General features: G+C 45.1%; 2 protein-coding genes, 2 long non-coding RNA genes and 3 pseudogenes across 5 annotated transcripts; 4 read left to right on the top strand and 3 right to left on the bottom strand.

The window, feature by feature from the left end:
• Positions 1-29,864: 29,864 nt before the first annotated feature.
• Positions 29,865-31,529, bottom strand: LOC136536343 (uncharacterized; annotated as a pseudogene).
• Positions 31,530-31,916: 387 nt separating this feature from the next.
• On the bottom strand, positions 31,917-38,959 carry LOC136538469 (uncharacterized). 2 transcript variants are annotated; one of them, XR_010779354.1, is made up of 3 exons: positions 38,681-38,959; positions 35,000-35,315; positions 31,917-32,448 (listed from the first exon to the last, which is right to left on the bottom strand). It is a non-coding gene; the product is annotated as an uncharacterized lncRNA (long non-coding RNA). The 2 variants fall into 2 exon arrangements; XR_010779355.1 differs by lacking the exon at positions 31,917-32,448 and adding an exon at positions 33,762-33,922.
• Positions 36,724-37,415, top strand: LOC136538468 (uncharacterized). Its single transcript, XM_066530434.1, has one exon. The coding sequence runs from the start codon at positions 36,794-36,796 to the stop codon at positions 37,139-37,141; it is 348 nt and encodes a 115-aa protein (XP_066386531.1). The 5' UTR covers positions 36,724-36,793; the 3' UTR covers positions 37,142-37,415.
• A 199-nt stretch (positions 38,960-39,158) lies between the features above and the next one.
• Positions 39,159-43,617, top strand: LOC136538467 (uncharacterized). Its single transcript, XM_066530433.1, has 6 exons — positions 39,159-39,359; positions 39,456-39,531; positions 39,969-40,076; positions 40,166-40,264; positions 41,523-41,648; positions 43,168-43,617. Exons 1-6 carry the CDS (start codon positions 39,216-39,218, stop codon positions 43,299-43,301), a joined length of 687 nt encoding a protein of 228 aa, XP_066386530.1. The 5' UTR covers positions 39,159-39,215; the 3' UTR covers positions 43,302-43,617.
• A 27,428-nt stretch (positions 43,618-71,045) lies between these two features.
• On the top strand, positions 71,046-72,294 carry LOC136538466 (putative F-box/LRR-repeat protein At3g28410; annotated as a pseudogene).
• A 17,492-nt stretch (positions 72,295-89,786) lies between these two features.
• LOC136538465 (11S globulin seed storage protein 2-like) lies at positions 89,787-91,608 on the bottom strand (annotated as a pseudogene).
• Positions 91,609-102,608: 11,000 nt separating this feature from the next.
• Positions 102,609-105,096, top strand: LOC136538464 (uncharacterized). Its single transcript, XR_010779353.1, has 7 exons — positions 102,609-102,981; positions 103,064-103,280; positions 103,371-103,568; positions 103,658-103,831; positions 103,912-104,292; positions 104,379-104,578; positions 104,898-105,096. It is a non-coding gene; the product is annotated as an uncharacterized lncRNA (long non-coding RNA).
• The last annotated feature ends 19,930 nt before the right edge of the window (positions 105,097-125,026 follow it).

Below are 125,026 nucleotides of genomic sequence, written 5' to 3'. Positions count from 1 at the left end.
TCCTTGAGCCTAGCTACTCCATGTCTCATGCCATGATTTTAGGTAATTTTGACTCAATTTGAAAGTGATATTGTACACTGTGCATGGTGAACAAAGTTCCTTCAACCCGTCTAGCAGCAGGCCAAAACTTTGAATCAACCATGCATGGAGCAACCATGCAGATCCATGCTGCTTGCATGCATGCCTGCACACAAATGATCATGGTTCATGAACTGCCTGTGGTAAATATGACTGCATAAATATATGCATGCCATGTGGCTCATGAGTGATGACAGTAATTTGCTGGTAGAATGCAATTTTTTTCTCAAGCTTCAGGTAACAATTTATCTATCAGGTAAGTCAAAGAATGGATGTGGACATTGTGTCACCACCATGACCCACGTACCATCTGAGACACCCAGTGACGAAGCACGCCCATTTGTGAGGCTGTCCTCTTCAGCCTCAAGTGGTAAATCGGACTCATGATGGCCCCGTTCGTTTTGCTGAAAAAATAAACCGAAACACTGTTTTAGCTGATTTGTTGTGAGAGAAACACATTGTTCCGGTTGAAAAAATAAATTGAAAAGTACGGATTATAAGACAAGCAAATAAGGCCGATGTTGTATGCGCAGAGTAATTAATTCAAAGGTAGTGGCTATCAATGTACGAAGCGTCCTAATCATAGAACACAAATCGTCCTAGCAATTAACCTATTGGCTGATGAGATGGTAGACAGGCCATAAATGATGCATCAGATGTTACTCGTGAAATTGTAATCCTTTTTTTATGATACATACGTGGGATTGACATGATAGGGGGTGGCATTGATGCAGAAAAATTAGGCCGCTCAGAAAAGAAATAATTGGCTGGCTTTGTTTAACTCACTCATACAATGTCCCTTCAACGAAGCGAGTTGTACATGAAATAGAAACAGAAAGGCTAATAACACTCGGTTGTTTCTTTCCCTCTCAGCCCTCGGTTTTCGGCGCCTGCGCCCGCGGCTAGGGTTCCGGCGAGGAACTCACCGGCATCGGGTAAGTTTAGTGCGAGCTCTCTCTGGCCTCTCCCCCTCTTCTTCTCTAAGTCTGGCGGGCATAGAAGAGGGTTCGGGAGGAGGTAGGCCGACCAGGTGGTGGCGTCGGCAGCCGGGCGGCCGCGGAAGCCGGAGATAGGGGAATTAAAGGACGAAGGAGGCTGCCACGGCCAGAGAGCTTCGACGAAACCCTAGCGTGGCCGTGGTGGGGCGGTGGGCGGCGGCTGAGGCGAGGAGGAGGAGGAAGAATAGTGAAAGGGAAAAATCGAGTATTGGGGCACTCGGTTGCTACCTAGACAGTTCCAATAGAAACTATGGAGTGTGGGGTGTGACCTCTGAAGCAGCATTGAAATGAAATCTTAAATATGTCCCAAAAGAGGATATACACATATCAAATATTAGTCCGGATAATTTGCCTGAACCGGCTACAACTGTATTGTCCCAAATTAGAGGGAACATTATTATTAGACACAAAATTCTACTTTCCTCGTTCCAAATTATAAGTCATTCCAACTTTCTAAGCATCTCAAGTTTGACTAAATTTATACAATAAAATAATAACATTTATGATACCAAATAAGTATCATTAGATTCTTTTTTTGACCGAAAAGACTGTGAGGAAGATCCCCACAGTGCCTCAAACTTTTATAAAATTTTCAAAGGAGAGTTACAGAGCAAACTTACAACACAGAATTAACTGAAGGCATCTAACCAAGCGCAAAAGGAAGAGCGTAGGTCTCCTCTAAATCTAAGCAACTGAAGATTACATTGGTTTTTAAAGTTTGCGAGCCAGGTATTAAAGCTGGGGTTCTTGCCGTGGAAGATCTTTCCATTCCTCATCTTCCAAATTTCCCAAGAGGCTATCATTACCATGTCCACGAAGAACGGCAGGTTTGAATTTGCTCTTGCTTGTGTCAGGCTGGGCAGAAGGCCAAGCTGTTCATTCCACTGAATGTTTAGGGCTTGCTAGCACCTTCTAGCAATGGTGCAGATGAAGAACAGGTGCTGTATATCCTGTACTGTCTCTTGTGAACAAAGGACATAGAATCATCATCTTGGGTATTGCAGTGACGTCTTCTGAGCATGTCTTTAGTGTTCAGCCTATCCACTAGTACCAGCCAAGCAAAGAATTTTATTCTTGGTGTGCACTTGGCCTTCCAAATCCATCCAAAGGCTAGGTGAGCATCAGTGTTGGCAAATACTAGCTTATAGTCGTTGGGATGTGTAGGTGCCATTGCCCCAAATGTAGCTCCAGACATCATCCTCAGATTGAGGCCCTGGCAAACCGATCAAGTGTTCCTAAAGGTCTTCGAATTCAACAAAGGCTGCCTGAGATAGTGGGAGATAAAAGAGGTCCTCAAAATGTTCAGCATTCATTACCTCCTTGACTGAAATCCTAGAATCCTTGGAAAAAGAGAGCAGCCTTGGGTACTGCCCAGATAGTGGATGGCCCATCCAGATGTCATCCCAGAAAAGGACAGTGGATCCATCTCCAATAGTGCAGCAGGCTATCCATCGAAAAAGGTTGCTTAGCCTGAGGATATCTTTCCACCAGAAAGATCCGATTTCCCTAGCTGCATGGGGAACCTTTTCTTGATAATATTTCCACCATATGAGTTGGACCCAGGGTATGTCTCTCCTGTTATAAAGCTTGTCCAAGTGTTTGAGAAGCAATGCATCATTTTGTAGACGTAAAATTTAGCACACCAAGGCCTCCTTTGTCTTTGGGCGTAGTGACTATTGGCCATGCTACCAAGTTGCCTCCCCTTTGCTGATTTGAATTGCCTCGCCAAAAGCACTGCTTTCTAGCTCGGTCAATGTTGTCAATGACCCCTTTAGGCAACTTAATTACACAGGAAGTGTAGGTGGTGATTGGCGTGATGGCAGACTTGATCATCTCCGGACGTCCTGAGTATGACAGTCGGGAAGAGCAGGCTGAGAGTCGACGTTCAACTCAATTCATGATTAAGATCCTCAAAACGCGGTTTTGTGGTTCCCATTGGGAGACCCAAGTAAGTGAAGGGGAGGGAACCAATTTGGCAGCCAAAGGTGTTCGCCAAAACTTCCATCTTTTCAGGCAGCACATTTATCGGGATAATCTAGGATTTTTGGCAATTCACCTTGAGCCCTGTAGACTGTGAGAAAGATTGGAGTATGCCTTTTAAAAAGAAGAGCTGCATGGCATCCGCTTCTAAGATAAAAGTGTATCATCCGCGTATTGAATTATTGGGAACTCTTCTCCCGGCTGGGGGATTGGTCTTCTCAACAAACCAAGGGAGACTGCTTTATTTATAATAGCTTGGAGTAGGTCTGCCGCTAAGACAAACAGCAACGGGGAGAGAGGATCACCCTGTCGTACACCTCTTTTGCAACAATTTTTTTCCCTGGGACTCCATTGAGTAGCACTGTCGACGTGCCTGAGGAGAAGATCAGCCTAATCCAATGGATCCAAGTGTATGGGAAACCCATATGCTGCATCACTGGCAATATAGTGTTGTGCTCCACCGTATCGAAGGCCTTTTTGAAATCGAGCTTTAGAATCACGATCTCCCTCCTTGTCTGGTGACATTGATGGATGAATTCAAAGCACCAAGCTAAGCAATCCTGTATAGTTCTTGATCTAATAAAGCCATACTGATATCTATGAATGAGTTGGAGGATGACTTGTTGTAGCCTATCTGTAAGAATCTTGGTCAATAGTTTCAGACTAGCAACGAGATCGGCCTGAAGTCGTTAACTGATTCAGGGTTGTGCTTCGGCACATGGGTGATGAAGGAACTGTTGACACTTTCCAAATTTACATTTCCTCCGAAGAAACTATCACACAGTCTATAAAAATCCTCCTTAATGATGTGCCAGCACTTCTTGAGGAACAACCCATTAAAATCGTCTAGCCCCGGGGCTTTATCAACCGGCATTCTTCTAACAATATTGTCTATTTCTTCATGGGTGAAGGGTTCCCCTAGGTAGCTTAGGTCCTCATGTCGGGTGAAGAGAGAAGCTAAGTTGTATAACATTGTTGGTTCTTCTGTCACCCCATTCGGTTTCTGAAGGCGTTCCATATGATTCTAGCTTTACCTTCATGATCTTGTATCCATGTACCTTGCTCATTTCTCAATTGTGTGATGGCGTTTTTCCTAAAAGAGATAGTGGCCATTGCGTGGAAAAATTTGGTGCACGCGTCTCCAAACTTGATTTTGTTTTCTATGTATCTACTTTTCCAATATAAGTTTCTGGCTTGGAGAAGGCCCGCTAGATGAGCCTTGAAAATATTTCTAAGGTTGCATTCTGGGTTATATAAAGCTCTAATTTCCTCCAAGGCATCAAGGTGTAGGATGACAGTATTACAATTAGCAATGTAGACCTTGGCGTTCGAAAAGTTTATGCTCTAGTTTTTGAGGTTATAACGTAGGTGCTTGAGTTTAGATGAAAAGGCATTGGCTGCTGTCAGCGCAAAAACATGTCGATGCGCCCGGCACACAGCAAGCCGAAAGGATCTGCTTGATGGAGCAAGGCTAGAGATCCGTATGGCTTCAACGTAGGACCAGCCGATCCTACGAATTCCCAAAGACGTGCTAGTCAATTTGACCTGCAATTGACAAGGAGAGAAAGTTTATCAGTAATTTAAGGTGGAACATGCCGGTTTTGCCCAGACAGTTCTAAGTGTGCCGCTTCAGGAGCAGCCAAACGAGAAAATTGACTAAATAGCCGATTCAAGAAGAAATCGGCTGTTAGGGGGTGTAAAGCTCGTGGATCGTGATTGATTTTTACAGTAACGACTACAATGCACCAGATATAAGTAACATCATCAGCTAGATAAATATAACCAGTGTAAAGCATCGAGACGATAAGTTTAACGAGAAGGGATGTAACATGCGAACAAATCGACTGTCTAGTACACATGGATCTACAAACGCTCTGAACCTAATCTGTTGCCATCAACAGTGAGGTTCGACCGGATCGATGCAGCTGTGATGATAACAACAAACTAGAGCCAAAGAATCCATAAAACCATCTATATATTGATAGGTTTCTGAAAGACATGCTACATGTGTGAACGCATAGGCGAATTGGCTAAAATAGCCGATTCAGGTAGAAAGAGAGTCATAGCATGAGAACAATCGACTATTTAATACGAATAGATTTATAAACTCATCAAATCTAATCTATTATCTCTACCAGTGGGGTTCGACTCGATCGATGACAGCCATAATAAAGATAACGGATTAAATCTTTAAAGCAAATAGATCTATTCACATCTGACAATATCGTGAAGACACACTATGAGAGTTAAAGTACGGGCAATCGGCTATTTAGCCGATGCAGGCATAGCAAACAGCCAGGGTCATGCCTGGTCGAAAGCAGATCTACCAACCAACATACTCAGATCTAAAGTACTAACAGTGGGGATCGACCGGATCGTTACATCCATAATAGCGAGCTATAGATCAGATTAAACCAGCTAGTAAACCTTCTCAAGATTAGACATGCCTTAACTACGTACTATGCACGATCAAGATCGAAGTAGAACGACTGATAAAATATAATCCGTCATTTAAAGTAGGACGCATCGCATTGTGATAGAATACGATGGACCAAAAGAATGTGAGGCCGATCTAGATCGATCCCGATCGGGTAGGTTGATATTACTGAAAACTAATGACAATAAAAACATCAGCAAAATCGATAACTTAATGAATCTACCCAAAGAATGCTATCTTTTGGTAGAGCCGATAACTTGACCTTAATCTAATTCGAGCAGTAGAGGTCAAACTTAACCGATGCAGCCGTACTTGAACTAGATAAGGATTGATAACTAGCTTATACTAGAGCTTGTAAGAGGTTGGTCGGACCAATGCAACCTTACAACAAAGAAGTATAAGCCATAACGGTACTTACAGACAAGTCAGAGGTCGACTGGACCAATGTAGCCCTGCTTGTTGAAGAACTCGCCGAGATCTACATTACTCCTATTCCTAAGGGTTGGCGTAAAGCCGAAAAAAGTAATTGGTATTGATTGATTGGATGTCCTTTACAATAGTCGGGGTCCAATATTTATACCTGGAACCTAAGCGTGAATCCTACTCAAATACGATTCATTACAATTTTTGGTAGAAGAGAAAACATTCCTAACTTAAGATAACTTGGACCCTAATCTTTTCTTTTTGTAAAGTCCGACATGTTTCTTCCGACGCCAACCGTAGCTTATCGATGTTATCTGCTGACGTCATCTGAAGAGAGAGCCGATCTCAGTAGCATATCTGAACCAGCTGATATCGATCCTTATGCAATTGATTCCTTGATGACACAATCTTGGAAGCTTCGAGTTCCCGCGTTCTTCTTCCCAAATTTCGGTGTAAACACATGCCCCCCAATTTTGGGATAAAAATGATTTTATTCCAAAATTTCTATTTACCTGTTCACCATGTTGCAATCGTTTATTCCGAGATATATGCGTGACTCTTGATATTCTCGGTACGAATTTTATAATACTCCAACATTATCATTTCTGATTCTTTTGGGCCATTTACTTTCCCCTTCTTCGAGCGAGCCTCAATAACCAAAGCCGCCGCTACTAGAGCTCTAATCCTAGTAGTTTTTTCCTTTGCTCGAACTGCTCATCAAGTCATTCCTCTACAACCTTTTCTAGATTCAGATCTTTTCTAACTAAAATGGTGACCAGTGACTATATCCCTTAGGTACGTCTCCAAATCTCCGCCCTTCAACTATCAACCGCTGCTCTGTATTTTTTTTCTCTTCCTTCAATTTATCTCATCTGGCTTTTTAGGGGATGGAAAATGAAATTCTAATCCCTTCGTCTGTTGTTCCAAACGCTTATTACCTTAGACCTATGGGAGATGCTGATCCTTTAGATTTTATCAAATAAGAAACCAATCAAATTCTTTTTAGGCAGTCCTTGGTAGATCTATCTTCTTGGAATACCAAAAATCTCTTTAGGAATTGGCCAAAAATGCATAAGGGATGGAGAGACTAGTTCCGTAGAGTGTCAGACAAAAAGGGCGAAGACTAGGAAGTTTACGATTTAAACCAATGCCTGACTCTTTCACTGTCTAGAATAGAGAGAAATGATTCACTACTAATTGTCGCTTCTTACTTCTGGTCCAATACCTTGAATGCTTTCGTCTTTGGTCACGTCCCAATGACTATTACCTTGGCCGATGTTTATATGTTGACTAGCCTTAGAATAACAGGACCAATGCAGCCATATGACCTCTTAGGTGCTGGGTCAAAGAAACTGGCCAAAATATCGGACTACACAAGATGGGAAGCTATATCCAGAACCACATTGGGAATGAATCGACTGCCAGCGAAAGAGAACTTGTGGGTTTTCTAAACATATGGCTAGAAAGATTCATTTTCTGCGGGTCATCTTGTGGTCCGACTTACAATCATAAACTTATGGCAGAGCATCTAGCAGTAGGCATTGAGATCCCTCTTGGAAAGTATCTATTGGGATCAGCTTACCATTTGATGTATCAGGTAGCCACTCAGCTGCTGAAGAATGAAGCAGTGCACACTATCAGCGGCCCTTGGTGGTTAATACAAATGTGGTTAAATTTGTATATGCATAAGATTGTGAAGCCAAATCTCTAGAATTTGAGCTTTCTCTCCTCCAACTTTGATGAGGAATACAGAGACGAGGAAGGAAGAACCCGTCAGTGCATAAACTACGGTGAAGCTACATCGACCATAACAGTTGTTGTCAATATTGGCCATCTCTTCAAGAAGTTTTATAGAGGGTTTGATGTAGATATTCTGACTTGTCTACCCTATGATGAGGATGAGAATAATGAGTTGGTCTTCCCATTCAAATTTTGATTTGAATCAGGCTACTCAAACAAAACGGTGGCTACAATATTTAATTCCTTCATCAAACCTTGTGTTCTTCCAGCCGAATTTCATCATGGCCACGGCAAAATGCCTATAGGTTCCTTCCTTCCAGGCAACCTCCCAACCTATGAGTTTTATAACCCTTCTTTTGTAGCTCATCAGTTTGGTCTTGGCCAACTGCCCCTAGACTATTTATCAAAGATATATTGAAATCAAGAGAAGGCATCAGTGAGGCAATGGAAGCTTCTAGAGCTTTTTAGTTAGGATCAGATCTTCTTTCCCTCTATCTGCATGAATGGACCAGAGCCTCTTTCACTTTCCATTCATATGATCTCTGGTGGCAAGAATAGCACTCCCACCTTTTCTACGGGCCAGTTCAACCTAACTGCATAGCTCTGGATGAAAATTTTACTTCTGACAGTGAGGTAACTAGCTAACCCCTTTGCTTTCATAAAGATCATTTACCAAAGTTCTTTTGTCAACTAACAGAACTCTCTTGTAGGATGCTGAATTCAATCTCCCAATTGTGGACAGAAAAGGGCATGTTGTAGAGTATTATCCGCCATGTCCAACCTCGAGACTGGGATCAACTGCACCTTCACTGAAAAAGCTAATGAAAACCTAGGCTACCTCTAAAATTGTAACATACCAATCTTCAAAACGCAAGGCAGCCTAAGGGACAACCTAGAAAACCATTACTAGGAAAAGGCTTCGTAGAACGAGGCCATCAAATGTTCAGGTAAAACAATGCATCCTCTTCCCAAAATGATATTCAATCTCTGATTCTGATTCTTTCCTTGCAGTTATCGACCATTGTATCTCAACCTGCTCTGGGCGTTTAAATCAGCATCAACCCATCCTTCATCGGTCGATCCTCAAAAGGAGCCGATTTTGGCTGAAACAACTGATGCCTCTAAGACAGCAGAAGATGAGACTCCTCCCACTTCACCTCCTGATGTTGCTAAGGTATCTCTCCCAAACTCTTGATTTTATTCAATTTTCATCCTTCTCCTTAGATAGAGACTACCCCAGAAAAGGTATTGTATCCACTTCACTGTTTATCTTATTATAAACTGATTCGATCCTCCTAACAAGATTTTCTTATGTATAAATACTTCATTTTCTAGCTCCGAGCTATTCTTTCAATCTCGAAGAGTATATAGATGAAGATGAAATTAGCTCATTAGCCACCTCTTCTAAAGAAGCTTTATTGGAAGAGACCAAAAATTGGCTAAGGAACATATTGCCAGTGCTTAAAAAGGATATAGCTGATTTGGTCCAAGATACAAATTCAATGCAAAGAGTCTTCTTAGACATTAAGGATAATTTATCCTCAGATCTCATTAAAGTCTTGTCACCTTTATCCATCATTGAAGATCATGCCCCAAAGGTGAAAAGGCTTAGAGGAATCTGTCTAATCATGAAGCTTTATTGGCTAAGAAGAACTCCAATAGACAAGAGGCCAAGGAGCTAGCACAACTGATCGATAATTTAAAGAACTCCCCCTTAGGGATCAAGCTAGAGCTGAACCAACTAGAAACCAAGCGTGCAGAACTTGAGAAGGAGCTGGAGAACATGAAGGCTGCCATCGATCGCCACAAGTCCGATTTGGCTCAAATACCCAATGCCATTAAGCAGAAGAAACATGAACTGCTGACCAAGGTCAGAGAAGGTAAGGCCATCTGCAATAGCCTTGAGAATATTCCTGGACCAGTCGAAGAAGACAAGCAACATATCACAGAAGTCAATGCTATCAGGCTAAAAGTATTGAAAGCAATCCAGGATGTTCTAAACTTATAATCTACATACCAACATATATTTTGTGTGAAACCAATGATAACCATGTTTTCTATTAATCTATTGTCTTTCTTGTCTCAGCTAAAGAGCCGATTTGAAAATAGTTGATTCTAGACCTCTGACCTTACTCCAATTAAGTCTGAAAACACGACCTTAATTGAGAAAAACTCCTTAATCTTCCGTCCTCAGTTATCAACGCCACACTTTCTCTGACTTTAGTGGGACAACGCTTCACCTTCTATTAATTGCGGTTGCCTTTTACACATCCCAAGATATCTACTACCTCCCTTCATGGCTATAAATACCAGCCGAGGGCTCTGGCCTCGAATACATCTATATTGGCAACTGCTCCTGCTCTTTGCGCTTCTCCGTCTTCATAAACCCTATAGCGGTTTTCTTCCCCCTTTTCGTAGATCCAATCGAACCTCATGGCTGGCAAGGACAACCGGGGCAAGCACGTGACGGGGGAGGTTCCAGATGAGAACCTGCTGATGAGCCAGCGCCTCCACCGTATGAGGTGGTGGGATCGATATCTTCTGCTCATGGCAATGAACTTTTCTAACTTGTTTATAGGTTTGTCTTGAATGACAGCCTTCGTTCTCTTCCTCCTAGGGCCGACCAGTCCTCCAATGCTGCTTCTGATGCTACCTCTACGTCGGACTCATCGTCGGACTCCTCTAATTCCTACAACGGTGATGACTCCAGGCGTTTCCTCTGGGAGTAGAGGGCAGCCCAAGACCGTTATTCCAAGGCAACTTAGAAAATGATCAGCTTGAGATCCACCTTGGGGCCTCTCAAGCCGCCCTCCTCGCTGCCGAGGAAGAGGCCAACGTTGCTTGGGCACGGCTGGCTGAATCTGATGCCATGGTGGTGGATAAGATGAATTCCAAGAAAACTGTTATAATTTCCATAGTCTTTATCTTGATAGTTCTGTTATTTCTGTGATCGCCAGCCCTGACGGTGTAGTTGGAGTCCCTTCGGCTAGCGACGAACGTGGCTACGGCGGCCGTCAACGCCCGGGGTCCCCTCATTAACGCCCACCTCCATGACGTCCTTGCCCGTGTCCAGGAGATCGCCCTTCATGGCGTCCATTGTGGCACATTGGTGGCGCTGGCCGCAGCATAGGTCCAGACCGGGTATGAGCTCCATACCATGGAGACCGATTTCCCGATGGGCGACGGCCTTGAGGAGCACGAGGAGTTGATCGAGGACTTCATCGATGCAGCGAAGGCCATCGTGGACATCACATCCGCTCAGGATGTGATAAACAATGTTTTTGATTAGTTTGTATTTAGGGTAAACCAATCAATGAATAAAAACCTCCATTTTTTCTATGATCGTATCTCAGTGTACTTTCTGTAATGTCTTTGTATTCATCATGATTATTTTTATGTTTGTTTTTTGCTCTATAGGCGATACATCTCATGTCGGCTTTTCTCCTTTTTGAGTAATTTTGAGCTAAAGGCGATACCCTTCTGGTACTGGCTATTAGAGCCGATGACTGAATAAATCAGCTGATAACTATTAATCTAAATGCTAGGATAATATTCCTTCAGACATCTTCCATTGATTGTTTCTTGATAGGTCGCACCAGAACTCTTTTGACCAAAGATCAAACAATTGATCGATCTAGACTAGGCATCCCATAATATTCCCAAATAAAATAGTCTTTAAATTCCTTTAATAAATATATCAACTCTTGCTTATACCTAGGATCCAATTTAGCACTTACATACGTCGGGCCTAGGCCTATCTCCAGAACCAATATCTATCTCCTCTAATTCATCGGCTGACGTAAAGCCATGCCCTGGTTTACCACCTGTACTACCTATTGGATCATCCATTAAAACAAATTCTCAGAGCCGATTGCTTGGATTGGCTGTTGGCCTTCATCGTTGATCTTAATGAAGCCTCCTTCCCATAGCTTGCCAGAAAAACACTCGAAGTCTTTCAGTTCCCAATACATTGGATCAGCTATTGCTATAATTACAGAATCATCAGCATGAACCAGCTCAACATCATCTCTATGCCACTGAATCAAGCATTGATGCATAGTCGATGGTACACAACAATCTGCATGAATCCAATCACGACCAAGGAGTAAACTATATGAACCTTTTTAATCAATGACAAAGAATGTGGTGAGCAAAATTTTATTTCCGATTGTTAATTCGACGTTCATTACCCATCTAGTCTTAGATGTATTACCCTCAAAATCCTTAAGCATTATGTCAGTCTCAATCCAATTTCTAGGTCCCTTACCAAGTTTACGAAAAGTAGTATAAGACATAAGATTGATAGAAACACCTCCATCCACCAATATTTTGCTCATCGGCTTCCCATTAATGAATCATTTTACATATAAAGCTTTTAAGTGTCAATACTTGACTGGCTTATCGAATATAGCTTGATGTACAATTGTCAGCTTGGCAACAATCTCCTCATACTCTGATTCATTAAAATTTGAATAGACTTTTTGTCTGCTAGAGCTCTAAATTCTAACGGCAATAAAAAAGTCATTTGAATATTAGCTAATGGTTGACCTCTATTGGCTGTTTGTTTAGCACGCCACACTTAAGGCCTACCAGATGCCTGATCCTATTCTAGCTCTCTATTCCTTAGGCGTTGCACTCTTTTTTTCTGGCTTCTTATCAAACCTCCTAGACACCATTGCCCTTCCTACCAAACGTATTCTTAATCGTTATCTTCTTCTTCATAATCAGCCCAGTTTTGATCAACAACTCGCTTCCCAAGCCGATCATGAACACTTCTATTTTTTAAGCGCCGATCTATATTATTATGATGATACTTATCTTGAGCATGGATAGACCAGCGGTTGGTTTGAGATTGCCTAAACTCCCAATATTGCTCACTGTACTCTGGGCAATTATTTCGAGTAGGCAATTTCAAACCTTTATTCCCACAATGTCTAAGGAAAGGACAATTCCAATGTGATTCAACTTCCTTTCTTTCAAACCTCTCTTTCTCTTGTTGATGCTGATATTCTTTCTCTTCTAACTAATGCTGATAATCATTTTTCTTCTGTCGTTGCCATTTATTCAACAAAATTCAAGATGTGACACGTGGCCTTATCGCCCTATTCCTTGACGTCTCTTCCTGCTCATATCGGCTCTTCTGTTGGTCGCGGCGCCTTTTAACCTTTCTATATTCATCAGCCAATATTTGCATCTTTGGGTCAACGGTTCTGATTTCTTTTGCTCTGATTGATGTCAGGACTTTAGTTTTTCCTTTGAGCAACTTCACATTGACCATATTCTGATCTCTTAGAAAAGGATTGTCATCAACTTTCATCTTTTGAGGTGTATCAAATTTAAGTCTCTCTTGTTGAATAGCCCTCTGTATATGTTACCAAAAAATTCTGCACTTGTTAGTAGAATGATAAGTAGCGTTATGAAGCTTACAGAACATCTTATTCTTCAACTGATCAGGAGGTAACATAACATGATTGACGGGCAACTTAATCTGTCCTTTCTCAAGCAAGAAATCAAAGAGCTTGTCTGATTTTATGACGTCGAAATCATAGCTCTCTTAGATTCCTCTTCCCTAAGGATTTGACACCATTACTGTTTTCTTACCCCAATTCCATTCAGCCGCAACGATCTCTTCTTCTTCATCATCCTCATTGCCATCACTAGCTAGACATGGATTATAAGCCTCAGCGATTGCGGCATTCTTTTGGAATCGGGTATCTCTACGCATACTATGGAATTGGCTATTGAGTACTGCCATCCGTTGAGCCAACTGACCTAGATTGTTAAACTCTTGTCCCAACAGCTTCTCTCTCCATATTGGCAACATTCCTTGAACGGTCAAAGCAGTCAGCTGATTATCAATCAGGTTTAATAAAAAGCACAAATTTCTGGTCTCTCGAAACCTCTGAAGAAACTCGACATCGATTCATTAGTTTTTTTGCCTTATGGTCATCAAATCGGTAATTTTCTTTTCTCCTGTCCCAGTATAAAAATATGTATGAAACTTCTTCTCTAGGTCAGCCCAATTAGCAATGTAATTAACTGGTAATAACGGAAACCAAGTGAAGGCTGGTCCTAACAGGGATGAGGAGAAGAAATGAACTCGATGAGCCTCTTCAATGAATGCTTTGCCCAACTATGTAAGATACCGACTGATATGTCTTGGCCAATGAACTTAGCAAACTCCGGGAGTTTGTAATTTGTAGGAAGAGCGACCAAATCATACCACTTTGGATATGGACATTTATACGAAAAGGTCTACCCTTTTGGCTTCAAACCGAACTGATTCTTCACCATCCCGGTCACTCTGAGCAACAACTCATCAGCACTTGAATATGGATTTCTTTGCGATTGCTGACCCATCTACGGATTAAAATTTCGGGTACCTTGATACCCCGAATTTGGAATTATATGAAGGGTATTATAATCCGTGTCATAATGATACCCTTGTGGAATCTCTATCTGTTGGGTCTTTTACTGGTTTGCTACTTGAAGTCTCTGGTTGTAAATGCTGGGATCTATATTTCTATGAAACCTTTAAACTGATGGTGCTATTTTTTAAGCCGATGATGGTATTTAGCCTGATGTGCCAAAATTAACCATTTGATTCTGAACTTGCCCCGTCGGCTATTGCACATACTGCACTATTGATCTAGGATTATTTTGTATTTGATTAGTAGTGGTACCTTGGACTTGCTCATATGAGATCTGAACTGCCTGGACATTATCATTACCAGTTAGTGCTGCTTCTTGACGGCTAGTACCGGATTGATTAGTCCTCTGAGTCGACGGATGTGGAATGTTGCAATAAGTCAGCCCAACCTAATCAATTGGATATCCATGAAACACCTCTCTCATGGTATTATAGAAGGTGTTCAAGAAAACTGTATTATGATTCAATATGGCATCATGAACAGATTTGTTTACGACATCTACGAAGAAACGTCTATCATCAGCTTCGTCTGTATCTGACTGTCCATACGACAAAACTCTTGGTAGTGGATATTTCTGAACAACTTTATTGTCATGTGTCTTGGTGTAGAACAACAAATACTTGTTCTGAAATTCTTCTATAGCTTTACTGATGATATCTTTATCCTTATCAGGTAGGTCTTCATAAGACACCATAAGGATGTCACTATTGTTGTGAGTTGCCATGACGATAGTGGTGTCCCACCGGGCGTGCCAGAACATGTGTTGGCGCAAAAATGTGTCAATGCACCCGGCACACAGCAAACCGAAAGGATCTGCTTGATAGAGCAAGGCTGGAGATCCGCGTGGCTTCAACGCAGGATGAGCCGATCCTATGAATTTCCTAAGGCGTGTCAGTCAATTTGACCTGCAATTGATAATGAAAGAAATTTATCAGTAATTTAAGGTAGAACATGCCGATTTTGCCTAGACAGTTCCAAGTATGCCGCTTCGGGAGTAGTCAGACGGAAAAATCGACTAAATAACCGATACAAGAAGAAATCGGCTGTTAGGCTGTTAGGGGGTGTAAAGCTCACGGGTCATGATTGATTTTTACAGTAACGAATACAATGCACCCAGATATAAGTAACATCATCAGCTAGATAAATATAACCAGTGTAAAGCATCGAGCCGATAAGTTTAACGAGAAGGGATGTAACATGCGAACAAATCGACTGTCTAGTATAAATAGATCTACAAACGCTCTGAATCTAATCTATTGTCATCAACAGTGAGGTTCGACCGGATCGATGCAGCTGTGATGATAACAAACTAGAGCCGAAGAATCCAAAAAACCATCTATGTATTGACAGGTTTCTGAAAGACATGCTACATGCGTGACAGCACAGGCGAATCGGCTAAAATAACCGATTCAGGTAGAAAGAGAATCATAGCATGAGAACAATCGACTATTTAATACGAACAAATTTATAACCTCAACAAATCTAATCTATTATCTATACCAGTGGGATTTGACCGGATCAATGACAGTCATAATAAAGATAACGGATTAAACTTTTAAAGCAAACAGATCTATTCACATCTAACAGAATCATGAAAACACACTATGAGCGTTAAAGTACGAGCAATCGGCTATTTAGCCGATGCAGGCATAGCAAACAGTCAGGGTCATGCCTGGTCGAAAGCAGATCTACCAATCAACATACTCTGATCTAAAGTACTAACAGTGGGAATCGATCGGATCGTTACATCTATAATAGCGAGCTATAGATCAGATTCAACGAGCTAGTAAACATTCTCAAGATCAGACATGTCTTAACCACGTACTATGCATGATCAAGATCGAAGTAGAACGGCCGATAAAAACATAATCTACCATTTAAAGTAGGACGCATCGCATTGTGACAGAATAAACGATAGACCAAAAGGATGTGAGGCCGATCTAGATCGATCTTGATCGTGCAGGTTGATATTGCTGAAAACTAATGACAATAAAAACATCAGCAAAATCGATAACTTAATGAATCTACCCGAAGGATGCCACCCTTAGATAGAGTCGATAACTTAACCTTAATCTAATTCGAGCAGTGGAGGTCGAACTTAACCGATGCAGCCATACTTGAACTAGATAAGGATCGATAACTAGGTTATACTAGAGCTCGTAAGAGGTCGGCCGGACCGATGCAGCCTTACAAACAGAAGTATAAGCCATGACGGTACTTACAGATAAGCCAGAGGTCGGCCAGACCAATGCAGCCCTGCTTGTTGAAGAACTCGCCGAGATCTACACTACTCCTACTCCTAAGGGTTGGCGTAAAGCCAAAAAAAGTAATTGATATTGATTGATTGGATGTCCTTTACAATAGCCGGGGTCCAATATTTATACCCAGAACCTAAGCGTGAATCCTACTCAAATACGACTCATTACAATTTTTGGTAGAAGAGAAAATATTCCTAACTTAAGATAACTTGGACCATAATCTTTCCCTTTTTGTAGAGTCCGACATATTTCTTCCGACGCCAACCGTAGCTTATCGATGTTATATGCTGACGTCATCTGAAGAGAGCTGATATCGATCCTTATGCAATCGATTCCTTGATGACATAATCTTGGAAGTTTCGAGTTCCTGCGTTCTTCTTCCCAAATTTTGGTGTAAACAGCTGCATTGGTATGATTGGAAACATGTCCCCAAGACTCTTGGACTATATCCTGGAAGCCTGCCATCTCTGCCCAAAAGCTTTCAAACCGAAAGATACTGGCTTTGGGAATCTTTGTGCCAATCACTACATTACATGGAATGTGATCCGAAGTTATCTTTGCAAGAGGAACCACCTGGGTGTTAGGGAACGAGGCTGTCCAATTCACAGAAGTAAAGAACCAGTCTAGTTGTTCCAGAAGTGGGTTGGCTTGCATATTACTTCATGTGAATGCTCTGCCCTTTAGTGGGAGCTCCACTAGACCAAGGTGTCTAATGGCGTCGTTGAAGACCATTGTGTCCTAGACACTACCACCAGGCCTATTTCAGTCATTAAGCGAACGGTAGAAGTTGAAGTCCCCTAAGAAAATCCAATTATCCATATCGGCAATGATATGATCTCTGAACCAGGAAATAAAATTGGAACGTTCAGGTTCATTACAAGGACCATAGACCGTGGTTAGCTTCCAAACATCAGCGTTGTGTTGAGAAGTGAAAGAGATTGTAAGCCCAAAACTAGTCTTGTCTATGGTGAACCCTTGGAAGACAGAATCAATCTCGACGACCAGAATGCCCCCCGAGGCACCGTTGGAGGGGATGAAATCATATGAATCAAAACGGCGAGGAGCAAATTTTCGGATGAAAGAAATATCAACATTTTCCTTTTTGGTCTCTTGCAGACAGAGAACTGAACAGGCACTCTCTTCAATTTTTTCCTGAACCGTGTCCCATTTCTCTTGAGCATTGAAACCTCTGATGTTCCAACAAAGAATATGCCAACTACGATTATTCATTATAAACTAGGGAGGGGGAGAAAATAATTGCTATGCATAACATAACAGTGACCGGAAGGGACCGGAGATAACAGAAAAGATCTCTCGGCCCCAGGCTGGTGAGAGAGATGTTGGACAACTTATTCATCTTGGATGGGTTCCAGGTTGATCGAGCCAGCCGTCTCCATGAGTGCCTCGTCAGTGAGCTCACTAGGAGGCACACCGCAATTGATTCCCCAGCTTCTTAGCATGGAGGTGGGGATAGGATTAGCATTGCCATCTGCATTGGGGATTGACAGTAGCGCCACTTCTCTTCTCTATCTTTTGCCTAAGTGAACGTGCTTGAAACCACCTTGATCTCCTCTGATCCTGGGGCTATGCCTTACTGAACTGTCAACCAAAGGAGTGCGAGAGCGAGGACGAATGACTGCGAAGGAATTGGAAACTCCAGACCAAGAAGGTTTTGTAGAACTATGCTGTAGTGGGCTAGGCTGCATTGCTGAGTTTTCAAAATCAAATTCTGTACCAAAAGAAGCAAGACCCATAGAGATCATCTCCTGTGATCCACTGCCCTGGCTCTCTGTATGCACCTCAGGCTGAACCCTTCTTGCTCTCTGCCTGAAGTCAATAAAGTCAGCCAAAATGTGGAGGGCAACAGCACTCCCCACTGGCTGCCAAGGAACAATCTCCAGGCCCGTTATTTGATTGGCACTTTGCTCTGGGATGGCTGCTTGTGCCAAAACCTGTTTGTTGATGATGATGGGCTCTGCAGCAGGCTAAATGTCAGGCTGCTGGAACAGGGCAGCTGGTCCTTGCAGCTGAAAACCGTCAGGTAGTGCCCTCCTGTCAAAGACAAGACGGTCCAGGCATATGCTCTGTGCTGCTACAAACTGTAGGTTCTCCTTGTTCAGCAAAACAGGTTCGGATGTTGCATCAATGGAGGAAGAACTATCTTCATCAGATGATCCAAACCCAAAAACCCTCTCGAAGGGAATGTCATGACCTGTGGCTCTGAGAGGTCGCATGGAGGAATGATTAACATCTATCATATCTTGGGGGAATTGGGGAAGTGCTGGTGGTATTTGCATAGCTTCCTGGGGTTCTCTGGTGGATTTTCTGCTTGATCACCATCTAACTGAGCAGCTGCAGCTTGATCCCAAATATCAACATCCATATTGTTGTCGCCCATTGCGCCGCCCAAGTTCTCTGCTTGACTGAGTGAAATAGGATGTATTGGATTTTGGCGCAACAGTTGGTTAGGCAGGGAAGGTGAGGCGTCCGGATTTTTTTTTCCGCATTGATCGCCTGGGACTTCTTCGGAATCCACATGAGACGTCGTTGAGTCCTGGTCAGACATCGTTTCATAGCGTGCCCATAGTTGTAACGATATTTGCACCTGAGCTGACCCTTCCACGTATCTTTGTTGTGACCCGGGACCAAGCAACGGGGACAGGCACTGTCTATAGGGTTTGCTAAACAGCCATTGGTATTTGAAATTGCATTAGTCGGGGGATCAGATCTGCTATCAGTACTGTTGCCTCCTGAATTGATGGATCTTTGCATGCAGGGCGAAGAACACGGGAGAACAGAGCGACCCGGATTCGTGCGAGAACAAAAAATGTTAGCAGGAGGGACTTGGGTCTCCACGACAACAAGATGAAAGGCTCCAAACTGAATGACATGTCGAGGGTATTGAACAAGAGGTTGAGCGAATCGGACTTTTTTTGGGACAGGGTTTTGATCTTTAGCTTTAGCTTTGGCCTGTCGCTTAGCACTCTTGGATAAGACAGTAGTCCATTCTTTCTCTTGTTCAATCTCCCAAGCTCTTTTTTTCCACTTCCAATGGGCAGTACCATTATTCCAGAGATGGAAATAAACATCAAAAGAAGAACTGATGACTCTTCTGAGTTTGTATATAAGAAAGCTAACGTGCTTGGAGGCAACCGAGAACCGAGAGTGGTTAGTGCTTAAGAATTTGACATGGAATTTGTCAGCACTACCACCAAAACATGATTGCAGAGCGAGGGCAACAGATTCTTCTGTCAATCGGAAGAGAAAGCGACGAAACATGGCGAGCAGAAAAAAGAGCCGGACGGTGAGGAGGAGTTGAAATGTACCGTCGAACCGAAGCGGTGATAGACTTCATCCTGGAAATCCTTTCCAGGGTTGAAATCCAAGCGGCCAACAAGATCCGAGGAGCCCATGTTGGGAAGGCGCCCGGGGGATCACTGGCGCTCTTCAAGGACGCCGGAGGACACTCATGGCTGCAGTTCTGTTCGCTATCCTCTGGCTGCCGCAAAACATCGAGCAGCTTGCGTGCAAGCTCCGCAGAAGCCTCCTCCAGCTCGGAAGGAACGCTGCGGAACTAGCGCGGACCTTTGCTGGGCACTAGCATATCCCAAGGAAGGCGGACGCCACGGCCAGAGCAGCTGGCGGCGGCTTTGGCGGTGGCCGCCGTGGTCGGGGTGGCCACCGGTGCTAGCACAGACGCGCAGGCTCAGGCTGGCATGGTGATGGCGCGGGAGCTGCGGTCGGGTCAGGGGCGGAGCAGGCGAGGCCGCGGCGCACTGGTGTGTGGATGGCCGCCGGGGAGGCAAGCGTGGCGGCGGCGGCCGTCAGAACCTTTAATTAATTATATTTTCACAGTATAGCTATTTATTGTTATAAATTTTTATAATTCTTTTTATAATTTTGATCGAAATACTTTGCCTCTCTAAAAAAATAGAATAATTTATAATTTAGAATGATGGAACGAAAAGTACGGTCTGTTAGAAATAGATGAACGACATCTCTATTTACTTCTTCAATGTGGCCACTCGGCACTCGCCACACTCACCCGTACGGAGTAGGTCGTAGTAGCATGCATGGTGCGCTTCTCAGTGCCTGCGTGGATCAGCTGTATCTATATTGAGATTCTACTTAACCCAGAGGTTAAAAAAAAGGAAGGAAAAAGAAACCAGATCACATCGTGTGCGCACGTTTTCTTTCCATGACCCCAGTTTGTTCTGTGTCTGTAGCCTGCCTGAAGGAAAAGCACTGGTGCCGCTAGACTGCAAGCCTGCAGCCACTGAGCCATGCCAGCGTCAGTATATATTCCGTACGTGTAGGGCAGTGTTTCCGCGTATGTACATCCGTACCGTGCGTGCATGCATGTGGGATGAAAACGGTACGGATATTTTCCGACCGTATTCGAAACCGAATCCGTTTAGAGGGGTTGAGATCTGTCCGTATCCGAGTCCGGATATCCAACATCCGATACCGTATCCGTATCCGAATACTCAAATCGCATATTTATGATGTCGATATCCAATCGTATCCTATCCGACATAGTTGACACTATCCGTATTTGAATCCGAATCCGGACAGAAATATGAAAACAAATGTAATATCAATGATATCCGTCCGTATCTGATCCGTTTTCATCCCTAGCCTACGGCCTATCAGTGCAGTGCCCGCACGCAGTGCCAGGAGGCAGGAGCAGTAGCTATGGCTAGGGATGAAAACGGTACGGATATTTTCCGACCGTATTTGAAATCGAATCCGTTTAGGGAGGTTGAGATCTGTCCGTATCCGAGTCCGGATATCCAACATCCGATACCGTATCCGTATCCGAATACTCAAATCGCATATTTACGATGTCGATATCCAATCGTATCCTATCCGATATAGTTGACACTATCTGTATTCGAATCCGAATCCGGACAAAAATATGAAAACAAATGTAATATCGGTGATATCCGTCCGTATCCGATCCGTTTTCATCCCTAGCTATGGCCCATGGGCCAGGCACAGAAAAGAAAAAACACGAAGAAATGAAAGACCCCGGGCCTCCGGCCTACTTTTAGGTGGTGTTTGGTCGTCGCTTCTAAATTTTAGTTGTTGTGCTATTAAATGTTTGAACATATGTATAGACTATTAAATATAGATTAATTATGAAACTAATTGCATAGTTTGCGACTAATTTACGAGATGAATCTTTTAAGTCTAATTAGTCCATGATTTGATAATGTGGTGCTATAGTAAACATGTGCTAATGACGGATTAATTAGACTTAAAAAATTCGTTTCGTGTAATTTATTTTTTATAAGTATCCCAACACACCATGCAATCCTGTATCACCGCCGCCCCAACCCCAACCCCAACCCCGACCCCAACCGAGGGGTAATGGACGCATGCAGCAGATGCAGCTTTCGCTGGTCACCTTCACCTCACGAGCGCATGGATGGACGTGGTGGTGGAGGCGCTCAACTGATGAAACTGAAACGCGCGCGAACGCATCGCGTTGCTTGGCACTCACTCTCAGCTCGGCAGCATCTTGTCCCCCACACGCGCGCAGACGACCACGCCAGCGAGGACTGAGGTGAGCTACGATGGACTCGTGGACGCCTTGCTGCCATGCATGCCGATGACGCTTGGAATGGAAGGGAGGATCGACGTGTTGATGTGCAACCATTTGGGTGTGAGACCATGAGATCGAGACGGGAGAGGGGGCAACGATTGCAATGGCAAAGCAAAGATGTTGCCGGCCTACAGTTGATGAATCATCTGCGTATATCCTCTGGCGCTGGCGGGGAACAAGTTCAACTCAAGCAGGGCCTAACTCTTTAAGGCCTCATTCGTTTAGTGGGGATCGAGGCCCGAAAATAATCCAGCTGATCATTGCTACTATAACTGTTCTAGGCCTCCGTTCCCCAGTAAACGAACGGCCCTAAAGAGTTTCAGGCGTATCAGCAGGATTTCGAGCCTACATAAAACTTCACGTTTGAAGATGCGTTCATCAAAGTTTCGGTTATATAAAGCACATCGATCGGCCACGCATGAACTGATGAACGGCTGCAGCGCCTGCACTGAAAATCTGAAATCCCTGCGACCCGAAACAACCATGCTTGAACCTGCTCCATCTTGCAAAGTCTTGGGCACCCGGCAGCCGGGCACCTGCAGGTATGCGGGTGCGCGACTGTGAGACCCCACTAATGGGCCTTGGGCCGGTCTGATGATGGTGGGCTGGGCCAAATGGACGTGTACTGTAGCAATAAAGGTCGCCAGTTACTGTATCCGCGGAAACTACTGTAGCTACAAGAATTAGTACCACATCGGAAGTAGAGAGGGGGACCGAACCCGCTTTAAAGTCTCAGCCTGGGAAAGCTAAGGAACTTCGGTTCGAATCTTTTACGCGAAGCGAGGATGAAAGCGTAAATGAGTTAATTAGCAGGCGTGGTCTATTCAACGTGTAGAGTGGATCTTAGCCGTTTTTCCCGGGCTGGGGCGTGCATCTCTTCTGTGAGTTCGGCCCTTGACGAGGACGTCAAGTCATTAAGGGTGGGTGTATGTGAGACCCCACTAATGGGCCTTAGGCCGGTCTGATGATGGTGGGCTGGGCCAAATGGACGTGTACTGTAGCAATAGAGGTGATGCGAGTACTGTAGCTTTAAAGTCTTAGCCTGGGAAAGCTAAGGAACTTCGGTTCAAACCTTTTACGCGAAGCGAGGACGAAAGCGTAAATGAGTTAATTAGCAGGTGTGGTCTATTCAACGTGTAGAGTGGATCTTAGCCGTTTTTCCGGGCTGGGGCGTTACAGCGACGCCATCGAATAGAGCCATCTGACACCTCACGCCTGATCCTGATGGCAACCGCATCGGGACACCGAGCAGAAAAATGAGTGCCTGATGTGAGGAAGCTTTGGATTTGGATATCACATCGCCGGCCCGAGAACGATCAGCACAGCACTGCACTGATGCCGTTTGAGAAATGGGCAAGATTCCCTTCGCCAGGGCTGTCCTGGTGTCCTGTCGTTTCCGTAAAAAAAAAAAGTTTGGGAACACGCACGTAGTACACGCTCAGTCCCACGCAGGCACCCACGAAGAATAAACACACGTACATTATGCTTTCCCATGCATGTGACCCCTGAACCTGGTTGAAAAATCCCCAAAATAAGTAGCCTCTTTCGCAACTTTTATTTGCCCAAAAGAGTACACGGAATGGTCAGTTACTTGATAAAACCGTTACTCATGTCTGAGAAGAATACCTGCATTTCTCATATGACTTCATCCAACCAGTTGGCTGTTGCTGATTTGCTGAATGTTCATCGTAGCTCCACAGTTACTTTGGCACTGGAGGAGGGAATCATCACAAACAGTAGGCCCTAAACTTGAACGGAGCTGCTATGGATACAAGTTGCTGGCATCACTGTTCATCACAATCTTAATATGAACTGGACTGTCATGAACTTTTCCTTTAACCACTGTAAACAAACAGATCAATGCCATCATGAGGCTGACAGGTGCTCTTGGTCGAAGAGGACAAGGATCAGTCACTTTTACATGACCTCACTCCAACTGCTACGCTTTTATTGGGATTTGTGGATCACGCCCGTCTCCTTTTGGCTCCCTTTCCAGGATCCACAGCACTCGCATGAATGTCTCTTCCTCCATCGTCTCTGCCAACCATGTCTGCTGTACTGACTGTCCATAGAGAGAGGCAGGCAGCAGCACTGAGCTCAGCTCAGCTCATCATGGAATCTCTAGTAGTAGCAGTAAAGGTTCTCGTGAATTTTTATTACCCTCCGTCCAGTAAATTTTGCAATTTTAGAGTTCAAATTTGTCCCACAAATTTTACAATCCTAGAGTAGTATCATGACAGGCTATCACATCAAGTGGGACCCACGTAAAGACCCTATATGCCATCTGCTCTCCCTCAGGTCACGGAAGTCTCTTGAACGCTAAAAAAAACACGACCGACAGCCGCGTGGATCATTCTCAGCCACAAACTAGTGTTCATGGAAGCTTTGTTTATTTTTTCTTTGTCTCCAGAGTCTTCTGGCCATGTTGTGCCAACCTTTGTGTAAAGACACGTGTAACACCAGCTATAATTTTTTCTAGGGCCATATCCTGTGCAATGATTATGGAATTGAACTCTGGGTTAGTATGTCAGAGCAACAGTAGGGGTATTTTGGTCATTTGCCTTGGTGCATTGGTACCTCCCTCAGGTCTTACAATTGCAAAATTTACGGGACGGAGGGAGTACACCTGGAACGGAAGGGCACGCCAGCCCTTTTCTTTGTGGAATTGCTGATGGAAAGGTTCTGGACTTCGTTTACCTGCTGAGCTCGTGACAGTTTGAAACTCTGTCAGTTTCCCTCTGTCTGTTTTGGCACTTGAAGCAAACTCTGGGAAATGGATTTGAAAGTACCAATTCTGCTGAATATGATGGTATTGTGCTTCTCAACTGTACTGGGAAGCTCATGAAACCTACAGCTTCAAGAAGCGAACTCTACTTCATTTTGATACCATGATGAGGCAGTGCACATCTCTCATTTTTCTTTTTTTGAGTGGAAGTGCACATCTCTCATAAGCAGCAGGTAATCATCTAGCTCAACTTTTGTAATGGGCCGGTGCCACAAATCAGCTTTTGTTGTGCTGCCTCCGCTGGGCTTCAATTTATTCAGAGATTGTTTAGGCCCAGCCTAATCTTCGTAGTCTCTTAACTGAAGCCCGCACAATCTAGGGGGACCTGCCCTTTGGGGCCATATATGGGCCATCAATCCATCATCATCAACGGGACACATTTCAACAGCCCAGTCATCTGATTGGTTTCCCACCATCTTATCTTATATCTTGAAACTACTCCACCATCCAAAAAGACTGCAATTCTCGTTTTTTAGAGCAGCCAGTTTGACCAAATCTATATAAAAAATACTAATATTTATGATACCAAACAAATATCATTAGATTAATCATAGAATATATTTTAAAAAAGTAATTTGAAGACATAAATGTTGGTACTATTTTTGATACACTTGGTCGAACTGATTTTTTTTTTTTGACTTGGTTCAAATCTAAAATTGCACTCTTTTTTAAACGGAGGAAGTAGCTGTAGCTGATAAGAATACAGTTGCAAAAACATAACAGTTGTTTTATCAGGAATAAATGCACATCTAAACTACGAACATCTAGTGGCATTATCTTCCTTTTCATTAAAAAGATGTGCAAGAAGAAACAGTTATACAGAGACAGGTAGTCTCTACATTATGTGTTGACAGAAAATGAGCTTATACGAAACCATTGAGCTAAAATGAGCTAATGTATCTTTCATTTTTGGGACTAAAGACCCATTGGTAAAAGCCTGGCATTTGGTAGACACAGCTACGTGTGTATCCTGGTGACTGATGAGCCAGGAAACCAAAATGTTAGGCAAGAGCAAGGGCATGTATGTTTTTTTTCTCCTAATAGAATAGCATGTGGATCTTGGGGTTCCATGTGACTCGGACATAAAAAAATCATGGTCGACACAGTACTGAACCAATGATATCCAGAATCAAACGAGATAGAAGCATGATCACCTGTTTGGCAATGGTCAGGGGACCTTACCTGACCTTACCCGTAGCTAGCAACTCCCATATGCCCACAGCTCACTCATTGGCCTGTGCATTGAAACATGGATACTGTCAAGCCGAATCAACTAAAAAGAAATGCAGCCCTGATGATAAAGCAATTAAAGAAATGCAGACCAACCAAACCTAATAAGAAACTTATCAATTTCCTAGGGTATCAAGAAGAGGTCTGTACTTACTATTTATAATCTTTTTTTAAAGAATCGTACTTACTAATTTCTAATGATTAGGAGATCAAAGTCAGATTAATCATGGGGGCTAATCCTCGTCTGAAAGAATAAATCCAGTAGCCATAACATAGATGATCATGTGAATGCATACTTTGCTAAGTTGTTTACCTAGCATATGTATTATGTAATGTAACGATTTTCATCTGTTTCCTTTTTTTTTCCTCGAACAGAACTCCAGGTTTTTTTTTTTTTTGATAAATAACAGAAATTCAGTTGCCAGTTTCTCTGATAGAAAGTGACAAAACCTCATAAATTCTTAGGTCCGGTCCCGGATAACCCTGATGATAAATGCAGCAGCCTCTCATGTGCCTGTGGGAGAACCGGAGAAGGACAAGCATCACCATTACCATGTGAGCCTCGGCCACCACATTCATTATCTCTCAGTATATCAAAAGCCCAGAGCAGCCCACTTTTCCTGCAGCCCCTGAAAATCCTGTGACCTGCACGGAGCCACCACAGTAACATGAGAGTCACCAACACACGAACGAAGACATGCATAAAGATCAAAGACACTGCCCATGACGACGAGAAAGTATGAGCAGTTCATGCACCTTATGTGCAGAGAGCATCAGCAGTTCCTGTGAGTTCGGGAATATTGATTGTATTAATGTGTGTGTACATGATTACATATATATACGCACTTGGGTGGCTTGGAAGCCCACCACAGTTGGCGTATTTACAATCCCCAAACATGGGCCTAATTACATTAGTCTAACACTCCCCCGCAGTCTAATCAGGGGCATCGCTAATGGTCAGACTGGACCGAAACTCCTGAAACAGCGAGGTAGGAAGACCCTTGGTGAAGACGTCAGCGTACTGTGATGTCGTGGGAACATGAAGAACCCGTGCATGACCAAGTGCAACCTTCTCTCGAACAAAATGGAGGTCAATCTCCACGTGCTTCGTCCGCTGATGCTGCACTGGATTGCTGGAGAGGTACACTGCGCTGACGTTGTCACAATAGACCAGAGTGGCTCGGCGAGGAGGGCGGTGAAGCTCAAACAGTAGCTGTCGTAGCCATGTAGCTTCAGCAACGCCGTTTGCCACAGCCCGATACTCAGCCTCAGCGCTGGATCGCGAGACTGTATGCTGACGTTTGGACGACCATGACACCAAATTGTCACCTAGGAACACTGCATAACCAGAAGTAGAACGGCGAGTGTCCGGGCATCCAGCCCAATCAGCATCTGTGTAAACGACGAGCTCTGTAGGTGATGATCGGTGCATGATCAGGCCAAGTGATAGAGTGCCTCGTAAGTACCGTAGAATCCGCTTGATAGCTGCAAGGTGGGGCTCCCTGGGATCATGCATGTAGAGACATACTTGCTGAACTGCGAAAGCAATATCTGGACGGGTAAACGTCAAATACTGCAGAGCACCTGCGAGACTGCGGTACTGGGTGGAGTCAGCAACAGGAGGACCTTCTGCGGATAATTTGGAGTGAACATCAACAGGAGTGCTACAAGGCTTGCACTCACTCATCCCGGCTCGCTCCAAAATGTCCTGAGAATACTGTCGCTGAGAGAGGAATAAACCACCAGCAGAACGCGTCACTGAAATGCCCAGAAAATGGTGAAGAGGACCCATGTCAGTCATAGCAAACTCATGCTGGAGAGCCCCAATAATATGCTGCAAAAGTCTAGCAGAGGAAGCAGTGAGGACGATGTCATCGACATATAGCAACAGTAGAGCGGTCTCTGACCCACGGCGATATATAAATAGGGATGTATCTGACTTTGCTTCAACAAATCCAAGCGAGAGGAGATGAGAGGCGAACCGATGGTGCCAAGCACGCGGAGCCTGCTTCAAACCATAGAGTGACTTGTTGAGCCGACAGACGTAATCGGGACGGGAGGAGTCCACAAAACCGGCGGGTTGAACACAGTATACTGTCTCAGTAAGAGTCCCATGCAGAAAAGCATTTTTCACATCCAGCTGATGAATAGGCCAGTCCTGAGAGAGAGCCAAAGAGAGAACCACTCGGACAGTCGCAGGCTTGACCACTGGGCTGAAAGTCTCATCATAGTCAATACCTGGTCGCTGTGTGAATCCCCGAAGAACCCAGCGAGCTTTGTAGCGATCCAAGGAACCATCTGCAAGTAGCTTGTGGCGAAAAATCCATTTGCCAGTGACAAGATTAATCCCAGGAGGCCGGGGTACCAGATTCCATGTTGCATTGGCAATCAAGGCATCATATTCAGCTTGCATAGCAGAACGCCAATTGGGATCTGACAGAGCCCCATGAACAGAGGACGGCAACGGCGACATGGGCACAGCGTGGAGGTTGAGACGATCCACAGGCTGTGAGATGCCGGCCTTGCTGCGTGTGCGCATGGAGTGCGCATTGTCGGTGGGGGTGATGGAGATCGGTCGCGTCGCCAGGGTGCGACCAGTGAAGGGCACCTGACTGCGTGCAGGGGCAGCCGAGGTCCCGCTGGCAGCAGCCTGCACATGTGGTGCAGGGGCAGCGGAACCGGCTTGCTGGGGCGAGGCGTCACGCAAGGTCGATGGAGCGCTGCCGGCAGCAACCCGTAGGCGATGTACGGGGGCAGCAGCGCTCGTTGAGGCTGGAGAGGGACCGGTCAAGCCTGGGCCGTGGTGGCCAGGCGACCCGACTCCAGGCGACGGTGCATCAAGTGGCGTGACAGCTGGTGTACCTGCAAGCACAGAGCGAGCTCCAGGAACTGGAGCGGTGAGATCTTGCTCGTCAGTAAGAAAGTCCAAGGCGGAGGATGCCATGGGCGTGGTAGACATGTCGGCAAAAGGGAAGAAGCATTCATCAAAAACGACATGTCTGGAGGTGATGATGCGATTCGACTCAAGCTCGAGACACCGATAGCCTTTGTGTTCCGAGGAGTAGCCAAGAAAAACGCATAGGGATGAACGAGGTGCAAGTTTGTGGGGGGCGGTGGATGACATATTGGGGTAGCAAGCACACCCAAACACTTTCAGGTGTTCATAGGATGGCTGGGTGGAAAAAAGATAAAAATAAGGAGTGGAATGGGCGAGGGTTTTGGTAGGAAGCCGGTTGACGAGGTATGTGGCGGTGTGAAGTGCCTCAACCCAGTAGACCGGAGGAAGACTCGCCTGAAATAAAAGAGAGCGCAAAATGTCATTGATAGTGCGAATGGAGCGTTCAGCTTTGCCATTTTGCTGGGATGTATAGGGACACGACATGCGAAGGGCAACACCACGAGAAAGAAAGAACGTGCGGGCCTGAGAATTGTCGAATTCACGGCCATTATCGCACTGGACGTTCTTTATGGTGATGCCAAACTGTGTGTGGGCGTAGGCAAAAAAATTGGAGAGAGTGGAAAAAGTGTCGGACTTTAGGCGGAGCGGAAAGGTCCAAAGGTAGTGTGAGCAATCATCTAAAATAATAAGATAGTATTTATAGCCGGACACACTAACAATTGGAGAGGTCCAAAGATCACAGTGTATCAAATCAAAATTATTGCTAGCTCGAGAGTTGGATAAACTGAAAGGAAGTCTAGTGTGACGACCGAGCTGACAAGCATGACATAAATGATGACTATCATCTTTATTACAAGAGATAACACTGGAGCTAATGAGCTTGGACAGAGCGTCGCGCCCAAGATGCCCGAGACGACGGTGCCATAGCGAGGTGGGTGCAGCGAGGAATGCAGAGGTGGTGGTGGCTGGTGGGAAGAACGGGTAGAGGTCGCCAGAACTATTGCACCTGGCGATCACGTTCCTGGTTTGCAAATCCTTCACAGAAAGACCAAACGGATCAAATTCGATGGAACAATTATTGTCGGTGGTAAAACGACGGATGGAAATCAAGTTCTTAATAATGTGTGGGGAAACTAAAACATTGTTAAGAACTAGATTACGGTGAGGAAAATGAAAAGTATGTGATCCGATGGCAGTGACAGGAAGTAAAGCACCATTGCCCACAATGATAGATGAAGGAGTGGAGGGGTTGGGCGAGGAAGAGATTACCACCGTCTGCAGTCATGTGTGAACCGGCACCCGAGTCAGCGTACCACTCCGATGGCGCTGGGGGGTGCAGGGTCATGGTGTTGAAGGACTGCGCCAGAGAGTCCTGGTTCCACGCACCACCATGTACAGGGTTCCAGGGTGCCGATGGCATCTGATGTGAGGGCCCCTGGAACGGTGGTGTTGAAGGAGCACCACCGCCGTAGACGTACGGGTAGCTGGGGCCGTAGACGCTGCTCCCAGGGGCGCCACCAAGCTGTGTGCCGTACTGAGGGGCGGCAACGAAGGCAGGTGGAGTCAGTGGTGGCGGCGGGCGACCATATGGCCACATCTGGAGTGTCCCGGCCCAAGGATGGGCAAAGGACGGGTACTGCCCAGGAGGGCACTGCCCAGGGGGCGGCGTCGGCTGGGCACCGGGGTAGCCGGCAGACGGTGCACCGTAGCCGGTGTATCCTGGCTGCTTGCCGCCCTGTTGGCCACCCTGTTGGCCGCCCTGCTGGCCACGGCCACCTTTGCCGCGCCGCCGGCCATTCCGCTGCCCACCAGATTGGCCGTTCTGGGCCGGGGCAGCAGGCTGGCGAGGCGCAGACAGAGGTGCAGGCGGTGTGGCGATGAGGGCCGCAGGCGGTGACGGTGGCCGAGCGTCGACGTCGATCTCTTCGAGCAGGAGATGGGTGCGGGCCTCGGCGAACGTCGGGAACGGACGATGCATCTTCAAAAGGGACACCATGTGGCGGTATTTGCCACTGAGGCCGCGGAGGAGGGTGAGCACCATCTGCCGATCGCCGATGGGATCGCCGAACTCGGCAAGGGAGGCAGCCATAGTCTCCAACTTGCGGCAGTAATCGGTGATCGACATGGAGTCTTGGCGAAGATTGCGAAACTGCGTTTCCAGGAGAAGGGCACGTGATTCCTTTTGCCCTAGAAATTCCTCCTCAAGGTAGCACCATGCCTCGCGTGCTGGACGTTGACGGATCATGAGGGCCTGCTGCAGATCGCTGGAGGTGGTGCTGTAGATCCACGTCAAGACGACGCAGTCCACTTGAACCCACACCGGCCGCTCGGGGAACGCCTCGTCTTCGAGGACATGGCGGGTGAGGGCCTACTTCCCGAGCACGGTGAGGAACATCCCACGCCACTTGGTGTAGGTGTTCGTCGCCTTGTCGAGGACGATGGGGATGAGAGCCTTGACGTTGACAACGGCGGTGGCCTGCGCCCAGAGAGCTTCGTGGGCAGACTCGTACTCGGCGAGGGCCTCATTGCGGAGGCGGAGTTCCTCGTCACGGCGCGCTTTCTCAGCGCGGGCAGCCTCCTCGGCCTCCAGGCGACGGGCGTCAGCGGCCTTGGCGGCGGCTGCGGCCGCGGCAGCGTCGTCCGTGGCGTCGTCATCCGCCATGGCGACGACAGAGGAGGGGCGACGGGACGATGATGGATCGGCGACCGCGCTGGCGGGCAGGGCGGGCGATCAGGCGAGGGACCAGCGGCCGTGCTGCAGGGCAGGACGGGCGGTCAGGCGCGGCGATCGGCTCGGCGGCGTTCCAGGCGAGGAGATCAGCGACGGGAACGGCGAGGGAGGACCGGCGGCGCGCTAGGGTTTGCGGAAGCGGATCGTAACCGCGTGATACCATGTGAGTTCGGGAATATTGATTGTATTAATGTGTGTGTACATGATTACATATATATACGCACTTGGGTGGCTTGGAAGCCCACCACAGTTGGCGTATTTACAATCCCCAAACATGGGCCTAATTACATTAGTCTAACAGTTCCATATGCATGCGTACCGGCCCACAGCTCACCGGAAAACCGCCATCGTCCTGCGGGCAGCCGTCTTCCCCTTGTCCGACAACAGTTCGATCACATGGCAAACGGACAGTGCCATCTGCCCGGCCTGTTCCTTAAGACGGCTCACGTACAAACACTGAGCCCCACATGCGTTGGTGGTGGCTTGGTGCACGCAGTTGCGTGTTGCAACTTGCCGCGTCCGCACACATCACATGTCCTCGATCACTCGCACAGCAAATCTCTGCGTTCTGGTGGCCCATGGCCGCACAGGCATGGTTCGTCTCGGAGCACATAGAGAGGCGACACGCCATGGATGCGTGTCCGATCTTGTCTCTGAAGCTGATTCACCGGGGCTCCCTATCGGTGCCGGTACCACAAAGCATCACTGATTCATCTTCTCCTGTGTCCAAGGATTTGAATGGGATAACATGTTTAGAGGTGCTGCGCAGCTGCGGTCAAGCCTTGTGGCACTGGATGACGGTGAAATGCAGCCACCAGTGTATTTCCTTCTCGTTTTCTGGAATCAATAACTAGATATTCTCTATTCAGTAACCTTATTTGACACATGGTGGGTAATCCCACTTTCACAGGTAAAAAAATATCCAGGAATATTTTCATTAAGCTATATGTATGAATTGACGATCATTAAGAAGACACCATATCAAATAAATAAACTACATGTATACCATATCAAAATGTTATCAAGAAAAAAAAGGAAACACAGTAATTGGGAAAAAATGATGTATGATTGTGACCTCCACTATATCGATGATGCGCTTTCAAACATGACTTCCAACCTTTGGATTCAGACTTAGCCACCTAACATAGGCTTTTTGACCTAAATTGTAATTTTTTAGCCTAGCTCATTCTATATAGTTTCCACTGTTACTGTTCTTACATTATGCTATTGGAACTTAAAAAGGGTAAGCAGTCTCATGAGAGAAACAGAGTAACTGAGTAGATGCACAAACCAAATACTCAGCTGCCAGAGACAGGTTTTTTTGGAGCGCTGGAACGAAAGTAACTCAGCTGCCAGAGCGGCCTCATATGTTTGATAGTTCCAACTTACTTCGAATTTGTGCTTAGCCATAAAAATACTTCAGCATGGCCGCTATCAAGTAGAATGTTTCATAAAGACGTCATGCAGGGACCAAGCAGATACCAAACATCAGAGTTCGTACCAAAATGAGTTTCATACATTAATCATTCAAGAATGAACTTAAAGTGCCTATACGTGATCATACAGGTACCTAAACCTTTGGTAGCACTGGAGCCTATAATAGAACTATCTGCCTTAAATAGTGTAATTGCCATGGAAATTGGTCTTTTGCTGATGTCTTATCATTGGTCTATATCTGTTCAATTATCTAATTTCAATAAAATTGAAGAATCTTCCAATTTTTATTGAACTAAGTATTAGAGTAACACCGTTTCAAAAAAAAAAAATATTAGAGTAACACATGGACAGACCATGTTACCTCTAAGTACTTGAGTAATCTACCTGAAAACCGATAGACAATCTTACTAACTGATGATCTATTCAATATTCTCCACAGTTACATGTAAGGTATTAAAAAAAACACAATCGACTCACAGAAGATGATATGCAATTGAGTAGCATCATGTGCAGGGGAATGAATGTCATATGGCATGACAGGGACTACAAAACTCATGCACCACACTAAAATTGATTGAGAACTATGTTTGTACCTTATACAACACGATATGTCAATGTGGATGAGCATCATCTCTAGGAACGAAATCATTACATGGAGCAGAAGAGATTGCCTATGGCCAACCTAAAATGCAGCCTTGGATACTTGTGGTCAATCAAATTGCAAAAGAAGAAGCACCATGTGCATATAAATGATATTTAAATGGAAGATTGAGACAGATGGTTTATGACTTCTTAACTTATCCAGCAACCAGAGCATGGTTAACATATATTGTGATATATGAATTTAAAATGCCGGTTGCACTGTATCAAGAATTCAGAAAGTTTACCTGCAAAGATCAAATATGCAGTTCTATTTAGTCAGCAAGAAAAGGATAAGATAGTATGGCAGTAGATAATGACTCCTCCAGCTAGCAATAAAAAGCTCTATTTCTCTTGGAAAAATCAGAAAAAAAAAAGACAAAGGTAAGTGGATAAAAAGTCAACAAGCACTGTAACCTTCACCGAAAGGTAGTAATTGGAAACAAAAGGTAATACTGGCAGCATAATATGATTTCCGAGGACCTGGAAAGGCAGTATAGATTGGATTCAATAGGCAATCCAAGGAGTATAACCTGAGTTGACTTTCATCTATTGACCTTATACTTTAGTAAAAAAACGTGTTTACACATTTTTTTACAAGAGTTTAGTATTTTAAATTCTAATAATTGTGGGGTGCGGTTCAGCTTAGCGTTTCCTTAATGCTAAGCCACATTGTATTTTTCTTAATTTTTTTAGATTAACCTAATAGCCTCTTTGCATTGTATTCATTCATGGCGTAACCTTTGTCGTATTTAGTATTGTAGACCCCATGTCTATTATGTACTATGCAGAGTACATGGACACTTTGGGCCAAAGCCCCCTTCAGAACGAAGTATGGTATAATACCACCCTTGCAAAAAAAGATACTGACTACTGAACACAAAAAATTATATCCCTAACAAGATGCAAGCTATATCGTCTCTTCTTGGAACTAGCAAAGCAAGGAAATCTTCTCCAAGTAACTGGATGGCCCCAGAACTACAGCATAGGGCCAACAAAGAGGAAGATCGGCCCCAGAACTATAGATTTTGATTCAATAATCTCTCAAGGTAATGAAATTCTGATGAACATCAAGTCAACATCAAAATAAATGGGGCACTGAGGATTTCAGTTTCAGTCATTAGCATTAGCCCATGCTGCCACAGTGAAGCATAAATACAGGAAATAGAATGGCCCTAATCAGGCTGTGACACTTGATATGTAACATGAGATTATCAAGCAATTCAAAGAAACCAATATAATGATGATACTTAAGGAAACGAACAGGTCATCTTTTGAACTTTCAAGTTGAAAATTGAAGAACTAAAGGGCCCAAATAGCCTCACCTTTTCACAAGGATTCTTCTTTGAACTTCTGAAGCCTTAATTTATTTTTTCCTTTAGCTCTCCAACCCGCTTATTTTGAATATCAGTTGCTTAGAACATAAAATTCAGCTATAAAAAAAAACAGTTAAAGCATAATTATAGTGAATGTTCCCGATCACTCTACATACTTCCATAATGCAGTAACTAATTCAATTTGATAAGAAGAAGTAGAAGACACTCAGCACGGCACAAGATTCCATGGGACAGTCCAAATCGTAGGAGCCATCTCTTTCCATCTGCTATGGCAAGTAGAGCCGGCCCAGGGGCCCACGCGGTACTGTAGCACGTGAACAGATTAGATTAGATTGTTTGGTTTGTTAGGAAAGAGATATGTGGTTTGGTTTGTTAGGAAAGATATATGTTAGATTGATTCGGTTAGGATATTTCCTTAGGGGTCAAGTCAGTCATCTTTATAAAAAAGAGAACCCTGTATCAGTTATAGTCAAGGAAGAAGCAACAATTAAGTTGCTGGCTTCCCCTGGGAGCCAGTTGTTCCTGCCCTCTCTCCCTCGAGTGCTACAGTACCGCGGGCACTGTAGCTCCGTCGCCGCCTCTCCCTCTCACTCCTCCAGCCACATAACACCATCCTTCAAGAAAAGAAGCACCAACCAACTAAAGCTATTCATAAACCATGTCACAGTGAAAGGCTTCCAAAAGATAATGCTAACATGTAAGTCCTACATCAAGGCTCAGAATTATGCGGAGGACCACAATAGGTTATCTCAGGAACCAACTCTGAATCAACTTTGTCTTAAATAAACAAAAAAAAAGGATGACCGATAGGTTGACAACAACATCCAGCCTAAATTTCCTTTATGGAATGATGACTGCGCTCTACTATGAATCTTTGACAGAAATCTTGTTAGTTCATAGAATCTAATCCGGTAGCAGGGTGAGGTGTCCTCAGCCTGACAGATGATTGGCCTTTATATTATCAGGAACAAAAAGTTTGAAGTTCAAATATTACAGGAACAGGAATCCATAAGTGAAGAAAACTGAAACTTGAAAAAGGGCCAACGAAAAAACAGTTAACCAAGAAAAGTACAAGGTGGCAAGGTGGGTCGATTTGCACGGGAAAGCGTGCTCTTTCTCAGAATTCAGCAGAGGGACAAACTTTGCATTTTGTGAGGCACTGAGGCCCCCCATATTCCCACACCCACAGCACCAGCAGCCCGTCCCCTCTAGCCACCAACCGATGCCAAAAATTTTTAATGCCAGGAAAAGGCCAGCATATGAGGCTCACACCCAACTAAGGCGGTGTTTGGTTTCTCCTCCTAAACTAGTCGCTGTTCCATCGGATGTTTAGAGACATGCATGGAGTATTAAATATAGACTAATTACGAAACTAATTGCACAGCTTGCGACTAATTTGCGAGCCGAATCTTTTAAGCCTAATTAGTCCATGATTTGACAACGTAGTGCTACAGTAAATATGTGCTAATGACGGATTAATTAGGCTTAATAAATTCGTCTCATTGAGTACTTACGGATTCTGTAATTTGTTTTTTTATTAGTATCTGAACACCTCATACGACACCCTCATGTGACACCTCCTAAATTTTAGTCACCGGATCCAAACACCCCCTAACTCTGTCTCAAATCTCTGACCTCAGAACATGCACCAATACCTCACCATCAATAAATACCCTCCTCCACCCCTCCCCACCACTGCCCCTAACAACCATAATAACCTCCCTACAAATAGCCTCCAGTCCAAGGAATCAAGACACACAAAGCAGCAGCAGCAAGCAAGCAATGGAGATAGAGTCGGTCAAGTGTGAGTGCTGTGGCCTGAGGGAGGACTGCACCCCGGACTACATTGCCAGCGTGAGAGCAGGCTTCAATGGCCAATGGCTGTGTGGGCTGTGCTGTGAGGCCGTCAGAGACGAGGCATGCAGGAAGAAGGCTCACCCAGGAGTAGAGGAGGCTGTGAGGGCTCACATGGCGTTCTGCAAGATGTTCAAGTCGAACCCCGCCGTCCGCGTGGCCGACGGCATGCGCCAGATGCTCCGGAGGCGGTCCAGTGATATGTCAAAGCCGGAATCAACCAAGAAGTACAGCACCTCTCAGGTTGGAGACGAATCATCAGTGACACTGTATTGAAGAGTTCATCTATCGTCAGAGTTGTAGACTGTCTAGTCCTCTTCTCAGGCTGAAATCCCTTCCACCTTTTGTCAGTTTGCTGTATGTTCTTATCATGCTTGGAATGTACATAAGATTCATGCAAATAGAAGCTAGTAATGTCTTGCTTTTTGATGAATTGGCCTTCTTTCTGTGCTCACAACACAATCATTGAGTTGATAAGATATGCTTAGATGTACTAATCTGTTTCTGTCTGGGACCTAACAAAAGAGGCGGAGATGGTTAGCATGTGCTAGCAGTATTGTTCACACCTCAGGTCGCCAAGCTTGCTCTATCTGACTTGATGCGTGATGTGGACACTACACCATCAAGGGATCCATGCATATTACCTAGCTGGTGGTTGCACGTTGCACCACAATGCTCTTCTCTTCTCTCTGAAACTCCTCTGCCTTCTGATATTCGCAATAGTGATAATAAACCAAATCTGTTCGGAGAAAATATTAACTGACTGAATTGAGCTTGCAATAACACTACAATTGCAATATATGGCTTCCTAAAATTGTAATATTGCCGCATAGTAGTGTAATCCATGGTCACTTTTTTTAAGAACCACCAATGCTGTTTCTGTATTGGATTGAATACGAGTATTAATTTGAAGATATTGAGTTAATATGCACATTGCAAAAACTTGATTGTTTCAACATCCCTTCTCAAATTAAATAGTTCAACACCAAAGCCATTCATGTATAGTGTATTACATAGGTAGTATTTAGACAACTATAACCTTTGGAGAACTCCCTTCCAGTGTGTAATGGTAACTGATGATTCTGGATAAAGTGAAACTCTAGTTAGCAACATAGTTGTGATACTGTGATTTTATAACAGTTCAACTTGTGGTCTTGTTATCTGAACACTGGACAACTGATATGGTTTGGGCACCATTCTGTAGTCCATGGAATTATAGATCATGGAACAGAGTAGTTTATCTTCTTTATGATCTTGCTTTTGTCAATTATTCTCGTCCTATGGCTGCAAAACCGTTACCTATTTTTTCTAGTGCGTGATGCCCAGTGAGATCAAAGGTGAAAAGCGCAGACCTAAAAACACAGCGCTAGAGGTGTTCGTAGTCAATAATTAATCACAGTTGAACGATGCATTTCAATTGCAAATCATCTAGTAAGCTCCACTTAGCCGCGCGAAACACCATTTCTATTGCATATCTACCGTGCCATCACATCACTGACAGTCTGATACAAACTGCAAAACTATATGCAAGCTAATTTCAGGGACGTTGATTCAGAATTTCAGATGCTGCAGCGGATAGAGTAGTTATCATCTAAACTGTAGAACTGACACAAACGGTCGTAACTGTAATGGCACTGACGCGCAGTGGCGGTGCAGCGTTGCAAACGACCATGCCGTCCAGAACCCAAGCACCACGAGTCATGGGTCATTTCGTAATGATTTCACATGATTAAGAAAGGGAAATACTAACAGAGGAGCGAGACAGTGCGTGGTGCGCTCGCCACAAGTTAACACTCGAGTACAGAGAGCAAGCACCTGCGGTGTGCGTCTTCCTGTGCCCGCGCAATCCGTCAAGCACCTGGCGGGCGCGCATGATCCGGGGATGCCTGCATCTCCTGCCGCCAGACTACAACCTTTCAGACGGCGAGCTCCGGTCACGATCGAGTGGCCGACACATGCATCTGCCAATCCAATTGATGGATTGCGAGAGCATCATGGCGTCAGGTATCGGAGAGGCGGCGTCGTCGCCGCGCGAGGAGAGAGTGCGCGGCATGGCATGGCACGTGGTCCGTCGCCGTCGCACTTGACTGCGCAACGGCCGACGGGGAATGGGATTATGGGACATGGCCACATGGGAGTAGGAGTATATAGGGAAGCAGAAATCAGAACGCGTTTGGGAGAGCGGAGCCTTGTTCATGGGCCGTGCGTCCTCTAAGTTCACACGGGCCGAGCGCGCAAATTTCGTCGTGTAAAAAAAAAAACTTAAAGACGCCCGTGCTGCTGTGTACTCTGGCCTTCCTCAAAACCCTCACGGCCTACTGGGCCCGGAACTCCACCACACCGCGTCGCCATGCAGAGGGTCTCGCAGCTCGCGCTCTGCCGCCTCCTGTCGCCGCCGTCCGCCACCGCAGCCGTTCGCCGGGCCGCGCTGGTTGCTGCGGAGGCTGTTTCCGGCGGGGGTGGCGTCCTCCTATCTAGGGGTGGTGTCGCCGGGGTACATCTTGGATCCCCTCTTAGATTCTGGGGGTTTTGGGTTCCATCCATGCTTGCCGAACTCTGTGCTCCTATGACGCTTGCGATTTCGCATTAGGTAGCGGCGAACGGATGGAGTGGCAGCGGCCCGGGGCTCCGGTTGGCTCGAAGGCTCTGCACCTACGACGAGAGAGGTACATCCAGGTTCCAGGCCCTGTTGGCTGCATTTCTGTGGTTGATCGATCTGGTGGAGATAATTTCTGATTAGGAATGCCTGATTTTGTCTTGGGAGTATCACTTTCTCTGATGAAGCACATAACCGATATTTTCTGCACAAGTTAGTTTAGAACTCACCACCCTACCCTGGTCTTCGTAGAATTTCCTCACCGGATCTCAGTGGCATGATGCAATGCTGTTTCCCCGGACTACGCGTTGTTTCACATATTGTTAGGTTATGTCCTTATTTTGGAACTACAGTCAGGTGTGGTGCTGACATAACCGTGCTCGAAGTAATATGATCAACAAGAATGTGTGAAGTTTATTCATTTTTCTGTTCTTTAAATTAAAATTTTGTCCTGGGAAAACACTAATGTGGATTATGCCCTTTGGCATGAACTGAAATGGTGCACAGATGACAGGGCACTTGAGGAAGAAGCTGAGAAGAAATTTGGATGGATATTGAAGATATTCTTCCTAGGAACTGCTGGCCTAGTTGGTTACCAATTCTTTCCGTACATGGGTACTGATTCTTTCACTACTGGGATTGAATTACCTGCATAGGATATTTTATTTGGCCTCAAAATGTTACTTTGCCTGACAAGTTTTCAGGGGATAACCTACTTGAGCAATCTATCTCGCTTTTGCGTGTCAAGGATCCCTTGTTCAAGAGGATGGGAGCTTCCCGTTTAGCTCGTTTTGCAGTGGATGGTAATTTATTTATTTAAGCATATTTACAGTTCTTAAGTGAGTTATCTAATGCATATTGGTCTTAACAAAATGATATTAACTGTTTAGAGAGAAATAACCAAACTTGCTATATAGTACTTTAATATAAAATTGCTTTTAGATGCGTGTTACAATTGTTACCGTATTGGTGATGGTTTTCTTTCTCTGGACAAGGCCTTTATGACAACATGAAGGGTGCTATTGTTAACACTAATGTTTTTGTGCCGCTTTTATACTTGTTGGAAAATTGCATAAAAGTACAGTCCATTGGTCACTTGGTCAGTAGCATTGTTTCTTTATTCCATAGAACTAAGAATGTTAGTTAACTACTCGCAAACAAAAAGAATGTTAGTTAATTAAGAAACCTTTGAAGATCTATCTCCTAAGCACTTGTATACAAGGTAGTGGTTTCCTAGCTAGCCATGTCTTGTAGCAAAATTGAATTTCTACTGTTTTCTTGTCCTGGTGCTTAAGATTTTGGTCTAAAGGTTACAGTTTTGGCTTGCCTCATTTGATTGCATTTTAGAGCTGATAGGAGTACTACACATTTTTATTTTGGTCCAGATTATCATTCAAATTCAATTAACTATGAAAAGAAAAATGTTTCTTATCTTCCGGTGTGAAGCTATCTGTAAAATACCAGATCGTTGCCTTTTTCATCGTATATTTTGCAACAATATTATAATGCACACATGTTCCATGTATGAGAACAATCCAGAATTCCAGCTACCAGTTACTTGGGTTTGATCAAATGGGTCCATGGCCCATGAGTTATGGGTTTCTTGACTAAAGGCTGTCACCTATCATACTTAAAGGTCGTTATCAGTCTATCACATTGGTTGTTGCCATTCACATTGTCTTGTCTTAGAATTATCCACTTGCTGTGGTCCATAACTGTATGATCTTGGCCAAGTCCCGAAGTTTAAGCCGATTGCCCATACCTATTGATCACTTCTTCCATAATCTGAGTGTAATTGCCAATAACTATACATCACTGCTTCCATAATCTGAGTGTGATTGCCAATAGCTACATATCACTGCTTCCATACTCTTAGTCCTAACTCTACCTAGAAATATAAAAATGGAGTCCTGTAGTTCCAAGTCTAGGCTAAATGTTCCATTCTATTTCCTATAACATGAAATTTAACTTCAATCTTCACTTGCCTTAAACATCCATTGCAAACTGTCTTTAGTTATTTTTATTTTATGGAATGTACTTACTAATTTCCTTTGGGCGCAGACCAAAGAAGAATGAAGGTGGTAGAGATGGGTGGAGCTCAGGAACTTCTGAATGTATTGGAAGGTGCTAAAGATGATAAAACACGAAAAGAAACTCTAAAAGCTCTCGCTGCACTTTCAAAATCCGGTGGGTAAAAACATACTAGCCACCTCCCATCCCTATGTCCACTTTGGCTTCTCTGTCACCCCAAAGTTGTTGGTTCATTTAAATATTCCTATGTCTTTGAATTTTTTCTTTACTTTACATTTACATATTCTCACGATTGGAATCATGTGGCTGTTGATTAATTTTTGTACAAACCAGCCCCCAGTGACAAACTTCCCACGTTTCCCTCTTCATCTAGGTCATCTTCAATGATTAAAAGTTCAATTTTGGTGGTTGATGTTTTGAATGTCCATTCTAGATACTACACACCAAAGAAGAGAACCATACCTACCTAAAGTTGCCAAGAATATCAAATTCTTCGATTTCTACTTTCACTTGTGATCTTCTAACTGATCATGTGATAGGATTGCCGCTTTGGTCCAGCTCTCATGAGTCATGGATCTAGGGCGGACGAGCTTGCTACCTGACTGGTTAGCAGAGCTCAGGTAGCACCCAGGTCCTGGTTTGGTTCTCCTTGGGAGCGAATTTAAACAGGCCTGTGTTAAAAAAAAAAACACTCCTGAGTTATATGTGTAACCATATGAGTCACTTTCGGCAAGATGCACATGGACGCAGCCACGCAGGCATTTGCCCTCGACACTTGTTGGCACGTCCAGGGCAGCTGGCCTTAGGGGTGCTTCTCGACCTTCACGCGGGAAACTTCAAGTGCAATGTTGTGGGGGCAGCCTTTCCCCTGCAGGTTGAGTTTTTTACTCATGGCTCTAGGAGTGCATGTATTCATCATTGTTGCTAAAATGACACTATTTTGTGTTACCGAACATTTAAAACTTGTTGTATGTGCATACTGACCCATTTGTTATTTGTTATTTAGTTTTCATCAAAGATGCAGTAGAAACAAAAAAATGGCAACATCAAAATATGCCAAGAAGAACACAACAGAGTTACTGAGAAACCCATAACAGTGTAAATCTCTAGAAAGAAAGCACCAGATCATCCTGTGGTAGTAGAATAGACTAAGGGCTGATTTGGATCTATGTCAATCGCTGCCTTGCCACATTTATGCAATTGAATATGCTTGGCTATCTGTTTGGATGGACGCCAATAATTGGCAACCCAAAACTCGCTTCATGCTGCCTTTGGTTTTTTGAATATGCTTGGCGTGTTCTGTTTGGATAGACGCCAATAATTGGCAGCGCAAAACTCGCTTCATGCTGCCGTTGGTTTTCTCGCCAACTGCAGGTAGAACTCAGGCTGGCGGAATCCTCGGCCAATTTTTGGTGAGCCATCAATTTGCTTGTCGAACTGGTGCCAAATGCACATGAAACTTAAGTCATATGCAGGCCACCCATTCTGATCAAAGATTGCTCTCAGGCCATGTTAAAATTGGCACTTGAACAGAGTTCATTTGGAAGGTCCACCTGTTCCGCCCCTTCCAAAGGTTCCAACAAACATATATGAAGACTGCTTTAGTGCTTCGTGTTTTGAACTATCCTTTCATGTACAGTATTCCTGTAACATTTTTTTTTCTTGTAATGTGCAGAAGAAGCTGCAGGATTTTTGGACAAGGCAGGTGCCTATGCAATAGTCAGTTCCACTCCCAACTCTGGAGAATATGCTGAGATCCAAACTTACAAGACTAGTCTTCTGACGGCATTTGATCAACTGAAGTCATGACGTGCAAATGGCAACGGGTATATTCAGCAACATGTTAATTCTAAACTTTGCCGTGGTGGGCAATGCCCTAGTTTTTTAATCGGCGTAATTTATCACGAGCACATCCTGGTGGCCCTTTGTTGGTCAAGTATCAGTTTGCTGCTGGAAATGAATGAATGGTTCATTTGTTTTGAACAGAGCAGTAATTTCTTGCCTCTTCGTGGGTCAAGAACGAGAGCTTTATTTTATTGTATAAAGCGGGTTAGGAGATACTCCGTATTAACTAGCTCTAAGACAACTTCTTCAATGTTTAACATAATATGTGTTGTGTGCATCATTCTACCTCTTGATCAAGAGATAAATTATCTCTCTTCTACTAAAATATGAAATATGCTTAGAGCTAGCTTATAATTCTCCATTGGGATGACCATAATGCTTGACCAGGGCATGACCGTGTTGACACAGTCCATTGCCGGTCCCGTGGAGTTGCAACGGCTACACGATGTAAGGGCGTGATTGGTAGGCCGAATTGGATCGTTCCTGTACCGTTTTGATGTCTGACCTCATTCATGCGGCGTGTTTGGTTGTCCGCCTCGCACCTTTCGCCTGTATCTTTTCATTCATTTACCTTTGCACGATTTAATGTGTACCAACAATCAAGATTTGAGCATGCATCTTAACATTCTGGACCGGTTCTTCATCTCGGCTTTCCCTCATCAAAGCAACCAATCACGCCCTAAGCGAACGAATGCAAGCATGAGGGTGACTACACCATCAACGAAGGTAGCGGCTGCACATATATCTCTAAGAAATCGCAGCCTCTTTTTCATTGGTAATCCAGTACTTAAGGCATAGGTTCGACTGCGGGAGGGTGGTTTCGAGAGGAAGTGACTACTCGTCAGTCGACTGTTTTCAATTTGAGTTTCAGTCATTTTTTTAGCCAATAAAAAACAATACACGTGGACATGGAGCAACAAATATTCGACTGATTCCGCGTTTTTCGGCAAACAAAATTTCTGACAACGAAAAAAAGGGCGCCAGGAAACTGAAACCAAAACCCGCTAACAAAGTCTCCTGGTGGGTCAACATCTACACCCAATAACACAACAGTCTTGAGGCGCAAGAAAGAGATAAGCCCGAACCGGACAGCAAAAGTACAAAAAAAAAACAACAGATCCAAAAGATCTTTCGGCTAGCTGATCTGGAGCACGGAGGCCAAAAATGAGGACAAAAGGAAAGGCAAAACCAACTCAAAGAAGAAAAAGAGATGAAGATGCAGATCAAGATGATAATACCCATCAAAATCAAGCACTTAACCCTAGTTCATCACTATCTGCTTCCCTCCTTCTTTGGGCTTACAATCTGAATATCATGTAATCTGCCATGCATACAAACTTGGAAAAACAAAATATCAGATTCAAGAATCCTGATTTCTGGCTTCTCATTTAAATTACAAAACCTGCTATTTAGGAATCAAGTACGAACTCAGTTCTATGAACAAAACCAATAAACATATTAGATGCAGAAGAGCATGGAATCAGATTCTGCATGCAGATCATCACCCTGATCTGGAAGTTGCAGGAACTTCACATAGTACACAACCTCCTCAAGCATGGTGCTGATGTCCACCTTGGTCCTGTTGGTCACAAAGGTTCTACAAAATATTCAACCTCTCATTGATTCTTTCCATCCTCTTCTACATTAAAAAAAAACAGCAGCAACAGTTCATCTTCATGTCAGGATGATATGTTCCATTCAACATAACAGGGATCATATATGCAGTACCCTTGCATAGATGCTCTGGGGTTCAGTCGTCGCGCCACGGCTTGCCAGCCCTTGCCTTTGGGGTGGCGAGCATCAACATCTACAGACTCCAGAGAGGCATTTCAAATCGCTGTCAAAAGTGCAGCAACTCGTCGGGCTTCCACTTGTGATGGCCGTACTCAGATCTTCTTCTCCACTCTTCAGCTGCAGCTTTGGGGCGCCGCGGAGCGGGGCCTTTGCACGGCCGTGCTGGTGCTGAACGGGGCCGACAGGGACATGGCCGTAGGCGGAGGAAGCGCAGCCAGCCACGCCCGCAGCTTGTGAACGGCTTGCCTGTGCGGCCAGTGGATGGCCGTGTCCCTACCCGCCAACGCCTTGGCCGCCGTGGATGGGTCTCCGCCCCCAACACCGATGGGTGGTGTGAGATCCTCCCCCGACAGGTCACAGGATCTGCTGCTGCCTCGACGGAGCCTCGTCCCAGCCAAAAGCAACTTTCGCAGGTCAAGAAGATCCCGACAGAGCTTCACGGCAGATGCTTCAACTGCATCTCCTAGTCGCACCGAGTAGCGACTTGTCGGTTACCACGGCGTTGCCTGCGCTGTCACGGATTCAGGCACCTCGTCAAGGACTGCAGGCGAAGGACTGCTTCGACCTCGGCGGCGGTGGGTGCCAACCTGCCACGGTACTCTGCTCATGACGACCCTACGTCCTCCCGGCACGCGCCGCGCGGCAGTGCGGAGGGCGCCGCACCGGGGGCCATGGGGGGGCGTCGGTGGGAGACGACGACAACATCGGCGACGAAAGACTAAGCCAAAGGAGATCGGCATGGGTGCGCCTGCCGACCACCGCGACAAGGCACCTACTTCTACTGCTGCGCTAAGCTTCCCTGAGCCAGATCCGGTGGCGCTGGCGCTGTGCGTGAGTGCGGGGCCTCCCGCATTGGTCATCTCTTTCGACCCGATGCTGGAGGAGCTTGCCGCCTCGCTCGTCGTGAGCCGGCCAATGAGTGCAGCAACACCTGAGTGTCTGCCTGCTACGACAGCCGCTCAGGAGGTTGAAGCACCAGTGGCGGACACCTGTTCCCCGCGCAATGGCTGCTCAGTGGACGACGGACTTGTCCCTGGTGTCGCCAGTGCAGGGGCCGCCACAGCTCACTCCACCACGAGCGGGAGCACCCGGCGTCGCAGAGGGTTGCACCACCCCTAGCCACGCGACAGCCACACCACCTAAAGTTGCCCGACGTCTCGCACGGTTCACTCAGGAGGAGGAGCTCGAGCGAATGCCGCCATTAATCGCCAGCCCACCCAGGCAGAAGGTGGCAACCATAAGGCAACCCATGCCAAAATGGAGCAGACGGATTGCCGCCCAGCCACTGGCGCACATTCCGACCTCCAAGCGGGGCGAGGTGCTCCTCATGCGGATGATGGGCTTTGCACCGCCGACAGCTCTAATCTCATCCACGTCCAAGAGAGCTTACGACGACTTTTTCGCAAGGAACTTGACGTCGAGCGAAGTGGAAGCATTGGACGTGCTATTCACGGCGACCAATGCTACGACTGGTAGAAGACTCTTCTCGGATGACGGAGTAGAGTCGCGCGGCTAGTAGCGGAGACGCCCAGCTCCGTAGGTTATTGTGCTGCCCTTTAGTTCGGTTGTTTACTTTTATGTAATATAGAAGTTTGAAACAGTCTGCTAGGAGGGTCCAGTCACAACTGTAAAACCTCCTAGGACGCTCATTAGAAGTGTGTCGTGTGTATGGTTAAACTCTTCTTCTTCTTAATTACAATGATACGCAAATCTTTTGCGTATTCGAGAAAAAAAAAACTCTTCTGGAACCTCTTGGCTCACTTAGCTTCACTGCTCCGCGCGCATTTCCGGGCCTGCATTGACACGATTTCAAACAAGCACCATTTGAATTAGAAATCTAAACGCTTAGCAATCTATGATATGATATAGATGAAGAATATCACTGATCAAAAGGAAGCTAATCACCAAGACTTACTCTCATTTGAATCATAAGCATAATGGATTGTTTTGGGTATTTTAATACGCTGCAGAGGCCCTGACTACTCTACAAATATGTATAAAAATAATAATTCACCCAACTAAAAAAAAAGGTTAGTCCATTTTTTAGCCATGAACACATAAATCAATTATGCAGACTATCTTGCATGATCATACACAGTCAATCATGTTCATAGTGATTACTGCTGCACATGTCAGAATTTGCCTTTTTCTTGCAGGACAAAATCAGAAAACTGAAATCAATATACAATCTGAAGATACATTCTACATATATTACTAAAACTGAAATTAGATCAGAAGCATATACTAAAGAAAAACAGAAGCAAACATATACTGAACCAATTTTCAAGAAACTCAAGACTTGCCTAACTTGAATAAAAAAACCTAGAACGCAACCGCAAAAAACTGAAAGGCTCAGGTACTACAACACTGAAGTCTGAAACACTGAAATTTAGTACCTAAATCAAGGTGGGACTGAATTACTTAAACTGAAACTAGACACAAAGAAAAAAAACAAAGACATCAATTAAAACTTATATTGAATATATAATTAAGAAAACATAAACATAACAAAAACTATAACTGAACTAATAAAAAAACTGAACCTGAAACTAAAGTCTACAGACTATGAAACCTGAATTACAACTGAAAAAATAAACTAAATAAAAACAGGCCATCAAGCTAAAAGGTTTAAGATAAACTACTACTATTAAGATACATAAGCCCTCATGGGTCGTGGGCAACAAGTTAAGACACCATCTGCTAATTCACAACACACATACAGACAAAACACACTAGAATACTGAAACTTAACTGAACCATAGCTCCTAATGCTAGTTTACTCAAACACACCAGGATGGGAATTCAACATCACAAGTTGTTGATGCTTTGTGACCCGTATCTACCAGCAAGACTACGAACCATCGTGATTCACTAGTTGGCCCCTGCTGCAGCTGTTACGGCTGCGCGGGGGGTAAGAGTGGGAGGTGGTTGGCCGTGGCTTGACTCCTCGGCGGCGGTCAGGCGACGCCGTGGCCGGCGCCTGGACTCTGAGCGACAAGGAGGGGACGGTGAACAGTGCTACGGCTGGGCACCCAAGGGCACTATTCGCCTAAACGGTCATTTAGCCCGTTTAAACACCGTGTAAACGCTACACGGTCGTGCGCCGTTTTCGTTTAATCACCCGTTTACCCCGTTTAATTGGCCGTTTAGCCCGTTTAATGGGACGTTTTGCCCGAATAATGGCTAAACGGTAGGTGACCGACTGTTTACCGTTTAGCATTTAGGAAAAACACTGCCCAAGGGAGACGGTGAGTCTCAATCCCTGGTTACTCTTCATTAACCAAATGGTCTGCCTTATAGGCTGATTACAAGCATGCCACTAATTTAGGGATAACAAACTAAACATGCATAACAAACTAAACATGCAGCTAACAGACTTGCAACAAACTCCATGCAAAGCTCCTGTGATCTAACCGACTGAAGCTGATCCAATCCAACTGAAGCCGTCCCCTAGCCACTGTTGGCGCGTTTCCTCCTCTGGTACACTTGGCCCACCATAACATCTCTCCCCCCTCGGCAAACAGCTCGTCCTCGAGCTGGAATGAGGGGTAGGCTGCCCTGAACGCCTTGATAGATTCCCAAGTTGCCTCGGATGCCGGCATGTTGGCCCACTAGACGAGGATCTGCCACTCGCCGCGCCGAAGGCTGGAACGTAGGACCCGTTCTGGCTGTTGTAGTGGCCTGCCATGTTGGAGAGGAGGTAGAGCTGGGAGAGTAGCCGGCGGAGCGCCGCGGAACGGCTTTAGGACGTCGACATGGAAGACGTCGTGTATCCTGGCGCCGTCCGGAAGACGCAGGCGATAGGCCACCGGTCCGATGCGTTGTAACACCTGGTAGGGCCCCGCGTACTTGGGGGCCAATTTGCCACGGTGGCCGGGGACCAGAGACTTGGTGGGCCGGTGCAGCAGGCGAAGGAGCACCCAATCACCCACCGCGAACTCCAATTATCGATGATGGGTGTCGTAGTGGCGACGAGCATACTCCTGTGCCTGGAGGAGGCGAGTGCGCACCTCCTGCAGGAACTCGTCATGGCTGGAGAGCAGAGCGTCGACGGTGTCCATGTTAGCCGAGGCCGGCGCATAGGGCAGCAGTTCCGGGGGGTCCCTGCCATAGACGACTTTGAATAGCGTCGTGCGGAGCGCCAAATGGAAGGAAGTGTTGTAGCAGTACTCCGCCCACAGAAGCCAGTCAAGCCAGTCCCGCGGGTGATCTCCGGTGATGCACCGGAGGTACATGGCAATGGTCTTATTGATAGCCTCCGATTGTCCGTCCGTTTGGGGGTGGAAGGTGGTGCTCAGCCGCAACTGGACGCCGGCGCGGCGAAATAGGTCACGCCAAACGTGACCGGTGAACACCGGATCGCGGTCGCTGACTATGGAGTCAGGAAACCCATGTAGCCAGACGATCTCGTGGAAGACTGCTCGAGCCACTAACATTGCCGTGTACGGGTGCCCCAACGGGATGAAGTGGGCGAACTTGGAGAATCTGTCCACCACTATAAGAAGGACGCTCTTGCCATGCACCTTGGGTAGTGCCTCAATGAAGTCCATCGCCATGTCCGCCCATACGCGGGACGACACTGGCAACGGCTGGAGAAGCCTCGCGGGGTGCAGTGCCTCCGTCTTGTTCCGCTGGCAGGTGGAGCAGGCGTGGATGAAGTCGCTGACGGTGCGACAGTCGTGGTCGAGGTAGAAGGTGGAGCGGAGTCGTTGCAGCATTTTCTGGACGCCCTCGTGGCCCATGGTGTGGGCAAGCTACAAGATGTCAGGAAGTACAGTCGATGCGGGAGGCACGAAGACGTGACCATCGTAGATGATGAGGCCATCACGGACACTCTAGTCCCCGCCGTGAGTGCCTGCCGCGATGGCGTCCCGGCGTGCCCGCAGCTCCATGTCCTGGGCGAGCTCCTGGCATAGGTCGTCGTAGAGGGCGAACATGGGCATAGACATAGCCGCCAGGAGAGAGGTGTTGCTATCACAGGTCATGGCTAGGGCCATCAGAAGGGGCGTGTCGCCGTCGCCGTCACGGCGCGACAGTGCGTCGGCGACCGTGTTCTATCGCCTGGGATGGTACTCGACTCTGAAATCAAAACCAAACAGTTTGCTAATCCATTGGTGTTGTGGAATGGTGGACAACCGCTGATCCAGCATATATTTGAGGGCGTAGTGGTCGGTGTGGACGACGAACGTGTGCCCCCATAGATAGGGGCGCCAATGCCGCACCGCTTGAACGAGGCCGATGAGCTCGCGCTCATATGCGGCCACCTTGATGTGCCGGGCCACGAATGGTCGACTAAAGAAGGCGAGTGGCCCCGCGCCCTGGTGAAGTACCACACCAAAGCCCGACCCAGATGCATCACAGTCCACCATGAACTCTTTGCTGAAGTCGGGGAGATGTAGGACAGGAGCACCGGACAGGGCGGCCTTCAAGGCCACGAACGCCGCCTCTACGACCGTGGACCACTGGAACGCGTCCCGCTTGAGCAGCTGTGTGAGTGGACCCGCGATGGCGCCATAGTTCTGAATAAAACGCCGGTAGTACCCAGCCAAGCCCAGGAACCCGCGCAAGCTCTAGATAGAGCGCAGCTACGGCCAGGCCTATACGACGTCCACCTAGGAGCGGTCCATCACGACGCCCTCGGCCGAGATCACGTGGCCAAGGTACTAGACCGACGACAAGGCAAATGCATACTTGGAGCGTTTAAGGCGCAGCTGATGTTCGCGCAGAACATCGAAGACGGCGCGGAGGTGCTGCAGGTGCTCGGTCCAAGACATGCTGTAGATTAGGATGTCATCGAAGAAGACGAGCACGCAGTGGCGCAGGAAGGGTGAAAGCTCTAGTTTGGTTTTGGTGAATTTATGAAACCCTAAGTGCTAACCTAGTTTATCAAGTGATCATGAGATAGGTAGCACACCCTCAAGTAAAGAAGCTAATGAAGATCATAGCATGACAATGGTGATGACATGGCAATGATCAAGGGCTCAAACTTGAAAAGAAGAAAGAGAAAAACAAAAGGCTCAAGGCAAAGGTATAAACCTATAGGAGCTATTTTGTTTTGGTGATCAAGACACTTAGAGAGTGTGATCACATTTAGGTTTGATAGCCATACTATTAAGAGGGGTGAAACTTGTATCGGAATACGGTTATCAAAGTGCCACTAGATGTTCTAACTCATTGCATATGCATTTAGGATCTATTGGAATGCTAACACCCTTGATAATATTTGTGAAAATATGCTAACACATGTGCACAAGGTGATACACTTGGTGGTTGACACATTGGAGCAAGGGTGAAGAAGTTAGAAGTGAAAACAGAGTGATGCCAGCGTCGGTCAAGTGACCGGACACTGGTTCCAGAAGCACCGGACGCTGACTGCCTGCGTCTGGTCACGCTGACTGGCTGAACAGAGGCTAGGGTTTACCATCAGACGCTGGGCTGTGTCCGGTCGAGGTGGACCGGACGCGTCCAGTCGAGGAAAACCAGGTTTCGACCCTTACTGTACTCGACCGGACGGTGAGGCTCCAACGTCTGGTCAGTTTAACCGGAGCGTTCGGTCAGGTTCATAGCCGTTGATATCTGACGAACAGCGTTTGAAGCTGATGACGCGTGGAGTCCATCGGTGGACTAGACGCTGAGTCCAGGGTCCGGTCAGTTGGACCGGAGCGTCCGATCAGAGCACAGTGTGCCTAGTAAAGGGGTACAACGGCTCTATTTTGTGGAGGCTTCTATTTAATCCCCATGGCCGGCTGTGGCTCACACCTTTGGCCATTTTCATTAACATAGCAACCTTGTGAGCCTAGCCAAAGTCCTCCCACTCATCTCCATCATTGATTCATCATCATAGTGAGATTGGGAGTGATCCAAGTGCATTACTTGAGTGATTGCATCTAGAGGCACTTGGTGATCGTGTTTCGCTGTGGATCTTGCTTGTTACTTTTGATGGTTGCCGCCACCTAGATGGCTTGGAGTAGCAAGGATCATCGAGCAGAGGTGGTGATTGTCTCCGGCTCCAATCGTGGTGATTGTGAGGGGTTCTTGACCTTTCTCCGGTGGAGAGCCAAAAGGTACTCTAGTGAATTGCTTGTGGCTTATGTGATCCTCATCTTGTGTTGGTTGTGCGGCACCCTATTGAGGGTTTGGCTTGTGAAGCCAATTAGCGCGTGAACCTCCAAGTGAGTGAATCACCACAACGAGGACTAGCTTACCGGCAAGCAAGTGAACCTCGGTAAAAATCATTGTGTTCATCATTGATTCCGAGGTGATTGGTCTTCATTGTTATTCATCCTTGTGATTGATTGGTTCACTCCTCTACAAAGCGGTATAACTATTCTAATCACTTTCATTACTTTACCGCAAACTAGTTGACAAGCTCTTTAGTGTAGCTAGTTGTGAGAGCTTGCTTGCTTAGTTGGTGTAGCTCTTTAGTTAGCCTTTGAGAGCATACTAACATAGGATAGTGTCATAGCTTTTGTGTGGATCGACACTATCTAAACTAGAATTATGGTAGGTGGCTTGCATTTTGAGTAAGCTAGCGCAACACTCGCTTCGCCTCATAATTGTCTAACCTATTTTGTTAAGTATTATTGTAGAAATTTTATTAGGCTATTCACCCCCCTCTAGCCATTAGGACCTTTCAAGTGATATCAGAGCCAAGGTCACCGTTATTTGAGGCTTAACAACCTTCGGTGTAAAAATGGCTCAAATTAACAACACCAAGAAGCCACCCTAATTTGATGGCACAAATTATCCCTATTGGAAGGCTAAGATAACAACATATATCAAGTCAATCAATAGGAAGATTTGGAAGGTGGTTGAAACAAAAATTGAGATTGAAGATGAAGAAACTCCCACCGCCGCTAAAGAATTACTACTCCAAAACAATGATATTGCTCTTAGTGCCATCCTTGATGCTTTGGATGAGAGAACATTTGAGCAAATCAAGAACATTGAGAGAGCTCATGAGGCATGGAAGAAATTAGAAGAATCATTTGAGGGCACCAAGGCAATCAAAGGTGCAAAGGCATACATTCTCAAGGATAAATTTGCTAGTTTCAAAATGAAGGAAGATGAAAGTGTGCTAGACATGTTCCATCGGATGGAAGTGATTGTAAATGATCTCAAGGCACTTGGTGAGAAGATAAAGGATAAGGAGTTCTCAAATAAGTTCTTGAGATGCTTACCCTCAAGATTTGGTACATTGGTCACTATTCTAGTGAGGTTCGGTTTGGATACAATGACACCAAATCAAGTCTTGGGAGATATCATGACCGATGATGCCTATAGAGATGATGATGAGAAGGAAGAAAAGAGAGAGAAGAAAGAAGAGAAGAAAGATGACAAGAAGAAAAGCGTGGCATTTAAAGCCACATCATCCAAGGGCAAAGCAAAGCAAGAAACATCAAGTGAAGAAGATGAGTCATGGGATGATGATGATGATGAGAAGATGGCTCTATTTGTCAAGAGATTTGGCAAGTTCATGGTGAAGAAGAGCTATCGTGCAAGAAGAAAGAAATCTTCATTCAAGAACAAAGAAGAGTCAAGAAGGTGCTTCAAATGTGGAAGCAAAGATCATCTTGTTGCTCAATGCCCATACAATAGTGAAAATGATGATGACAACAAGAAGAACAAGAAGAAGGACAAGAAGGAAAAGAGAGAGAAGAAGGACAAGATGGCCTTCAAGAAGAAGGGTGGTTCATATGTAGTCACTTGGGATAGTGATGCTTCCTCAAGTGATGATGATGATGATAGTGATGATCACAAGACCACCAAGAAGAAGGCTCTTGCAAGTATTGCCATAAATAAGAAGCCTTCTCTCTTCGAATCTTCATCATGCTTCATGGCTAAGGCCACTAAGGTACAATCTTGCGATGATGAAAGTGATGAAGAACATGATGATGATAATGAACATAAAGATGAAAATAATAGTGATAGTGATGATGATGAACCTACTAAGGATGAATTATTTGACATGTTAGAAGATGCTAGAGAACACTTTGATATCAAGAGAAGGAAATGCAAAAGCTTGCGTAAGGAACTAAAAGACCTTAAACAAGCCTTTGATGAGCTCAATGCATCTCATGGGAGGCTAGAGGAAGCCAATGAGAAGCTTGGCAAAGCTCACAAAAAGCTTGAAAAGGCTCATTCCTCTTTGCTTGATGAGCAAAATAAAAAGCATGTTGAAACTTGCAATGTAGGCTCAACTTGTGATATAATTGATGAACCACAATCTATGCCTATCATTATTGCTTCTACTAACCCTTCTTGTAGCACTTCCACTTCTACCTTATCTAGTAGTGATGGTCTCACTTGTGATGCCTCACTAGTGGTTGAGAATGAGAACCTCAAGAAGGAGGTCACTAAGCTCACTCACAACCTAGCTAAGGCTTATGGTGGTGAGGACCGCTTGCTTATGGCCTTGGGTAGCCAAAGAGCTTCTCTCTACAAAGAGGGATTGGGCTATACCCCCAAGAAAGGCAAAGCGGCCTTTGCTCCTCACAAGACTAGTTTTGTGAAGAACAATGATCGGTTTTGCACTAGTTGCAAGCAAGTGGATCACAAAGAGCAAGAATACAAAAATAAGAACAAAAATGCTAATGTATCCTTTATTAAGCTTAATTCATACTATATGCTTACTAGGGGTATAAATGGTGTAAAGGCTAAGTTCATTGACAAACCATGGATGGGCTCAAAGAAGAAAGCCATTTGGGTGCCAAAGAGCCTAATGACTAACCTTCAAGGACCCAAACAAGTTTGGGTACCTAAAAAGAATTGATCGTCTTTTGTAGGTCAATTACAAAGCCGGAGGAAGGCATTGGGTTCTTGATAGTGGGTGTACTCAACACATGACCAGTGATGCAAGAATGTTCAACTCAATTAACACCAATGGCAATGATGGTTATGATAGTATCACATTTGGTGATAATGGCAAAGGCAAAGTCAAAGGGCTTGGTAAGATTGCAATATCCAATGACATGAGCATATCCAATATGTTGCTAGTAGAGAGCTTGAATTTTAATTTGCTATCTGTAGCTCAATTGTGTGATCTTGGATTCAAGTGCATATTTGGAATAGATGATGTAGAGATCATAAGTATAGATGGCTCTAACTTGATCTTCAAAGGCTTTAGATATGAGAATCTATACTTGGTTGATTTCAATGCTAGTGAAGCTAGATTATCTACATGCTTGTTCACTAAGTATAGCATGGGTTGGTTATGGCATAGAAGGCTTGGTCATGTTGGAATGAAACAATTGAATAGATTGATTAAGCATGACTTAGTTAAAGGCTTGAAAGATGTTGTGTTTGAAAATTATAAGCTTTGTAGCTCTTGTCAAGCCGGCAAACAAGTTGGAAACACCCATCCTAAGAAAAGCATGATGAGCACTAGTAAAGCATTTGAGTTATTGCATATGGACTTGTTTGGGCCAACACAATACACTAGTATCGGTAGAAATAAATATGGCTTTGTGATAGTGGATGACTACACTAGACACACATGGGTATTCTTTCTAGTGGACAAAAGTGATGTATTTGCAACATTCAAATCATTTGTCAAAGGCATTCACAATGAATTTGAAACAACCATCAAGAGAGTTAGAAGTGACAATGGTAGTGAGTTCAAGAACACTAGAATTGATGAGTTATGTGATGAATTTGGAATTAGACATAAATTCTCGGCCAAATACACACCTCAATCAAATGGCCTTGTTGAGAGGAAGAATAGAATACTCATTGATATGGCAAGGTCTATGTTTAGTGAGTACAATGTGAGTCAATCTTTTTGGGCCGAAGCTATCAACATGGCTTGCTATTGTAGCAACCGCCTCTATTGTCACCGATTGAAAGAGAAGACACCATATGAGCTCTTGAATGGTAGAAAGCCCAACATTGCATATTTTTGGGTCTTTAGTTGCAAATGCTATATCTTGAAGAAAGGCACTAGATTGGGCAAGTTTGACAAGAAATGTAATGAAGGATTCCTACTTGGCTATTCCACTACAAGCAAAGCATATAGAGTTTGGAATTTGGATAGTGGTACTCTTGAGGAAGTTCATGATGTTAAATTTGATGAAACCAAGGGTTCACAAGAAGAGAATGAAAACTTAGAAGATGTTAGAGGCATTCAACTTTCAAATGCCATGAAGAACATGGATGTTGGTGAATTGAGGCCTAGGTAAGTGAATGATGATGAAGATGATCAAGTGCAAGTGCTCTCCAACTCAAATGTGCAAGATGATACAAATCAAGCTAGTAACTCTCATGACATTGATCAAGATCAAGTGGCTAGTACATCATCTCAACTCAATGATCTAGCAAGTGCAAGCAATCAAGTTCTATTACTCCAACCAACAAGTATTGCAAGAGATCATCCTTTGGATACAATCATTGGTGATATTTCAAGAGGTATACAAACAAGATCAAGATTGGCACCATTTTATGAACACTTCTCATTTGTGTCATCCATTGAACCAAAGAAGATAGATGAAGCATTAAAGGATATTAATTGGGTTAATGCCATGCATGAAGAGCTAAATAACTTCACAAGAAATCAAGTATGGGAAATGGTAGAAAGACCAAAGGGACACAATGTGATTGGAACCAAATGGGTCTTTAGAAACAAGCAAGATCAAGATGGTATAGTAGTAAGGAACAAAGCAAGATTGATAGCACAAGGCTATACTCAAGTTGAAGGTCTTGACTTTGGAGAAACATATGCCCCGGTTGCTAGATTAGAAGCAATAAGAATCTTGCTAGCCTATGCTTGTGCTCACAACATAAAGCTCTATCAAATGGATGTCAAGAGTGCATTTCTCAATGGCTACATCAATGAAGAAATATATGTTGAGCAACCTCCTAGTTTTGAAGATGATAAGAAGCCCAACCATGTGTATAAGTTGAAGAAGGCATTGTATGGCTTGAAGCAAGCACCTAGAGCATGGTATGAGAGATTAAGAGATTTCCTACTCTCTAAAGGGTTCACAATGGGCAAGGTTGACACCACTCTTTTCATCAAGAAGATTGGAAAAGATCTATTTGTATTGCAAATCTATGTTGATGACATCATATTTGGATCAATCAATGAAGAATTTTGTGATGAGTTTGGAAAGATAATGGCTAATGAGTTTGAAATGTCCATGATTGGAGAATTGAGTTATTTCCTTGGTCTTCAAATCAAGCAATTGAAGAATGGAACATTTGTAAGTCAAGGCAAGTACATCAAGGACATGATCAAGAAGTTTGGACATGATTGATAGCAAAGTCATTAGCACACCAATGGAAACCAATGGCAACTTGGATAGTGATGCAAGTGGAAATATGGTAGATCAAAAGTTGTATCGGTCTATGATTGGAAGCCTACTCTATGTGACCGCATCAAGGCCGGATGTCATGTTTAGTGTATGCATGTGTGCAAGATTTCAAGCCTCACCAAGAGAAAGTCATTTGAAGGCTACAAAGAGAATTTTGAGGTACTTGAAGCATACACCAAATGTTGGTTTGTGGTATCCCAAAGGAGCAAAGTTTGAGCTAGTTGGTTACTCCGACTCGGATTATGCGGGATGCAAGGTTGAAAGGAAGAGCACCTCGGGCACATGTCAATTGTTGGGAAGATCACTTGTTTCATGGTCATCAAAGAAGCAAAATAATGTTGCATTATCAACCGCCGAAGCCGAATACATATCCGCCGGTAGTTGTTGTGCACAAATACTTTAGATGAAGGCCACCTTGAGTGACTTTGGAATCAAGTTCAAGAAAGTGCCATTGCTATGTGACAATGAGAGTGCAATCAAGTTGACAAACAATCCGGTTCAACATGCAAGAACAAAGCACATTGATGTCCGCCACCATTTCATAAGAGATCACCAACAAAAAGGGGACATTTGCATTGAGAGTGTAGGCACCAAAGATTAACTTGCCGATATATTCACCAAGCCATTGGATGAGAAAATGTTTTGTAAGCTAAGGAATGAGTTGAACATATTGGATTTCTCAAATATGTGTTGATGCACCCTCACTCATATGACATGCCTCTCCTTCAAGCAATCCAAGGTAAAAAGTTGATTGGCAAGACATACATCCTTGCTAAGGACATGTTTAGTGCATCTAGTATTTTTTTATTAGGACCTTGCAAGTGGTTCTATCTTGTTAGGCTCATTCATGAAAATTAAATGATTTTAAATGTCTATATGGTATCACTATTGCTTCTATGTTTGACTTGATCTAGTGATGGCATATGACATGTTTGTGAGCTTGTAAACCTAGTGTTTAATCTAGAAAATAAACAATAAGTGTTTAACTCAACATGGTATAAGATAACCCTTATTTGGAGGTGTGAAGAAGCTTGTTCTTGGATCAAACTGAGTTAAATATCTTTAGGAAATAATCTAGAATTGAACCAAATGTGGGAAAATGACTCTCACCCCATTGATTAACATTGATAATCTCGACCCTACAAGTAATAATATCTATATTTAGAACCTTTGTGGTCATTGATGACAAAGGGGGAGAGAAACAAAGATAGTAGTAGAAATAGTGAAAAAGGGGGAGAAATATCCTAAAGGGAGAGAAACATAAAGATATCTTAATATATGTCAAAGGAAAGGGATCAACTAAAATTTTGAGCACACAAGTAGGGGGAGCAAGCTCATGAACTTATATGGTGCATTTAAATGTGCATTTCATATGTTTGCTTGCATGGCATAAGTTCTAAATTTAATATATCCATGCTTGTGTGATGTATGCTAGTTGTAGGTTTGAATGATGAAATGCAAACTAGCATGTATAGGATATCTAATGATTTCACTTCCAAATATTTCTAAGTGGTATTGAGCTAACCATGATGCTAAGGATGGTATATTGGTGCACTCTGATTGGTATCACGCTTCAAAGGTCCATCTTTTATACCTTAGCATCATATGGTAGACATTGACTCCTACATTTCCTATCTAAGCATATGTGCAAGCTTTAATCCAAACTCTTAGCATATATGTAGGGGGAGCAATTGCTACCACTTAGGGTTCATGAAACTTGTCCATATCCTTTTACACATGGTAAATATGCTTGGGCAAGCAACATGGATTCAATTGAATTTAAATTCATATCTTTGTATAAGGGTTGTCATCAATTACCAAAAAGGGGGGAGATTGAAAGCTCTAGTTTGGTTTTGGTGAATTGATGAAACCCTAAGTGCTAACCTAGTTTATCAAGTGATCATGAGATAGGCAGCACACCTTCAAAAAAAGAAGCTAATGAAGATCATAGCATGACAATGGTGATGACATGGCAATGATCAAGGGCTCAAACATGAAAAGAAGAAAGAGAAAAACAAAAAGCTCAAGGCAAAGGTATAAACCATAGGAGCTATTTTATTTTGATGATCAAGACACTTAGAGAGTGTGATCACATTTAGGTTTGATAGCCGTACTATTAAGAGGGGTGAAACTCGTATCAGAATACGATTATCAAAGTGCCACTAGATGTTCTAACTCATTGCATATGCATTTAGGATCTAGTGGAATGTTAACACCCTTGATAATATTTGTGAAAATATGCTAACACATGTGCACAAGGTGATACACTTGGTGGTTGGCACATTGGAGCAAGGGTGAAGAAGTTAGAAGTGAAAACAGAGTGATGCCAGCGTCGGTCAAGTGATCGGACGCTGGTTCCAGAAGCACCGGACGCTGACTGCCTGTGTCCGGTCGTGCTGACTGGCTGAACAGAGGCTAGGGTTTACCACCAGACGCTGGGCTGTGTCTGGTCGAGGTGGATCGAACGCGTCCGGTCGAGGAAAACCAGGTTTCGACCCTTACTGTACTCGACTAGACGCTGAGGCTCCAACATCCGGTCAGTTTAACCGGAGCGTCCGGTCAGGTTCATAGCCGTTGAGATCCGATGAACAGCGTTTGAAGCTGATGATGTGTGGAGTCCATCGGTGGACCAGACGCTGAGTCCAGGGTCTGGTCAGTTGGACTGGAGCGTCCGGTCAGAGCGCAGTGTGCCCAGTGAAGGGGTACAATGGCTCTATTTCATGGGGGCTTCTATTTAAGCCCCATGGCCGACTGTGGCTCACACCTTTGGCCATTTTCATTAACATAGCAGCCTTGTGAGCCTAGCCAAAGTCCTCCCACTCATCTCCATTATTGATTCATCATCATAGTGAGATTGGGAGTGATCCAAGTGCATTGCTTGAGTGATTGCATCTAGAGGCACTTGGTGATCGTGTTTTACTGCGGATCTTGCTTGTTACTCTTGGTGGTTGCCGCCACCTAGACGGCTTGGAGCAGCGAGGATCGTCGAGCAGAGGTGGTGATTGTCTCCGGCTCCGATCGTGGTGATTGTGAGGGGTTCTTGACCTTTCCCCGGCGGAGAGCTAAAAGGTACTCTAGTGAATTGCTCGTGGCTTATGTGATCCTCATCTTGTGTTGGTTGTGCGGCACCCTATTGAGGGTTTGGCGTGTGAAGCCAATTAGCGCGTAAACCTCCAAGTGAGTGAATCGCCACAGCGAGGACTAGCTTGCCGGCATGCAAGTGAACCTCGGTAAAAATCATTATGTTCATCATTGATTCCGAGGTAATTGGTCTTCATTGTTATTCATCCTTGTGATTGATTGGTTCACTCCTCTACAAAGCGGTATAACTATTCTAATCACTCTCATTACTTTACCGCAAACTAGTTAACAAGCTCTTTAGTGTAGCTAGTTATGAGAGCTTGCTTGCTTGGTTGGTGTGGCTCTTTAGTTAGCCTTTGAGAGCACACTAACATAGGATAGTGTCATAGCTTTTGTGTGGATCGACACTATCTAAACTAGAATTGTGGTGGGTGGCTTGCATTTTGAGTAAGCTAGCGCAACACTCGCTTCGCCTCATAATTGTCTAACCATTTTGTTAAGTGTTGTTGTAGAAATTTTATTTGGTTATTCACCCCCCTCTAGCCATTAGGACCTTTCAAAGGGCTTGAGGACGAAGTTCATCAGGGCCTAGAACGTTGATGGCGCATTTGAGAGGCCGAATGGCATGACCAGGAATTCGAAGTGGCCATGGTGTGTGTGGAACGTCGTCTTGGCCACGTCCTCTGGATGGACACAAACTTGGTGATACCCAGAGCGAAGGTCAAGCTTCATGAAGAAGCGTGAGCCATGAAGTTTGTCCAGGAGTTCCTCGACCACGGGAATGGGGAACTTGTCCTTCACCGTGGCAGCGTTGAGAGCCCTATAGTCAACATAGAATGTCCAGGTCTTGTCTTGTTTCTTAACCAGAAGGACCAGCGCTGAAAACGGGGAAGTACTAGGTCGGATGATGCCCTACTGTAGCATAGCCTCGCACTGCACCTCTAGCTCATCCTTTTGTAGCTAGGGGTACCTGTAAGGACGCATGGCTACCAGATCAGTGGCCGGCTTGAGATGGATGCGGTGGTCACACGGGCGTGCTAGCAGTAGGACGGACGGAGGGTCGAAGATGTCGGTGTAGGCATCCAGTAGCCGCTCCAGGAGCTGCGACTCTGTGTCGTGGGCAGTGTGGACCTGGGCAGCGTGGAGATGGCCCATCGGTGGGATGTCCGTGCGGGTCGACCCAATGCCCTTCCACAGAACGCGCCGGCCATGGTGGTTGAATGCCATGCAGAGATCATTGAAATCCCATAAGATGGGGCCCAGGGTGCGTAGCCATGTAACACCGAGGACCATGTCGTAGCAGTCGAGGGGAATGGAGTAGCAGTCCACCGTGAAATGTTCCTCCCCTATCCGCAGAGCGACATTGTGGGCAAGACCTCGACAGGCCACACGGTCGCCGTTGGCCACGACAACGTGGGTGCCACGGCTGTCCTAGAACTGGAGCCCGGTGCGCCGAGCTGCCGAGGCGCTGATGAAGTTGTGGGTGGAGCTAGAGTCGAGCAACGCCGTTAGCTCATGCGCGTCGATCTGGACGCGGAGTTGCATGGTGTCCTCTGCGCGGATCCCCGTGATAGCGGAAAGGGATATGAGCGGCTCGTCGGGGTCAAACGGAGCGGCCAAAACGGTCGAGGCCGCCGGCACGGTGTCCTCATCTTCGGGCTCCTGTACGATGTAGTCTGCCACCTCGAGGAAGAAGAGGCGTGCGCACTTGTGGCCGTGGACGTAAGGTTCATCGTAATTGTAGCAGAGCCCCTGCTTACGGTGTTCGGCCATCTCATCCGGGGATAGCCTCTTGTAGACACGTGGCGATGGAGTTGTGGCCGAGGGCGACGAAGCCGCGGACGCGGCCTGAGAGCCCACAGGAGCTGGCAGGGCCGCGGGCGCACCCCCGGGATGTTAGCTCATACGCGCGTGCTAGCCGCATGGCGTGTTGGAGGGTCTGCGGCTCATGGAGTTCGACATCGACGCGGATGTGGTCCGGAAGACCGCCGGTGAAGAGTTGTGCTTTCTGCAGGGGAGTGAGAGTACCCGCGTGCACCGCGCGTGCTTGGAACGCCTCCATGTACTTGTCAACGGTGGATGTGAAGGGCAGCCTAGCCAGATCGGCCAGGTGGTTGGTGTTGAGGGGCGGACCGAACCGTTGTTGGCATAGAGTCCGGAACTTCGGCCAAAGGGGACGGCCGAGCTCACTCTCGAGGACAAGATACCACTGTTGCGCTACGCCAGTGAGGTGGTACGACACCAGCCAGACTTGATCGGCCGGGCGTGTTTGTTGGCCACGGAAGAACTGTTCGCACTTGTTCAGCCAGCCAAGCGGATCATCCCGGCCGTCGAACGACGGAAACGACAGCTTGTGGTACTTGGGGACCATCAGGTGATCGGTGTCCGGCTAAAAGTGCGGGAGTGGCGGCGACGTTGTCATTGGTGCGAACGGCATGGGCATGCTCATCTGCATGATGGACGACAGGGACGGCACTGGCGACGGTGAGTGGGGGAACAAAATTTGAGTGATGGGAACCCCCTGAGTTGGCGGCGGTGGTGGCGGCTGCGTGAACGCCGTGACTGATGCCGAGACTGGCGACGTCGAGAAGGGCGCGGACAGCGGCGGGTGTGATGCCTGGCCGGCTGTGCGGTGAGCAGCTCGGAGATGACCGGCCCCGTGGAGGCCGGCAAGGGCGGAATGCCCCCATAACCGGGAAGGCCATATTGCGGGAGCATCGGGGAGGAGAGGGATGGTCGACCCTCGATCGCCGCCAGTCTGGTGGCCATCGTGCCTATTTGCAGGCGCATGTCTCTCATCTGGGTCTGCAGGCCCTGGATGGCGGCGGTGATGGCGTTGAGTGCCTCGAGGGGAATGGCGGCCATAGTAGGCTGGTGTGGAGGAGCGGATGGTATGATGGCGGCGGAGATACTGGTGATGGGAGCGGTGGTGAGCGCGATGGCGGCAACGTCTGTGGTGGGGGGGGGGGGGCAGCGGCGACGGTGGTGGGCGTAATGGCGGCGGCAGACAGTCCTGAGGAAGCCATGAAGTCTGATACCAGATTGTTACGCCTGCGCAGGGGGTAAGAGTGGGAGGTGGCTGGCCGTGGCTTGACTCCTCGGCGGCGGTCAGGCGGCGCCATGGCCGGCGCCTGGACTCTGAGCGACAAGGAGGGGACGGTGAACAGTGCTATGGCTGGGCACCCAAGGGAGACGGTGAGTCTCAATCCCAGGTTACTCTTCATTAATCAAATGGTTTGCCTTATAGGCTGATTACAAGCATGCCACTAATTTAGGGATAACAAACTAAACATGCATAACAAACTAAACATGCAGCTAACAGACTTGCAACAAACTCCATGCAAAGCTCCTGTGATCTAACCGACTGAAGCTGATCCAATCCAACTGAAGCTGCCCCCTAGCCACTGTTGGCGCGTTTCCGTACACTTGGCCCACCATAACAGCAGCCTTCTTCTTCAGATAGGAATTCAAGTGCAGAACTATACCAATGACTGATGGATCGTCCAAGAAAGTGAACACAGACAAAGACAAATGATTCTGCATCCGATTATGGGATAAAGCCGAACACCCTATAGGTACAGGTGCCAACTTCCTGCATCGAGGAAGCTGCTAGAATACATAGCTTGATGCATCATCACACCAATAAATAAATTTCTGATTATGCAAACATTAAAAGCCAAAAAATGTTTAAACACGACAAATTTATGTAAGGATAAACTGGAGCATGTGAAATTGCAATGCTTTGATCTCATAAAGTTCCTAGAAAATTGTAGAAGAAATGGAATGCCCATTTTTGGATTTCATCACAAACAGGAATACTAGAGCTAATCACAGATAAAGTAGGACGATGCAGGGGCGCAACACTTAATGCTGCTCTTAGTCCAAGGTATTAGACTTGAGGCAGTGTTTATGTCGTAAAAAAAATGAACCAAAGTAATTATTTTGCAATTGAAATTTATTTTTAGCGTACTGGTTTCTCTAACTAAATTTCAGGAGCTCTAAACTTTATTTACTGCATGCAACATGCATAACTGTAACCCCCAAACCTTGTGTTACTGAAGCTGAAACTCAACATATCTGCTTATTTGGTGGCAGATATGTGCACAATCATAATATATTTGAAACTGAAAGCACGCTGCTTTGCTATAACTAAATTTTTAGGATCTCTAAAATTTATTTACTGCATGCAACATGCAAAACTGAAACACACAAACCTTGTGTGACTGAAACTGAAACTGAAACTAAAACTCAACATATCTGCTTATATGGTGGCAGATATGTGTAGTCATAATAAGATTGAAACTGAAGGCACTAAACTAACATAATAAAACTGAAAATGAATATACTGAAGCTGAAAGAACTTTAATACTGAAAACCTCACACAACTAAAGTCTCATGATAATAAATAACTGAAATGAAAACTTAACTGAACCAAAAACTATTTGAATTCAATTTTGCTATTGCAGCAATATACATAACTAGTAGACAAAAAAAAAACTCAAGACCTGGTATCCTTGTTCTACCGTTGTCCACTATAAATCAAAACACTATGAAGGAATCAGCATCTTAGCGACTTCAATGAAAAAACTCAAAACTAAAAAGTTACAGATCTCGTTGAGATCTATAATTTTTATATAAAATTTATTTTTATTTAATTCCGCAAAAAAAGATATGATTTGATATGATTAATCTATCTTAGAAAAATTATATTTTTTTGCGGCATTAAATAAAGATGATTTTTATATAAAAATTGTATATCTCGACGAGATCTACAACTTTCTAGTTTTGACTTTTTCCATTTAAAGTCGTTAAGATACTAAAAAAAAATTAATGACATATTTAAACCTAAAGGTATTTTTGACTTTTCACACATGTAGTTTAACACCGTTAGAGTTCAATTTGACGACGGTGTTATGGAGGCTTAAAAAAACAATGGTGCTGAAGTCCACCGAACTTTTTCAGTGACTCAAAGGAAATTACGATATTTTTTAATGACTCACAACAAATCCCTCGAGATAAGAGGATACGGGTTGTTCGATTTAAAGTTTTAAACCCGATACCGTCACGATTTTGCTCGATTGGTGCCGACGGGCAAACAGCCAAACACACCTCGCTGTTCCTGTTCGTTTGCAATAGGTGGTGGGCCGAACGACAACACAGGCCACAGCGAAAAGCCAGCCCACAACAAAAAATAATAATCGACTGATGATGAAGTACAAACAGCCGACAGACCAATAGAAATTTCGTTCGAGAATTTAATTTTTTTTAGCAAATTCGAAAATTTAACTTGGTTGCGAAGCCTAACGTAGATGGCCTGGGCCCATGGGCCGGCAACGGGAGGCCTCTGGATGCTGCACGCACCCAAACTAGGGAAATCATCCCGCCCTGAGGGAACGCGCGCCGACGAGCGCGGGAGGGGAACTGCGCGCCAAGCCAGATATCGGCTGGGTAGATTGCTGGTTTTTTTCTGTTTCTTTCGTTACTTCATTACTTGACTGGCTGGGCTGTTTTCTATACTTTTTTTTTTGCCCAATAACGATAAGTGGAGCGAACAACGCATGCGCTCTAGCCTCTGGAAGACCAGCTACGTGTTTCTTTTCTTTTTTTTCTTGTATTTCTTTTCTGTTTTCTTATATTTCCTTTTTTATGCTTATTTTATTTTGTCTTTCTTTTATTTCTTGTTTAATCTATTTATTCTATTTTTGTTTTTATTTTGACTCCCAGGTTGGTATGTTTATCTTTTTTTCCGTTCTTATTCCTCTTTTTCTTTTTGTGTGGTTTTTTCATCTTTTTATTTTCTTTATCTTTTTTAATATTTATTTTTTTATCTTACTATGCATTTTATGTTTTACTTTTCTGATTATAATATGGGCTATAGAGTTAGTACTTCGTGTCTAGAGACTGGAGCTACTGGCCACACTCGCGCTGAGTTTATTTTTATGTTCTTTCTTTTTTCTTCTATTTCATTTTCATTTCCCTTTTCTATTGATCTTTTACTTTTATCTCCTTTATTCCTTTTATTTTATTTTTCTCCTTGTTTGTGTTACTGTAATAAAATATATTTTCTCATTATTCATGTTCTACTTTTTTTTATATTCGATGAGATATATGTGATGTTCGGGTCATATCTATGTTATTCTATGATGTCCTAGATATTCATGTATTATATAAGGGATGTTTCATGATTATTTTTTAATATTCGCATAGTACTCGTAAGATGTTTAGTTTATTCAAATAATATCTATGAGATGTTCTTTTTATTTTCCTCAATATTTTTTATTTTTGCTATTTTTTTTGTTTCATGTGGTTTTTATTATTCTTTTCTTTTTTTATATATTTTTATAATTAATTATTATGTTTGCTTTATTTTATTTTTATTTTTATGTTTTATTCTTTTTGTATTTCTTTCTTTTTTCCTTTGCTCTTTTATGTTTTCTATAGATTTTTTATTTTTTATTTTTCTATTTTACCTTACTTAAATATTTTTTCATGTTTAATTTTTATTTTCTATTTTTTCAAGAGATGCTATGTTCTAGTATATATGTGATGTTCTATGATATTTTTTATGATGTTTACATGGTATATCGTGTCATGTTCTATGTTGGCTTTTTGTGGTGTTCATGTAGTATACATGTGATATTTTATGATGTATTTTTATGATGTTCGTGTAGTATATATGTGATGTTCATGTAGTATACATGTAAAGTTCTATGATATTTTTTTATGTTCACGTAGTATGCATGTAATATTTTATGATGTATTTTGCGATGTTTGCGTAATATACATTTGATGTTCTCATAGTATATATGTGATGTTTTATGATATTTTTTTGTGATTTTCACAAAGTATACATGTGATGTTCTATGATGTATTTAGTAATGTTCACGTAATATATATGTGATGTTCGATAATATATTTAGTGATGTTCTATGGTGTATTTAGTGACGTCCACTTAATATACATGTGATATTCTATAGTCTTTTTTAGATGTTTGAAAAGTATCCATGTGATATTTTTTTAATTTTTTCTATATTACTTTTTTATTTTTTCCTTATGCTTTGCTCTAGTCTGTATTTATTTATTTGTTTTATGTATATTATAATACTAATATTATGCACTTAAAACTAGAATAATGTTGTTCTAAACCGAGAACATTTCTCTTACGAAGATGGAACATTATTCTCTGAACCTAGAACACCATCTCTACTCAATAATAGAAAATGTTCTATCTTTGAAAGATAAATGTTCGTTAATAAAAATTTATCTAAATATATCTATGTGAGATCTTGTTTTGAAGGATTTAGTACAAAAAAAACCTGATGGTGTAATCATAAATTCGTAGTTTAATTTGGATGTTTAGTTTGATAGTTATGACTTTTTTAGTTCGTGCTTAGGTGGGCCCTTATGTGCGCTAATTATTTATGGCTTCATTATCTACGCTAATTAATTTAGATCCGTGCGTGCCCTGGCCACCGTAGCTCTCCGTTCCCGCGGAAATCTTCGAGTCCCAACGGTCGGACCCGAATCTCACGTCGAACGCTGCCTACCCGCGCTCTCATTCACACGTCGCTGCCTCCCGCGCTCTTGTTTGCACGTCGCAGCTACGTATATGGGCCGCTTGGGCCGTAAGAGTTGTCATTTTTCTATCTCTTTCGTGTACAAGCCAGCGAGCGAGGAAGTTTGCTTGCTTAGCCTGTACTGTGAACACACAAGAGCGTGTATGTGTCTATATACATAGACTTATTTTAGTTTTCCTTTTTTATTTATTTATATTTCCTTATTCTTCTCGTTTCTTCTCATTTCTTTTCTTTTTTCTTTTTCTTTTCTTTTCTTTTCTTTTTTCTTTTTCTTTTCTTTTCTTTTCTTTTTTGCTTCATTAATTTTTTTATTTTCTCTACTTTTTTGCTTTATGTGATTATTATTATTATTATTATTATTATTATTATTATTATTATTATTATTATTATTATTATTATTATTATTATTATTATCATCATTTTATTTTATATTTATTTTATTTCTTTTTTCTTCTACTCTAATTATTTTTTGATTCCATTTTTGTTTTCTATGTTCACCCATAGGTTGGTATGTTTATCTTTTTTTCTTTCCTTTATTATATTTCTTTTCCTTTTCTTTCTCATGTGGTTTTTCCTTCTCTTTCATTTTATTAATCTTTTGTTTTTTCGATTTCTATTTATTTTTCTTTTCTTTTATATTTTTCCAATTGTTTCTTTTTTAATTACTATATGAACTATTTTTGTTTTTTATTTTAAAATTTTTCATTTTATATGTTACATAAGATACATATATCATATAATTTTTAAAATTTCCTTTTTTCTTCCTTATTTAAGTTATTCATTGGTTTATTTTTTCTATATATTTTTTATTTGTTATTCATGTTTCTATGTGAATTTTTTACTAAGTTATTTACTCTAATTAATTACTTTATTTTATTTTTTGTTTTCTATATTATATAAGATAAGTGCGATGTTCGTGTAGTATATATGTGATGTTCTATGATATGTTTTATGATATTCACGTAGTATAAATATGAAGTTTTATGATGTTTTTGTGATGTTCACGTAGTGTATATGTGATATTCTATGATGTATCTTGTGATGTTCATGTACTATACATGTGATGTTCATGTACTATACATGTGATGTTCTATGATTAATATAAATGTGATGTTCATGTGTTATACATGTGATATTCTATGATGTATTTTATGATATATTTTTGTGATGTTCACATAACATACATGTGATGGTCTATAATGTATTTTTGCATGTTCATGTAGTATACATATGATGTTCTATGATATTTTTTAAGTTCAGGTATTATACATGTGATGTTTTGTTAGTATTTTTTGTGATGTTCGTGTTATATACATGTGATGTTTTGTTAGTATTTTGTGATGTTTGTGTTATATACATGTGATGCTCATGTAGTATATATACAATGTCCTATGATATATACGATGTTCTATGATATATTCAGTGATGTTTACGTAGTATACATATGATGTTCTATAATTGATTTTGTGATGTTCACGTAATATATATTTGATATTCTGTGATGTATTTTATGATGTTCATGTAGCATACATGTGATGATCAATGATGTGTTTTGCGCTTTTCACATATACATGTGATGTTTTGTGATGTTCATGTAATATACATATGATGTTTTACAATGTATTTTGATGATGTTTAGGATGTTCTATGATGATTTTTTATGTTCACATGGTATACATATCATGTTCTGTGATGTTTTTAGAATGTTCACATCAAATAAATGAGATGTTTCACGATTATCTTGGAGTATCCACATAGTATCCGTGAAATGTTTTATGGCATATTTAGGTTGTTTAAGTAGTTTCTATTTCTATGTGGTGTTCTTTGGTGTTTTAGTTTTTTCCTTCCTTATATTTATCTATTACTTTTGATTACTATCTTTTTTATTTGTTTTATCTCTTACATATATTTTTCCATATTCCATGATATGTCACATAATATATTTTGTCTAAAACAATATTATTGTTTGATGAGATTTTGTACAAAATATTCAAAATAAATGTAACCATATGTAACGTGTTCATATGTGCATGGGCTCGTATTGTATATATGCCACTAAAGAAGCATGCATGCATCTTCATGGGCGCGCTAATTAATAAATATACTACCTCCGTCCATAAAAGAATGCAATTATGAGATGCATGACGGTCAAAGAAGCTCAAGTTTAACCAAATTTATAGCAAATATTATTAGCACTTATGTTTTCAAATAAATTTATTATAAAAATATATTCTATAACTAATCTAATTGTACTTACTTTGTATCATAAATGTTTGCATTTTTTTATATAAATTTAGTCAAAGTTTAAACTCGAAAAACGAGAATTACATTCTTTTATGGACGGAGGAGTATAAAAGAAGCAAGCTAACAGTTACTCCTAGTTTGGTTCATCATGCCGGACAGCTTGTATATATGGCGTCCATGTATTTTTCCCTAAAATTGCATACTCGACGTATACATGAGTCGAGTATACGGTTTAAAGTCTTCACTCAATGATATAGCTTGCTAATATACAAGGATCATAAGCTAGTTGGTTTATTAGCTGTCGTTCATTTGTGCTAGCAAAGAAAAGAAAGCAGAAACTATGTACGTGTATGTACTTGTGAAAATGAAGAAAAGACGCAAGCTAGCTCATGTATCTGGTTCACGTACAGAGCCCATGTATCACGGCGCCGTACTACATTAACGCCCCGTTAGTCTGCCCGTACGCGCTCATAATTCCCGACCGACGCGAGCATAGCAGCTCCCCGTTCCCGCCCGCGCGCACTGCCGCGAAAATTATTTCCCGCGCGCTGCGGCCGGCGGGAGAACCTCGTCCGAACGGCCGGACCGTAGGAGCCCCCCAAACTACCTCTATCTAGACGCACCCAAACTAACCACCACGCACCTTCAGCCAGCCGTCGTGTTTCCATTTCCCCTTCCCCCAATCAACCCACCGGCCGGCGGCCATGGAGACGCAGGCGGCGCCTTGCCGTGCCAAGAGAAGGAAGCCGGAGGCACCCGTGAGCCCGGAACAGGAGGGCGAAGCAAACATCTCGCTGCTACCAGCAACGAGCGCGCCTGATTCTTGTCCTCCGGGAGCAGGAGGAGACGAACCCTACATCCAAGATCCTCCGCCTGGAGTCGGCGGAGAGGAAGAAGATGGGGTCGACCGAATCAGCCGCCTCCCGGACGCCATTATGGGTGAGGTCATCTCTCTCCTCCCCACCAAGGATGCCGCCCGCACCCAAATCCCCGCCACCCGGTGGCGCCATCTCTGGCGCTCAGCCCCTCTCAACCTCGACCTCGACGGCGGTGAATTCCTCACCATCGATGTCGTCTCCCGTATCCTCTCCGCCCACCGGGGCCCCGGTCGCCGCTTTCGCTTCCCCGCACAACACCTACAGTACCACCCCGCCATCATGGATGCTTGGCTCCGATCCCCCGCCCTCGACAACCTCTAGGAGATTGACTGCTTTGCGACCGATGATGTGTTGAAACTGACACCTCAGCCGGCATCAACCTTCCGGTTCTCGTCGTCCCTTTGCGTCGCCACTTTCAGCCAATGCCACCTCTCTGACGATATCACCCAGGCGCTTCAGTTCCCCCGGCTCAAGAAGCTGGCACTTCAACGAGTCATCATTTCGGAGGATTCCCTGCATAGCATCATTGCTCCTTCTCCCGTCCTCGAGTGCTTGCTGCTTCGCAGATTCTTTGGCTGCCGCTGTGTCAGGATCAACTCAGCTAGCCTTACAAGCATTGGGGTGAGTGCTGCGTATGACCGAACAAATGCCTACTTAGAAGAATTCATTGTCGAGGATGCACCTTGTCTTAAAAGGATTCTGTATCTTCGATCACCACTATGGAGCATGCGACTGCTGAGTATCAGTTATTTCAGCACCTAATCTGGAGACCTTAGGTTGCCTAAGTTATGCTGACGACTCTTCCAGTCTCGCTTTTGGCTCAACGATTATTGAGGTACCTCTTGGTTTTCTACCTCTTGCCTACAGGTTCTAAGTTGCTTTTCTATGTGCAGAAAAAACTTGAAAATATCGAATTTTATAACTGTGCTGACGCATGTTTCATGCAGCCGTGCCGCATAAAGGAATTCCGGGTCATCTCGACAACGCCAGCATGTACTGTCAAGATTTTAGCAGTCAATAATTTAAAGGGTAAAGTCTAATTTATACCCTCCAACTTTCACCAAAGTCCGGATTTCAACCTCAAACTATAAGACCGGATAACTTTGGTCCTCCAACTCTTAAAACCGTTCAACTTTGAACCTTCTGGGCGGATCTGTGGGTGAACAGTAACTTTTGATATTTTCGAGAGGCGTCGAAATTTTATATTATTTTTCGAGCATCTTAACGTCCTTAAATGAAAAAACTCAAAACTAAAAAGTTGTATATCTCACCGAGGTCTACAATTTATATATAAAAATTATCTTCATCCGACATGGTATTGAAGGGTTTTATATTTTTTGAAATTTGAGTCTCATCACGCGACAAAATATGGTGCTAAAATTTTATATTATTTTTTCGAGCATCTTAATGTCGTCAAATGAAAAAAATTAAAACTATAAAGTTGTAGATCTCATCGAGTTCTATAATTTACATATAAAAATTATCTTCATCCAACATCGTATTGAAGGGTTTTCTATTTTTTGAAATTTGAGTCTCATCATTGTTTTGTCGCGTGATGAGAGTAGAGCTAGTTTGAAAATATCACTTTGTTTTAAATGTTCTTTAATTGTGCTTGGCAGCGCAACAGGCTATTTATAATTTAGCTTATTATAGGATATAAACTATAACCTACGTTTGTTGGTTTGTTGGACCTGTCGATGAATCACGGTTTGGGCTGCGGTGCAGTTTAACGCGATGGCACAAGGAACAAACGGTCTAGCTCAAAGCTAGGAGCCGATTGGGCCCATTTGGAGCTTCAAATAGTGAGTGGGTTTATAATTTTCAAGTTGGAGGATATGAAACCCACCAAACAGCAGAAATATTCATACAATCTAGAGAGTTTCTTTGTATGGGATCCACAGAGAATTAATCTATCTTTTCTAAATGATAAGTCGTTTTGACTTTTCTAGTTTTTGCTATGTACTTAAATATATATTATAGCCTGTTTTGATGCAGATATTCAGGGCTCAGAACTGAAATTGGCATTGGCTATCTCCGATGGTTTGGGAAGGGCGGGCCTGGTGCAAGCGGCAGAGTCTTACCGCCTGTGACCGGAAGGTCCCGGGTTCGAGTCGCAGTCTCCTCGCATTGCACAGGCGAGGGTAAGGCTTGCCACTAACACCCTTCCCCAGACCCCGCACAGAGCGGGAGCTCTCTGCACTGGGTACGCCCTTTATCTCCGATGGTTTGGAATTCGGAATTGCTATTCATCCTCAATGCCAACCGGTATTCACAGCCTGTGCTCCCTCGTATCCAATACGAAGCTCTGCCCCTCTGTATTGGGTGGAATTAACTCATCCTCGATGCCCACTCCCCGAGTGTGCGTGAGGCAGGGCGGGCAGCGGCACGAGCGCGCGTGATGCGGGTGGTGGCGTGAGCTCGTCTTGCCCATGACCGACAGCGCGAGGTCAGATGCGTGCCGGCTCTAGTCCTCGCACCCTTCGCCCCCTTCTGTAGAAGATGCACCTGCCCCTCCTTTCCCCTCTGTCGCCGACGCCGTCGCAACCTTCGAATCGTGCGCCGCAGAGGTCAGATGCGTGAGCTGTGGGTCTGCGGGAGGGCTCCTGTGTGGTGCTGGTGTCCTAGGCGAGCGGGCGGGTGTCCCAGGCCACCGGGGGCCGAAGGCGGTGGAAGCAGCGGCATCACCTTGCGTGACGACGCGGCCTACCGGTGGCTCCGTCCTCCGATGGTGGAACGGGATGGGATGGGGTCAAGCTTCCCTAGCATTTCAATTCTATGCTTTTGCATCTAAATAGAAATCGAATTTGAGCTACTTCCTAAGATTTCAAAAGCTAATTCAGTGGTCATCTAAACAATAGTATTCGAATCGTGTCCATTTCAATACCATGGCTGTTTTGATATTGAAGCCAATTCAATTTCAGGGGCCGTTTGGCCGGGCTATGCTCCACGTGCTCCTCTACCAGAGCCGGAGCCGGAGCGTCGAAGCCCCGTTTCATGGCTCCGCATGCCGTACCATAAAATGGCTCCTCTTCACCTGTTTTTGGCCAGAAGGGCTCCTCCTCTCAGCAATGTTTGGTGTGGCTCCGCTGCCGGAGCCAGAGCCGGAGCTGTGCGGGAGCCGCACCAAACAGGCCCTCAGTTCTCCCAATATCTACATCCAAACGGACCTTTATGTCTTTGTCTTGATACATAATACAAGCTATGTATCCTGAAAAGCTAAAAACAACTTATGGCCTTGTTCGTTTGAGCTACTTTTCAGCCATGAAACAGTGTTTTCCTCTCGCAACATTTTAGCATAAGCCAAATTTCAGCATAAGCGAACAGGGCCTATGTATCTTTAAAAGTCAAATCAACTTACAATTTTGAATGGAAGGAGTAGTAGATTTGAATGAATGTAAGGAATTCAAATAAATTACTTTTGCACATATTTTCCTTGAAATTGAGCGGTTACATTTTCTCAGAGAACGAATCATGCTCCTTCCCTTCAACGAGTACTGCTCGCCAGACAATTATGCCACTGCTACCTCTCTATGTACATGTTTTTATTTACTCGTTTCGATGGCAATTCATGCCATAGCCATATAATTATGGCAAAATTTGTTACTAGACACTGAAAGTGAGGTTGCTTTGTCAGCGGATATCGAAAATAAATCGATTTGCTGGTGGATACTCTATTTGCATCAAATTTCGTGGAGGACACTGAACATATTAAAATATTCATTTATCGCTCAGAGGTGAGAGAACAGCTATAAATGATATTTTTGCCCCTGACTCTTCGTCCATAGCTTTCTGCCTCACTTCCTTTTTACGCGGGCGTGCGCTGGAACCTGAGCAAGTCCTCGTCGGCCTCGACAGGCTCTTCACCTCTTTAGCAACTGCACAACAACATTGTGGGCGGCGCGGCACCGCCTGCACGGCGAGGACGGCTAGTGCGGCCTACTCGACCCATTGCACATGGACCTCCACCGTGAGTACGTCCACTAACGGCGAGTTCATGGTCATCGCTCGGGGATGCGCCTCCTCCTCCTGGCCTTGCACCTCCTAGTGGCCGCGCCGCTGCCTCTTGGCCGCCGTTATACCTTGCTTGAAAAACCATTAGGGTCCGTTTGGATCTTTGAAATTGAATTCATTCTAATAATTACAATTTATGCATAGATTAATTAAGCTAATATAGTTGTGTATGGAATATAAGTTGAAGAGTGCTATAAGTTTAGAATTATAGCATAGTGATATATAGAATCCATTTTTATCTCGCACCCTATCAATTTGAGATATGCTTATTTGTTAGCTTGGGAAAGTTATGGAATATCAAATTTCAAGCCAAATAGCCTAATCCATTATGTAAATTTTAATTTCTCCGAAATGAAAGGGGCCTTAGATATTTGGATGGTTCCTAATAAGAAAAGAACTATATATGTTACAGGTTCCAGAAAGTGCAGTGAGCTAGCTATATCTAAGCAATATATATGCGTGCCCACATACTTACAACTTTCCAAGATCAATGTGTCAATTTTGCTCTTCATTTTTCTTGAGTAAGATAGGCAAAATCATAGATAAAAGTCGAGTTGTACTCTCTATCTATTAGCAGCGAAGGTTAATTTTCAACTACTAACAGAAAAAATACACTTTGCCGAGAAAACATGTGTCTGAACAGATATGTTAGCATATTTTTAGTAAACTAGCAAAACATACTCATGCGTTGCAATGGAAGAAAACAATCAAAGTTTTATGGAAAAAGACATGCGCTCTAGAGGACATCCCGGCAACGGCGCGCTGCCTCAGACGTCACCAGCGGCGTGGGCGCACCTAGCCGTGCAGGGGGAGGGGGGGGTGTCGACGGCGTGGGCACCCTGGCCGCGGAGGCAGCAGCGTGGGCGCCCCAGGCGGTCTGGAGGCACGACCCCATCTAATGTCCTCCTCGATTCTTCTCTGATTTTCCACGATTCAATTCTTTCTCTGATTTCCTTTTTGGCCGATTCGTATATGGAACTGATTTTTGTTGATTTTTGGTGATTGTTGTGGTCGTCGGCAGAAGAAACAACAAATTTATTGATTTGATTTTATAAGTTATTGTCTTTCTAGAGTTAGTCTGATTTTGGTTTGGATTTGGATCGACGTGGTGGTTTTGATTTAGTCTCGGTTTGGTCCCTTGCACCTTGCTTGCCGATTTGGGAAATCCTTGGTATAGATTTGGGGGACCGGAGGAAATCTAGTTGATTTCGGATTGCGGATGGTGAGAGATGAATGTGGAGCAAGACGAAAATTTGGGCAGAAATCTTACACCTTTAATATTAAGGTATCGATACATATAGATAATGGAGTACACACAACAACTTGCTCAAGATTTCAGCTTCCGTTTAATTTAATTTGATAAGTGGGACTGAACCAAGTCATAATAAAATAGATTTTATTCTAATCAAAATTACGGCAAAAACTTGATGGTGAAAACCTCTACTTCTTAAGAAATGAGTCAAGGCCTCGAAGATCCATAATTATTATATTTATCATTTATTATGATATTTATATTTATGAAAAATAAAAAAATAAAAGTATTTAGAAAGGAACGTGATTACGTGGATGGCCAAAACTGAAACGGCCGCCAGCACCATCACCTATCCAATTTGATTAGGATTGCGAACGAAGACAGTTTCCTTATTTGATTATGATATAAGCGTGTAATCATGTGGTGAATGAGGCTGCTGCATGGACCCGGCTCAACGCCATCCAAGCTGCAACGATCCATGGCTGGCGACCTCGTGTCGTTGCTAAGGTGGTATTCCGAAAGGTAACTTTCATTTTCGAAGTAATGGCTGTATCTGATTGTATCACCACCCTTGAGGATGGGCAATGCCTTGGCAGAGGCACTGATACTCCTCGCTACTGGATTCAGGCGTTTTGCCGAGTACCTGCAGCACTCAGCAAAGCCCCAAATACACTTAGCAAAGGCTTTGCCGAGTGCCGCACTCGGCAATGGCCACTCGGGAAAAAATGGCCGGCAAAGCAGTCTTTGTCGAGAGCCATTTGTTGGGCACTCGGCAAAGCTTTTGCCGAGTGCCGAGTCAGCCCTCGGCAAAGAAAACGAGCGGTCACGGCTCAGAAAACGGTGACGGCGGCTTTGCCGAGTGCCAATCCGGGTGCCAACCCGGACGACACTCAACAAAGTTTTTCATTTTTTTAAATTCTTTGCCGAGCGCCGCCCGGGCTGGCACTTGGCAAAGTTTTTTGTTTTTATTTTTTTTAAAATTCTTTCTTTGCCGAGCGCCGCCCAGGATGACACTCGGCAAAGTTTTAATTTTTTTTTGTTTAAAAATTTCTTTGCCGAGCGCCGGACGGGTGGCACTCGGCAAAGTTTTTAATTTTTTTTTTAAAATCTTTGCCTGAGTGCTATGGTCATGGCACTCGGCAAAGCTGGGAAATGGGTTGCTACATTTTCCAGCTTTGCCGAGTGCAGTGACTATTGCACTCGGTAAACTGACCAAAAACAATGTTTTTTTTTTCATTTTTTACATTCCATCACGACAAACACAAATTATCATATATATCTCACATCCATCCAAACATGCATCACATATTTATCACATCCATCGCATATATCACATTCATCACATATATCACATACATCAATCCAAACATCCATCGCATATATCACAGTTATCCAAATATACCACTAGTGCATGACAAGTGTATCAGAAATCCATCACCAAGTGAACAACAAATGCAAATACAACTAATGCTACTCATTAGAAAGGTGGAAACTAAGTGCCTGGTAAAGGAAAAGCTGGATCAGTCAGAGGCGCATGAGCTGTATTATTTGAACCCTCCGACTGAGGCTGCACAAAGGAGAAGACATTGCATGTATTAGACAAGATTACTTGGATAGCTAATCTAGGTCATACAAGTAAAGCACAAGAGAAAACTCATAGGAGTAGCTGCAACTGCAGGAGTCGGAGGTGGAGCGAACAGCCCAGGTGGCACAGCTAGACCCGCATGTTGCCCAAGAGTCTGCATGAACTGCATCATTTTCGCCATCCTCTGCGCCTGGGCCTCTCACGCGGCCCGCTCGGACTGCAGCTTGGCCGCCAGGTCCTGACATTGCCTTGCTTCTTCTTTCAGTCGGGCCTGCAATATTTCACTCCAATGTTTCAGTAATGCAAAGCTAATTAAGGTGTGTAAAGATCAATCTACGACGAGTAAAACAGGAATAACCTCGAGTGCGTCGACCCGTTGCTGTGAAGCGCTTGGCTATGGCCGTATGGCCAGGCCTTCACTCGTGCTTCGTGTTCGGATCTGGAAGAGAGAGGGAGTAGAGGTCGAGTCGATGATGCCGTCACCAAGCTAGTACCGCCCATGCTTCTTGCCTCCACCCACCCTCATGACGATCTCTGCATCAAAGTCCTAGGTGCTCGGGTCGTACTGTGGCCCATGGACCGACCTTGCCGCTGATGTGTACTCACTGATGCGGGTGTGGATGCTCGGGTTGGTGTACACCTCGGGCGGATCCTCCGGGTTGTAGGAGACGGCGGATGTCGCCTTGCCCTTGTGGGACATACACCATGCCTAGAAGTCGGAGCATTGCTAACCACCATGTGCCTCCGACTACGAGAAAGACAGCAAGATGATTAGAAATCAGGCATAATTAAGCGTCAGAATAGATAAATGAATTCACGTACCCATAATTATTTGTATCCGGCGAGGTTACGGTTGCCTTGATGGTGTGCTAGACCTTGCATCTGCAAACGCCGCTCCCGGGCAGCTTCGTGCGTCTCGGCCCACGCGGGCGTGAACCACTTGTCCACGATCATCGCCCAGCACTCGGAATACGAGGAGCATCACCAGGGACACATCTACACATCATCAAGTATTTGACATATAAAAAGATCAAATTAAACCAACTTAATCTCAAAACGAATCAATATTAATGTTCTTTATCTACCTCAAGGTATTGGTCCCGGGTCAGCGTCATCTTTCTTGCTTCTTCTTTGCTGACCTTCTCTCCAAGTTTTGACCCATAGTAGGTTATGATGGTCTGGATGCGCATCTCGTGATGCATGTCGGTGATGAGTTTTTTATAGGCTTTGGTAGCCACCAAATCTGCCCTGGCCTCAGATCCCTCCTCGTATCTGAAATAAGTCTACATACAGACGCGATGTATCCATTCATTATTTCAAGAAAAGTCCAATGAATGCGATGTATTAAGCAGTGTAGTGCGAGGGAGACTTACCCAAAACTCCGCCTTCACCCGCTCCGCCTTGTTGGGGTAACCCACATCGGGGGCGGCGGCATAGTGGTCAAACGTCCAGGCCGGCTCCCTCCTGCTGGCGTAGTCAACCAGGCCAGGATAGTGTTGCCTGCACAGAAGACCTAGGATGTAGTGTTTGATGCAAATGTAACTTGCTCAAGACGTATCTACAGTCCTATACCCACAAACACATACACCCGAGTAGACACAAATGGTGGCTCACAATATATGAAATAAATGCAATATAAAAAAAGAGTGTGAGCCAAACCAAATAGAGAAGATGCAGTGATTTGTTTGACCGAAGTTCAGGCCTCATCAAGTGAGATGAGTGACCAATAAAGGTCTACTCTAGTCCGGATCCAAATAGACCACTTTACATTTTCCACTAAGATGATCTCTTTTTATTTTTTAGAGGCAAGATCAAGCCCTCACAAACATCCGGCCGTGTACCACACCTTGGTGACTTGTCGGCAACCTCTAAGCCGTCTAAAAGCAAAGCTCCAAGAGAAACAAAAGCTTCACACAAACTTTATGTCACCTCAAAGTGCTCAAGGCTGCTCAACTAAGATTTTGCTCACACATAATCTCACAAGGCTAAAATGTTGCTCTCCAATTCATTGAATGTGGCTAAGTGGACTCTAATCCCACAAAGGGTGAATTGGGAGGTCTCTCTAGGCTTTGTTGATGTATATGATGTGGGAAAGCTTCAGCAACTAGCCCAAGGCCGTGGGAGGGGGTATAAATAGACAACCCCAAAAACTAGCCTTTGGGCTGCTAGCCAGCTAAAATCGGCTTTGCCGACCCTAGCTGGATTTTTTCAAGCAGGTGATCATTGGGGTTGGTGTCAGGGCAGGAAAACCGGCTTTGCCAGATTGGGTTTGTTTTCTCCCAAGAGCTTTTCTCTCGGTTTTCTCACCTGGGTTTGTTTTGAGCACTTCTAGGTCACATCTGGTACATTGTGTTGCATCCCTCTTGATAGTAGATATGCCTATACTCAAGAAATAGAATTTCTTCACAATTAACAACATTTGATCTTTTCATTCTTTGAATAATGCTGCTTTCTCAATTTTAATCATTTGAGGGCTTTCAACACCTTCAATGACTTGAGCTGAGTTCACTGGAGCTGTGACTTTGAGTTTATCAAACCAATTGATCAAGACTATACTTATCAACCAAAGTCACTTTTCAACGATGTGACCCTCCATATTACTACGACCCTCATAGCTTGATTTGTACCTCAACTAAATGCAAATACTTTCTTCTTCACCATAGCTAGGTTCTTCGGCCACCAATCCATCACTTGTCCTTCACCTTTGCTTAGTACCTCAAAGCTTTTCCTTGCTATCTTCATCATCTCAAGCCATCAAGTCACATCTTGTTTTGAATCAACTATTAAGCGCATATATATTCATTTCATTTGTCTTCATCATTATGAATATTATTCTTCATTTTGATTGATCAAGCTTCAAGAGTGAGACCATTCCATATCCAAACTCTCATGCCTCATTTATGATTGATACACATAAGCTTGTCAATGGATTTTAACAATATGCCTTGGACTCATTTCTCATTTGTATGCATTTGCTATATGTGATCCCAAACATAATATAACTCACCTAGGACTAAGTACCTGTACTGAATACCTACAAGTATCATGAAACACATTATTAGTCCCTTAATCGTGTTGTCATTTGATCCACCAAAACCCACTTAGAGGCTAGATGCACTTTAAGTGACGATGTTGTGGATAGGAGGGTGGTTGAGACCAAGGTTCTAGGATTCATGATGATGGGCTCAATTTTGGTGAAATTCGTCCATCTTGGTAGAACCTAAAACAAAATGAAATCGACCAAAAAAACTTTGGCCCAATTTGAATTTAGGGCTTAGCTCAAGGCCCATAATAGCCCACAAATACATCCGCTCAGTATAAAAGCATGAACTCACTGTGTAAAACCTAGACCATTTCATTTTCTCCTCCTCTACCCTAATGTCTGGCCTCAGATGCAGCATCACACGATAGTGGAGGCACGATGTCGCTTGATGTCACCTTTGGCCAGCCTCTTCCTTGGTTCCCACATCACCATCTCCACCCGTTTCCCTATAACTTCTTTGTTTAATCTTCTGCTAATGGAGATTTTACGAGCTCAAATGGTGAACCTACAGATATGATGTTGTTCTTTTCTCAGATCTCTTCCCTCTCTTTGTCCCTTGCAGTTACTTGTGATGTGTTGTTTGTTGTTTAGTACTGAACAACATGGTTATGTGGTGCAACAATTAAATCATAGTGTAACTAGAATAAACTTTGGATTTTAGTCAAATTCTATTTTTTTGACCGGTCAAACAGTTAAATCCCAGTCCAAATTTTGCTGAACTTCTGAATTTCATCCATTTCGGTAGGCTTAAAAATTTTCAGCTTTTGAATACCAGAACCTTGGTTGAGACAATGATTTGGAGTCGGGGCCCTTGAGAGGTTGAAGTGTTGGGAGGAGGCAATATGGCTAGTACGAGGACTCAGGAGGGGACTCAGGCCAAGCTGCAAGGCTATGGACATGCTGAGAACATGATTATAGTTAAATTATTACTCACTCGCTTGCACCGTGGTTGCAAGCCACCGTCAAACTTACTAGGATAGATAGATCCCTTTGACTTTCTTCCACTATAAGCTCTTAGTTTTGACCATGGCTTCCATGTTTTGGTGGTGTGCAGATACTTAGGTAAGCCTTACTATGACCCTACAAGGGATCGGTGGATAAAATTACAACGTTCATGCTCAAGGAAGGTTGCAGATGAGATCTTCATCAAGCTTCCTTGCACGTTTATCCAATAAAGTCTTTTTATTTCAATTAATATAAGTGGACATGTACACGTAGTCTTGTATTAGGTCCAATAGAATGTAATTTTGCTATATTGTAATATATTTGATGTAAACAGTCTAGATGTATCTAAAATCATCTGAATGTAAGAGTGCACGTGGTAGCCGAGATATCCTAGGACTACCATAGAAGTGCAAAGGATTGGAGTATCTATTCAGAAATTACCTGTCTATTCCAATTTGAATCTGCATCATTTAATATGGGATGATCTACTAGACTGACCAATAAAATTGTAGGTTCACCAACAGGAGTATCACTTGAAATTACATGTTGCCCATGATTTTGAATCTCAATAAAAGGTCTAGCTGGTAGAGGGGGATCTACATTTTGAGATGGACCTGAATCTTCCCTAGCTAGTTGAGGAGAGAGAATTGAATCTACTTTGGGTGACACTCATCATCATGAATTTGAGCATGTTTAGTTGGTAAAGGAGATGAACGTACATCTAAATTTTGCTGAGGTGGAGCTTCTTGGGCAACATTTTCCCATAAAGGGTGTCCCTATTGCTAAGTTGTAGATTGTCAAAGAACACTAGCAACTGAGAGCATGTCCAACAATATCTAGCAATTGATCCCTAAACCCTGGTTTTGGAACCTTTCTAAAAAATATTGGGTTCAGAAAAATACGCAGAGACAACAATTTCCTTTTATTTGTTCCTAAAAAGCATGCATACATGCCATCATCTCTCGTACGTATCGAGCGACCACCATGGACAAAATAACTAACCGATGTGTCCAACCACTGTCGTCACCCAAACTCAAACCGAGAACCTTTAAAATGCAATCTTTGTTATCTGATCTACCTCCTAGTATTCTTACATGTAAAATAGTGGCTAGAGATACAATTTTGGTGATCCTCTTAGGCCCTGTTTGGATCCATAGAACTAACAACAAGTTGACTAATTTTTAGTTCCTAATAAGTATCCAAACAGACAGACTAGTTGTTAGTCCACTAGTCATGAACTAGTTGTTAGTCCATTAGTCCACTTATAGGAGCTAATAGGACTACTTGTTAGTCCTAGTCCATCCAAAACAGTCCCTTAGGTGACAGCATCAGGTTGTGACCGTCCACCTTGGCACTATAATTCACACCCAGAGCCTCCAAAACAGGAATATACATTGCCTACTCTATCTCCTAGTATTCTTAGATCTAAAAATAGTGGCAGGATATCCAATTCTGGTGAACCTTCATGCCAAGGTGGCGGTAGTTGTGTGCAATAGGAGCACTGAGAAAAAAATGGTGCAACACCGATAGAGAGTATCGGTGGTCCACACATCTTTGTGATTGGATGCCTTCACTTTTCCAAGCATGGATAGATTGGGAGTTAGGATAAGGAGTTGTTGGAGTGGAACATTTTCCATCATGCCAAAAAACAAGACTAGTAGTAAGTTTGCTAAACTATTAGAGATGCTCTAATTATACTTCTATGTTTAAAATAACAATGCATACTTGTAAAACTTTACAAAATTGGGAATATTACTAGAGAGGATATGTTTTTCATGAAATATTGTACTTTATGGTAAGGAAAGAAGATATTATCCATGCTTCATGGGCAAAGTGTAGAAGGTTCTAGGGCTAGATACTTTATATGGTATCTCAGGATTGGATAAGGGTAAGGAATGTCAAATAGTACAACTATTTTGTATGTAATGCTTTAGATTGTTTCCACTTGGTACCAATCCAAATGTTGTGTAACACACTATATGTAGGGGAGGCCTCTACCCTAGGAGAAGAAGACATGCTAACATGCATTACATTGATATGTTGTGATGTTAGAAATAGAGGGGGCAGGCTACATTGCATTTTGTGTGTCTAATATCATATTAAAAATTAAATAGGTGAAAAATGTCAAGAAAATGACAATTAAATATCTATTGAGATAAAAAAGGGCCACCTTAACACATGTTAGTGAAACTCATTAGTGTGCCATTGCAATTATACAACTAATGCTATTCCAAATATTTTCATTGTACTTAATTAATACAAAGGTGAAGGAAGTTCCAAAGAAAGATAAGCGAGTACAATGTACAAAAAAAAACAAATTAATTGTCTATTAAAACATGACTATGCACCAAGTTATACTCATTAGCTATATAATCAAGAAATGATTTTATCTATAGAACCAGGATCATGTTTTCCGAGATCTCACTGCTTAAATTGTAGAGAGTTTTGGGTGGGTTGTATTATCCATAAGTCTTCCACTGAAACATTCATTCTAACGCAATCAAAGTTGATCAAACCAAACCACCAGCTGGTTGTTCACTTGCATGACAACTCAGTGAAACCAGCTCAACGCTTGGTATATTATTCCACATTTTGTGTGTAGCACCGGGGATCCCACATGAGAATAGCAATATGGTCCGGTTCAGAGACCAACCTTTTACTTTTACTGAAGCTCTCGGTGTCAATCCAAAGTCAGAAACCACATTTTAGGAAATGCTAGGTTTCATCCCAATGCCGTCATGTACAACAAACGGTGATAATAGAGCTGAGTACCCATGGTCAAGTGATTACTTTCTTTTCATCTATTATCATGAAGATACACCGACAATCACGCTAGCTCTGCTGTTTCGCAAACAAGGAGATATGAATGGGTTTGTCATGAGACCTAGTGATCTCAGCTCCGCTGTTTCAAAATAAGGAGATGTGAATGGGTTTTGATTTGTCATGGGGAACTGTCCCAAACCTAGTGATCCTCGTAAAATTGACATGTATGTAAAGATCTGTCTTAAGGCCACTGGAGTGGTGGCATGGCTAAAGAGGTTTGTGAATGATGTAGATTAGAGGGTAAGAATTCATTTCTACTCTCTTTTTACTTAAAAAAGTGAAACTTACTATCTAATGTGGTACCCTTTAAACTTGCTTGCAGAAAGGCCTAGAGCTTAAAAGCAAGCTAGGAAACAACATATAAGACAATATAGCAAACAGGTAATCATCTCTAACCTCCTAATGAACTTTATGCCATATATTCCTCAATGTCACATAGCTGGATCGAAGCCCTCTCCAACATTTATTTCTCACACCTTAATTTTTGTAGGAAATGACGGAGAAGACCATAAAGATTAGAATTGTTGGGCTATAGTCCTCCACTTGTGCCTTCACCAACCAAGACGAACGTGCCTTCGCCAGGGAAAATGGTAAGCTCAAGAACTTGGCCCACACAGGAAAGTCTGAGAATGTTACATATCTATTTATTTTTTATCTTTTCTATAAACTTAAAATCTATAATTTATTTTTTGCAATGACAATGACATCCATAACACAAGTTCACATTGACAATAATACGATAATATACTGCCCGTAGATGTAAAAAACACAAATAGTTTGATATATTCTCTCAATTACAATATAAACACAACAATTTGTTATTTAATTGATTTATTATTAGAAAATAATACAAAGATAACAATAGAATATGACACATTTACGAACCTGATAATTATTTCATGTCTTGTCCCTAATAATATTAAAGAGCCTAACTTTCTTCTTTTGTCGCTTCTAAACGCCTATCATATTTGTGTCAATATCTTCTTTGACCATAGCTGTAGGGGTCCATTGTATACTCTAGAGCACCTTTTAAATCTGTATTTGTATACTATAATAGAGTGAAAGAGAATTGATAAATACATGTCACTTAATAGAATTCTACCCACATTTTTTGTCTCTAGATATCATTTAGAAAACATATTTAATACCTAGAAATCATACAACCATATACAACGAGCGGATCTAGGTTGATACAAACATTTACATGCTATTCTACCGAGCCAATGTCGAAGCAAGTTTATCACCAAATAAAATCATACACACCTTAATTTTTCATTACGATTGGTTGTTTGTTCTTTTATCTATTACTGTTACTAAGGACTACTCCAAAATTACCATATGATATTAGCTTCTTCCTGTTCCTACAATGCATGTACATTTATTTTCCTTTTCTTTTCTACACTGGACATAGGTTCCCTACTAATTGTTTGATCGTACCGCTGCCCTACTGAACTACAACATGATGGGTCTCCAATGACAATTGGCGATCATCCATCCATGGACATGCCTAAATGTTCTATTGGCACATGTCACCACCACCGTTGTTGTACTCGTGAAACACAACCTAACAACAAGTATTGGGTTTGTTACCTCGAGTTTGTCTTGTACCATGCTTTATTCAAGATCCTTGATTGTCTCTCTTCTTGATCAAGTGACTGCTTCGTCCCTTACACCACAAGGTTATCAATTTTGGCAAGCGAGATCCATGCACCGGTACCGTCTTGTAACCGCCTCATCCTTTGCCATTATTGTTGAGCTCTCCATGTAAGCATTATAGAGCATTTGCCTAGTCTTGTGGCCACTCTGGTCTTGTATGAGCTTTGATCGTTGTTGCATTCATCTTCACCTGGTACCAGTACTTTGTCATACTTGATTAAGTCATATGTATCTTGATTAATCTAATCCTTTGCAGAAACACTGACATATGATCTACATCATGCATAAGGTTATTGAAAGGACTGGATGTAATCTATAGGGGGTGAATGATGAATAGGCATTTCCTACAAAATTCACAACTCAAAATCCAGTGGATTAGTCAAACTCTAGAAGTTTAAAAAAAATTGTCAGGAGCTTCTACACATCCGAAAGTAGGTCTAGAAGTTTCACATAGATAGAAAAACTTGAAATGAAACTACACATAGAGAGTACTAACTCAAACCAAACTTGGAGATATGTATTTGAAGTTGTCCGCTAGCAAGTCCACAGAGCACCTACACTCACAAACACACACAACCAAGTAGATCGAGATGGAACCACAAATCAAGCATGTACTCAAGATACTCAAACCAAAGTGAAGACACAATGATTTGTTTCCTGAAGTTCAACTCCATCCAATAAGGACCTACGTCTCTATTGAGGAAGCTCCAAGAGACCCAAGGTCAAGCTTTAGCTAGATCTCTTTGAACTACTTTCCTCGATCCACTATCTTAATCCCTTCCTTTGTGGGAGATCGGGGCCTTCTCACAAACTTCATGTGGCTCACCACACGCATAGGACCTCATTGGGCGATGCTTAGCCATCTAGAAGGCTTCACCTCTAAGAGTAACAAATGCTTCACGAATGGTTGATAAATCCGACACGTGCTCAAGGATTTGGTTGATCGCTCTTGCTCTCAATCACTAAATCTCTCAATCAACTCACTAGGTGAAAGCCTCATGTTTGGTTTTGGTAATTGAGACAACTAGTGGACTAACCTTTTGCTAAGTGTTGATTAAGCTAGGTTAAGTCCACACCAAGATGGTGGCAAGGCTAGGAGTTGGATAGGGGTGATCAATCCAAATGAAGCAATCCCTTGAGGAGCATTTGGATACTCATGAGGTTTTGATTGAGGCTCATGAGGAATTGAAAGAAGCTCACTCATCTCTCCTTGCTCAAAGGAAGGTGCCTATTGAAATAGCAAACATAGGAGTAACTTATGATATAATTGATGAATCATTCTATACTCCTATTGTTGTTGCTCCTAACACCTCTTGTAGCACTAGCAAAGATACCCCTTTGGGTGATGGATTCACATAAGATTCATCCCTCATTAGTGGAAAATGAGACACTTAAGAATGGTAGATGAGCTCACTCACACACTAGGCAAGGCCTATGGTGGTGAGGCCCACTTGCTAAAATGCTTGGGTAGTCAAAGGTTCTCCCTTAAGGCCTTCCAGAGTGTGGAAGTGACGCCCACAAAAATCTAGGGCCCCACCTGCAAAAAACTGGCATCAATCAAGGATGCTGCAGTGTGCATTTTGATTCCTAAAGCCTAATTTTTGGAGAAAGAGGTCAGTGGTGTAGAGGCTCATCTACTGGTCTCTCTCTCTCTCATGCGCAGGGCTCAATAGCAAAAAAATACTTGTTTAATGAATGGGTACTAGTGCTTCAACATTCATCACTCCAGAATCTTTCATTTCAAGCATCGGTGTTGGCACCGGTTCACTAGTGTACGCAGTAGTGCCTCAAGTGGAAAGAGAAAATTTTAGCATCACTCTAGGAACACACTGCAGAAGGCCTAATAAGGAGGATCTTGGCTATACTCCCAAGAAAGGCAAGGCAACCCATGGTTGTTTTTTCAACAAGTGCAAGCAAGTTGGGCACTTAGAGCAACATTACAACAAGAGTTGTTGGCAAAGAGTACGTGTGAGAATGGTTGCCTTGTCCTTTAGGGATAAGATACCCTTTCACCAAACCATTTCACCATGTTGTATTCAATCATCAGCAATGCAAAACATAAGTTCCTCCATTCTATTTTATTCCATTGTCTTTCATATACTCTAATAAAGTACATGTTTTTCCATCCACTAGATTATGATGCACTACACATGGCAATGAAAGTTGTCTGTTGGCTACGTTATTGTTCGTGGAGTAATATGTAATTAATATGAACTATATTATAACAATTTCTTTGTGACAAAATATCGCAACAATGAGCCTGTCGTATTTTTTTATTTGGACTCTTGTGTTCTTATCTCTATGTTTAAAGTTCAATTGTGTTTGTTCTCCATTTGTTTAACTTTATGATTTTGCACGGCTTTTTCAATAAAGGTAGAGTTTTCCCCTATCCCCGTTAGAGGAGTTAATGGTATCAATTGAACTAATAAAGAATAGTTGCCGCATGTGAATTTTCCCCAAGGTTTTTGAGTATCATGTTTCTATGATTTTAACCTCTATTGCGACATCAAATATTTAGACAACATTTTGAAAGAATATTTACAGGAAAATTTGCAAATGTTTCAAATCTATAAGCAAAGGTTGACAAGTTACATGCTTAATCAACCATCGGCGGAAGCTGAGATGGTTAGCACAAGGTCAGGGGTTTGTATCATAATTTATTTTTTTTAATTTTTTTTCTTTAGTTCATTTATTCAGCCTTTGGTGACAGTGTTTGGAATAGGGTGAATGGTAGACTGGGATAAAAAAATAAGGATAAAATCATAAAATTGAAAAAAATGATGATGATATTACAATTGACCTTCAAAGCAGGGCCACGAACACCAATCTTCCTTTTAATTTTATTTATACGTGGATGCACAATTTCCCGATTTAGATGAATCATTGTTTACCTTAAATTAAATCATTAAAATGCATTGATAAGTTGCTTTTTGAACTATGTGTACACTAATAATATATATCATGCCAAAGCTGTGGTACCTATTCGACGCGTATAAAATCATTGTGGCAAAGGCAACAAAACAAATTACATATAAGAAATAAAAATAGACAAAAGTGATATCTCTTGTCATAACTTTAAAAATCCTGTCACATGGCTGCCTCGGTGGCAAGGTGTGGAGTATCATTTCCTCAAAAAATAAAAGGTGGAGAGTTTCATACTTCACTCATATGACTTATTAGCTTTAGGGAAAATGACACGAGACATTAATGCTTTGTACGGCAATAAATTTCTTGGAGCAGTTGCATTGGTATTGCTCGAAAGTCGAAATTAAAGTTCAGTGTTTGTGTCTAACGAGAAACCAACAAAAGATACCAAGAGATCGAATGAATTGCATTGGTATTGCTCGAAAGTCGAAATTGAAGTTCAGTGTTTGTGTCTAACGAGAAACCAACAAAAGATACCAAGAGATCGAATGAAGAAACTCTCTCTACCATCTCAAGCTTATTATTACACGAAACGCTCTAAAACTGATCAATGCAAGCGGCTAGGGATAAGCAGTTGATGATTCTAAACTGAAGCTAATAAACTAAAGACACACTCAAAGATGTTATTATTTCTAGATCGATGAGGGTAGGCGTGACCGAGATTGATGGGATCGGAGCTATCTAGGCAGCAGCAGCAGCACTGTTCCATCGGCGAATGGATTAATTTGAAGCAGGCGCGAAGAAGATCTCCGAGTCAAGCCTCTTGGAACGGAACAGCTTCTCCATCTCCGGCGTGGTGTTGAACGACGCCTCCAGAACCGCAGGAGATATTGCCTTCCACACCGATGTCCTGCCCGCCAAGTGGCTAAAGATTGGGCTGCAATATATATAATGCAAACACACAAATTAACACAATTGTATGTAATGTAATGTATATATATACATTTCATTCATGTGGTACGTAGTTCTTACTTGGGGGTGGTGATGATGGAGAACCACTCCATGCCAGTTTCGTCGGCGATCTTTGAGACAACGAAGAACCTGGGCACGATGAAGAGGCAGCCTCCCTCGGCGCGGGTCTCCAGCACCCGCGTGCCGTCGATCCCAACAACCTGGACGCGGCCACTGCCGCGCACGATGTAGGTGACCTGGTAGGCGGAGTCGCAGGAGAACCCGGGCGAAGCACATGGAGTGCGCGTCGATCCTGACGAGGTCGGCGCCGAGCCCGACCTCCTCCACGAGCGGCAGGTTCCGGATGTTGAGGACCACGACGCGGCCTCCGTTCTTGATGTCGACGTCGAGCGGCGCCTCCAGGCAGTTGAGGACCAAGTCCGCCCTGTCCTCGTCGCGGGCCTGGGGCATCCTGTGGCCGTCCTTGACCCTGATGATGCCGGCGCCGGGCTGGGCGGAGACGAGCTCGGCGGCGGCGGCCTGGGTGAGGTCCCATGCGCGGGCGACGAACTCGGTGGACAGGCCCGTGAAGATGCCCGTGGAGCCGGTGAGCTGGAAGTTGGTGAACTGGCCCCGCTTGTGGCCCGTGGACGTGTCACCGAGGAAGAGGACCACGAGGTCGTCGGAGCTGGCGGCGTGCGCGTTGTGCCACCAGGTGACGACGCCGAAAGGGAGCGCGAGCGAGTCACCCTCCTTCACGGGGATCACCTTCTCCTTGGTCGCCTCCGGCAGAACCACGCCGCACGTACCCTTACCTGCATTGCATGGGAGTCTGATGAGTTGGTTAACTAACTGAGGATCATCCAACAATCGATCAAGATGCCACGCATACATATGACATATGGAGATAGATCGATTTATAAGTAGGATTAAAAACAAGGTAAGAAACAGAATATGTATGTATGTACTTGCCTTGGAGGACGTAGGCGACCTTGGCAGAGTCGGAGTAGCTGGGCAGGGCAAGGCCTCCGGCGGAGAGGCAGAGCTTGGCGGCGCCAATGGAAGCAGCGCCGAGCATGGGCAGGTCGGCGGGGGACCAGTCGTAGTAGGCACCGCCGTCGCCGCCGTAGGCCTTGTTGGGTTTCTTTGGGCTGAGGTCCACGAACATCACTTCGGCGGTGGAAGTCCGCTGCACCATGTTGATGTATCTGGCTATCGCTGGGTATGGATGGACGCGGTGTGTGTGCTGACTGCTGAAGACAAATGCACAGTAATGACGGCTAGGGTGCAGGCATACACCGCTATTTATAGCTCGTGGTGACCTTGTCGCGCGCATGATAAGGATCCAGCGTCGTTATCCTTGTACGTAATTACGTATTAAACTAATGACCTTATCCCCTCTCGATCTATTCTCGCTCGTTGGATAATGCTTATGTTCTTCCTTCTCGGCCTATAAACTTGCCAGATCAGTTACGTTTCTTACGTCGATGTATAGAGGTTAAAATATTTCTAATGATCCGAATTTACCTGCAGTCTCCTCGGAAGACGATTCCGTTCGTGGGCAGCACGGTGGAAATCGCCGAGTGGACACATCAATCCCGCAACGGCGACGGCGGCAGCATGACGATATATGAACAGAAAATAAAACCTTAATAAATCTTTATTTTCAGTCTTATATATAGCTATAGATACCATTTGTTAGCAAATAATACAAATAAAGATCGAACACGAGATACAGATTTTTATCTCTACCCCTACTCCTATAATCCACCACTTCAAATTATTCTACAGCTACTAAACAAATCACACCTTTACAGTTATGACCTAAACTACGTCCACCCCACAAAATACACACAAAAAAGATGACATTAAAAACATGCGCACCAAATTAACTCTCACTCATTCTCTCTCCTTACTCAACCACATCCGACGGCCGATATTGTTTGATCTCCCACACCCGATCTCCCACTTCACCGCTCCACCCCCGGTCCAGGATACGTGTATCATCATCATCCTCCTCCTCCGGTGACGAAGGAAAGTCAGCCACGCCGCTATTCACACGCGCAACAACCCCGATCCCCTGTACCGCTGCGCTCGCCAGGCCCTGCCGCCCCCTTCCGCGATCGCGTCACCCCTAGCGCTCGCGCTCGCCAGGCCCACCGCTCCCTGCCGCGATCGTCCCTGTCGTGCTCACGCTCGCAGTCGCGGCCATGGTCTCATCCCATCCTGTGCCCACCCCGCGTGCGGACTCAGTCTGTTCTCTGGTTGGATCGGGAGGAGCAGAGCCGAAGCGACAGGATCAAGATTTAGATTTGAATTGAACTCGGAAGACGGGGAGAGGAGGAGGCCCATTCGTGGAGAAGGAGGGGAAGCAGGAGCTGGAGGGTCCCGCCGAGGAGAGCCGGCGGCTGGTGATTGGGGTGGGGTTCTGGGTGCAGGGCTTCCGCCTCTTCCCCTAGCTGGGCGTCAATTTCTTCCTCAAGGACGGCATGGGCGTCGCCGCCTCCTCGCTGCATATCCTCGAGGTCTCCGCCAACCTGCCCATGGTCGCCAACGCCAAACTGTTCTGCCTCCTCTCGGATGCCGTCCCCATACGATACGAGGGCATCGCCCCTGCCCTACGTCGCCATCGGCGGTATGCCCCCTCGGCCATTCTCTTTTACTATCCTGTATTCAGTATTTCCTGCCTAGATCTCGAACCCACGTCTGCCATCACCAATTCAAGTCGTCATTATTCTCCTCATAACTTTCTAGGACTTTAATCTAAAACACTTCTCCTGAATCTTGCTTATTGCTTGGTTTTGGTAATTGTATTCCGCCAGGATGAAATTTTACTCATTTTCGTTATAGCCTATTAAGCCTAAATGTACCTGTTAAGCCTGAATGTGCTGCTTTATATAGCAGGAACATATAGCAGTTTGTTGATCCTATATAGAGGAACCAGAAAATCATTAGAAAAAAAGAAACATGGTCTTGTAATTTTTGTATAGGAACAGAGGAATTCAGAACTGAAATTTTAAAATATTATTTTTGCCTCGCTTCCCCCTTGCAGGCACCGGATGGGTTCCCTCCGTGGCGGCAGAGCCCTGCGCCACGTCGGAGCCCCAGCCGACGGTGGAGGCGTGGCCGGGAGAGCCTTGCGAGCGGCGTCTAGGTACGACGAGCGCGTGGCTTCGTCGTCGAAGCTACCCGCGCCGGGGTCTTCCTCCCAACGTCGGAACTTGCTCCTACCAGCTGACCGACGGGCGAGGAAGAGGGGGGGGGGGGGGGGGGGGGGGGGGGGCAAGCGCAGAGAGGGAGGATGGTGAGGACCTGCTCGAGCGCGCGGCATCATCCTCCTCGTCCTCGTCATCCGGGATGTCCTCAACGATGACCAGCGTCTCATCCTCAATCCTTCCATCCGTGGCAGGCACAGGTAGGACGACGACGGATTTAGGCTCGGTGGAGGCAGCGATGCCGGGGATGACTGCCGGAGCCGGGGCAGCAAAGGTGGCCAGTGGCTGCCGGCGGGCTCAGGTGAATGGGGGCGGAAGTCGACCCGGTTTACACACCAAGGAGCGTCGTGGTGGCAGCCCGATCCCCATGGATCGATAGATCTGGAAGCGGGAGTTTGGATCTGGGCTTGGAAGGGGCTGGTGTGCAGCAAGGAGGTAGATCGACGGAGGTGCGCCGCTGGCGTCGTTGGGGGCAGGGGGGTCAGAAGGGTGGGCGAGGTCCATCCGAATAGAGATTTTTTGTTCTCGGATCTATAACTATCACATTCACCGAGGACGGAATTTTTTATGGACATGACTTATTATTCCTGGTTGTGCATGAGTGTTTTTCAGATGATATATATGGTAATATAGAATTGCATGAAACTTAAATTATGAAAAAAATATCGTCGTTTTGTTGTTTTCATGTGCATCCCTGAAATGAAGCCGTGGCGTTAGCACGGGCACTATACTTTTTTACCTAAAAGAACTCTTGCGCAAGAAGACTACAAGCGCCAACGACCCCGGTAATCTTTACTACATGATGTATTGATAGGCTGAACTGAGTGCAGTCAAATTCGAAGACAAACCCGGTAATTAATATAATCCCAACCATGGGCCCCTTAGCCGTCCCGTAAGACTCATGTTAGAATTCACATCATGCTCCAACATCTACTCGGTGGCTATTTACCTTTCAACTCAGAAAATGTAGCGAAACTACACCAACAAACTATTGTAAGAACATTTCCAATGTTTTTGAACTACAATGCTGATGAGTACAGGCCCGATCTTCCGAGAGGTAGCCGGTAAGTTTGATTTGTGGAGATCTCGACGTTGGCGATCCGGCTTCAAAACAGACACGATTCGAACCCTGCAACCGTTACACCACTGCTCCGTTGGTTATCAACCAAGCACAACTTGATTGACCTCGCCAAGAAGGCTTTTCCTGCAAGTGAATCGAAGAGCACAAGCAAGAAGGTAAAACACGCAATCTGATATTGCAAATATGAATGACACGGATATCAATAGAGGATTCAAGAACTCGGTTCTAAAGGACTAATCGACACAGTGGAGGAGATCAAGAACGGGGGCCCTGGATCACTGTAAAAGGATTTGTCACCACAGTTACAATGAACGATTCAGTTTCTCGATGGAAAACTAAACTCTAAACAAAACCCAATTGTGTAGCAGCGGCGGCGGCTGTGTTTATAGTATAAGACTCGACCTAGGGTTGGGGACGACCAGGGGTTGGGCGCCCACAACTTGGGCTTAAGGCCCGACACGATACATGGCCAAGTTGGCCCAAATAGGTGACGCAGCACCTTGCCGTGGTCACATAAAATGATCCACGGACCTTCTGGAGCTGGGACTAGATCCAAAACGATGGCGTCGTCGTCCCCTTTCCAACGCATCCAAGAACGGCCCATTTCGATGTCGTATGAGGAAGTTATGACCGAAACAGTGACGACGTGTCTGCTGAATCCGAGGGCAACGTGGCAGCTGAGTTGGGAACGAATTGGAACTTGGGGAAGACCATGGCGTCGGTGTGTCCAGCGTGGCGATGTCCTCATCATCCTCCCCTTCTCGAATTGGAGTCGTCCTCGACTCCATCTTGGCGATGTCCTCATCAAATGCATATGTCGATGGTAGTTTGAGAAACTAGATTGTACTCACTCTGTCTAGAAATGATCAGAGAAAAAGCTAGATCTTATAATTTTTTACCAACAATTAGTCATATTATATGCACATAAAACTTGCATCAATAGATTTATATTCCAAGTGACTATGAGATGATATTGTTTTTTAGCAATTGAGTACAGATTATATGAGAAATTAAGGGTCAAATTAAAAAAAAATTTGTATGAGTTTTTCTATGGTTAAATATGCTTCGGACGAAGAGAGTATATCACTAAGTAACTGCCTCTTAGATTTTAGTCCAATCGAGTGGGCTTCTTATTTCCTCGATACCATCACTCTGAAAATTGTTTTCTCCATGCCATAATGCCATTGCTGCCACAAGTCCATCCATTCAAACTCCCTATGGCTTGCGCTGTTCCACATGCTTGACTCGCTGCTGTCTATTCAATATTTCAATGAGACGAAAAATTTGCTGCTTGTACTACTGAAATTTTGTATAATCACTAATGTCTGCCAGTCTATCAGTATATATATTGGGAAGAAATCGGGATGTCATGGGAGTGATGCATTACTTTCACTACGGGAGATGTGTTTTTTGTCGAGTGCTCGGCGCTTTACCGAGTGTCGAAACACGGGCACTAGGCAAAGAGGCAGTTTGCCGAGTGCCACACCCGACAAAGGCCGTCTTTGCCGAGTGTCAAACACTCGGCAAACGTCCTATTTGTCGAGTGTCAGACACTCGGCAAAGAATAACCCTCGACAAAAATACCTCAGCCGACGCCGGTGGCCCCTCCGTCATCCTTTGCCGAGTGCTGGCCGTTAGCACTCGGCAAACGTGCTGTCTTTGCCGAGTGCTGCAAGCCTGGCACTCGGTAAAGAGGTTCCTTTGCTGAGTGCCAATTCCGACACTAGGCAAAGTATTTTATTTTTTTTTATTTTTGTTTTCAAATTTTTTCTGTGGCATTTATACAATACCTTGAAGCACATGTTACAATTTGAAACTTTTCTATGACTTTTTGGTATATTTTTTTATGTTTACTTGAATTTTTCTCGAAAAGGTAAATTTGAACTGCAGGTGCATGAAATATTAGAATTTAGCAATTTAAAAAATAGTATTCATATTTTTAGTGTATTTTGAGGCCGTGTGTAGGGACATTCGTGAAATTTCGAACATCTGTTTCACGAAACATGACCACCAACTTGTTAAACAAGTGTTTTTTAATTATATAAAATGCAAACGAAGTCCAAAAATTACGAAACTTGTTGAGGTGTCGTGTCATCGCATGTAGAGGCTGTGATAAAAAATTTAGAAGTTTCTGAGCAAGTTGTGACGTACGATGCCTAAAACCCAGACATCTATCACATGTGGAGATGTCTGGGTTTTAGGCATCGTACGTCACAACTTGCTCGAAAACTTCTAAATTTTTTATCACAGCCTCTACATGCGATGACACGACACCTCGATAAGTTTTGTGATTTTTGGACTTCGTTTGCATTTTATATAATTAAAAAACACTTGTTTAACAAGTTGGTGGTCATGTTTCGTGAAACAGATGTTCGAAATTTCACGAATGTCCCTGCACACGGCCTCAAAATACACTCAAAAACATGAATACCATTTTTCGAATCGCTAAATTCTAATATTTCATGCACCTGCAGTTCAAATTTACTTTTTCGAGAAAAATTCAAGTAAACATAAAAAATTAAAAAAATATACCAAAAAGTCATAGAAAAGTTCCAAATTGGAACATGTGCTTCAAGGTACTGTATAAATGCCACAGAAAAAATTTGAAAACAAAAATAAAAAAAATAAAAATACTTTGTCGAGTGTCGGAATTAGCACTCGGCAAAGGAACCTCTTTGCCGAGTGCCAGGCTTGCAGCACTCGGCAAAGACTATTCAGAATTTTTTTTATTCTTTCGGATTAAAAGAACCCTGAATTTCTTTGCCGAGTGCCTACATCTCGGCACTCGGCAAAGAGCCGCCCCACTTAACCCTAGCGGGCCGGCCGACCCTCTCCCACTCTCTCACTCCCTCTCACTACCGCGCGCGCTCGGCCCCGCACCACCACCACGCGACCACCGGCACCACCCCGGCCCCGCTCCACTGCCGGACGCGGCCTCGCCCCGGCCCCGACCCGGCCCCGCTCCGCCACCGTAGCCAGCCGACCCTGCCCCAGCCCCGCTCCACCGCCAGACGTGGCCCCGCCCCGGCGTCGCTCTGCCGCTGCTCCATCGCTGTAGCCGTCCCCGCCGCAGCCTCGCTCCGCCGCTGGTGGTGCCCTGCCCGGTTGCCCCCCGCCCCTGACCCGCCGAAGTGGAGGAGAGGAGGAGCAGGGGAGTAGAGGAGAGAAGGGAGGTGGAGGAGAGGGAGAAGAGAGAAGGAAGAAGGAGAAGGGAGGAGAAGGAGAAGGAGAAGGAGAAAGGAGGAGGAGGAGCCTAGGCCACCGGCCACGCCCCTCGCCATTCGTCCCCGCCATCATCCCCACCCCTCACTGGAGATGAAGGTGACCCCAGCACCGCGTCGCCCGACTCCACCACCCAAGGTATAAAGCCCCCCGGTTGTCGGCCTTCATGCCTTGTATGTCATTGATGGCCTTCGTGCCATATGTGGATGTGTGGGCCTTCGTGCCTTACGTGGATGTGTGGGCCTTCATGCTGTATATATGTTGTTGGCCATCGTGCCGGCTTTTTTGTGCTGCCGAAATTCTGTCTCGGATCGGAGTAGAGCATGTAAACTAACCTCATCTACGCATCCACGGGTGGGATTAGGATCTATCCTCACCCATTAGACAGTAGGCACGCCGTTCAGATGCAATTGGTGGTTATATTACTCGCTCATGTATATGCTAGAGGATGGATAACCGTGAGTGGATGTACACGGGCCGCCCAAGTCAGGCTAAAATCACCCCTGAATGGATGGACAAGACCGAGGGTTTCTTGAACCAAGCATTTGGCAAGGCAGCTAATGGAGCGAGAGACACATTATGTCCCTATAGCGAATGTGGAAACAGGAAAAGAAAAACAAGGAAGATCATGAGGGAACATCTTTGCAAGTATGGATTTACGCCAAACTATACCCGGTGGGTGTTCCATGGTGAACCCATCATACTAGAGAGGAGGTGGTGAGACCACTCTTGGAGGCGTTTGATGCTGATGGCGGGGTAGCAGGATGGTTAGGTGACTTTCACAAAGCAACGTTCGCTGAAAGACCTACGGAGGAGGAGGAGGAGAAGGAGGATGAGGAGGAGGAGCTAGAGCCAACCGGAAAGGCATTCTACCAAATGTTGTCTTCGTCATAGAAGCTCCTACACGAGAAGGCAATGGTTTCTCAACTGGATGCCATTGGACACCTAATGGGGTTGAAGTCCCAGTACAACATGAGTCGAGCCTGCTTCAATGGTATGTTGGCAGTTATTGGTGGGCTGCTTCTGGAGGGTCATATTCTACCAAGCAGCTTCTACGAGTCACAGAGACTCATTCGTGCACTTAAGATGCCATATGAGCAGATACATGTTGTCCGAAGGGGTGCGTCCTATTTAGGAAAGATCACAAGGATGCAAAGTACTGTCCAAAGTGTAAATCCTCTAGGTATGTGGAGGTAGACAAAGGTGATGGCTAGAAGGAGCAGCTTGAGATCCCCATGAAAGTCCTACGGCACCTTCCGATCATACCGAGGCTCCAATGGCTATTCATGACCAAGGATTCCGCGAAACAGATGACATGGCACAAGAATGGCATTCGATACAATCCTGACAAGATGGTACATCTAGCTGATGGTGAAGCATGGAAAAGCTTTAATCACAAGCATCATGACAAAGATCTTGAGGCCCGTAATGTACGTGTTGCACTGGCAACAGATGGGTTCAATCCTTATGGAATGATGTCGGCCCCATACACTTGTTGGCCCGTATTCGCTATCCCCCTCAATCTCCCCCCGGGGTCCTCCTTCAATGGCAAAATATATTCTTGACGTTGATAATTCCTAGACACCCAGGAAACAAAATGAGTGTGTACATGGAGCCTATTTATGATGAATTGATCAGTGCTTGGAATGAAGGGGTATGGCCTTACGACCGAGCTACAAAGAAAAACTTCAAAATGTATGTTTGGTACCAGTACTCCATGCATGACTTCCTAGCGTATGGGATATTCAACGCCTAGTGTGTCCACGGGAAGTTCCCATGCCCGGTATGCAAGACAACTCTGGAGTTCATTTGGTTGAAGAAGGGTGGCAAGTTTTCGTTGTTCGACAAACATCGACAGTTCCTCCCTCTTAACCATGCATTCAGACAAGACACCAAGAACTTCATGAAAGGTGTCAAGGTGACCGACCCTGAACCTCAGAAGATGACTGGTGCCTAGGTTCATGCTCAGATAGGTGCTCTCGTGGTCAATCCACAGAAAGATAGTAAAAAAAGATAATCCAAAGAAAGATTGCTTTGTGGGATATGGTGTCGAACATATGTGGACTCATAAGTTGGGCTTGGAGAGGCTTCCCTATTTTGATGACCTTCTCCTTCCACATAATATAGATATAATACACACTAAGAAGAATGTTGCCGAAGCACTTTGGGCAACACTCATGGACATTTCTAACAAGACAAAGGACAACCCTAAGGCTAGAGTGGACCTGGCAACGTTATGCGATAGACCAAAGCTAGAGATGATGCCTCCTAGAGACGGCAAGCCATGGAAAAGGCCTAAGGCCAATTACGTCTTAGAAAAGAAGCACAGGACGGAAGTGATACAATGGATGCAGATGTTAAAGTTCCCAGATGGGTATGCAGCGAATCTAAGGAGGAGAGCGAACTTGGAGACTGGCCGAGTCTTAGGGATGAAGAGTCATGACTACCACATATGGATTGAGCGACTTCTTCCTTCGATGGTTTGAGGCTACGTCCCTGAGAATGTCTAGAAGGTGCTGGCATAGTTGAGCTTTTTCTTTCGCCAGCTTTGTGCCAAGGAGGTATCTGTGAAAGTGGTTGAGGAGTTGGAAAAAGTGGCACCTCTGTTGCTCTGTAAGTTGGAGAAGATCTTTCCACCTGGCTTTTTCTTATCGATGCAACATTTGATTTTGCACCTCCCGTCGGAGGCATGAATGGGGGCCCGTGCAGAACTGTTGGTGCTATCCAATCGAGAGATGTCTAAAGACTATTCATAAGAAATGTGGAAACAAAGGCAGGATTGAGGCTTCCATTGCTAAGGCATTCATTCATGAGGAGGTGTCAAACTTCACAACAACATACTATAATGAGAACCTTCCTAGCATACATAATCCACCCGCTCGGTACAACAAGGACGAAAATGAATCGATCCTTAGCCTTTTCAAAGGGCCACGCGGGAGAGCAAGTGGAGCGACCACAAAGACCTTGAGCTATGAAGAGTGGCGTAAGATCATGCTCTTTGTGTTGACCAACCTTGATGAAGTGGAAACGTATCTAGGGTAAGTTCTCAACGAACTTGTTACATACTCCGTAACTTTTGTACATCCAACAACATTGTTCCTTGTCGGTGCAGAGAATTTTTTGATGAATCCTGGAATCATTCAAGGCCACCTTCTGATCATGAACAAGAGACCCTTCTTCAACATGGTTCGCCTGATTTCATTACATGGTTCCAAAAAAAGGTACCGGCCAACTTAGCTCTTACTAAGTTTGACGTTCCAAGTTGCCTAATTTCATTTCTCTCTTGCTTGAACTTGTAGTGCCAAAGGGATATGTCTATAAGTGCTGAATTATGATAGGTGGCCAATGGCTTTGACTATAAGGTCTTGTCACTTAATGCTTATGACGTGAATGGATATCGCTTCCACACAACAAGGTATGAGCAGAGTCGTCCCAATCCAAGGACCATGAATACCGGAGTATTTACGCCGAGCACTGATCAGGAGGAGTATTATGGGACAGTTGAAGAAATATACGAGCTCGACTACCGTGGTTCCAAAGCACTTAATCTTGTCATATTCAAATGCCAGTGGTTTGATCCTGCAGTATCGAGAAAGTCCCATCAACTTGGGATAGTCGAAACTTGACATGATTTCTTCTATCCAGGAAAAGATGTCTATATTGTGGCTCAACAAGCCACACACGTTTATTATTGTCCATATGCTTGCAAAACCGACCCATGTCTTCAGGGTTGGTATATTGTGCATAGCCCTGGATAACAAGCCGGCTCGGCTCATTTGGGCTCGGCTCGTTCTGGCTCATTAAGATAACGAGCTAGCTCGGCTCGGCTCGTTATCCTAATGAGCCAGAAAGCCAGCTCGGCTCGGCTCGTTAAAAGCTCGAGCTGGCTCGTTAAGCTCGCGAGCCAGGTATAAAAAATACACAAAATATAATATTTGCATTTATCTAAAGTTTGAGAATAATAATAATACAAAAGAAATGCATCTAGACCAGTTACCAGTCAATTTATAGGGTCTAGACCAGTTACCAGTCAATTGTAAAGTGCAAGACATGAAGTAATACAAAAACTAATACAAGTTTTGATACTTTTTTTTCCTGGAAGCTTGGCTCGTTTAGCTCGCGAGCGGCTCGCGAACTGGCTCGAGTTGGCTCGTTATAGCTAACTAGCTAAAATCTTGGCTCAGCTCGGCTCGTTATCATAACGAGCCGAGCCGAGCCGAGTTGAGCCAACCACGAACCGAGTGAGCTAACGAGCTTCAAGTTTTTCATCCAGCCTTAATTGTGCACAAGGTATCACCACACGGTAGATTACCTCGCCCAAACCCTGATGATTATAACTTGAACCCAAACACGCATGATGGAGAGTTCTATCAACAAGAAGAGGGGCTACCAGGGATGCTTGAGATAGACTTAACTAGAGAGATCAAAATGGAAGCAGACGAGGAATGGGTTGTTGACAAGGACGCTGCAAATGAGGTGCATGATCCAAAGGACTTGGAAATGTTTGATGGACTACGACTAGGCAATGACAACAATGAGGATGAGGCTGTTGAGGATTTGGACAATCTTGATAGTGATGACGAGACCTATCGTCCAGATAATCTCGATCATGAAGAATATTAGAAATACATGTAATACTATGTTATTTTGTAATTACATTTTCTTAATTTTGCATCTCTTACTAAGTACGTCTCGTTTATATGTACTTACTAGTTTACTCTTTTTAATTGTAGGTGATGGGGCCCACTAGGAGGAGCTACCCCTCGGTTTACGCCAACCGAAGGGACATGGCGGTGGCTGAGGAGGTGGAGGCGTTAGAGAGGCCGAGGAGGCCAAGAGGCAGGAATAGGCAAGAGCCATTGACTGACCATGGGCGTAGCTCCTCATGTGACCCTGTGCACGATGACGACCTTCAGCACACGGTGGACGGGGACGGGGGTCCATGGACGGAGGATGAGGAGGCAGTTCTAGCGATGGAGGATAAGGAGGCGGTGATGGTAGGGGGTTCCACTTCCTCTAGTACATTGAAGCCCTACTAGTGAGGTCCTGTAAAGCTCCCGAAGCGACCGATACTTGTTGAGAGGCGCCCACTGATTGCACCCGAGGGCGATAAGTAAGTAACTTCATATGTTCTTCATTTGATATGTTGAAAAATCATAATAACAAGTAATAACTATTGTGGACCACTTGTGCAGGAACTGGGTGCTTGTGGACCAGGTGGCCCCGGCACGCAATGTGAATGGCATCCTGGGACTTCTGTGCAAGGAACACTTCCCTGGCCTGGTTAGGAAAGGAGATCAGGATTGGGAGCCGGCCTAGACGTTTGACCACTATGCCCTCATGCAGGATGCTCTAGATTATAATGGCATCTGCTGAAGAAACAAGGCAGATCGGGTGATTAGGGAGTTGTGGGTAAGTCTTTCTTGCACTACATTCCTCAATTCCTCGCATTCATTGGACATTCTTGAAATAAAATAATGGATACCTCGTGTCTTTATGCAGGACTTCTTCAGAATCCAGGAGGGACAGGAGGAAAGTGTGTATCAGATGGCTTACGCTTCCTGTAAAAGGTGTGTCATGGACTTGCACTACGAGTCCTGCATCTAGGCCCACATAGACTACAACGCCAAGTTCCTACTCAGGCATGTCAACAAAGAGGAGGCAAGACAGATGATGCTAACAAGGGAGCAGTACATACAGGTAAATACAAAACATGAATATTCATTTCTTTTGAGATTAAGTATGCTTAATTTGATCTTCTGATATGTCGTCTACTTAATGTCCTGTAGGCGATTCCAAGCTAGTGCGCCACCCACCCCGATTGCTGGGAATATATTATGGACACCTGGTTGGACGGGGACCGATAGAAGAAGCACGAGGAGGCCCGTGATAGGCATTTGCAGATGCTAGGTGTACCTCACCATCAGGGCAGCTGTAGCCTCAACAAATATGCAAAGGCATATGTAAGTCTCTGCCATTGCTCTAATCTAGCCATGCTCAATTCTACATCATTTCTAACCACATGTTGTTGTCTTTCTCGTAGTCGAATGCACACGGTGGCTAGCCAGTTGGTCAACTCAAGGCATATGCTCTGGCTCACATGGGCAAGGCGATGGCCAACATTGAGTATGACCTAGATGCCCTGGTTGAGGCGTACACCAACTCCAGCGTCCATACCCGCATCTCTTCGTACACGGAGGTGGCAAGGTCAGTCCACAGGCTAGGCTACGATCCGAGAACCGAGGAGCGCCTTGATCCTTAGCTCATGATGAGGGTGGGGCAAGGCAAGAAGCATGGGCGGTTCTGGATTGGCGATGATGTCCTCGACACGGCCTCTACTCCTCCTCTCCACCAGCTCCGAGCATCGAGCACGAGCTCAAGCGTGCCCATATGCCAACGACCGACCGCAGTGTTGGCACTCCAAGTAAGCATTCCTGTTTCATTCATCGTTCTTTAACTTTTACATACCTTACCTATGCATTATTGAAATATTGGGGTCAAATGCTGTAGGCCTAGGTGTAGGAACTGCAGGCCGAGCGGGAGGTCGAGCGGCAAAGGCACAGGCTTTGGAGGCCCAACGGGAGCAAGATCAGTGGCAGATGGCCGAGATGATCAAGTTCATGCAGCAAATTGGCCAGCAACAAGGTTGGGCGATCCCACAGACGCTGCTTGCTCTAGATTCACCTCCACAACGTCCTGATTCTACCCTGGTGAGTATAAGTATGAAGTTTTACTTTCTATGCTGAAACTTAGAGAAACCTAGAGAAACCTAGTGGTGGTGGTGGTGGTGTGGTGGTCATGGTGGTGGTGGTGTGGTGTTGGTGGTGGTGGTCACGATATTGTGGTGCTCATGGTGGTGGTGGTGGTCATGATGGTGATGTGGTGGTGGTGGTGTGGTGGTGGTGGTGGTGGTGGTGAAGTGTTGGTGATGGCGATGATGTGGTGGTGGTGGTGGTAGTGGCAGATATTTATCTTGCATATTTATCTCTTCTCTCGTCGCTCACGTGCAATCTCTTCTATTTTATGCAGCATCAATCGGGGGCGGCGTCGAACCACCTCGAAGGGTTGCCGAGATCGCACTTTGGGCCATCCCAACCTGGACCATCGCCGTGAGCTTCAAATGGCAGCCGTTGTGATATAATGCACTTGTGAACTTTGTGAACTATGCTTGTGTGTTTGGACTTAGGACTTGGGAGTCGAGATTGTGATACTTGTATGCTATGTTTGTGTTTGTGGTGGATTGTGATATACATTTGTACTATATATATTTGTGTGATATATAGTTGTGTTATATATATATATATGATGTATATCTTGTTTGCAATGATGGAAGACTAAAAACCAAATTTTTTTTTGAATTTTTTCACTTCTTTGCCGAGTGTCATGACCATGACACTCAGCAAAGTTGGGAATCTGGGATACTAAGCTTCCCAGCTTTGCCGAGTGCCATGGTCAAGGCACTCGGCAAAGAAAATTCAAAAAAAAAACAAACTGCTTTGCCAAGTGCCTACCTAGAGCACTTGGCAAAGAAAATCCAAAAAAAAGAAAACAAGCTTTGCCGAGTGCCAGATGCAGGCACACGGCAAAGCATTTTTAAAAAAAAATAAAAACACATTTCTTTGCCGAGTGCCGACGCGTGGCACTCGGTAAAGGGGCCGTCACCATGACCTGGCCATCACGATGGCTTTTCTTTGCTGAGTGCTGTCGTGGCACTCGGGAAATCCTTTACCGAGTGCCCGACATGTGACACTCGACAAAGAAGCCTTTGCTGTGAGGGGATATGCTGACAGCTCTTTGCCGAGTGCAGCACTCGGCAAAGGCTTTGCCGAGTGCAAAGCCTTCTTTGCCAAGTGCATTGCACTCGGCAAAGCACGCGTCTCCCATAGTGTTTACTCTAGGCAACGACATGACTTTTTTTCGCTATAGCCCATTTATCAGTAAGACAAAGAGAATTACACGACGTAGCTACAAAAGACCCTCGTAGCATAAATTACAAAGCACCAAGTAAGTGGTTAATAACCTAGAATACAACTTATCAGAACAACAAAAAGAAGAGAAAAGAAAGAGCGACTGCCCTCAAAACCTAAAACCTACCAACTGAGCCTGCAAAAAAGATATAACAACGCAATGGTCGCCTACAAACAAGACAACGCCATGGTGGCAAAGAATCCACCCCAAGCAGCAACAGCGGCAAAGCATCTGCCAGCAACGACAACACCCACTGCGGCAAAGCATCTGCAGGGAATGGCCATGACACACTCGGCAACAAACATCTGCCAGAGCGGAGACCAACGATGACAATGGCGGCAAAGTATCCGCTAGAGGAAGCGATAGCGGCAAAGCATCTGTTATGCGAGCCAAACGATGATGGCAAGGTCGATTGCTGTAGGACAAACCATTGCAAGTAGAATATGGGAACATATAGGCTCAGCGAGGGACTCCACCAGAAGCCGACGGCCCGAGAGGTGGTGTAGGTGTCGGTGACCACATAGGGCGGAGCCCGAGGGATTCTACAGCGACGCCTTCAAGAAGGAGTTGATGTCCAGGGTGATCTTGGACGCCATCGACATTGGCCTTACAACTTCTAAGGCGGGATTTACTCCCAGTATCTGATGCCATTGGCTGGAAGTGCATCCCGACGATGGCAACACAGCCATGATGGTGCACGCGCAAGCGCCGTTGGCCCCACCGTGTAGAGGCCAAGGACAACGCATTGACCATGGATCCATAGCCATGGTCGACCATAGCAGGCCAGTCGGACCACCGCCGTGGCCATCGAACCGCCACTAGCCAATGGGCGGGTGCAGCCACCACCACCGACCAGCGAGCGGGCACGGCCATCGGAATCGGCCACCACCGACCAACGGGCGACATGGCCGCTGGAGCTGCTAGGGGGTAGGTTGTGCCACCGGATCTAGCCACCACTAGCTAGGGGATGGACGTAGCCGCTAGATCTGGTCGCCAACATCCAAGGGGGCGGGCACGGCCACCGGATCTAGCTGGCACTGGCCCAGGGCTGGCACGGTCGCCGAATCCAATCGCCACCGACTAGGGGGAGGGCCTGGCCATCGGATCCAGCTGCCATCAGGCAGTGCCGCCAAAGGTGCCGACAGATCGACCCCTAGGAGCGGTGCCGGCTGAGGGGGAGCTCAGGAAGGGTGAGGGGTGGGGGGAAGAGAGGGGAGGAAGGTGCTGCCGCTGCCTTTTTGAGCAGCGCCACTGTGGGCCACCGTCACCGCAAGTCGAAGGAGCGGCGATTGCAGTCAGAGGGCTAGCCCCTAGGGGGGCGAGGGGGCGGTGGCGGGAGGCCCCCCGAGTCACCTAAGAGGCAACATGAGGGCGAGGAGGCGACCGACAACGACATGACTTGGATGGGCATATGCCAACAGTGACATGGATTGAACATAGATTAAAACTTGCCACCATGAATCAGTGAAAGGGGACAAAAATTAAGTCACTAGGTGGCATGTTCTAATCTAAGTTCAATACATGTGAGTTTACATTTCTAGTGGACAGGAAGCTAAGGCTACGAGGGACATTATCAACCACTTCTACATGGAATCTCATCAAATTCCCAACCTTAAAAAATCCTCTATTCTCTATAGCAAAATGTAGATAGACCCACCAAGGATGCCATCAGAAACATTTTTTCCTATTCAGGACCTTGCTCCAAATACTAAACATCTTGGCCATCCTCTCCTCTTATCTCACATGACAAGACCAGGGCATATGAGTTCATTATCAACAAACCTAGAGCCAAACTCACCACAATGAAAGCCAACAAGCTTAACCATGTTGGATGCTGTGGGGGTATGGCCCCTAAGACATGGGTCGCACCATCGGAGGTGGCCTGGCCCACAAGATCAAGACATGCATGGCGCTGCTCGGCGTGCAACGCATGACATTGTATAGTACCAAATAGGATACTTTACTTGTAACCCTGCCCCTCCAGAGTATATAAGGAGAGGCAGGGGTCCTCTACTCGACATCATGTATTCAATATAATACACCAAAGACATAGGACGTAGGGTATTACATCGATCAGATGGCCTGAACCTATCTAGATCGCTGTCTCTACGCCTTGTGTCATCATCTGGTTCCTGATTACGCACATCCCCACCGACAAATCTACCATCATGGGATACCCCTAGGTGGACTGCCGATGATAATCTGTCGATAGTTGGCGCGCCAGGTAGGGGTGTGTGCTTGATCCATGGCGAGCCAGATGGACCTCAAATCAACAATGCGTTCTCGTCGTCAATCTCGTGGAGATCCATCCTGGTCCACGATGACGATTCATCGCTGCTACACTAGCCCCTACGACAGCAGATCCGATCTCAAAACCACCTCCAAGGTCGTCTTCACCAACAACTCACCGCTCGCCAGGTGCTCGCCATCAACGCTGACCAGACAACACCATACGCCACCGACCAAACGCTCCGTCTAAAGCTAAGTCACATTTTAATATTCTTCTAAATATTCTCCAATCTCCGTATATCGTTATAATGTTTCTCCGAACTGTTTTCTCCATGTTTGCTCTCCAAATGATTTTCCAAACCCCCGAATAGTCCTGTTGATGCTTGGACGCCTCTAGAGACGGCCCTGTCTCCGGCTCCTCCCTACACATGCTACGGGCTCTGCGCTCTGCGTTATGGGTGGTCGGCAGCGGCTCCTTGGTCACGCCTGTTCCTCCTACACGTGCACGGGCTCCGCGCTCAACGTTATGGACTATGGGCTAGCTAGGGCTAGAGACTCAGCTACACACTAACCGTTCGGGCGGTTTATATTAAACATAAATATATTGTCTCGCGAACTGATCGTCGAACTGCATATGCCATTTCATCACCATTGCTATTTTTTCTCTGGAGTTTATTTATTTGTGCATCATGTACTACCCGTTCTACATGTTTGCATTGCAGGATCATCATCTAGGTGATCGAATCACCTAGTGCTCGGGCTTCCCCACCGATCAACTGGGCGGATAGCATGGTTCATGGGCTCTATCGTCGACCAGTTGATCGAACTGTTCGCCACTCGTGCTTCATCGCCAGCTACGCCGGTTACTCCTCGGCCCTTGGATTCTTCATGCTCAAGGACTAAGTGGGCACACTTCACCGCACGGATGTCGTTAGCTACGTCAGTGCTCAGACCTCGCTGCCTACGCCGGGGACTCCTCGCTCCTCGGTGCTCGGTCATCACCAGTGATGCTGGGGACTACTCGCTCCTCGGTGCTCGGACCTTGCCGCCTACGCCGGGGACTCCTCGCTTCTCGGTGCTCGGTCATCGCCAGCGACGCTGGGGACTCCTCGCTCCTCGGTGCTCGGACATCGCCACCTACGTCGAGGACTCCTCGCTCCTTGGTGCTCGGTCATCACCAGCGACGCCGGGGACTCCTCGGTGCTCGGACATCGCCGCATACGCCGCCATCGCCAGCGACACTGGGGACTCCTCGCTCCTCGGTGCTCGATCATCGTCGCCTACATCGGGGACTCCTCGCTCCTCACTCCTCATTGCTCGATCATCGCCGTCGACGCTAGGGACTCCTCGCTCCTCGGTGCTCGGTCATCACCGCCTATGTCAGGAACTCCTTGCTCCTCGCTCCTTGATGCTCGGTCATCACCGCCGACGCTAGGGACTCCTCGCTCCTCGGTGCTCGGTCATCGCCACCTATGCCAAGAACTCCTCGCTCCTCGCTCCTCGGTGCTCGGTCATCGCCGCCGACGCCGGGGACTCCTCGCTCCTCGGTGCTCGGTCATCACCGCCTACACCGGGAACTCTTCACTCCTCGCTCCTCGGTGCTCGGTCATCATGCCGACGCCGGGGACTCTTTGCTCCTTGATGCTCGGTAATCGCCGCCTACGCCAGGGACTCCTCGCTCCTTGGTGCTCGGTCATCGCCAGCGACGCTGGGGACTCCTCGCTCCTCAGTGCTCGGTCATCGCCAGCGACGTCGGGGACTCCTCAGTGCTCGAACATCGCCACCTACGCCAGGGACTCCTCGCTCTTCGGTGCTCGGTCATTGACAGTGACGTCGAAGACTCCTCGCTCCTCGGTGCTCGGTCATCGCCAGTGACACCGAGGACTCCTCGGTGCTCGGTCATCGCCAGCGACGCCGAGGACTCCCTTGCTGCTCGGATCTTGCTACGTCTCGTCGGTGTGCTATCAAGCTGCTCCATGCTGTTTGGATCAGGGTGCTGATCTTGGGCAGCACATCTGGGGTCTTGATACGTGCATGTCAGACGACGTCGGTAAGCTTTCAGACTTCTTTGACCCTGCTACAAGATTCATTCTTCATCTTCCAGCAGGCTCGGGGACTAAGTGGGCACACTTCACCTTGCGGTGAATGTGCTTGTTCTCATCTCGAGGCTATGCCCAGGGACTGGCTGCCTACTCGGCTGGTCTTCTACTTTATGACCCTAGCACCACATGACTGCATCACCTACTGTCAGGCTCGGGGACTAACTGTGGGGGTATGGCCCCCAAGACATGGGTCGCACCATCGGAGGTGGCCTAGCCCACAAGATCAAGACATGCACGGCGCTGCTCGGCGTGCAACGCATGACATTGTATAGTACCAAATAGGATACTTTACTTGTAACCCTGCCCCTCTAGAGTATATAAGGAGAGGCAGGGGTCCTCTACTCGACATCATGTATTCAATACAATACACCAAAGACACAGGACGTAGGGTATTACGTCGATCAGACGGCCCAAACCTGTCTAGATCGCTGTCTCTACGCCTTGTGTCACCATCTGGTTCCTGATTACACGCATCCCCACCGACAAATCTACCATCATGGGATACCCCTCGGTGGATTGCCGACGATAATCTATCGACAGATGCTCACCTACATCAACTATGTTCTTGCCTCCATCTCAATCTACTATATGTGTCCACTATCCTTCTTTCCAATACTTTTGTGGAAAAAATCGATTCTATCATTTGGCCCTTTTGGTGGGCGGGTGTCCAAAGTGAAGACCCAAGCTCTACCATAGCCTATCATCCTAGAATGACATATGTCAAAAGAAGCACAACTGGGGCCTTGGAATTAGAGATCTTCACACTATTAGCAAAAGCCTCATTCTAACTGTTGCTTGGAATATTGCTATTGCTAAAAACCAATTCCTTAGCGACATTCTAAAAGCTAAATATTTCCCCTATAACTCTTTCTAGATTTCTCCTTCTTGTTGACCATCCATTCTTCAGGTTAAACCTCCTTCATGAACAATGCATTCTCCAATCCACAAAGGTAACTCTTTCATCTGGTCCAACCCTTGGTTCTCTCTCTAGTATAACATCCATGACCACCTAAAAATCTCTACGAACCATAGGCCTATGCCATGTAATGTTGCTCATCTATGGAGCAATCACACTCAAAACTGGAACTCTGCTATAATTACTAATCTTTTTATCCAACAAGTGCAACATGCCATCTTGAAGGTACCTGAAAGGTCCTTGTTTGGTTTTGGTAATTGAGTGACAACCTAGATGGACTAATTGTGTTTAATGTGAGATACAAAGGTGATTAGTCCATAGGTACACTTGCGTGAGCAACTCATGCCATGATGGTGAAGATGGTTTGGATTTGTTGCAAGGCTTATACATGTGATGAAGGAGCTCATTGCATATGAGACATGACATTGAGTCATGTGACTAAGGTGGAGAAGATCAACACAAGACTTGGCTTGATAGACAGGTTGCAAGCATGAAGGGCAAGTTGGAGGCTTTGGAGCGATGGACCATGTGGCGGTGAAACTTGAGCAAGACTTGGCGCCAATGGATGAAGGCAATGGTGAAAAGCGAGTGAGGTTAAGATCAATGAACCAACAAGGTCACATGATGATATAAAGTGGATCATATCATTTGTGATAAGTTGGTGCATGTGTTGCATCGACATTGGAGGAGATGGAATGGAAGGCGCAAGTCAAAAGTATAACCTATAGGGCATTTCATTTCACCAGTCGTAGGTGTGTACAGAAGTTTATGACCTAGTTTTAGATAGATGGCTGTACTATCAAGAGGGACAAACTTGTTTGCATATTGGTCATCTAGTGCCACTTGAGTGATCTAACATTGCAATATGCTAGGATCAAGTGGCATGGAAAGATCAAGTGAAAATCCTTTGAAAATGTTTATGAAAATGCTAACACACATACACATGGTGTTGTACACTTGGTGGTGTTGACACATTTGCAAAGGAGAAAAAGTTTGAGTTGAAAAGGAGGATTTTAGGCATGACCGGATGCTGCAACATGGATCGGACACTAGTGCAACATGCGCCCGATGCTAATGCAACTTTGACTCGATGCTAATGCAACATGCGACCAGACGTGCCTGGTACACGTGGTTAGGGAGTGACCAGACGCTACGAGAGTCTGGTCAGTGGTGACTAGACGCATTCGGTCGCTAAAAATCATCTTTGGAACCTTTCTATTCATGACCGGACTCACGGGACACCGCATCCGGTCATTGGGACAGGTGCGTCCGGTCATGAGGAGATGAAGCGCGAGTGAATTAGCCATTGGAGTCCAATGGTCGGCCTCAAATGCTAGCGACATGTGGCGTCGATCTGAGGACCGGGCTCTACCACCCAACGCTGCAACAACTATCGGACGCTATTGCAACATGCCTCGGATGCTATTGCAACATTGACCAGACACTACTACAACAACTGATCGGATGTGTCTGGTGCTATTGGCAGCAAGTTTGGTCAGTGCACAGTTAGCCCAATGAAGGTGTATAACGGCTCTATTTTCTTGGGGGCTATAAAACCAAGCATTGGTCAGCCTTGGGCTGTTTGCTGAGCACCCTTAAGCCTTGGTGTCTTATGTAGGTGTGCTTGGGAGCCCTCTAACTCACATACGCTTGATAGTGATCATCCGATTGAGTGTGAGTGTGATTCTAGTGCGATTGCATTGTGAGGTTGCATCGACTGACACTAGGTGATCGGGTTGCAAGTCGGTGGTGCTTGTTACTCTTGGATGTTGCCACCTCCTAAATGGCTTAGTGGTGGTCTCCATTGAAGCACACAAAGAAGATTATGCGGTGCTCTAGAGAAGTGATTGTGAGGGGGATTGTGCTTACCTCGCGGGAGCCACAAAGAGCAACTCTAGTAGAGCGAGATGCGATGGGAGACAAGTGGTCTGGCCAGGTTAAGTGCTAGAGCTTGTGGTAAGCACTCCACGTGGGAGAGTGTGACTTGCAGGTCACCACTAGCAAGAGGACTGGTGGCAACCTTGGAGCTTTGTCTCAATAGGGACTAGCATGGTGTTGGCAAGCACATGAACCTCAGGATAAAAATCATCGTGTCATCCTTGTCTTCCTGTTGGTTTGCATCCTCATTACATAGGTTTGTAGTTACTTCATTTACATTGTGCTTGTGTAGTTGCTCTTGTAATTAGTTAGCTTGTATAGCTTGCGAGTTACCTTCTTTCTTATGTAGCATAGAAGTAGCTCCCGTGCGTGACTAATTCAGTTTGAGTAACCTTGTTAGTCACATTACTTAGTTTGTGTAGCTAAGTAATTTGCGCTCTATAATTTGGCTTGTGTAGCCTTATTATTGAGCATTGCTAGTGAGCTTAGATGGCTTTGTGCTTTTGGTTACTAGCATGTGTAGGAGCTCCCCCGTTGCTTGAAGTACTAGTGGCATAGGTTTATGTGACCTTACTTCTTGAATTGGTTAGGTGAGCTCTAACTAGCCCGGCATCTTAGTTGCTAGTTTAGGTGCTTGAGAACATAGATAGAGGGGTGTAGTCTTGGCTAGAACGATAGTTTTAATTCCGCATTTGTTTCGGTTAGGCGGTGCATTTATTTTTTAGAAAGGACTATTCACCTCCCCTCTAGTCCGCCATCTCGACCCTACAGTACCCAAAGTCATGTCGCAAGAGGAATACATCCTTACATGGACTCTAAATCCTAAAGGTATTTGCTCCGCAAAGGAGGCCTATAGATTCTTAAACACCCAAATGTAGGTACAATTACCTCCTCAATTAAGTTTGATTCTTGTTATTTACTTTTTAAGGGTACAAATGGTGTTAGTTTGTTGGTACACTGATTGTGGACCAAAAAACTTAGTCACTAGCCTTGGAGGACCCTATGGGGTGTACAACCCCGGATACCCATGACAGGCCATATGGGCTGTGCCCCTAGGGGTGGCCCAGCCCACAAGACGAAGCCTTATAGGGCATGACTCTACTCGGCGCCTCCCACAAGACACCAGGAAGATATCCTGAAGATACTACGAGATCTGTTAGGATATGTATGATCCCAAGATTCATGTAATTAGTTATTACTTTCCGGTTATCTCTTAGATCTAACCGACTTGTAACCCTGCCTCCCAGACTATATAAGGTGGGCAGGGACCCCCTTTAAAATCACGGCATATCATACGATAGCTAATACAAACCAACAGACCATAGGAGTAGGGTATTACGTCATACTGACGGCCTGAACCTGTCTAACTTGTGTGTCTCTATTGCCTTCTTGTTTTTGATCTCACGCTCCTCTGCCGATCAATCTACCTTCATGGGATACCCCTTGGGGGACTACCGATGATATTCTATCGATAGTTGGCGTGCTAGGTAGGGGTGTGCGTGCTGTTGCCTTATCGAACAAGATGGCTTTTTCTACTAGCTCTTCGTCCCTTCCGTAGCTGGGCCAGATCTTCACGGTCGGATCCATCTTGTGGGTCATCAACTCTGATGGAGTCGGAGAGCTCCTCAAGCTGAGGTAGATTGGTTCTACACCGACCACCCCCGCACCTGCAACTACAGATCTGATCTCGAAGCTGATTCCGAGGTCTCCTTCAGCAACGACTCGCTGTCTGCTTCCTTGCTACTAGAGGAGGTAGATCAATAACAATGATCTGATCGAATCCATCAATTGGGTCGGATTGAAGCTCGCTGATTGTCTCTCCATCGCTGAATTGGCTCTGGACACTCTGGTTCAGCGCCGACCGCCCTCTGATCTAGATCTATCGGTGGCTACTTGGGAAACTGTAGGGGTTACGGCCCTACCCTTTGGGCTCACCAACACCGCCGCCGCTTATCAACACGCCCTGAGGGGCAAACTCGCTGACCAGGTGGACTACGCCCGTCTACTCGCTGACTAGGTTGCCGTCCAGCTTTTGCTAGCCGTCAACATGCTACACTTAGGCCAGAGTCCCGAGGTGCCCCTCCAGACCATCCTGGAAGAAACTCCAGGCTCCGAGTCTCAGGGCTCTATGGAGACCCTTGCCAAAACCTTCTCCGAGCAATTTCTCCTTTCACCCTTTCGGGGTGGTGCGATCTTCAATGTCAGCATCGACCGTCCTCCTCGAAATGTTGCTCGGGAGAACCGAAACATCAACCATGCACAGCGGTGAGAAAATGAGGCAACCATTGTGAGGGCTGAGGCTGCTTGGAATAATCGACTTGATTCTCAAGGAAGACCGCTCTCGCTCCATCGCGACATTGACGAAGAATTTCTCCATGTTGACAGCCACGATGTCTTCAAGACTCCAAGAGCCAATTTGGCAGTAGCCACCAATGAGCTTGCTCGTTTCCCTCAAACGCCCGAGCTCGCTAAGATCGCCGCCATGCTTAAAGCGGCTCTCTATTAGGTCAATGAGATTCATGAGGATGAGAGACCTTCGTGCTCCATGAGCACGATTCACCGATCAGCTGTGCCAAGATCCAATCGCCGCCCCAGTCAAAGCTGTTTTGCCGACCAATCACTACCTCTCCAGGAGGAGCCAGGGGGCATCGCACCGAACACCATCGCCAACATGACCAGGAGGTCGAACAGGATGCTCGAGTGCATCTTAGCAACCTTCGAGATGCGCGATGGCATATCGAGCAACGTCGCTTCGGTCACCATGAAGACAAAGTGCATTGGGAGTATGGCAACCTGAACTTAGCCCTCGAGCCTATCCCTGACCGCAATGCTGTAGATGCTAATGTTGACAACCCTGAGGGGCCTCCAGCTTTCACAAGGGTGCTCCAAACGCTTTGGTGGCCCCGTGGTTTTAAGATCACTAGGGTCAAGCCCTACGAAGGAAGAATGAACCCAACTCAGTGGCTGTAGACTTATGTCACTGCTATTCGCGCCGCTGGAGGAGACACTAGCATCATGGTGAATTATCTCCCCATCATGCTCATGCCACCCGCCATGAGCTAGTTTAGCAGCCTTGCCCCGGACTCCATCGGATCATGGGAAGAGCTGAAGAAAGTCTTCACTGACAACTATATGACCACGTGTACTCGACTGGGCATGAAGCATGATCTCAGCCGCATCAACCAGAAGCCATCCGAGCTCCTTCACAGCTACATCTGACATTTCTCTGAGATGAGGAATTCTATTCCCAACATCACGGAAGCTAAAGTCATCACCGCCTTTATCCGAGGACTCCACCATCGTGAGCTTTGCTCCAAATTCAACCGCAAGCCACCCATCGGTATCGGCGAAATGATAACTACCACCAACTAGTACACCGACACCGAGGATGCCAAGGTGCGCTTCAACGAGGATGCAGGCACTCATCGCTCATCTCACCGCTATAAGGATCGCCCTGACGATCGATGCCACAGCGATCATCGCCCCAACGACCGCAGCTACCATCGCGACAGCGGCCGTGATCGGACAGGAGGACACATGCCTGGCCAAAATCGCCGCCGCTGGCCAGAACACATCATCGCCACCGTTAGTCAACCTTGCACCAAGTGCAACTACGATGAATAGTACCAAAAGATCCTCGACGGCCCGTGCCCTCTTCACAAGAATGCCAAACACAAGATGAAGGACTGCATTGGTCTAGCTAAGGAGTTCTAGGACAAGAGGCTTGATGACGACGCCAATGATGGAGCCAGAGATCACCGACCACCTGGGGGCAACAACAATGCCTTTCAGGACCATGATAAGGTGGTTGCCACCATCTTTGGGGGCCTCGCCTCCACTGAGAGTAGAAGAGAATGGAAGCTCACCGCCCGACGAGTGCTCGCCATCACTTCAGAGGAAACCACCACCAACCCTAGTTATTGCCCATGGTCCGAGGTCCCCATTACCTTCAGCAGGGCTAACCAGTGGGCAGACATACCCTACCAGGGCATTTCTCCCTCATCCTCGACGCAACTGTCCAGAAGGTGCTCTTTAGAAAAGTCCTCGTTGATGGTGGCAGTGCTTTGAACCTACTCTTCGCCGGGGCCCTAAGGGAGTTGGGCCTCGCGATAACAGATCTCACACCCTCGGACTCCTCCTTCTGGTGTGTGGTACCTAGAAGGGCATCCAGACCACTTGGAGAGATCACCCTACCAGTATAGTTTGGCATGGCAAGCAACTACCGCATTGAGCATATCAACTTCTACATTGCCGACTTCGCCACCGCCTACCATGCCATACTTGGTCGGCCAGCTCTGGCCAAGTTCATGGCCGTACCGCACTATGCATATCTAGTGATGAAGATGCCTTCGCCTGTAGGAGTCCTGACTCTGCGGGCCAACCTCTCCGTCGCCTACGCCTATGAGACAGAGAGTCTCGCTCTCGCCGAAGCCACCGACCTCTCCATCCGGATGGCTAGCATGGTCGCCGAAGCCAAGACAATGCTCGCCGATGATATGGAGATCCTAGAGCTGGAGCTTCCTCACACCTCCACCAAGTACAAGGAAATCAAGGAGGTCGGCCTCGGCCTCAACGACATCTCCAAGACCGTGAAGATTGGGGCTCACCTTGACCCCAAATAGGAAAGCGCACTCATCTCCTTCCTATGTGCCAACGCCAATGCGTTTGCTTGGAAACCTATAGACATGCTAGGGGTACCATGGGAGAAGATCGAGCACTCCTTGAATGTCTTGCCGACCACCAAACTAATCAAATAGAAACTCCGCCGATTCGCGCCAGACAAGAAGGAGGCTATTAGGGTAGAAATAAAACGACTCTTAGCTGCCGGGTTTATAAAAGAAGTGTATCATCTAGATTGGTTAGCAAACCCTGTTCTCGTTTGAAAAAAGAATAAAGAGTAGAGAATGTGCGTTGATTGTACTAATCTTAACAAACACTGCCCTAAAGACCCCTTTGGCTTGCCTCAGATAGACGAGGTTGTAGACTCTACCACCGGCTATGAACTACTCTCCTTCCTTGACTGTTACTCCAGCTATCATTAGATCTCCCTCAAGGAAGAAGACTAGATCAAGACGTTGTTCATTACGCCTTTTGGTGCATACTGCTACACAACTATGTCCTTCGAACTCAAGAACGTCGGGGCTACCTATCAAAGGGCCATCCAGATGTGCCTCGACCAATAGATCGGCCGCAATGTCAAAGCCTACATAGACGACATGGTCATCAAGACCAAGATAGCCAAAAACCTTATCGCCGACCTTGAAGAAACCTTCGCCAACCTGAACAAGTATCGATAAAAGCTAAACCCTTCAAATTGCGTCTTTTGAGTTCCATCCGATATACTGCTAGGCTACATCGTCAGTGCTCGAGGTATCAAACCTAACCCTAACAAGGTCTCTGCCATCACCAATATGAAATGGCTGACATGCGTCAAGGATATACAGAAGCTTACAGGCTGCATGGCTGCTTTAAGTCGCTTCATATCACGCCTTGGCGAAAAAGGGCTACCTTTCTTCAAACTCCTCAAGGCCTCCGAGCGATTCTCCTGGTTGGAGGAGGTAGACTCAGCTTTTGAGCAGCTCAAGGTGTTCTTAACAAAGCCTCCGATCATGACGGTGCCACGTCCAGATGAGACTTTGCTAATATACATCGTCGCTACTTCTCGCGTCGTGAGCATAGCTATTGTCATCGAACCTGAGGAAGCCGGGCACGCTTATAAAGTGCAACATCTGGTTTACTTCATCAGCGAGGTACTTAATGAGCCCAAAACTCATTATCCTCAGGTACAAAAGCTGTTATATGCCATTCTTATTACGTCGTGCAAACTCCAACACTACTTTGAATATTACAAGATTGCCGTGGTCACTGAGTTCCCTCTAGGGGACATTCTCCACAACAAAGAGGCCAATGACTGCATCATTAAGTGGGCTATTGAGCTCAGCACCTATTCCATCAAATTTAGAAGCAGACCTACCATTAAGTCACATGCACTTGCTGATTTCATAGCTGAATGGACCGAGATCCAAGAGCCCATCGCCGCTACTTGCCCCGAACACTGGGTGATATACTTCAACAGCACCCTTAACATCAATGGTGCTAGTGTGGGCATTTTGTTCATTACGCTGACCAAGGATAAGCTACGCTATGTTCTCCAGATACACTTTCTGGCCTCCAACGACGCCGCAGAATACGAAGCGTGTCTCCATGGTCTCCGTATAGCCATCGAGCTCGGCGTCAAACACCTCATGCTATACGGGGACTCCACGCTAGTTATCAACCAGCTCAACAAGGACTGGTCCTATTCTAGTGAGAAGATGGACGCATACTACGACGAAATCAGGAAGCTCGAAGGAAAATTCTACGGCATCGAGTATCACCATGTGGTACGTGACCAAAATTAGCTCGCCGATCACTTATCCAAGCTGGGCTCTTCTCGTGTCGTGATCCCACCGAGGGTCTTTGTTCAAGATCTCCTAGCGCCATCCATCAAAGAAGATAAGGAAGTCGAAGAGGTTCCCCCTGCTGAGCAGTTGGTACTTGCGGTACCTTCGCCGGTCACCGATTGGAGGGAGCAATTCATCAAGTACCTCACTAGCACTGAGGTACCTGCCAATAAGACTGAAACTGAATGCCTCGTTCATCGAAGTAAGCTTTACATGCTGGTGGACGACAACTTGATGAGGAAAAGTGCCAAGGAAGGGATACTGTAGAAATGCATCACCCAAGAGGAGGGAGCAAAGCTACTTCTCGAAATTCACTCTGGTTCCTACGGCAACCACGTGGCCTCAAGAACACTGGTCGGCAAGACTTTCCAAGCTAGTTTTTATTGGCCCACAGCCGTCACTGATGCAGAAGACCTCGTTCGATGTTGTGAAGGATGCCAATTCTTCGCTAAACAAATACACGTGCCGGCGCAAGAGCTGCAAACCATCCCAGCTTCCTGGCCCTTCGCATGCTAGGGACTGGACATGATTGGGCCTTTCAAACCAGCACTAGGTGGTTTCTGGTATGTATATGTCACCATCGACAAGTTCTCCAAGTGGATTGAATATAAACCGCTCATCTCGGCTACTGCAAAGAAAGTAGTTGAGCTCTTCGAAGATATCATCCACAGATTTGGTCTACCGAACAGCATCATCACCGATCTTGAAACTACGTTTACTGGCCATCACTTCTAGGACTTCTATGAAGACCATTGCATCTCCATCAAATATGTCTCCGTTGCCCATCCAAAAGCCAACGGCTAGGTCGAACAGGCGAATGGCATGATCCTTGATGTCCTCAAAAAGCGACTATATCAGAAAGAAGAAAAGCACCCGGGCAGATGGCTCAAGGAGCTTCCATCTATAGTCTAGGGACTGCATACTCAAGCTAGTTGTAGCACCGGCTTGACTCCATACTTTTTGGTCTATGGCTCAGAAGCCATACTACCAGCGGATGTTACTTTCCAAGCACCTAGAGTGGAAAATTATGATGAAGAGCAGGCCAAGGCTGTTCGGTCTAAGGACGTCGATAGGGCTGAGGAAGAACACCTAATCACATGCATCCGTATAGCTAAATATCTAAAAGGCTTGCGGAGGTACTACAACCGAAATGTCAAAGGTCGTTCATTTATTGTTGGCGATCTTGTTCTCCGCAGAAAACAAAAAACTGAAGGGATGCACAAGCTCTCTTCCCCTTGGGAAGGGCCTTACGTCATCAAAGAGGTTACTCGACCAGGTTCTTATCGCCTAAGTGACTTAGAAGGAGTTGAGGTTCCCAACTCATGGCACATTGAACACCTTATACGTTTCAATCCTTGAAACACTCCAGATATGTACTCTCCAATTTTATATTTAGTAAAGTTTTGGTCTCCATAACTTGTCTCCGTTTTGTCTCAATTGTGGTTTAACATCCACTTGCGGTCACCGAGCTCCATGCTACTTCATAATGAACTCCAATACGTAATTGCCATAACTGCGTCGACCACGTTTCTCCAAATCGCCGAACATGTTTTCTCCAAAATCACCGAACACTTTTCCCGATCGGAGAGCAACATCCTTTCTTTTCTGTTCTCTTTGGAGAAGACCCAGTCTTCGATCTCTCCCTACACATGCTATGGGTTCCGCGCTCTACGTTATGGGTGGTCGGCTGCGGTTCCTTGGTCACACCTGTTTGTCCTACATGTCTACGGGCTCTGTGCTCAATGTTATGGACTATGGGTCAGCCAAGGCTGAGAGTTCAACATAGAACACATTGCTCGGACGCAGCTTATGCTGCCTTTATCTCCAAGTTCCTACAACAACTACCGAGCAGCATACGTTCCACGCTGTTTTTTATGGAGAAGACCCAGTCACCGATCTCTCCCTACACGTGCCACGGCCTCCATGCTCTGCGTCATGGGTGGTCGGCTATGGTTCCTGGGTCACGCCTATTACTCCTACATGTGCACGGGCTTCGCGGTCGATGTTATGGACTTTGGGCTGGCCAAGGCCATAGGGATCAGTAGCAGACCAACTGTTCGGACGTTATTTGAACTACGCATAATCGCGTCAGGATTGAAACTGCGAAGATTTTTTCATCAAAATACAAGCAAACTGCATATATTGCATATACATGCACCTTATAACATTTATTCGATAAATAATTGTTTCTTGCGCTTTCGCGTGTTCTAATTACACTGTCAAGATTTTACAGATGATAATCTATGAGCAGATTACTGAGCTCCGCCATTACCATCCGTCTCACCAAACAGATCTATATCGCCGGCCAGCATCTTTGCTACATCCTCCACCTCATCCTCCAGCTGCTGGGTCCCCGCGTCACTCAGTCCTTCGGCGAACCCACCCCCTATTGACTGAAGGTTGATGGTCGGGTAATGGGACCGATCAACCGCGAGGACATGGGTAGCGATGGTTGTAATGGCATTGCGGTTGAAGGTCTTGAAGTTCTCCCATGCTGCCTTACACCTCTGGATGACGGCGTCGGGACGTTGCCGCCTACCGTCGTGCTAAGTGGTCGGTTCTAGGTCGAAGCAGTCAAGCACCAGCTTAATTGCGGTGATTACAGCGTTGAAGTTCTCCTTTTGGACCTTGGCCTCCTGCACCAGCATGTCAAACTGTGCTTTGGCTTTATGACGATAGCCTGCAAGCGTTATAATGATCCATTATACAAGGAAGCTACTTCAATAGTAATTCCGACAAGGAGGAATTCACCTTTTAGCTCCAAAGCAAGTTTGTCCGCCCGCTCTATTTCCTTTGCCTTCTCTTGGCGAAGTTGATCGACAGCCTGGCGCATTTGGCCGAGCTTAGCATCTTGCTCTACAAGCACAATAGTTGTCACCAAAATGTGGCTGTTTAGCAATACAAAAGTACATTCATTGATGTACCGTACCTGCTTTCTATTTGGATACACTGTTAAGTTGTTCGGTTTTCCTCTCTAGCTGCTCGGAAGCCCTTTTTAGTTGGCTAGAGACGGCGGTCAGCTGCTCAGACTGGCTCCGCACCTGCTCGGACATAGCAGCTAGCTTTTTGGTCAGGACCCCCTTTTGGTATTCTAGGTCCCACGCGTTGGACTCCGCAAGGTCTCGTTCACATTGGGCCCTCTGGATATTCTTCTCTGAGAGGTTTCTAGCCTCCTTGAGTTTTTTGTTCTCCTCAGCAAGGGGCTCCATTCACTTTATCAGCTGGCGGCGCTGCTCGGCAACTCGAGTTATTTCATGCAGATGCACAATGATAGTATCGTTATCCAATTCCAATAAACAACCAGGACCTTTCTAGATGCAGTATTAACCTTGATCTGTTTCATCACACCGGTAAGGCAGTCTCCAGTCTCCTGAACTCCTTGGTGGTGTCCTCCTCTTCGATAATCACTATTTCATTGCCGCGCTTTTGGAGGATCCGGACTGCTTGGGGTCGAGGTTCGTCACGCATGATCTCCTCCACTTCATCCTCCTCTATTGCAGCCGGGGGCACCACCTGGGGACACGGTGGTCAGATAGCGGGTCCGACCATGCCCTCCGAAGCATCGGGGACTGCTATCTGATCCTTTGGTACCGAAAGCTTTTTCGCTCTAGGTTCTACCGTTGTCGAAGGTGTTGTCGCCGACTCTTTTGTCGTTGTAGACAGTCGTTCGCTGCCACCAAGCCCACCAGGGCCAGCGATTGGCTCCCTCGCGTGCTCCTAAGCACTCTAGGACTCCACGATGGGGTCTACTGGTGTTGACACAAAATGTGACGCACTGTGCCTCACACACAGCAAGCCGAAAAGCGTAGCTTCAATCGGGTTCCTGGGTGCTTCATTATCCGGAAGCGTGCTAGTCAGTTTGACCTGAAAACTAACAAGGGATAAAACAATTAAATGTCAAACCGGAACATGTCGGGTAATACCAGACAGTTCCACATATACGGCCCTGAAGCCACTTACAACGACATACAGCTATAGAGAGCTGTCTATCAATGAGTTCATAAACCGTTCAGCTAATCGTAAGATGAATACACGTTGAGACCTGATTGCCGAATACACGTGCATGGGAAGACATGTTTGAACAAGTGAAATTAATTATGAGTTAATGCATAACCAAGCTCGGCAGTTCAGCCGAATTGGGGTCCATGAAGAAGGAACGTGCAAATAAAAACAATTAAACTAATCTAAAACCTGCGTCTGCCGCACGACACCTGGTTTTGTTAAAGCTTAAACATGATTAACATGCATGAACCCGCAACATGTGACAACCTAGATTAAAATAATTCGGCCATTATGAGCACGCTATCTAGTTGCAAAGATATTATGAAAAAGCAATGATCGTTGAAACACGAATAAAACCACAAGAGAGAGAAGGCCGAACAATATCAATCTAGATTGGGCAGAAGTGTGTTACAAATATATATATATATATATATATATATAAAATATTCCGTAACATGCAACACTGGATAACTTAATAAATCTATTTAGATTTTGCCATATCTAAAAGAGCCGATAACTATCTTGCTTTTACTGAGCATATTGAGCAAACGCCTGCCGCACGGTATCTACTCATAAACAAAGCATAAGCAAAGACTTCTTGATTGTCAAACAAAGATCCGCTGCACGACCATTGAAAACAAACAAGACTACTTGCATCATGTCTAAATCCACCGCATGATACTAAACATGATAACAAGGTTGTCGGAACTTACGGAGGTCGACGGATCGATGACTCCTCTCGAAGAACTCGACAACACGACAAAAGGACTCGAAAGTTGGCATGGGGCCGGTTGTATTGATTTGGTTGTGAACCCTTATTACAATGGTTGAGGGTCAATATTTATACCCTAGACAAAACACGAGTCCTAGAGGACTACAATTTACAAAGGAACCTCTAAATTAACTTGGAAAACCACGATTCCTTACCCTAAACTTTTAGAGTCCTTTACTATTACAACTTTCACTTTTTCGATCGGCCTTGCCTGCCATCTTTTGTTTTTCCCGAATGGAATCACCGCCTTCTGGAATAACCGACCGCAATGCATTTAGCCGACCGCTTGCCTTGTTTGCCGAATACCCTTCTTCCAGCATGTGGGTCTACCTGTCATCTTCCAGAATCGACCAAAATCCAGTGTTAACACATGCCCCCTCAATTTCGGGATAAAAATTGTTTTATTCTGAAATTGACCACAAGCTCTTTCATTCTCCTAGGTCATCACCGTCCAAAACCGCAGCCGCTGCCCAAAAATTCAAGCTTTCAGCGCAACCTCGGACCTTCTTCAAATCTTCAATGGCGACCCAGGATGAAATCCCAGAGGTAAACTTTACTTATATTCGGCAACTTTCATTTTATCCTCCCGCTCTTCTTTTGATTTACTCCCCTTTGATTTTAATCATCTTCTAAAGGAATACAAGAGCCAGATTTTGATCCCCTATGCTGCCAACCCCGATTCTTATTTCCTTGGCCCAATGGGAAATCCTGACCCTTCTAAAATTATCGAGAAGGAAACCCAAAGAATTCCTTTCAAGTCTGGGATTACCTCGCCAAACCGATGGCCAAACACGTTCAAGAATTGGCCATTTCCCCCAATCACCGGATGGCGTAACTGGTACAGGAGA

This window comes from Miscanthus floridulus, chromosome 2 (assembly GCF_019320115.1).
Source record: "Miscanthus floridulus cultivar M001 chromosome 2, ASM1932011v1, whole genome shotgun sequence".
Classification (NCBI taxonomy): Eukaryota; Viridiplantae; Streptophyta; class Magnoliopsida; order Poales; family Poaceae; genus Miscanthus; species Miscanthus floridulus.
Note: the sequence above shows the minus strand (reverse complement) of the source record. Positions and strands in the feature narration are given on the sequence as shown.

Coding starts and splice junctions, on each gene's coding strand:
- LOC136538467 (XM_066530433.1), top strand. CDS start 39,216: ATGCAGAGGGTCTCGCAGCTCGCGCTCTGCCGCCTCCTGTCGCCGCCG. Junction 40,265..41,522: donor AGCTCGTTTTGCAGTGGATG/GTAATTTATTTA, acceptor CTTTGGGCGCAG/ACCAAAGAAGAATGAAGGTG. Junction 41,649..43,167: donor CGCTGCACTTTCAAAATCCG/GTGGGTAAAAAC, acceptor TGTAATGTGCAG/AAGAAGCTGCAGGATTTTTG.
- LOC136538468 (XM_066530434.1), top strand. CDS start 36,794: ATGGAGATAGAGTCGGTCAAGTGTGAGTGCTGTGGCCTGAGGGAGGAC.